General features: G+C 56.1%; 3 protein-coding genes and 4 long non-coding RNA genes across 23 annotated transcripts; 4 read left to right on the top strand and 3 right to left on the bottom strand.

Annotated features, from left to right (window-relative positions):
- Positions 1-21,608: 21,608 nt before the first annotated feature.
- On the top strand, positions 21,609-23,819 carry LOC124085812 (uncharacterized). Its single transcript, XR_006849584.2, has 2 exons — positions 21,609-21,895; positions 22,569-23,819. It is a non-coding gene; the product is annotated as an uncharacterized LOC124085812 (long non-coding RNA).
- Positions 23,820-24,621: 802 nt separating this feature from the next.
- Positions 24,622-48,547, bottom strand: Ctcfl (CCCTC-binding factor like). The gene is made up of 10 exons (XM_046433999.1): positions 48,005-48,547; positions 47,370-47,595; positions 40,590-40,769; positions 39,873-40,006; positions 37,853-37,973; positions 37,212-37,361; positions 35,435-35,595; positions 33,098-33,280; positions 29,887-30,010; positions 24,622-25,998 (listed from the first exon to the last, which is right to left on the bottom strand). The coding sequence occupies exons 1-10, from the start codon at positions 48,545-48,547 to the stop codon at positions 25,850-25,852; spliced, it is 1,971 nt and encodes a 656-aa protein (XP_046289955.1). The 3' UTR covers positions 24,622-25,849.
- A 17,079-nt stretch (positions 48,548-65,626) lies between these two features.
- LOC124085471 (uncharacterized) lies at positions 65,627-82,438 on the bottom strand. 7 transcript variants are annotated; one of them, XR_009225777.1, is made up of 5 exons: positions 73,156-75,149; positions 72,784-72,981; positions 72,603-72,688; positions 69,350-71,924; positions 65,627-69,179 (listed from the first exon to the last, which is right to left on the bottom strand). It is a non-coding gene; the product is annotated as an uncharacterized LOC124085471 (long non-coding RNA). The 7 variants fall into 7 exon arrangements; XR_006849437.2 differs by lacking the exon at positions 73,156-75,149 and adding an exon at positions 81,765-82,438 and having other exon boundaries at positions 65,627-71,924; positions 72,774-72,854; XR_006849435.2 differs by lacking the exon at positions 73,156-75,149 and adding an exon at positions 81,765-82,438 and having other exon boundaries at positions 65,627-71,924; positions 72,784-72,854.
- On the top strand, positions 75,241-80,323 carry Pck1 (phosphoenolpyruvate carboxykinase 1). 2 transcript variants are annotated; one of them, XM_058575416.1, is made up of 10 exons: positions 75,241-75,382; positions 75,539-75,803; positions 76,202-76,383; positions 76,788-76,991; positions 77,083-77,270; positions 77,573-77,735; positions 78,150-78,374; positions 78,460-78,591; positions 78,965-79,060; positions 79,265-80,323. In XM_058575416.1, exons 2-10 carry the CDS (start codon positions 75,580-75,582, stop codon positions 79,717-79,719), a joined length of 1,869 nt encoding a protein of 622 aa, XP_058431399.1. In that variant the 5' UTR covers positions 75,241-75,382; positions 75,539-75,579; the 3' UTR covers positions 79,720-80,323. The 2 variants fall into 2 exon arrangements, with proteins under 2 accessions (XP_058431399.1, XP_058431400.1); XM_058575417.1 differs by having other exon boundaries at positions 75,289-75,382; positions 75,570-75,803.
- A 335-nt stretch (positions 82,439-82,773) lies between the features above and the next one.
- Positions 82,774-87,244, top strand: LOC124085470 (uncharacterized). The gene is made up of 2 exons (XR_006849434.2): positions 82,774-86,929; positions 87,088-87,244. It is a non-coding gene; the product is annotated as an uncharacterized LOC124085470 (long non-coding RNA).
- A 17,032-nt stretch (positions 87,245-104,276) lies between these two features.
- On the top strand, positions 104,277-118,985 carry LOC124085660 (uncharacterized). 5 transcript variants are annotated; one of them, XR_006849506.2, is made up of 8 exons: positions 104,277-105,560; positions 106,074-106,206; positions 111,069-111,210; positions 111,877-111,909; positions 112,327-115,153; positions 115,321-115,541; positions 115,842-118,265; positions 118,402-118,985. It is a non-coding gene; the product is annotated as an uncharacterized LOC124085660 (long non-coding RNA). The 5 variants fall into 5 exon arrangements; XR_006849503.2 differs by having other exon boundaries at positions 111,877-115,153; positions 115,321-115,413; positions 115,494-115,541; XR_009225809.1 differs by having other exon boundaries at positions 104,277-104,830; positions 106,126-106,206; positions 111,877-115,153.
- Zbp1 (Z-DNA binding protein 1) lies at positions 113,443-123,339 on the bottom strand. 6 transcript variants are annotated; one of them, XM_046433540.1, is made up of 8 exons: positions 123,122-123,339; positions 120,475-120,699; positions 119,979-120,044; positions 119,429-119,602; positions 118,192-118,359; positions 117,004-117,207; positions 115,988-116,236; positions 113,443-114,177 (listed from the first exon to the last, which is right to left on the bottom strand). In XM_046433540.1, the coding sequence occupies exons 1-8, from the start codon at positions 123,153-123,155 to the stop codon at positions 113,993-113,995; spliced, it is 1,305 nt and encodes a 434-aa protein (XP_046289496.1). In that variant the 5' UTR covers positions 123,156-123,339; the 3' UTR covers positions 113,443-113,992. The 6 variants fall into 6 exon arrangements, 4 of the variants coding, with proteins under 4 accessions (XP_046289496.1, XP_046289497.1, XP_046289499.1 ...); XM_046433541.1 differs by having other exon boundaries at positions 118,192-118,356; XM_046433543.2 differs by lacking the exons at positions 113,443-114,177; positions 115,988-116,236; positions 117,004-117,207 and adding an exon at positions 117,826-117,941.
- Between the last annotated feature and the right edge of the window lie 14,488 nt (positions 123,340-137,827).

Genomic DNA, 137,827 nt, shown 5'->3' with positions numbered 1-137,827 from the left:
AGAAACTGAGATTCTTTCTTCCCAACAGTTTCCCTCAATTGCCAAGGCAATGGGTTAAGGTTGTGTTCCACCCCTGAACCAGCCCCTGAGCCCAGGGACGGCATAGAGATGGACCTGAGTCACATGTCTGCCCTGGGGCTTGGGATTCCAATGGGGCTGGTGGAGGGTCCTCTTGGACATGTGGAGTTTCCAGACGACATGGGAATGCACGGGCGGTGTGGGGGTAGAGAAGCTCCCAGGTACAGATGGCAGTGCTCCGGGTGCAGACAGTAGTGCTCCCAGGTGAAGACAGAAGTACTCCAGGTGCAGACAATAGTGCTCCCAGGTGCAGACAGCAGTGCTCCAGGTGCAGACATCAGTGCTCCAGGTGCAGACAGCAGTGCTCCCAGGTGCAGAAAGCAATGCTCCAGGTGCAGACAGTAGTGCTCCAGGTGCAAACAATAGTGCTCCCAGTTACAGACAGCAATGCTCCAGGTGCAGACAGTAGTGCTTCCAAGTGCAGACAGCAGTGCTCCCAGGTACAGATAGCAGTGCTCCCAGGTGCAGATAGCAATGCTCCAGGTGCAGACAAGAAGTGCTCCAGGTGCAGACAGCAATGCTCCCAGGTGCAGACAGCAGTGCTCCCAGGTGCAGGCAGCAGTGCTCCCAGGTGCAGGCAGCAGTGCTCCGGGTGGAGACAGCAGTGCTACCAGGTGCAGGCAGAAGTGCTCCCAGGTACAGATAGCAGTGCTCCCAGGTGCAGATAGCAATGCTCCAGGTGCAGACAAGAAGTGCTCCAGGTGCAGACAGCAATGCTCCCAGGTGCAGACATTAGTGCTCCCAGGTGCAGGCAGTAGTGCTCCCAGGTGCAGGCAGTAGTGCTCCCAGGTGCAGGCAGCAGTGCTCCGGGTGGAGACAGCAGTGTTCTCAGCTAGGGAGAGAAGACCAGCAGCGTGGCACTCCCCCCTCCCCGCCCACACCACCCAGGAGAGGACACGAGGGGAGGTCCTGGAGCCAGGGCACTGGCTAAGGGGAAGGGGGATTCAAAGCCCCTTTCAGAGGAGGGTAAGGGAAAGGAGAGAGGGCCCTGGGGAGAGGGGGACTCCTGGTCTGGAAGGGAGGCTGGCCAGGTCTGCCCGTGAGTGGCGGGGGCAGCAGGGCCTGCTCCCAGCAGCACGGGGCCATGCAGGCCCAGCCTCAGGGCCTCCAGCCTGGCCAGAGCCTGCAGATCTGCCCTGCTTCAGGCCCTATGCAAGGAGGCTTCATTGGGTGACCAGTGTGGGCCAGAGACCAGGGCATCTGGAATGTTCCACCTGGGCAGAGCCCTGGGTTTTCATGTTCCCTGGGAAGAAGGGCAGGAAGGGCCTGTGTAAGACTGTGGCCAGTGCCCAGAGAGCATGTGGATGTTCTGGTCCAGCAGCCCTGAGTGTCCGACGGGCACCGTGGAGCACTGACTGCCACTTCTGAACCCAGGGCCCTGGGCCTGCCCGGGCCACACTGTGAGGCCAGCCCAGACCCAACGGGGAGCCCAGCTTTCCCTGGGAAGTGGAATTTCATCCCACTTAGAGAAACCCAGCCTCGTGGCACCTCCTGCCTGCAGGGTCTTGATTAGGCATCTGAGCAGCCCAGGGCTGTGCTGTCTGTCACGGGGGTGCTTCCCCTGGGCCCCGCCCTACTGGGCTGCAGTAAAAGGAGAGCCCAGCTGACCTGTGCCAGAGGTGGGATTGCTGGGCCCACAGCCCTCGCTCCAAGAGAGGAACACTAACGAGACCTGGATCTGGGTTTGAATTCTTCGATGGCCATTGACCAGCTTTGCGACCCCAGGGCAGTGGTTCCTGTCTGACCCTCAGGTTCTTCCTCTGTAGAGTATGCGTGTTCACAGTGGCATGTCAGAGAGCCATCTCTAGGTTAGCTGAGCCCATGCAGGGCAGTGCTGGAGTGGCACCTCACTGGTCACTGTGACTGTTGGAGGAGTTCTTCGAGGGGTGGGGTACGCTCCAGGGAGGCACCTTCCATCTGTGGTCACTCTGTCATCTGGACATGGTGTGAGTGGACCTGGTCTTCCTCCATGGCCACCTTGTCTGGCTTGGGTGAGGTGAAGAGTTAACCCCTCACTTCATCCTCCCTCCCCCTCCTGCACCTGCCTCCCCAGCCACCAGCCCCTGGCAGCTGACCCCATGTCCCCCAGCCAGGGTCCCTTTGCTTTGTTCTGAGGGCTACCTCTTTCCCTGCCCCTTGCAAAGGCTGCTGGCGAGTCCCAGGTGTGACTTGGGCAAGTGCCCTCCCTGAGTCTGTGGGCCTTGGGCCAGTCCTGCCGGTGGCCACAGGCCAGAGGTGTCCAGGGATGTCCTGGGAACCTATCCCCAAGCTACAGTTTCCGCCCAGTGTTGGCTCCACCCTGCAGCACGGTTAGGGCAAGAGCAGGACACACAGTGCCCAGCCACTGCCCAGAAGAGACAGCCCTGCTTGGGAGCGGATTGTCTTCCAGACCACAGGGTCCTTTATGCCCCACTGTGAGGGTCTGTCTGCGGCTGGCTGCCTGCCACCAATCGTTTTATCTCCCGGACCTGCCTGGTGACAACCTGACTTTTCCCAGAGCTCCCTCTCCATCTCTCCCTGCCTCTCCTGATAAAGCTGTGGGCCACTCTGACCTCTAGATCCATTTGAACTTTGACTAAGGAGGAACCCTGGAGAGGTGGGGGGCAGGCTGTGAGGCAGAGGCGTCTGTGGATAGTGGTTTCTGAAGGGCGCTCTCTGAAGGCAGACACTCAGAGCCCCGCTGGTTTGTGGGCTGGTGATTCAGGAAGCACATGGGGCCCCAGAGTCTGCAGAAATCTAGGCTGCTGTTTCTGTCTCCCTTGGTGGGTCTACATATAGCTAGTATCAGGACTGTCCTGGGCCTGGGCCTACGTCCCCTTATGGCCTTGCCTGGGCCTCAGGGTTGCCTCCCAGGGGACTCGAGGGGCTGACTGCACCAGGGTCTCCAGGATATGCCTCAGGGAGCCTTGTAAAAGCCACTAAGACCATTTCTTTGTTGCAAAGAGGAAGATGCTGATTAGGAACCTGAGCCCCAGAGGCCTCATGCCCAGTTGCAGGGACACTGTGGGTTCCTGCACATAATGGGGTCCTGCCACAGGGGCCCCAGGATTTCTCCTTGGAGGGAAACAGGCTTCTCAGACTTGGGGAGGCCACTCATGCTCTTACCTTCAGAGCCCAGAGGTCCCCAGCAGCCCAAGGTCCCCCGTGCCTGACCAGCCCCGCGTGGCCCTGATGCGGCTGGTTGGCGGATGGTGCCTGGAGCGAGGCTGCCCATGCATCCCTGCAAGGGGAGGGGGCGGGGGCTGCTGCTGCCGGTCACCCAGGGCTTCTCCTGGAAGATTCCTAGCCATGCACCTTGGAGGTAGGAAGGTGAGAGCAGCTGTCCAGCAAACTCCCCAGGGCCCCGTGCATCTCAGGGGGTTCCCTTGACCAAGTGTCCTCTCCCCTTGGTGGTGAGAGGCCCAAGGAGACGGGCTGGAAGCTTCTGTGGTGTCTGGTCCTAAGAGCTCTGGCGGGGGGGCTTGCCCTGCAGTGGGAGAAGCCGGGCGCTCAGGCCCTACTGGAAGGGGCGCTTCTGGCCCCAATCCCAGCCCCACCACTCAGGGCCTCAGACCCTCAATTTCCTCCTCTTAAACATGGGCTAAAACCAGTTCTTGTGCAGTGGGGTGGTGCAGGAGCAGAGGGGAAGCTCAGACTCTGTGGGTTCCTGATATTCAAAATAAAGCCAGAAGTTGATCTCCCAGAGGTGGCCCAGGACTCAAGGGTGCCTCACCACTGAGCGACATCCCCAGTCATTTTTATCTTACTTTTTGAGATAGGCTGTTACTAAGTTGCTGAGGTTCTCACTCAGTCGCCCAGACTGGCCTCCAACTGGCAATCCTCCTGCCTTAGCCTCCTGAGTGTGGAAAGTCAGGCCTGGCCACGGTGCCTGGCTAGGGCTGCATCTTCCCTGTGGGAGAGTGTGTGGCTACACATCTCCTGTGGTTGCAGAGCCCCGGATTCAGCACACAGCAGGGATTCCCGAGCTCGAGTCTAAGTAGGGTGGTGAGGACCCTCGTGAGGACTGTCACAGGATGTGGTCTCTTGAAACCTGGAAGTGTGACCTTACTGGGGGAAAGTGCCCTTGAAAATGTGATTAAGATCTTGAGATGAACGCATCCTGGATTAAGGTGGGCCTCAAGCCCAAGGCCAGCGTCCCTGGGAGAGAAGAGAAGGAAAGCGACAGAGGAGGAGGAGGTGTGAAGTCCTCACGGAGGCCAGGGCCGTGCGGAGGCCAGGGCTGCGTGGCCACCAGCCGGGAAAGCCCAGAGCGTCCAGAAACTGGGGGAGGCAGGAAGGATCCTCCCCTGGGGCTTGAGGAGGGAGTGTGACCCTGTGCCACCTTGATTTTGGACATCTGACTCCCAGCACCTGAAGGAGCGTGTTTCAACAACCTGGCTCCGGGTGGGGGATTTTTTGTGGCAGACGTGGGAAAGGACCATGGGAGCCAGGGCGGGGAGGATTGTTTTCCTTCAGCCAAGTGTCCATCTCCCCTGCTGCGCGGCCAGGCGGGGTTCATGGCAGCCACGCCCTTCAGCCACGCCCCTTCGGCCACGCCCCTTCGGCCACGCCCCCTTCGCCCTGACTTCCTCAGGACCGAGTCCCTGATGGGTGCAGCCCCCAGCTTTGCCCTGTTGCGACAGGGTTTCCAGGAAGCGTTTCTGACATCCTGCAACCTGACTTGGCCAATTTCCTTGCTGAAACCAGACCTGGTCCCCGGCACGGAGCCCAGTGCCCTGTCGACACGGGCTCGGGCCGTGGAGCGGGCAGCGCTGGGGTGTGGTCCCGGGCACTCGGGGCACGTCCGGAGGCCTTTCTGTTCTCTCGGGCAGGGAGCCAGCGAGGGGAGTTCTCAGCATATTTGGGGGAATGTGGCTGAGACGTCCCTGGGGAGAAGGTGGGTTAAGAACCATCCTGCACGGACCCCTGCCTGTCGTGATGGCCGAGGGTCACAGAAGCCAGGCCACCGCTCAGAGGTCCCCCTGATGCATCCGCGGAGGCGGTGCTGTGCTGGAAGGACAGCGGGACAGTGCTGGCCTCCGGGGCTCCCTGGGGCTGAGCGCCACTGCTCCCAGTTCCAAGGACATTCTAGGTGGGCGGGACTCCCGCCTGGTGAGGGCTGCGTGAGTAGGTTTGGGGGATTAGCACCCTGACCAGGCGCCCCCCGTGCTGGAAGGACCCCTGCTTCCCATCGGGCGCAACGTGTCCTTTGGTTCTGGGACCCAGCAGACCAGAGCTGGGTTTCCCACGGGCCGAGCCGGGTCCTGGTCCCTTACACCAGGTCCCCTGCTTTATATTTTCCACTCGGCCCCTCGCATTCAGACCCCCAGGAAGGTCTCCCTCCCTCTGGGCCCAGGCGCTCAGACGGCTCAGACACGTTCATGTTCTTACCTGCGAAGAGCGAATGTCGCAATCAGATGGTGTTCAGAGAGCACTGTGTGCTTGCTTGGGGTGTGGCACGTGTGCTGGGCGCTGCTGGCCTAGGTGACCGCTACCTGCTGCCACCTGCCAGGTCACAGTGACAATGGATTTCAGTTGCCAGATCCCTGCTGCCTGGGTACCACTGTCCCCAGGGCTGCGCTCTGAGTCGACCTTGCCCAGCTGCTGGCTGGGTTTCCCTGCCCACTCTCCTTGCTCGTCAAACCCATGTCACACCAGCCTAGTGGCATGTGCAGCCCTGGCAGCTCCCCGGTCCTCATGGCCCCAGGGGTCCTCCTGGTCCCTGGGCCACTGGCTCAGCTGGCCTTTGCTTTTCAGGGGACGGGACCCGGACTCTAGAGCCCTGTGAGGGGCTTCTGCATGTATCACCTCATTTAATGCCCACAGTACCCCTGCCAGGTGGCGGTGTGAGGGTCACAGGCTCAGGTCAACAGGGAAATTGATGTCCCCAGAGCTCAGGCCACTGCCCAGAGCCACACAGCCTGCAGGGGGCAGAAGGGGGACTTTGACACCGCCGTATGTTCCTTGGGGTCACACAGCCTCTCCAGATCCCTGTGAGCAAGGCTGGAGTTAGGGGAGGGCAGACAGGCCTTCTCCTCAGGACCAGACATCTCCGCCCAGGAGAAACACTGCTGGAATACCAAAAAAAAAAAGTCCAGGGTGTTCTCGAGCCACGCAGGCCCACCCGCCCTCTCCGCGCCCCCAGGCCCAGTTCCAGAAGCATGTTGGTTGCCAACAGCTGGGCGCAGGCCAAAGTGGGAGGATTCCAGTCTCCAAGGTGTGCGCGGCTCCTCCCCACCCCCAATTTCTATTAAGGTAGCGTCCAGTGGGCAGGGAAGTGGAGAAGAGAGCCAGCACCCTGGTGCTGACCACAGCACCCCCAGGGCATGGCTGGGTGCCCGGGCAGCTCTGGCCTAGCTGGCCTGTAGGACCCCAGTATGGAGAAGGCTGGTGCGACCCAGGCCTCACCAGTGAGTGGACCTGTATCCATGTCTGGTCCCAGTTTAGTAACCCCTAGTTATTAAGTGCTGGACTGTCCCCAGTACGTCCCAACCAAGTCTCATTTAGTCCTAACAATGTCTGGCTTTCAACCAGTCATTTTCTTCCCAGGAGACACAGGTGACATCTGCAGACACTTTGGGTTGTCGTCCTGGGGAGGGGAGCTGCTGGCATCTTAGGAGGGCACAGGGAAGCCGTAAGTCCCTGCATTGCATTGGACAGCAGCCCAGGCCTGCAGCAGGGTCACCACCTGGATGTCAGAAGTGCTGAGGCCAGGCCCCCTGCAGGGCCAGGGTGCCATCACTGTCACGGTCCCTGTTTGTCAGGGGAGAGACTGGGGCTTAGAGAGGGGAAGTTCCAGAATGACCACCCAGAGGTGGGTGGCAGGGCCGTGTCAGTCCCCTCGGAGGGTGACTGTGAGAGGATCATAGGTCATCAGTCAGCCAGCTTCTTACAAAGCCCCTGCTCTGTGTTACGTGCTGGGATCATTTCAGGCATTGGCATCCAGCAGGTACTCCATAAATGCTGCTGGTGCTCATAACAGGGGAGGATGAGGCCAGTTCACTGCCCCGAAGTACATAATGGCCCTTTTCAGTGACTTGGTTTCCATTTGGACACCAGCTGTCCTTGCTGGACTGGCTGACGCTTCCGCGTCCCTGGTGCCCAGCTCAGGGCCTTGCTGCAGACCAGGCTGCCCTGGGGCATCCCTGGAGGCCTGAGCCCCCAGCCAGGCCCATCTGCTGCTGCCGGGGGTTACCATCTTGCCCAGGTGCTGTCTGCAAACCTCCATGTGGGGGACAGGCACAGGGCTGAGGTCACAGCCCCCTGTGGCCCACACAGCTGGAGGCCCAGCAACACTCAGGCGTGCTCACCCCAAAGATGAACCGGGTGCCCTGCGTTTTCCTGGGAGGGTGATTTCTGCCCCTGTAGTATTTTGTACACTTTAATGAAGAGGGGAAGCCACGTGCAGAGCAGTGCACAACACTCAAGGGCCCAGATGTGTGACAAACACGCCAGGTCACCAGCATCAGCTGGAGGGGAGGGTGACCCTAGGAGTCCTTTGTGCCCTGCCGGCCTCCCCGACACTCGAGGGCAACAGCTGTCCTTCTTTCAACTCCACACTCCAGATCTGCCCACTCTGGATGACCACAGCGTGTTCCGGGTCGGGCTTCCACTCACGCTGGGTGAAGAAGTGTCCCAATGGCCAGTGCCTTACCTGTTCTCAGCAGCCTAGAACATTCCGTCATCTGAGATGCCGCCATTTGGATGTCCCTCCAGACCCAGTTGGTGGACTTTTGGATAGTTTTCTGATCTGGGCATGTCACAAATAAGCTGCTAAAAGCACTCTCACGTGATCCCCCCCAAACTTCATCCCAGCCTCTCATCCCGTTGGACGTCCAGTGGCTCATCGTGGCCTTGTCGTGGGTAAAGGACCCAGACGGTCTCCAGCACACTATCAGCACACAGCAGGTGCTCAATGCCCCCTGGGAAGTGAAAGAGCACCAGTCCCTCTCTCCCCGGGCAGCTCGAGTCGGGGCTCTCCAGGGACAGTGCCCACAGAGGGTTAAAACCTCGGGGCCCGGAACTTGGATTTGCATACATTTGCCTGAGGACTCCAACAACTGCCAGGCAAATGTTAGGAAAATGGGGTCCTTGGGCTCTGGGAGAGGGGGACCTCTGTCCTCCCCACAGGCTGCCTGTCTGCGGTCTCCCACCTGCACTCAGTGTCTATTTATAGGGAGCCGCGGGCTGCCCCCACTCTCCCCAGACAGTCTCCAGTGGGAACATTCCTGGGGCTTCTCAGATGCCTCGGCTACCTCTCCCGGCTCAGGGATGCACGATGAGGGATTCCAAGCCCAGCACAACCTGGCTGTCCAGACCCTCGCCCTCAGTCGGTAAAAATAGCCTGCTCTGGCTATTCTGGGTTATGGAAAACCACAGAGAGACAAACTGTTCTCAGGGAGACCAAGAGGGGAGCCCAGAGCCGCTACACCAGAGGGTGGACAGAGGCCCACAGGCAGACCCCGCTGCAGGGAGAGTCTACAAATTTCAAATTAGCAGCCTGTGCGCAGGAGCAGCGGGAGTGAGGACAGGCAAGTCCCGGGGCTGCCTCCTGTCCACCATCTGGGCTGCTGGCCTGTCTGGCCCAAAGGTCAGTGAGCTGCGGCCTGCATGGCTTGACTCCTGCTGGGCGGGCCTGGTGACAAGGTCTTGGCAGGGACACACTGCACCACAGTGGGGCAGCCAAGGGCGGTCACACCGCGCGTGGACCATGAGGAGGCCGAGGCCGGCACACACCCTACTGTCCGGCAGAGGGCTTCCCTTGATGGGAACGGCTCCCTCAGAGAAGCCCAGTCCCTCGGAGTCTCTCTTTTTCTCTGTTAAAACAATGTTGAAAGCTAATTTGAGAAGAAAGAAGGTGGTGCAGCCCTGCGGTGGCCCAGCCGCGTTCCACGCTGCCTGTCCCTTCCCAGTGTGAGCTCCGCCCACTGCACCGCCTGTCCCTTCCCACAGTGTGAGCTCCGCCCACCGCTGCCCATCAAGTGGCCTCAAGTGCCAGGAGGAGCAAGGACCTTGCCAAGGTGCACGTGCAGTGGTGGTGGCCACTGCCCACAGACGCGCAGGGCTCTCCGCAGGGCTCTCCGCGGGGCTGACCGGGGCGCGCAGTGGCCGTAGTACCGCATCCATCGTCTTGCTCCGGCCAGCCAGCCTCGGCCCCCCAGCTTGATAAAGGGGGCCAGTGACAACCTCACAGCTGGTTGTGTGGGCCCAGGGTGATGCAGGGAGGGTCCACACCTGGAGCTGAGCTGCCCCACAGGTGCATCTCTTCCCTGTGTCCCCGCAGCCCATTTCTTGGTCATTTTAATCCCATTTGTACCCCAGGGCTCTGCAGTCCTGTGCCCACTCCTTCTGTCCCCCTCCTCAGGTGAGCCTTTTGGGAGCAGCGTGAGTGCCACAGGCCTGGCCTCAAGGTCCAGCGGCCAGCATGGTCAGTGCCAGGCTGTCCGAGGACCACACCACTGAGGGTGTGGTCTCTGTGAAACCTCCACAGCTGTCCCCAGGGTCCCCGTGCCTGGCTCCACTGCCCTTCTGGACAAGGAGCCTGTGTGTGCAGAGGTGTGGCCCAGCCCCTGTGGCCAAGGGCTGCTCGGGCCAGGTTAGGGCGCCCTTCCAAGATCAGAGAGGCCCAGTGCCCTGGGTGTGAAGGGACGGGCAAGGCTGGCTTCCTTCTTATTCCCACCCACCCCATGGTCACCCCCCCCCCGGCTGTCACAAGCGGCAGCAGTTTGAAGTGGGTCCTTTGGCTCCTCTGACCCTTGAATCTAACTGAAGGTGGGCTGGAGACTGTGACAAGGACACACTTTACTGAGCCAGACTCACTCTCCACTTCTATTCCCAGTGAGCAGCAGGGGCAGGGCTGCCCAGTGGAGCCAGGGCTGTGGCCACCATGCTCCTGGGGCATCCCCTCTCTCTCTAGAGTGACACTGGGGTGGAGTGACATGGGGGATACTGAGGTCAACAAGGAACAACCCCTGCCCATCCCAGGCTGGCCTTCCCTGTTGGGGGCCTGGTCAGGTACCCTGTACCCAAGCCCAGTCCAGTCCCCGAGGGGGGGCCCTCCCCAGGATCCTAGACACCCTTAGCTGGGGGTGTCTGGTGTGGAAATCCGGAGCCTCCTCTCCCAGGAGGCAGAGGAGGCCTAGGCAGCAAGGGTGGTGAGGGGCAGGCCGTCTGGGCCTGGGCCTGGCTGTCCCCTCCTCCCTATGGCTGACGAAGGAAGGTTGGGCAGCCCCGTCTGTCCTTCCCAAGATGCCTCTGAGTGGACAAGCCCTGGAGAGCAGAGGATGGGTAAGAGGAAGGCTACCGGGCCTGCTTCTCAGCCAGTGGCTCAAGCCCCGACCCCCAGTGGGGCTGGGGACAGTGGGGGTGGGGGGCGAGGGCAGGGTCTCTGGCTGAGGGGGTTGGGGGCTTGTTGACCTGTAGAGGGGCCAGGCTAGACTTCAGCAGAGGCTTGAGGAAGACAGTGTGAGGCAAGGATCAGGCTTCAGGGGAGAAGAGCCACATGTGAGTCTGGGTTGGCATCTCATGAACATGACCTCGTCCCTCTGCCCTCCAGCCTCTATATTTGTGACGCGGGCCATCCTGTGGTGCCCAGGGCATCACTGGCACTCCCATTGCACCCCAGGGCCTTTGCACGGCATCCTGGGTCCCATGACTCTCCTGTGCCCACTCTCTGATCTCTGGCTGTCCACCTCCCTCCCAGGGCACCTGTGCCACCCCCATCCTGCTTCCCTCTCTGGTGTGATGCGGGCTCCCTCGGGACCTTTCACTTGCCTCCTCATGGCCGACTTTCCCGTGAGACCAGCCCTACCCAGGTGAGCTCGGTGCTCCATCTCTGGCACCCGGGGCCTGTCCCAAGGGCGGCTCTACAAATATTTGTCCAATCGATTGGCTCGTTTGCTAACGGTGTGGCTTGCTGCTCACTGCTGGTAACGGAGCTCAATCCTACGTCGCCAGAACCTTTAGCCACCCTGCCGCTGGGCACAGGAGCTGTGGGCTCCACACACAGGCCAAGGAGCCGGTCACTATGCAGGACTGCTCAAGGGTCAGAGGCTTCTAGAACGTCCAGGCACCCCAGCCCCTCGGCTCTGGGCCTCATGAGCCTCCTCCTCCTCTCGGGAGGGGCGGGCTGTTTGCATCTCCCCCTTCCCCTCTCCTGGCTGGAATTCCTGGGGAGCTTGGGTGCCCCGAGCCAGGCTCTACCGAGGTTCTGGAGTCATCAGTCCAGGTGTGACATGGACCCCAGGATCTCTCAAGGGTTCCCGGGGAATTCCAAGGCACGGCAGGCTTGAGCCCCACAGGCCGCGGGATCTGGCGAGGGGAACCGTGGTAACTGCCCTGGGTCAGACCTGTGTGCAGGATGCTCTTAGCAAACGTCACACACCAAGCTCCCTCCAGGGCCAGGCAGGGGCTGGAGCTGCAGGGTGGCCGTGAGAGGCCACAGGGAGTGGTGCAGACTGGGGACAAGGTGGGTGGGAGCCAAGGCCTGTCCTGGAGGAGCAGCCACGACTTGGTGGCTGGTGGGCAAGGTCCCTGGAGCTGGCCCCATGGGTGGGACCTTCTAGAAGTCTAGAGAATCCGGGAAGCTGAGCTTCAGTGTGAAGTCAGCCAGTTTACAAACATCAGGGAGGAATTCAGATTGGGAGGAGGGGGCGGGGCAACCCTGCCCACAGGTGACCACTGCCCACAGGGCCAGGTGAGGGTTTTGCTCTGCGTCCATGGTAGTTTTGCTCCCTGTGGCACCTGGGCTTAGAGACTGCTGTTCTCTCTCGGAGGGAAGTGAGGTTGAGCTTCTGTGGTGGGTGGTGCCCCCAGGTGTCCGCACCTGACCCTTCGTCCTGCGACGGACGTGCCCACGGGCCAAGGGGAGCCCAGGCCGCCAGTGGACTTCTGGTTGCATGGAAGTTGCGGTGGACTTTCCAGCTGCATGTTGGGGGTGACAAGGTCCTTTCAGTGTGGACAAGAGAAGATGGAGGGTGAACACCAGGGTAGAAAGACAAGCCTGGCCTTGGCTGGCCTGGAGGGCGGAGGCAGAGGCTTCCAGCTAAGGAACGCAGATGGCTTCTAGACCCGGAGGGCAGGGACCTCGGGCAGGGGCACAGCCCCACGACATCTTGGTTCCAGCTCATCTCGGGGCTGTCAGGGGTGACTCTGGGTGTGACCACAGACAAGGCACTTAGCCCTTCAGGCCACTTTTTGCTGGTTTTCAAAATAACTAACGTGGAACCCCCTGTCTCTGATGTCTCTTTCCGTGGATCTTTTTTTGGGGCTAAGATCGTGTCATCGGCTGCCAAAGACAGTACCTCGAGCTGCAGATGGAGTGAGGGCTGCCTGCGTGGCCAGGCTTTGTGTCCTGGGGGGGCCTTGGGGACGTCAACCCCTCCTGAGCCAGCCCTCACAGATTTGGGGGCTGGCTCTGGACGAGTAACGGCAGAGAGCAGGGTGTCACTTATCGCCATCAGCTGCACCAGGAAGCTATCTTCACGAACAAAAACAAAACAGGAATCACACTGGTTTCCTGTGGCTGCTGCAGTGAGCAACCATCAGTTCAGTGGCTTAATCACCGTGGATTCATTGCCTGGTCGTTCTGGAGGTCAGCAGTGTGACCAGGCCTCCCTGGGTTAGGGTCAAGCTGTCCGCCCCTTCTCGAGGCTCAGGACACAGCATCTTCATGCTCCCTGGGGGTCTGCAGGGCTCAGAGCGTGGCTCCAGATCAGACGCAGCCCGGGGACGGCAGGAGTGTTCTGCCTGCCCCACGAGCCTGCTCGAGGGTGGACGGTGGGCAGCGCTGGGAAGCCGCTGTCAGAGACAGATGGTCTTCAGGAACCTGCTTCAAACCGCGACCCCCTGAGCTTGGTTTCAGCCGCCAGTGAACCCAGAGGGGGCAGGGCCTGGTCTGGGTCGCAAGAACCTCTGGAAGTGACCCTGCACAGCGCCATCTCCCGCTGGCCCCAGAGGCCTGCCATGCTGGGGCTCCTCCTGCCCAGCCCGGGTCCCTCGGTGGCTCACCAAGGCCAGCTTGGGCCTCCTGGCGCACACCTCCTGGCTACGTGGGCCCCCAATACTCAGAGTCTGGGCCAAGGCAGTTTCCCAGCCCCCTGGGGCTTGAGAGGACAGCTTGAGATCTGTGGGCTAAACGCACATGACAAAGGGACCCGAGAGCCCAGGGAGCAGAGCCAAGGTGCCCCCAGGCAGCATCCACTCTGAGACAGGTGCGGGCAGGCTCTGGGCGGTGGGTCCCTGGGCTTTGGTGTCTCCCTGCCCAGGGTCGGGTTGAGCTCTGTGACCTGGGGCAAGTTCCTTAACTTCTCTGTGCCTTGATTTCATTTGTAGGAGAGGGAAACGATGGTGTCCCTCAGGTTGTGAGGCCCACGTGGTGTCATTGCTGAAATCGCCCAGCCTGGGGACAGCTAGGACACGGCACCTGGGCTCTGGCCTGCCATCGCTGCTGCAGCTCTGTGCACAGGGGACACTGGCTCCTCCCGGGTTTGCCCCTCTGCCTCTCTCCTTGGGATTCCCTCTGCCTTTCCGCCCCACAGTCGCTCCCACCCCGGACCCTGCTCGTGGGCGGCCCGGGTCCCCACAGCTTCCTGGGGCTGTGTCCCTGTGGTGGGCAGGGGTTTGTCCTTTGGCAGGCAGAAGGACGGAGCCCAGAGACATGAGGCCCGTGGCCGTGGGGGCTGGGTCCTGCCATCCACCCAGAGTTCTTCCACGTGACCCCAGTCACCTTGAGGCTGCAGTAGCTGGTCCCTGTCCATAGACGATGGCAGAGATGGCATTAATGACAACAGGAAGGATTTGCTTAGCACTCGCTAAGGACGTGGGTCTGTGCCAGGCACACGTCCCTATGATATCTCATTTTAAGATTCCCAGAGTCACAGGGACGACTGTTTTACAGAGAGACACCGAGGCACGGGGAGCCCCCACCTGCCAGGGCAGCGCGACCCCCACCCACGGAGGTGGCGGCGGGGTCTGCAGGGCACGGGTCCCCGGGCTGCTTGGTGACCTCACTGCAGCTGGGTCAGCCAGGTCAGGGGAACCTCGAACCCCGGACCCTCCATCATCAGCCCCGCAGGGTGAGCTTTCTCGCCAAGTGCTGGGGACAGCGACCTCGGACTGCGACCTCTGAAACCCTGAGCCGCAGAAAACCTTTCCTCATTTTAAGGTGATCATCTTGGGATTTTGTGGCAGCATCGGAGAGCTGTCACCCACACGCCCTCCTCAGGGTCCTGGCTCTTTCTTTCTCCACCTGAAGAAACAATATTTCAGGATTTAAAAAGTTCCCCAAACACCCATCTTCTTATTGACGCCACAGTCTCCACGAAGGTTGAATGCATTTGGGGTGGACGGAGAGGACAATACAACTTCTTCTGGTTGAGGAAGGTGGCCCGAGTGGACATTCCAGCAAACCTAGGATGCCTCTCTACGGGACTTCAGCGTGGAGGGTCAAGGCCTGGCCTCCATCCGATTTGGGAGGCCCACGGAGAGCTGTGTGGCTAGAAATACCAGGCGTTTCCCATCTGGTGAGGAATTTGGATCTCCCATCAGGTAATGAATCCTAGCTGTTTAAGAGAAGGAAGCTCTCACCTCCTACACCCCCTCAAGGATCAGAGGAGCTCCTACAGCTGGAGGTCACCTGCGGCTTGGAAAGTTCCAGGCCCACCCGCTGAGGAGAAGCCCATCTTGGGGAGGCCAGCCTGAGTTTGCCTCCTGCTGCTGCTTTCTGCCCCTGCTTTCCATTCGCTCCGAAACTCACCTTTGAAAATGAGTCACAGTGGGGCGTGGTAGGGCACATTTGTAATCTCAGGGGCTCAGGAGGCTGAGGCAGGAGGATAGTGAGTTCAAAGCCAGCCTCAGCAATTTTGCGAGGCCCTAAGCAACTCAGTGAGACCCTGACTCTAAAGAAAATATTAAAAAGGGCTGGGGGTGTGGCTCGGCAGTTAAGCACTTATGGGTTCAATCCCAGGTGCCATACCAAAAACCAAAAAATCACTTTAAAAAATAAACCTAGCAACATGACTACTGTCACTGGATGACACTGTCACTTGCCAAAGCAGGAACAGACACAATCACTGTAATGCACACCCCCCTGAGCAGCTCTCTGGCGGGCTCTGCGGCCACGTGGTGTCCACCCTCTACCCCGTGTGAAGCTGGGCCCATCTTCCTACTTCCAGATGAGGAGAGGGTGGAAATCTTGCAGTCTGTCAGCAACAGTGGGGACCAGAGATGACCGGGACCTCCTCCCCAATCCTGTCACGTGTGTGAATCGCCTGATTCCTCTCTGCTTCCTGGCTCCTGCTTGTACTTAAAAGCTTGGGGACCTGGTATGTGAGCCCCTGTTCCCACTGTGACTGCCAGCTCTCTGTCCCCAAGGCCTGGGGTGACTGACATAGAAAGAACAGGCCCGTGTGGCCCACTGGTTGGGAGTTTCAGTCCACGGTCTGACAGGCCTGTCATTCTGGACACGTGGGGAGGCAGCCATCGCGTGGGCAAGGGCAGTCCTGCCCTGCTGCTGACCTCGTGGCCAGGATGGAAAACTGAGAGGAAGAGGAAGGATAGGACCACTGTCCCCTCCAGGGCATGCCCGTGCCCAGAAGGCCTGGGGCAGGCCCCACCTCTCTCATGGGCCAGAGGGTGAGGACCAGCCTTCAGCACATGGGCCTCTGGGGACAAACAACAGCACCTCCCACCCACTATGAAGCACTTAGGCACCCAGTACCCAGCACCCGTCAGCTAGAGCAGCCCCCACGGCCCCAACCTCACTGAGGAGGACGGGGAGAGGATGCGCCCCCAGCACGGGGCATGTGGCAGGTTCTCAGGTGAGGGAATGAGTGACAATTCAGACTCTGCCCCGGGGACCTTCCTGCCAGCACAGCGGGATGTGGGGGTGCCTGTCCACCTAGGCTCTGGCCTCTGTCCTCACCGCACCACGAGGCTGTAGGTGCCAGGGGACCTCGCGTGCCTCTCTCAGGCTGCTGCACACATTGGACAGGTGAGCCAGCTACCAGAACCCTGCCCTGGCCCCTAGGGACGGGTGCAGCCCGCCCATCCCCTGCTGGGACTGTGGATCTGGGAGAGGCCAGGCTCTTGGAAGGAGCTGAGGACACTTGGCTAGGACCCCAGATGCTCTTGCCTGTCCCCCCGCCCCCGCCCGCTGGGGTGCAGCCTCTGCCCAGACCCAGGAGGTATTTTTAGCACACAGGCACCCGCACAGCCCTCTACTCTCTGACCAAATTTAGAAATCTCAAGAGTCTTTGCTGCAGGCACAATGAATGAAAAGCCTCCAGCCCCGCGGCCCTGGAGCCAGCCGTGGGAGAGCTGGGCTGACCGCTGACTGCTGGGGAAGCCCGGGATTAGGAGCAGGAGAGAGAAAGACGTGGGATCACGTGTGTGGCCTGGATCAGCCTGAGGAAAGGCGAAGCGAACCCCACATGACGTTGCTGGAATCTACCCGGCCGGAGAGGGGCACGGGCAGGACAGCCGCTGACCATGGACAGGGGTGGAGGATGGGCAGGTGGTGGGAGGGGCTGGGGGGACTGACTTTGCAGTTCGCAAAGCTTACATTTACTGTTTCCTTATTCAAATAGCTCTGCATTTCTTCTGCAATTGGAAAGCCTTAAGCATCACAAAGTTTAAAAATACCCTAAGATTGAAAAGCTTCAAGGGAATGCTTCTATGGGTTTTCATAGTGAACCAAGGCTGAGGCTGGGCGGTGGGCCCTTGCTCCTGCCCTGGTCCCCGGGATGCTGAGCCACCTCCAGCTCCAGGGAGGGTGTGGCCAGGCAGGCCAGTCAGAGGGCAGCATGCCCTGGCTCTGCACATTGGTAGGTGCCCCGGGCCTGCAGCCTGTTGGGCCCCTGGACACGGTGTGTGCCTGGAGCTGCTGGGAACCCAGGAGGTGAGAGTCCATCAGGGCCGAGTGATGCAGGAAAGCTCAGCCACGAGGGGCTGCCTGAGATCCATTGCGGAGCCTCCTGCCACAAGGCCCTCATTCCCTGCTGACCTGAGCTGACCCCAGACAGGGCTGTTGCTGCAAGCCCAGGAGGCAGGGGGGTGCGGCAGCTGCCCCCACCACGAAGGCTGGACAGTAGTGCATCAGGGGTGTGTGTGCGGGCGGTTCAACCCAGCCTCTAGTGGAGCTGACTGTATACACCTGCACTCAATGAGCCAAATGAGAAGTGCAGGTAGGACACGTGTTCCACGCTCTGTCCCCCGGGCTCTTCAGTTGCTGCCTCCACTGTAGCCACGGGAAAGAAACCGTCACGCGCCGTGCAATGCCATGAACGTGGCCGGAGTCTCATGGTACTTTTGGGATGGTCAGGATGAGGGGAAGGCCACAGCAGTGGCCTGTGTAGCTGTCCAGGGGACCCCGTGGGAGAACTTCCCCGAGCTGTCCATCAAGCCCCCCAGCTGGCCCAGACTCGGGGGGAGCCCAGGGAAAGCTCTGGCAAAGGCTGCCAGCCCTGGCCGTCTTTTAAAGGTTGAGGGCTGGTTGGTTCCTATTATAGAGGTTGACCCAATGCCAAGGCTTGCTCAGCTGAAATGGGGCTCAGCAGAACCACGCCCCACCCACCTGCGGGGAGGGCACACGTCCAAACGCATCGCAATCCCATGGTGGTGAGTGGCTGCAGAGGAACCCCTTCCCGGGAGCCACCCAGCCCTTCCTTGTCAATGGCTCCGAGCTTTTCTTCTAACTCAAAAAGACAACAGTGGACCCCTCTCCCCTGCTCTAATGCCAGCATGTTGGGAGGTGGGTGGCCTCCGACCTTGAGAACCCAGGAGCTGAGGACGACAGAGCAGGTGGGCCTGGGCTCCCTCCCACCGCCCACCCTCAAGGGGCCCCGGGAAATTGGGCTGGACCAGAGATCCCACTCTCAGTTCCTGTTCAACATCCCAGCGGAGATTCTCGCTGGTGCCATATGGTGAGGAAGGAACAAGAGAGACATACAAACCAGAAGGGGAAACCAACTCGCTTCTGTTGGCAAAGGGCATGGCTGTCCACGCCGCCCGCTGAGGAGCCTGCAGGTCCCGAGATCCAGTGGGTTCTGCAAAGCTGCAGGGCACAGGGCCACCCGCAAAACTCCAGTGTACTTCTCCGCACTAGCACAGAACGATTGGGAAGAAAGTTTTAATATTATAATCGCACCCCCAAAATTATGAAAAATGTTGGTATAAATTCACCATTTGTAGAAGATCTGTGTGCTGAAAACTACAAAATGAGGACGAAAAATACCAAAGGAGACCTAACTACACTCCGGGATCCATTCCTGCGCCCGTGGACTGCAAGGTTCACTATTGTTAAGGAGGGAAATTTTTCTCAAACTGATCTAAATCATCTCTCCAACAATCCAAGAAACATTTTTTTGTTGTTGTTGTTTCGCATAAAACAACAAGCAGATCTGAAAAGAAAACAAAAATGTTGCTTGGATTTTTTTTTTTTTTTTTTTTAATGGAAAGGCGAAGGGTCTAGAACAACCAGAGCTGTCTTGGAGAGGAACCACGCTGGTACTGAGGGACGGGCTCCAGGGAACAGAACAGTCTAGAAACAGACCTGCACACAGGTGGCCAGGTCCCGCACCTGTAGGGAAGAGTCAGAGGAGGAAGGATGGGTGTGGGGTAATAGGGGAGGGCTCAGCGAGTTCATCCAAATGCAAAAACCAAGCTTCCATTCACATCTTGCACCAGAAACAAGGTGTGGCCCCAAATGGATCCCAGACCCAAGTGTGAAGCACACATCATAAAACTTGCAGCAGGATACCTCGGAAAAGATCTTTGCAACCTCGGGTTATGCAAAGATTTCTTAGATAGGATATCAAAAGGATGATTCATCATAGAAAAAATTGATAACTTAAACTTCATCAATTTCTTTTCTTTTTTTTTAAATCTGTTCTTTGAAAGACACTTAAGAGAATGAAAAGACAGATGGGGAGAAAGTATTTATAAAACACATGGCTGAGGAAGAACCTGTGTCCAGAATATGTAAATAATAATGGTTTGGATGTAAGGTGTCCCCCAAAAGCTAGCATGTGAGACAATGCAAGGTTTGGGGGAGCCCTGGGGGCAGTGGCGAACACCTGTAATCCCAGAAGCTCGGGAGGCTGAGGCAGGAGGATTGCCAGTTCAAAGCCAGCCTCAGCAAAAGCAAGGAGCTAAGCAACTCAGTGAGACCCTGTCTCTAAGTAAAATGCAAAATAAGGCTGAGGATGTGGCTCAGTGGTCAAGTGCCCCTGAGTTCAATCCCTGGTTACCTGCCACCCCTTCAAAAAAAAAAGAAGGTTTGGAGGAGAAATGATTAGGTTATAGCCTTAACCTGACCAGCGAATTATCAGGGAACTGATCCCTGATGGGATTAACTGAGTGGTGACTGGAGGCAGGTGGGGTATGGCTGGAGGAAGTGGTTCACTGGGGGCGTGGCTTTGGGGGTCTATATTTTTAATCTGGCGAGTGGAGTCTCACTCTGCTTTCTGATCACCACGTGAGCTGCTTCCCTCTGCCACACTCTTCTGCCATGATGTTCTGCCTCCTCTCGAGCCCCAAGGAATGGAGCCGGCCTTCTATGGACGAAGGCTTCTGAAACCGTGAGCCCTCAAATAAGGCTTTCCCCCTCCACAGTTGTCTGTCGGGTCCTTTTAGTCACAGCCGTGAAAGAGCTGACTACAACATCTCTCCCAAACAACCCAGGGTAAAAAATGGTCAAAAGAGGTGAACGGAAATGTCACCCCCAAAAGATGCAGATGGACGATCAGCCCAGGGAGAGATTTGCAAAATCTTGGCTTTTAGTGAAACCGTGCTGAGGCCTCGCCCGCCTGCTGGGTGGGACACCCAGCTGAAGCCCAGCAATGGCAGGGAGGGGGTGTTTCTGGGGCCACGGGACGCCTGTACCTGGTGGGGAAACGCAGGGCGGCCGGGGAACTCGGGAGGTGTTTGACGTCCTTGTAGCACGGCTCCCTTGTGACCTGGTGTCTCCCTATGAGAAATGGAAATACGTGTTCCCACAAGGACTGCGTGGAGACGTGTGATGGCCGATTCCTGACCTCCCAAATGGAAGGAGGTGAAGGTCCCGGAGTTGGTGTCACAAGTGTGGATCTGAAGTGGGGCCCATGTGTGGTCCCCAGCCTGCGGCGCCACTGGGAGGCAGTGGAACCCTCAGTGGGTGGGGCCTTGTGGAAGGATCAGAGGTCACTGAGATGTGCCTTGAAGGAGATATTGGGACCCCAGCCTCTTTGTGTCTCCTTCCCGGTCTCATGAGGGGAACAGCCATCTTCTGTCACATGCTCCGGCCGTGATGGACTGTGCTTCCACAGGCTCAAAGCAACAAGGCCAATTATCATGGACTCAGACCCCTGGAATTGGGAGCTAACATAAACCTTTCCTCCTTTTAAGTTGATTGCCTCTGGTATTTTGTCACAGGGACAGAGAGCTGACTGAGGCAACTGGTGAGCGGATGAGTGAATCGTGGGATATCCAGAGAGATGAGGGGAAATACTCAGCAGCACACAGGAAGGAGCAGGGGCCTGCAGAGAGCAGGGCTGGATCTCCAGGTGCTTCTGTGGAATGCAGTGGATGAGCCTATCTATGTGATGTTCCAGAAAAGGCCAAACCTTAGGGACAGGACTGAGTCAGTGGCTGCCAGGGGTTGGAGCAGGTTTGGTGCTGGCTACAAAGCAGCATGGGGGACATGGGGGTGACGATGCCAACCACCTCTGGACTTCAGTGCTGGTGACACGGAGGCTCATTTGTCAGAACTCATGGACACTTGAAAGGGGGATTTTACTACAGTTTGGGGTTAGGCCTCAAAATATTTTAAAATGTTTAAAAAATTTTTTAAAAAATCTATAAATAATGCATTGTTGGAAAATAACACTAATAACTCTGTCATCCATTCCCAGGTAATCACAAACTACTTTCCATTTGGCCAACGTTTGAAGGCCTTAACATTTCATCTCTAATTTCTGATTTTTTTTTTTGGAATTAAAAAAAAAATTTGGTGGGGGGGAGTTGCCAGGGATTGAACTCAGGAGCACTTGACCCCTGAGCCACATTCCTAGCCCTGTTTTGTGTTTTATTTAGAGACAGGGTCTCACTGAGTTGCTTGGTGCCTCACTTTTGCTGAGGCTGGCTTTGAACTCGCGATCCTCCTGCCTCAGCCTCCGAGCCCCTGGGATTACAGGAATGCACCACCAAAGCCCAGCTTAAAAATAATTCATTCAATGTCAAAAATCCCTGTGTGCAAATCCACTCATCCAAACGCTTGACGTCCTGCTACCTGCCACAAGCAATGGCAGGAATCGCCTGTGGAAATCGTGGCTGCCCCGCCTGACAGCGGGTCTCCCCCAGGTGGAGCACTGTCCTGGTAGCACAGAAGGGGCTGGCAGATTCGGACAGAGGACTTTCCATGGTCAGCGAGTCCTGCTGGGCCTCGCGGGCCCCGGTGTTTGGCTGGCACGCAGTGAATCCTGTGGAGAGACTCCTGTTTGTCACCGTGGGCAGCTGGCTCACTGGCCTGTCCCCTGCATGGAGGAGGCTGGCCAATTCCACCCCCAGGTCACATGTTGGAGGCAGGGGCTCTGCCTCACCCCTGGCCTCGGGGGCAGTCAGCTGACAGGCCACTAGGGAGGCTGAGTTGCTCTTTGGGCAGAACCATCCAGAACAAAGTGCCCGGGGCCTGGCCAGGGAAGGGAGCTTTGCTCTCCCCGCTGTCTGTGGACAGAGGACAATCCCAGCTGGGGGCAGGTGGCCCCAGGTGCAGTCACGTATGGCACAGCCGGTCCTCACACGTCCTGGGGTGGGACGTGCCAAGAGGTTTAGGAAGCAGTGGTGCCCAGGGCTTCACAGGCAGGTGAGTCACTGGGCCTGCACCGGGGACGGCGGGGTCAGACGCAGGCCGGGGCGTGTCTTGGCCGGAGCTAAGCACAGCTATGAATCAGGAGGAGGGACCACACTGGTCCCTCAATGTGTGTGAAGTGCACACCCAGGGGGCAGGATCCAGGGTCCTGTGTGCTGCCAGAGCGGGAAGCCCCCGGGGCCTGAGGAATGCTGCCCACCAGCCCTGGCACAGCTGGGCCCCTCTGACCCCGCCCCTCTGTTCCAAAGCTATTTCCCCTGACTCCCACCCTCCCCTGGAAACGGCCCCAGGACTGGGCGGGGGGTGGCAGCTCCCCCTCCCTCAGCTAATGGCCACTGAGCCTCGCGAGCCTCGTGGAGCAGCGTCCTCCGGATCGCGTTCCCAGACTGCAGGGACACAAGGTGGAAAAAAAAGTGGGGTCAGGAGTCATGGCCAATTTGGGGGAGACTGCTGGCCTTGAAGTCAGGGGTGCTGACCCTGTGGCCTCCAGTTGGTCCTGGGAGTAAAGGTGCCAGGGCTCTGCCGGCCACATACTGGCCGCGTCCATCATGATCTCAAAAGACACAGTCTCCAAGGTCATAATCCCGAGGGTTGAGATCCTGAAAGCCCAAATCCCCAAGTTGCGATTCCCATGGAACAAAAGGCCGAACTTGGGTTTGTCTTTCAGGATCGTGGCTCAAACCCCGCAGCTGGATCCAGCCAGGAATGAAGGCCGCTTCCCTCAAGCATGAGCTTTGTTGTAGAGCGGGCCTGGCAGGGCTGCCTGGTAGGGCCCGGAGCAGAGAGACAAGCAGGCCTGTCCCTTGTTGCACTTTCAAGTGACTTGTGACCTCCAGGGCAGCCTGTTTAGCTCCTGTACTGCAGCAGACCTAGACCCGCCCAAGCAGGCCTGCGGAAGACGAGTTATTTAATTGACAAAATGTTTGTTTTTATCCAGTAGAAATGTCCTCGGGTCCCTTTTGAGACCATTCAGTAAGCATTCAGACCATCCCGACTAATCGTCAGGAAAGAGTGCCCCGCGGGGGTATCAGAAAGAGAGTTATCAGGAAAAATTAAACAGTGACAGAGCATTAGTATCTGGAAGGAAGAGAGTCTTGTCACATCAAGAGGCGGGCTCCCCAGGATGAACCCAAACTATGTAAAATTTTAGATGTCATTAACAAAAACAGGGGGGCTGCCAAGCTGGGTGGTCATGGTGGGCTCCTGAGGATGGATTCCCACCGCCCCTGCCTGTCCAGGAACCGTCTGATGGCGACATCACGCAGGTCTCCGGTTGGTTTAAAACATCCCTTGTCAACAGTATTGCAACTTAAAACCCTCTCCCCACTCCCCACCAATCAGAGATGTTAAATCGGGCAAGAGATGTGCATTCTGGAATTACCTTCTGCCGGATCTCCAAACCATTTCAGGACGTCCTAAAGTCACGTCCCTCACCAGGCTTCCTGAGACCCGGAGCCAGTAGCGTCCACACTGCTGGGTTTCACAAACACTCCTCTCTTCCTTAGCAACCTCAAGAGCAAGATGTCCTGTTACTAGTGCAAACCACTTTTTATTTATTCCAGTACGGTGTTGAATTAATAAACTGGCCAAGACTTAGCAATAACTGCGCCCTTATTCCAGTCTTCACTGGTCTCAATATCGCAAAAGAAAGAATCGCCTGCCCCCTTGTGGGGACCACGGGCACTGCTTCCATGACCGTCCAGCACCGCAGCTCAGTGGGGGCACCACAGGACCAGGGGCGACCTCTAATCCAGGCTTTGGGTGGAATTCTGGGTGGAGGAGGGAACCTACGGCAACATTCCCAGGTGAATTTTCCTCCCCGGTGTTCCACACACACAATGTGTAATTTCTTACAAAGCCATCATGTGTTTTTACTGGTGTCTTTAGATACCAACAAGACTTGTGTTTTTAAAATGTTTCTTGTATTATCTTTTCTGAAGTTTAAAAAAATCAACTGCTGTAAAATAACACAGGAAGTGCACCATCCTGGCCATTCCTAAGCACACAGCACAGTGGAGCTGGGTCCATTCATGCCGTCAGGTGACATCCCCCTCCATCCACTCCAGAACTCCTCTCCCCCTGTAAAGCTGAAATGCTGTCCTCATTAAACACTGAGTGAGTCCCCATTGCCTGTTCCCTGCAGCCTCTGGAGACCACCATTTTACTGTCCATCTCTACCAATCTGACCACTCCAGGGTCTCCATGCAAGTGGGATCATGTAGTGCTTTTCCTGTGTGTGGCTGATTTCACTCAGCAAAATGCCCTCAAGGTTCATTTTGAAGCAGGATTCCCATCTTTTTTAAGGCTTCATAATATTCCACTGTATGAATATACCACATTTTGCTGGTCTATTCACCCATCGATGGAATTTGAAGAGCTTCCATCTTTGGCTACTGTGGCTAAGGCTGAGATGGATGTGGCTCTTTGAAACCCACTTCAGATCTCTGGGGCATGGGCCCGGAAGTGGAATTACTGGCTCAGGTGGGAATTCTAACTCCTAAAGATCTGCACGGGGGTGTCCACAGCTATGGCACCATTTCACATTCCCACCAGCAGGCGCCAGGGCAGCAGTTCCCACCTCCTCCCTACAGAGAGGAGGTGCTGGGGATGGAACCCAGGGTCTGGCACACGGTAGGCAAGCGCTCGACCACGGAGCCACATCCCCAGCCCAAGAACATATTTTTAAAGGACATCATTTAAACATGACAGAGAGTGCAAGTTTAAGTCATTTCATTTTATTGAGATGCAAAACATCTGTAAACAACAATCCAAAGTAAACCATGAGAGAAATACAGTCACCATGACAGAGTACAACAGACCCAGAATTTAAATTCACTGTATGAACTGAATCAATTTGCCGGCACAGAGGGGATACCAGGCCTTTCTTGCTAGGAAATTATTTCCACATGTTCCCACTGTGCGGGGCTTCTGAACCTGGGATAATCCGAACTACAGATCAACATTTTAAGAATCTGAACTTGGGAACTATCAATGATTTTGAAATATGGGGGTAAGGAAAGGTCCACAGCCGAGCAGCTGCGAGCTACGCCAAGACGCAAACGGTCTCCTGCAGAGCAGCCCTGGTTGCTGGGGTGCTCAGGAGGCCCCTGCCATACTGCCGGGGTGGGGACCCCATGGGGCAAGAGACAGGCTCACCCACCACTGTGCGTCAGGAAAGTACAGGTTCCTTCACACGTGCACATCTTCATCCTGGGGATTTTGGGTTTCTTCTCAACTCCGCCAATTATTTGAAACATATAAACAAGGCTGTTTTAGCAAACCATACGGGTCTGAAATCCCAACAAGCAACAGCACTAACGAGCAATTTCCGACCTGCCTGGCTCCATCATTAAAAGAGAAGACAAACCTCGGGGCACGCTCTGCTCCTGAGCCAGTGGGACAGGGCACTCCTCATCGTCTACTCTAACCTCGTCTTTCATCGTCTACTCCGTTTTCTCCTCTATAATAGGATCTTTTTGTTGAACTTAGAATTGATTATAAGTATTCGGGTAGCTTTAAATTTCATGGAAAACTCATATGCATAAAAAGGACATAAAGTTAAGTCTTTCCTGTTTAAAATCATACTATCAGAGCCACCAAGGGTGGGTGTGGGCAGTTCAACGTGAAGTCTTCCAGCTCAGACGGTGGAAGCACTAGCTGGTCCAAACCGCGGAAAGGACCGCTATCAAGAACTCATTATGCATTCACGGGCACCCTGCCAAGCTCGAGGAGGAGTGAATTCCTAGGTCTGAGCTGCTGCCCTCCGGCTGGGACTTTCATCTTTTATGAACTACCGTGAGTTTTGTGAACTGCCCGCACTCACCGTCAACACTCCTAGAGCCACTCAAACTTTGGGGAAACGGGACATCATTGTCATGAACTTGTCTCAAAGAAGAGCTAGAGGGGCCAGGGGGCTGTGAGAACGGAAGGTGGGCGAGGGGACTCTCGTCACTCGACCATCATGTTGAGGATGATCTCGCAGGTCATGTCCTCACCCAGGGCCCTGCCGCCGGCTGCTGTTTCTTCACGGGGGACAGGAGCCGCCTGGCCGGGGAGCGGGGCCCCGCTGGCAACGGAGACCTCTGCTGCAGCAGCCTCTGGGGGGACAGGGGAGTGGGCGTGTTAGGGACGTCTTCCAACCCACAGGCATCTCCTAACTCACCCTGGTGCCAGCCCTGTGCCTGAGTCACAGTCCCTCAAGCTCAGAACGGTCACTGCAGGAGTGGGCAGTGGCCTCCCCGTGAGATGCCCATCTCCAGATAGGGGCACATGTGGGCATCACAGGGGGCGGGGGACAAATGGCTGCTGACCAGAGACACTGCTGTACAGGATGTGGCTCAGAGACCAGTCCTGCCCCCTGCCTGCCTGTCTTACTGCAGAGCCCACAGCAGGACAAGGCCACAGCAAAGAGCCAGCTGCTGGCGGGCACATGTCCCTGGATCCGAGGACACCGAGGAGCCCGTCGGAGCCCTGCTAGGAACAGGCCACCACCTGCTCACAGAGCTCCCTGTAGGGTAGAGGGACAGTGGTGGCTGCAGGTCACAGGCCCCAGCCAGCCACTCCCCAGCGGCTGGGCCAGGAGCCGCGAATCCCCACCAACAGCATGTATGGCGGCAGCTTGCGGCTGCGGGAGGTGTGTCTGCCCCGGCATCGCGGGGTTGGGGAGGGCAGATGTGCCATGAGCGTGCTGGGGGCCACAGCGAGAGCTGTCTCGAGAGCCCAGGTCACCAAGACCTGAAGTCAGGTGACGTCGTGCTTCTTGCTACCGTGAGCCAGGTCCCTTGTCTAAGTCCACACGTTGCTTTTAACAGCTGTCCCCTAACACGGAAAAGCCCCTCCTGGAGCGTGGACCTTCAGGGCATGAGCACTGCCAGGTGCCCCTTTCCTGACCTGGACTGCGTGACTCCAGTTCCAAAGATGAGTGGAGGAAGGAGGGGGACAGTCCCTCTGTCCAGCTGGGCAAAGCTCCCCCTGGCGTCCGTGTCCAGGAAGCAGGTCTGAGCTCAGCTCCGCACCAACGAGGGCCCCTCCCCAGAGTCACCAGCTCACCTGCCAACGCTGCTGTGCTGTCCGACTCCTCTCCACAGCAAAAATGTCACCAACTTTGAAAAGGCAACCAAGCCATTCAGAATTTCAGTGAAGGTTACTCTAGTTCACGCAGATTTTTGCCCAAGGTTTTCAAGGGCTTAACAGATGACTGTTTCTTCTTTTGGGTACCAGGGATTGGCCCAGGGGCACTTCACCACTGGGCCACATCCCCAGCCCTTTAAAAAAAATTTAAATTCAGAGACAGGGCCTCGCTAAGTTGCTGAGGCTGGTTCTGAACTCGTGATCCTCCTGCCTCAGCCTCCTGAGCTGTGGGAATCACAAGCATGCACCACTGCGCCTCGGGATTTCACAGATGACTTTTAAAGGACATACTACATTAGGCGTGCAGAGGGAGAACTGCGGAGGAGCTGCTAGAGACCTGATTGGCAGGGAAGCCGTGTATTTCTACGGCATTTTAGGACGGGTCCCAAACTGCAGCTCAGGGTGGGTGATAGGCCTCTCTGCTCTGGAGGACTGTGAGTCGGATTTCAGCCTCCTCCCTGCAGGGGCCAGGTTGTGGGTCACTCTCCTACCAAGCAGGTGGAGAAAGAAAGGATGCCAGCTGGAGGCCCCAGGCAGTGCTACAGGAACACACTGGACACGCTGCCCTGGAGGGGACCAGGGTCCACGTGGGAGCAGACACTCAGCACAGAGTCACACCAACGCAGGACGGTCCTGGGCTCCTGGGGAGCAAGGCTGGCCCTGCCCGGGGGGAAGACCTCAGGACCTGCCCAAGCGCAGCAGTCACAGGACCAGAGCGGGGAGGGCGGCCACTGCCCGGGCAGCAAAGGGTGATGGCCACGAGGGCTTGATCTTCACAACCCTGGGGGCCAAGGAGGGGCTGGGATGGGGTCGGGATGGGGCCTCGTGTGCACATTTGGAAGGTCTCCAGGTGGCTCAGCAGGGACACCGAGAGGCCATGTCTTGGGTCAGGTGGAGACAGATGGTCAGGGCTCTCGGGAGCTCAAGTCCCAGGCCAGGGGCCTCAGACATGTGGGCCAGCAGGAGCTGTCACACGAGGATCGGGTGGCACGCCCAGGTGTGCATGAGTGGGTGTTGGGGTGAGCAGCCTGCTGGTGGGTGCTGTTCCTCTCTGAGCACCGAGGAGAGCGCCTGCACCTGGTCCAGCGGCAGGGTGCTCCTGCAGGACACTGGGGCCTTCCGCCATGTGACATTCAACACCATCGCTGGTATGGAGACATCTGCAGGCCAGGCCAGGTCTGCCGCTGCTCACCCTTTCCTTCTGTTCTGACCCCGCGAGCACCGTGGGCAGCCCCGTGCCCTGGGCCCAAGGGGGAAGCCCCCAGAGCTGGCAGGTGATGGCAGGAAGTCCTCTGGGAATGGGGAGACACAGGATGCTGAGGAGCAGCCACCCGGCCCACCTGCCTGAGAAGAGGCCAGGAGCCCCCGCCCCGAGGAAGGGGGAGGGAGTCTGGGCTGGGGACAGCTGGACATTCACAGCCAGGCTGTGCTGCAGGACCTCAGCGTGGGGACCCTGGGGCCCAGCTGCAGCTTGCTTCCTGGACCGGGTAGGCTGGGCACCCACTCCTTCCTGCCTCAGTTCTGTCCCATGTGGGAGGGCAGACCCATGCAGGGCTGCGGTCAGCAGGAAGGAGACTTGTGCAAGCCCTTGGTGGACGTGTGAATTCCAGAAGGGACAGTGCTCCAGGGGGCAGAGGAGCCACTCTGGGGAGTGCCTATGAGGCTGGCCAGGGTGCTCCACTGGGGCCCCTCTGTCTGCCAGGACCCCGCCCGGCAGGACCTGGATTCCAGGCCTGGAGCAGGCGGCTGTGGAGTTCTGCAGGTGGGCAAGAGGCGGACGAGGGTAGGAGCTCCGTGGGCTGCTCTGAGAGGCCCAGAACCCACCCTGCACAAAGCCTGGAAGGGTAAGGACTGCGCACACCTGTTCAGCGGCAGTCTCCCCAAACGGTGGATAAACGTTTAGTACAAGTATATCCCAAGTAGCGTGTGGGGCATACTTAAGCAGTTTGAATTGCCTGGGCACCAGCTATGTGATCCCGCAACTCTGAAGGGAGGAAGGGTGGCGCCACCCCCCATGGGGACACCCACCCGTCAAGGATGGGGGCTGGAGTCACAATGCAGGACGTTTCGAGGGGAATGTTTGGGGGGAGGCTCCGGGTCCTCTTCTCAGCTCTAAGGTTCAACCAGGAAAGGCGTGCAGAGGGTGACAGCCACCTGCACAGGGGCCAGTCTAGCCTGTGACTACCCTCACCTGGACAGAGGGCAGGAGGAGGGTGAGGACCCCCAGATGAGGCCATGCTGGGCTTCCCCACAGACCTTCCATCTAAAGACAAGTGTCTTTACAGGAGAAGACACAGGCCTAGAGGGCAGAAGGCCACCTGAGGAGGAGGCCACCGGCCAGGGGATGCTGGCAGCCACCAGAGGCCGCAGAGGCAGGAGGGACTGTTGTCTGCAGCCCTGAGGGACATGCTCTGCCCATGCCTGTGTGGGGCCTCTGGCCTCTGCAGCTGGCACCATCCTCAGCCACTCTGAGCTCATTTATCACAGGAGCCCCAGGACAGCTCTGGCGGGCACGGGTGACAGTGCTGTGACCAGAGTCTCCGGGGTACTGAGGGTCAGTGCGGCTGTCTTTCAGCCTCACAGACAAGCTTGGAAGGGCCTAAGTGGTGACCGTGCTGCTGTCGGGGCTCTGGCACACCCAGCCCTTCTAGCCCCCACACCCCCCAGCAGAACCAGGACACCCTCCCTGTGCAACCATCAGAACCTGCCCACCGTGGCCAGAGGCAGCAGCCAGGAGCCCCTCCATCTGAGTGGACAGGCTGTTTCTAGCCATGTCCCCTGCAGTGACCCTCAGTTCGAGAGGTTTACAGGAAAATCACCGTCCCACGGAAAAGGAGTCTGTATAAAGGAGGTACCGTCATCCTTTCCTGCTTCCTTGGGGACTGTCGGCCGCCTCTTCCTCACCCGTCTTCCTCTCCCCGAGGTGGCCGTCCTCTCCTGGCCCGAGTCACACTTCTCTGCGTGTCTGTGCATGTTGCTCTGCGGGAGAGACGAAGGCACCGTGAGGCCGTGTCCCCGGCTGCATTCACCACCAGCTGGAGGACGAGCCTCGGCAAGTCAGCAGGCAACAGGCACCCCCACGACCCTGGACAGGAAAGACGACGTGCTCACAGTGACCCTTCCTGCTGAGCCGGCCTGGCCGAGCTCGCTGGCCTAGATTCTTTTTATATCAGGAGTCAGTGAGACGGCAGCATCAGCTCTCCTGGAAGCCGCTCCTCTCTAAGGTGAGGACTGATGACCACAGATTCCCGTCGATTTTACAGAACTGGGGGCCAGGCTGTCCTGCCAGCTTCTCTCCTGGACCTACTGGGCATGAGGACACAGGTGGCTACTGATGAAAGTGTACCTGACACTCAAAATTGGAAACAAAGTCAGGTATTGCCCAGTCAAGCCCGAGAGCGACACATTCTTAGTTAATGAACACAGAGGATGACTTAAAATCAGCTAGAAAATTGTCACTATTTCTAAAGTTCACATGCAAACGTGAAAGCTGGTTGTCTCGAATTTGCTGATCACATGAAACGCCCCACCTCACCTCCGCCCCGACGTGGACCTGCGGCCAGAAGCATCCTGCTCTATGGCAGGAGAGCACACTAAGAGGAGGCCTGGGAGGTCCCTTCGGCTCCTCCCGGTTGGGCTCAGCCAGTGGGGTTGGCACACTCTGACCAGCGGTCCCATCTGCCCCCCCACCTATTTCTGTCAGAGTGCAGCTGTGTCTGTCACTCACTGCCCACAGTGGCAGTGGCGGTGGTGGCCAGTGTGATGCTGTGGCAGGCCGTTCCCTGGTTGATAAGGTGCTCAGGAGCGCTCCGCCCGCCTTTTGGGAGGCCAAAGATTCTTTGAAAATGAGACAAAAGCAAAGGTGCTTTCCCAGCAAGGCCCCTGGACCCGCAAGCGACCTCCTGAGATGCGGGGCCGGGCGGCGGCTCTGCACCCACGGCTCAGCCAGCTCTGAGCAGCAGCTGGGGGGACGCTCTCAGCTTGGCCCGAGGGGTGGGGGTCAGGCTCAGACCTGTGCCTGAGAGAGCACTGAACCCAGCCAGGAGCCACCAGCATCCACAGGTCCAGGGTCCTCACTGGGGAGGACGGGTCTGGGACATTCTGGCCCCCGACACCATCACTGTGACTGTGTCCGTGAACAGAAGTCTGTGAATGATTTAATTGTTAAAAATCACTTTGGATTCCGGTTTCCAACACGCTTTCTCTTACGTTTAACAGCTTTGCCGAGATAAAATCCACAGGCCGCGTGACTTGTCCACTTAGAACGCAGACGCTGTAGTTCACTCACAGAGGCCACCGCAGGCGACTTCAGGGCCTCTCACCACCCCCAGGAAGCCCCGCACCCACGCGGCCCCTCAGCGCTCAGCGGCCATGGGTCTACTTTCTGCGTCTGTGGATTTGCCACCGCAGACAATTCACCCGGAGGACCGTGCCCCAGCGGCTCTGACCTCGCTTCTGTCAGGACTCCTCACACCATAGCTGGTGCCCACCCTCTGCTCTGCCCCTAGTTGAGGACAGGCGACCTCTTCCAGCACAGCAGCTTTGGCTGCTGGACACTCGAGGGGACTCCACTTGGGGCTACGAACTCGGGCCCTCTGGGGCTGGCGGTTCTCTTGGGCACTGCATCACGTGGTAACTCCGTGTGTCACTGGCAGGGACCTGCCTCTGTCCAGGGTGGCTCCCCCATGCTGCAACCCACCGGCCACACAAGAGAGTCCTGTCCCCCACCTTCACCCACTGCATCCCTGCCGCCTGGCTGAGGGCCTCCCCTGGGTGGTCCTGGTGGCTTCTCACTGTGCTCGGACTTTCCCTGATGCTTTCCACGTATCTACAGGTGATCTGCATGGCTCCTCTGCAAAAAAGTCTGTTCAGATACTTTAAATTTGGGTTCTGCCTGTTTTTAGCGAGGTATCTGTCTCCTCGAGTTGGAGGGGCTCTTCAGATATTCTAGATACAAGCCCCGATGAGCCTCCTGCATGGAAGACAGACACTGTCTGACGCCATGTTCCCTGGGACCATGTGGCTGATGCCCCTTTCCTGCCGTCCTGCTCACACCTGGGGCACCCAGGGCCATTCTGCTCTGGAGAATGCTGCTCTCGGGCACTCGGTGTGGGCGATGCCACCTGTACCACCACCACTACTTTCATTTGAAATCCTACACAAACAGGGTTGAGGTTCCAGAACTATCCACTGCACTGCTCAGAAAAACACAGCTACACGGCTATTTTCACAGAAAAGACAGAGTTTCCCTATAAAACCGTCAAATACAGATAACCGAGAGCCCACCAAACCTGGGCTGGAGCACATGTCCTCCAGGGACCTCGCTGGCCACCTGTGCTGGTTTTAAAACCCTGCCCACTCGCCCACAGTCCTGTTCTCACAGAGGACTGTGCACCCCTCATGGGCTGCTGCACTCAGTGACTCACTTCTGAGGAAGGGACTCGTGTCACCCGAGACGAGGCGGTGACACGTGCTGGCCTCCCTCCTGTTCCCCCACGTGCCCTGGGCAGGGAGGACGCAGTGGCCCTATGCAGCTGAGGCCGGCAGCAGGGGGAGCTGTGGTGGAAGTGGGTCCTCAGGCGACCCCGAGCCAGACCCAGCAGAGGAGCCTGTCCCCGGCGACTGACCCACAGAACCCAAGATGACGAACGTTCGCCGTCTTAAGCCACAAGTTCTGGGGTGACTGGTTATGAAGAAACAGAGGAACACAGCACCCGAGGGAACGACAGGAAGCGCGAGTCTTGTCTCCCAGCAGGGCACCCGGCGTGCTCCACGGCACCTGAGAAATGCCCAGAGCCACATCCCTCTGTGAGGTGGCCTCAATCTAGTTCTCCGGGGTAATTTAAAAACAACCCTCAAAAGCTGAGGCCCTTTCGGGAGTCTGAGAACTCCCCCAAACCACCAGCTAGGCGTGGTGCGAGGGACTGCCTGCTTTGGGGGAAGGGGACCGCCTGTTGGTGAGATCTGACCTCCCAAGGTGACAGAGGCTGCGGTGTCCACGCCTGGCTGCTGGTGGACACTAGCCTGAGCCTGCGTCCTCCCGGGCTCACGGCGCTGCGAGCTTACCCAGCGGGAGAAGCCCTTGCCGCACTTGGGGCACTTGTGCACCGTGGGGATGAAATCCGAGTCGTGGTACTTCCGGAAGTGGACGTTGAGAAGCTGCTTCTGCCGGAAGCGCTTGTCACAGGAAAGGCACTCGAAGGGCTTCTCCCCCGTGTGGGTGCGGACATGGACGGTCATGTGGCGCTCCTAGGGCAAGGAGGAGCAGGGCTCAGCTGGTGAAAGGCCTCCACCCACCACCAGCCCTGCTTCCCCACTCCCAGCAGAAGGGCCACCAAACCAGCAAGACTGCTGGCACGCTGTGGGCACAGTGCCACCGTCCCGCCCCGCCACGGGGTTGGTGCTCTAGTCAGCTCTGTGTGGGCTCCGCGTCCACCCTGGGGGTGAGTGGTGAGACGATGGCCCCACATGCCCTGGGATCCACAGAGTCCCCTGTAGTGACCCGCAGACAGCCCTGCAGACCCAGGTTCACAGGCAGTGGACCTGCGGCATGGGAAGTACCGTGTGTCTGAACCCCTGTCCACCTACTGCCCAACAGTGCCCCTGCTAGACCCTGCAGAGCTCGACCGCAGGTCTTCACGCTGGTCTTAAAGCATGACGGTGGGAATAACTGTCCTTAGTGAAGAAAGAACTAGCTGTTTCAAAAATAAAACCACAGGAGGGACTTGGGAGACAGGCACGAGTCACGCCAAGCACATCCCGTTGGTATCACAGTGGCACACGCCTGTGACCACGGCAGCTCCGGAGGCTGAGGCAGAGGCGATTTTGAAAAGTAAAAATAAAATCAATTCACTAAAAAATAACAAACCAACTACTTGTTAACATATTTCTGTAGAAATATATATTTCTCAAAGCAAAACAAAAATAGTACTAATGTCTGTCTAACAGTCTAGGTTGCTCACTGCAATACTTGGGACAATCAGAAATGCAAAACTATTCATGGTTTATCTGAAATTCAAATTTAACTGTCTGGTGTTTTTATTTGCTGAATCTGACAATCTTCCAAAGAATTTAGGTGGAATCCTATCCCTGATTCTACCCTGATGTGTGTGGAAGTAACTGAGGAAATCATAGATATGTAGTTAGAAAAGGAAGCAGAATTTTAATAGGTTTTTTTTTCAAATAAGTGTGGATATTGCTCTTTGATATTATGCCCCAAATCAATAAAGGGTGTTTCCTAGCTGGGCACAGTGGCACACGCCTGTGATCCCAGTGGCTGGGGAGGTTAATGCAGGAGGATCCTGAGTTCAAAGCCAGCCTCAGCAATGGCGAGGTGCTAAGCAACTCAGCGAGACCCTGTCTCTAAATAAAATACAAAATAGGCTGGGGATGTGGCTCAGTGGTTGAGTGCCCCTGAGTTCAATCCCCGGTACCCCCCCCCCCCCAAATGGTGTTTCTTCAAGTTCAGTTGCAGTGGAACCTGTGTGCCTGTCAACTTTCTGTCCCGTTGTCCTGAAAACCCTTTCGTCTACACTGTGCTCTGGACCTTCTGTCCATGCGTGATTCTGTAACACCTTGGACTAGTTATTTGGAAAGTATCAGTGTACTGGGCTTTGGCGATTCTGTAAAGTTGACACATTTCATTGCAAGATTAAAAGAACAAAATCAAGTGCACTTTCTCAGTTCACCCTGATCCTACAGACAGAGCCTCCGAGGACCAGCAGGCTGCGCAGCTCACAGTGGTAAGCAGACCCTCCAGACACGGCTTGTCTTTCTAGAGGTGAAATTCCACCACTGGTCACATGCTCCCCTTCAGGGACAGGTAAGTGCCTCCAACTGCATGCAGAGTTCATCCAGCACCTGCTCTTCCAGGTGGGAGCCAAGGTCAGGGGAGGTGGTCAGGGCAGCTGGCGGCTCCTGCCACCCCCGCGGGCTCTTCCCACACGTGCTCTGTGGGAGGGGTGCTGTGCAACTCCCCCCTTGGCCCGTGACACGGAGCACTGAATTTGGGCTCAAGCTCCGCTTGTTCATGACTTCTGCCACATCCTGAGGACGTGCCTAAGTGAGAGGGCCCCGTGTTTGCTGTTGGTGCCCTGAGGCTATCACAGTGACCCACAGGCCCGTGGGGTCACTGCTCTGGGCCAGGCACCACCACGGCCCTGGCACCTAGTGCAAATGCCACACAACTCAAAGGGACGTGTTGGCATTCTTATGACAGTGGCTTGGCTGGGGTGGGCCCCTGACAGGTCCCAGGGGCCATGGGCTTCTGCTTGACACTGGCTTCTGGCCACTCTGGATGTGCCAGGCTCCTTCAGCAGTTTCCCAGCGAGAGAAGCCGGCTCCGCCCTCCTCCCGGGCCCCGCGGCGCCACCTCCCTGCCACCCAGGGGCACCAGTGCGGTACCTGTTTGCAGGCGTAGCTGCAGTGCTGGCACTTGAACCTCTTCTCGTTCCTGTGGGTCTTCTGGTGCTGAATGAGGGCATAGCGCTCGTGGAACCCGGCGGAGCAGTAGCGGCACCTCATCTCTGTGGCCTTGTAGGTGTGCAGGTTGCGCAAGTGCACACCTGAAAGAGTCACAGACACAGCTGCCCCAGACTGTCACCTCCTGTCAGGTGCTGACCTCTGACTTCACTGGTGGGGCGGGTGGACTGTCTTGTGCACTGGAGGGTGTTCATCAGCCTCCTGCCTCCACCTTCCAGACACCAGCAGCCTCCCTGCCTCCACTGTGACAGCCCAAATGCCTCCAGATAGTGCCCCGCATCCCCGGGTGCCCTGTTCCCAGCTGAGAGCTGCTGCTGTCAAGGAGCAGCTATGGGACCTTCATCTAACCCCCTCCAGGGTGGGTTAGGGTCTCATGAGGCTGGTCCTGCGGGAGCCAGAGTGTCCCTTTAACCAAGCTCCTGAGAACTGTCCCATGGTGGGGGGCGGCCTCAGGATAACTCAGGCTCGCACCTCATGAAGACAGCCCCTCTGCACTGGGACCCAACAATCCTGCGGAGAGTCAGGCCCTGTCTTCCTCACATCCAGAGTGACCTGGGGCACACACACTGTCTGGCCACGCTCCAGAGCCATCTCTGCTCGCCTAAGTCTCAGGGTGGCGTTTGTGCCACCGTGGGAAAGGCTGAACCAGAGCAGACCGCTGTGGCAGAGGGCACCCTGCGAGGTCCGACCCGGACGTCTCCAAAGTGGTGTCTCACGGTGGATGGAGCCTCCTGGGCCACGTGGGACGTGCCACCCACAGGCGTGTGGCATAACTGTGCTCCTCTGCCACACTTTCTGTGTCAGAAAGCCTTTTAGCCTCTCTCAGCAACGGGCTCGTGATCCTGGGTTCCTACCAAGTCCCACTGGGCTGTATTTGGGGTGAGTCGGGATCGACAGAATGTTCCAGATGCAAAACACAAGATCTGTCAAACACTTCTACTATTTTGGGGGAACTATTTCAAAACATTTTATCTCGCCTCTAGAATTCCTCAGAGCAAACTGCGGAATTTTTATCTTTGCCAATGCATTTTGAGTGTCATCACGTCATGAATTTGGGAAAGAGAAAAAAGGCCACGGGAAGGGAGGCCAAGGAGCCAGGAGACAGGCTCTCGGTCTCCTCTCCCACCCAGTCCCCAGGCTGAATGCTGGTGGCCCTCCCCGCAGGCACGCAAAACCCAGGTCCCTGGTGTGCGCTCTCCCAGTGTCTGTCCTGTCTTGTGGTGTCCCCGAAGCTCAGCAGAGGAGTGTGGCCTTTGTGTCAGAGTCGCCCTAGTGAAGTGATTCCCCTGAAGGGAGCCTTCTGTGCCCTTGATGCCCGGCTGGCCCCCAACTTGGGGAGAGAACACCCACAGAGCTAGAGTGACAGCCTACCGGCCCTAGCACCAGGATCAGGGGACTCTAGGGCAGGCCGCTCTAGGTCTCTGAGCCACAGTGTCTTCCTCCCTAAGAGCAGGTCAACGTGGACTAAAGTATCACTTGAGACCCTGGTTTGGGGCCCACCTCGTGTGGACAGGCCTAGCTTGGAAACCTGCCGAGGCTGCACTTAAGGAACCTGCCACCAGATGGCGCCGCAAGACCTCTGGAAAAAAACTGGTCCCTGGACAAGCCGCGGGGCAGGCTCCAGACAGGTTCTGCCTTTGCCAGCTGTGCTCAGAGGGGGCCGCCAGCGCCATGCTGGGAGGGAGGGTCAGACACTCACGCAGGTCGCTCTTCCGCGCGATGATGGTGGCACAGTGGGGACACTGGTACTTGGGCACGTTCTCGCTGTGCTTCTGCAGCACGTGGATCTTCATGGTCCCGCTCTGGGTGAACCGGGCGTGACAGACGTGGCACTCATAGGGCTTCTCACCTACGACAGGAACGGAACCACCCCCTGGAGTGCCGCTCACCCCTCTAAAGGACGCCTGTTGCCTGCAGCTTCCCCACCAATCCCTTTCTCACAGGTGTGAGCCCCTAAATCAAGCCAGACAGCGTCCACTGGGCCTAGCTGTGTCCATGTGGTCCAGACCCGGAGGCTACTGGCCAGCTCAGGTGGGCGCACGGCTATCATCCTCAGGGTCATAAAAGAACACACACGTTGTTCAGAAAACTCAACAGCGTGTCCACCGCGGGGCCGGCACACCTGTTATATGTTTGGCCTTAAAGCTGAAGGATGGGTTAAGGGGTGGACTTTGAGGCACCTGAACAACCCACAGGAACAAATTCTAGGGGGACTTGCCACAGTGGACACAGCGGGCGCTTCTGTGCCTCCCCTTCAACACTCAACACAGATCAAAAGCCCCGTGGCCACAGAAATCCACGTTCTAAAGAAGTTGGACATGGCCACGGGGCGGGCCTCACCCGAGTGTGTGCGCATGTGGCGCTTCAGCTTGTAGGAGTCCTTGCTGGCGTAGCTGCACAGGCGGCACTGGAAGGGGCGCTCCCCCGTGTGCGAGCGGATGTGGCGCTTCAGCTTGCTGGCCTGGAGCAAAGGGAAGGCTGCTGAGAAACGGGAACTCAGCCAGCGAGACCTCAGGGAACCAGGCCTTAGCACCAGAGCCCATGTCCCCAAAAGTATCAAACAGCCGTTGCCTTTGGCATTTGGTTGTGGGCACTTTCCATTCGAGGTGTGAGACTTTTGGGGACAGACAGTTGGAGGCACTTTGCTTTTCAACCTCACTCTACAAAGGAACACTGGGAACCTCACCAATCAGTGCCACGTGGGTTTATTTCCAAGGCCACTGATGCTCACAGTAGCACAAGTGTAGGGATGTGTGTTACTGATTTCTTTTTAAGAAAATAAATCGGAATTTGATGAATTAGTTAAATAGCGAACACGAAACCCCCCATTTGGTCATTTCTGGTCGCCTGCTTTACCTCCTTCTAGAACTGTTCTTATGCTGTGTTCCTTGTGTGTTCTGCAGGAGACAGAGGTGGTCACCCACAAGGCCCACAGCATCCTGCTTATCATAACCTAGGGCTACACTCATCTGCTTCCAAGTGAAAGGTATGCACAGGCCAGGAGAACCTTCAAGAACAGGGGAAGTGTAGGATGGAAAACTAACCAAACTGAACGACTTAGCTTAATTATCCAGGAGAAGAGTGGATATCTCTGAGCGTTTTAGAAAGCAAAGCAAAAAGAATTTAAAAAATCACAGCATGAAGGTTTGAGTCAGACAAGTGGACTGACTGGTGGAGGAAGGCTGAGCGCAATGTCTCTAAATGACTTTTCAAGGTAGGAAGGGCCAGGGGACCTCAAAGGCCTTCCAAAACAGTGCATCCCTCACACCCGGCCGGCCAGTGTGCACAGGGATGGAGCCTCCCCACCCTAACGCAGACCAGCAGGCACCATCTGGAAAGGGCTCCGAGGAGCAGAGAGCAGCAGCATCCCGGTGGCCAGGCAGCATGGAGGCTCTGGAGCTGGAAGCTCATGCCCAGAACCCACCGGGCAACAAGACTCCATCCCCAGCTCAGGGTCCTCCGGCACCTCTGGGCTTTGAAACCTCGTTCTGTGTGTGCGTCCCATTTCACAACCTTTAACTCACATGACAGCGAGTCTTTAGAGAGAGCAAGAGCAGGCAGAAATGCCTGGAATCAGTTCTCTCCCTTGTGAAACGCTCTTGCCCCATGATTGGATCTCCACACTAGCTGTCCCCTTTAGCTCAGTTCCAACTGACCAGGCCCAGCCAGGACCCAGCATGCTCCTGAACAGAGCAGGTCCCGAAATTTAACTGACTTTGAAAAGTAAATGCGGTTGCGTCTGCTAAACCTGCTATAGGTCTCTATAAAACTGCCTCCTTGAATGACCTTGAAAATAACAGGTTTGGAAAGGGCACTCCCTCTGTAATTAAGAGTGGAAAAGGCTGTGATTACATCTTCCAGCACGTTGCTTTGCATCTGAGGCAGGGACACTGAGGTCAGCTCAAAAACTTTAGCAAAAATTCAGATGGAGTGGGTCTTAGTCCAGTGGGGGAGCAAGCACGGGCCTCGCATGTGCAAGGCCCTGGGCTTAATCCCTCAGAACTGCCAAAAAAAAAAATTTAGATTGGATCTGTGTTTTATGTTAGAGCAAATACATTTCAATTTTGTAGCACCGAGAATGACATATTAGGTAGACCTTTCCAGCAAATCCGAGAATTATTTCTTGACCACAGTAATTTCATTTGTGATTTGTATAACTTCAAGTATTATTTTCACTGATGAGTAATCAAAGAGGGAAGGAAATCCAATTCTCTGTGTTCTGTTTAGAAAACAAGGTGCGTAGTACTCCCTGCATGAATCTGAAGCAAGCCCCGTCTTCAGGAAAACCTCTCCTGGGCTGGGTCCTCCCAGTGGCCCCGGGGTTGGCGCTGGCCAAGGCAGTGGGCGGGAGGGGACCTACCTCCACGCTCGCGTATTTGCACAAGGAGCAGCTGAAGGGCTTCTCGTGGGTGTGTCTGTAGCGCCTGTGCCGGACGAGCTCCCCGCTGGTCACAAAGGCCATGTCGCAGTCCCCACACTTGTAGGGCCTGGTTCCTACAAAATCACAGTGTTCACACCTTAACAAGATGCAACCACAAAATGTCCCAGGATTTCATAACTTCTAAATTACACTCAAACTCAAAATACTTCAAAAATTAAGGAGGAGCTCTTTAGGCTATAAATATCACAGACGTCTGTGGGAGAAATCTTGGTAACATTCAGTGCTTTTAACTTTAGTGCAAGAACAACCAGAACCAGCAGAACTGAAGTACAAAACAACCCGCGACCGTAGCCCACGACCCTGGGAGGACACTGCAGGACGGCAGGTGGTAGGAGCCCTACGCACACTGCACCTCGGTCACAGCTATGGAAGGTTTAATGCACAAGTTAGAGATGAACTAACGACGGCTGAGACCAACTATAACTAATAATAAAATAGAGTTATAAGAACACACTGGGATAAAAGTTACTTGAAACCTATGAACTGTTTATTTCTGGAATGTTCCATTTAGCAGTCTGGACTGCAGGTGACCATAGGGCACTGAAGCCACAGAGAGTGAAGTAGGGGAGGAAAAGCCCCTTCTCCTTCTGCATGAGCCTCGGCCTGCCCCAGGGACAGCCCCCGGGGCCACTGCACCTGTGTGGGTGTTGACGTGGTTCCGCAGCAGAGTGACGGTGCGGAACGCCTTCAAGCAAAGGTGGCACATGTGAGGCTTCTCGCTGGTGTGGGTTTTCATGTGACGATTGAAACTCGAGACTCTAGAGGAGGTGAACACGCAGACGCTGCAGCGGAAGGTCCGGAAGGTCCGCTTGGCTGCTGTGGGGAGAAGAGAAAGCACATGGTCACCGGAGTCTTCCTTTAGCAGCCCCAGGGCTATTGAAACACATCAGAGCAGGCAGCAGTTTAGGAGCCAGCGGGAGCAGCTAGGGACGCAAAAAGTGCCCCTGGACTCACATTTGCAGTTACAAACCGCTGATGGCATTTCAGTCCAAATGCATGATACCAGTACCAGAGAGAGAGCAACGCCAGCCTCATTCACAAAAATTACAATTATTTTATTTGAGCTGGCCAGTGGCTTCCCAAAGACTTATCTTTACCTCCCTAATCTGGAATCACCCAGTGCAAAAGAGGCTACCTGGGGTGGTGTGGGAGGAGGACATTTTTTAAAAACATTCCTGAGCAACAGGCAGCAGGGAAAAGCAGCTCTGGGGAACAGGCTGAGGGATGAGGTGTTTTGGGGACACAGGATTTGAAGAGCTCCAACATGTCCCTGGGAATAAAGAAGGCCATGCACGGGCCTGAGGTTGTGGCTCAGTGGTAGAGCACTTGCCTCACATGTGTGAGGCCCTGGGCTCCTTCCTCAGCACCACATAAAAACAAATAAATAAATTAAGTAAAGGTTTTGCGTCCAACTACAACTAAAAAAATAAATATTTTGTTTTAAAAAAAGGTGGCCACACATGTGCCCAGGGTTTATACCTGACTGGACAAGGCTCTCAGCACTCAGCCCTGGCTGACCTTGATGTCCTTGGAAGCGGGAAGTGAAGGCTGAGGCAGAGCTGTCAATCACCTGGGTGAACACTGGGATGGCCAGGCCCAGCACACACATGTTCTTCAGCAAGACTCAAACAGATTTCATTTTATTTTTTGGTTTCAGGTGTTGAAGGAAATCCTTGCCCAATCATTAGCAGAGGGTTGCAGCAGGCACACAAAGCAAAGAATAGACGTTTTACAAAGTTCAGAAAAATTACCAGCCCAGGAAATACAAGGAGAAGCAACCAACAGCCCTGGGGAGGGAAAGAATGTGATTTACAGAGTTGCCCCCTTAAGAAAGCATGCGTGGTTCTCAGCAAAGCAAGACAAGGTATGTCCAGAAATAGGGAAATACGATGATTCATAAGATAAAAAGCTGGAAAGAAACCGCACTGGAGGAAGTTCAGACACCTGACGTACCAAAGACTTTGAATCAATGATTTTAAGTATGTTCAAAGACCTAAATAAACGGTGTGTAAAAAGCTGAAAGAAACCATGGAAATGGTATCTCGCCAAATTGAGAATATCAATAAAAAGATTAAACTTCAAAAAAAAAAAATAGAAATCCTAGAATGTAAAAATACAAAAACTGAAATGAAAAATACACTAAAGGGTCCCAATGGCAATTCCAAGCAGAAAGGAGAATGAATCAGTGAATCTGAAGAGAGGGCAAGTGAGATTACTGTTTGGAAATAGAAATAAAAAGGAATGAAGAAAGTAAGCAGAGCCTGAGAGACCTGTGGGACATCCTCAATTGTACTAAGACATCCAGGAAGCAAGGGGAAAAAGTTTATTTGCAAAAATAACTGCAGAAAACTTCCCAAATGTGATGAGAAACTCTACACACTGAGGAGCCTGCTGAACCACACCCAGGGTAAACTCAGAGAGATCCGCATCAAGACGCTGGAGTCAAACTGAAAGACAGAGGCAGTCTGGAAAGCAGAACCTGAGATGAGACTCCTCACCACACGGAGGCTGGACAAGATGAGCGGCTGACCACCACTGGAATCATGGAGGCTGGAAGGCAGTGGAACGAGTGGTCAGGAGCTGAAAGGGAAACCGGCAATTCCACAGTGGGCAAGAGCATCCTTCAGCACTGAAGGAGACATTCAGACCCTCCCAGCTAGACAGAAGCTGAGCAAGTCTGCAACGGGCAGACTGTCCTATAAACACTGCTCTGGAGACTCCACAGGCTGAACAGAAGGACACTGGGTATACCTCGAATCCACAACAACACAGGCTCACTAGAAATGCCATCCTCTTACGTGTGACTCCTCTTTCTCCCTGTTGGTCTAAAAGAGAACAGCATAAAACAGTGTCATGTATCTGTGTTAATGGGCACACAATATATAACGTTGTTCTGGGAAAATAACGGTACGGAGGAGTGGAAAGTAAAATTACTGAAAAATGATGTTTCTAAAAATGTACTGTTGAAAGGAATGTGGCAATAACTTGAATTAGATTGCTATAATTGATATGTTAAATGCAAAACCAATGAAAATGAATCAAAAAACATATTTAAATAAAGACACAGTAGAAAATAGTTACTCAACATGAAGGAAAGTAGCCATAGAAGAACAGAGGGGAAAAATATGACAGTTCAAAAAAATTGAGCTGGGTACAATGGCACACACCTGTAATCCTAGTGACTTGGGAGGCTGAGGCAGGAGGATCACAAGTTCAAAGCCAGCCTCAGCAATTTAGCGAGGCCTGAGGTAACTTAGCAAGACTCTGTCTCAATTTAAAACATAAAAAGGGCTGGGAGTGTGTGGCTTTGTGGTTAAACACCCCTGGGTTAAATTCCTACTACCAAAAAAAAAAGAAAGAAAGAAAAAGAAACAGAAAAAAAAATTCCTTCCTTATCAGTAAGTAGATCAAATTATCCAATTAAAAGGCAGATATTTGCAAAAAAGGACAAAAAACATGGTCCAACCACTTGCCTTCTGCACAAAACTTGTTTTATATTCAAAGGCACAACAAGGCTGACAGTAATAAAGGGAAGGTGTGTGGGCAGAACCACCAAAGGAGGACTGGGGTGGTGACACAGACATCAGACAATACTGACTGGTGTCAGTCAAAAATGACATCCCATAAGGTTAAAGGGTCATCCGTCATAAAGACAGGACAGTTACAAACCACATGCACTTAGCTGAAACTAGAAACAGCTCATGATAGCTGGAGACCTCGACGCCACCCTTTAAACTACAGACGATGCAGATCAGCAAGGAAACGGAAGACTTCAGCAGCACCATAGCCAAGCAGGCATGACCGACAGCTACGCAACACTGCAGAGCAGCAGCTCTGCGTCTCCCAGGAGCACCCCAGGCGGCTCTGGGCAGAGCAAACGGCAGGCCACAATACAAGGCTGGATGAACTCTTTAAAAGGCAGAAATCTTAACAGAGTATGCCCTCAGACCATAAGGGAATAGAATTCGAAACCCATGCTAAGGGGAATTCATGAATATGTGGAAGTTCAGCAACACGCTCCTAAGGCCAATGGGTCAAAGAAGAAATCACAGGAAGATCAAAAAATACTCTACATTAAACAAAAGGGAAATGGAAGAGACCAAGGCTCACAAGATGGACCTAAAGCAGGGCTCAGAGGGAGAATTTCAGTGGCGAACACTGACACTGTAAAAAAGAAAATTTTAAAATCAGTAACCTAACTTTATACCTTGAAAAACAAGAAAAAGAAGATAAATCTAAGCCCAAAGCTAGTAGAAAGAAATAATAAAGAGAGTGGTGAAACATTAAACAGAAAACAGAGAAAACCAACTGAAATTAAAGGTGGTTTTTTTGAAATCACCCTGACAAACCATTACCTAGACTCTGAACCAAGGAGGGGGGGAAACACTCAAATTAAAGTCAGAAGGAAGGTGGGGCCATTACTAGCAATCTGCAGAAGTACACAGGAGCATGAGAACACTGTGGACAAATGGGATAGCCCAGACGAAGTGGAAACTTCTGAGGAGCACACAAATGACCAGAACTGACCAAGGAGAAACAGAAAATCTGCACAGACATACAGCAGTAAAGAGATGGGTCCAGCCAGGCTCAGTGGGCACACCCCCATCCCAGCGATTCCAGAGCCTGGGGCAGGAGGATTACAAGTTCAAAGCCAGCTCTGGCAACTCAGCCAAACCTTTCTCAAAATAAAACATTTTTACAAAGGGCCGGGGAGGCATGTAGTTCAGTGGTAGAGCACCCCTGGGTTCAATCCCCAGCACTGCCAAAAAAGAAACACAGGAAAGAGGGAGAAAGAGAGAGAAGAGAGAGACAGAGATACTGACTTGGTCACAAGCTTCCCACCAAGACCATCCCAGGACAAGACCATCCCAGGACAAGACCAGTGCGCTGATTAACTCTAGCGACTATCTGAACATGGACCCCACCCAGCCTCAAACTTCTCTCCCCAACTATCCCCAGAGGCCAGCATCACTCTGATGGGAAAGCAGACAAAGGCATCCCAAGAAACCCACAGAGCAAGCCCCCTTCTAACTAAACGTCCAATACAACACTAGCACATCGCGTCAGCAATGGCGAGGACGGGGCGCCAGGCCAGGTGGGACCTGCCCAGGAACAGAGGGCTGTTCAAGGTACAGATCACTCAGTACAGCACCCACGTTACAGGATGAAGGAGACAACTGCACACGGGCATCTCAGCAGTCTCACAGAACCCAATGCCCTTCTCTTGACAAAGTACTCAAGGGGCTTGAAATAGAAGGTGTGTGGGTTGAACTGTAACTGCCCCCTGCCCCCAAATAGGGGCGTGTGAGCTTGTCCTTATTTGCAAATAGTATCTTTGCAAATGGAGTCAGGTTAAGATGAGGTCCTATTGGATGAAGGCAGGTCCTGATCCGATATGACTGGTGTCCTTCCAAGAAGAGGAAAGGAGACAGGAGGCTCCTGGACAACTCCAGGGACAGCGGGGGCAGAGACGGGCATGTGGCACCGACAAGCCAAGGACAGCCATGGCTGCTGGCAGCCCTAGAGGCTGAGAGGCCTGGAACGTATGGTTCCACAGAGTCTTCCTGGGGAGCATGGTTTCCCAAAAACTAGATTTCAGACTCCTAGCCCAGCACTGTGGAAGATGACATTTCTGTTGCTTTGAGCCACCTAGTTTGTGGTGTTTGGCTACAGCAGCCCTGGAAAACTAACATGGGAAGGAGCCCACTGAGAAATGAGCAATCCATCCCCAAAGACACACCACGGGCAACAAGGGTGTGAGAAGCACTCGTCATCTGTCATTAGAGAAATGTCAATCACCCACAAGATGGCCGTAACTTAAAAGCCACATGGGAAGTAAGTGTTAGAGGGGCCGAGGAGAGGCTAGAGCCCCACCACCCTGCTGAGGATGTAGATGGCTGCAGCTGCTGTGGAAGTGTGGAAGGGCCGCAAGACGCCAAGCACAGGGCATCTGCATGACCCAGCACCTCCACTCCTAAGTGTGCACCTCCAAATTGAAAACAGGTGTTCAAACCAAACCTTGGGTGTGAACGGTCACAGCAGCACCATTTGTACTAGTGAAAAGGTAGAAACAACCCATGTCCAGCAAAGGAGGACTGGAAGAACACAATGCGATGTGTTCGGCAACAGAACACTGTTTAGTCATTAAAAGCTCACCAATGTAGGTGAGTTTCAACAACAGGATGCTAGTTGAAAGCGTACAGACCAGAAGGCCACGTGTGACGAGAGAGTGACCCCACTTGCATGAAATGTCCACACCCAGGCCAATCCAGGAGGACAAAAAGTGGCCTGGGGGTTGCCAGGGGCCGAGGGCAGGAAGTGACTGGTGGACAGAGGTTTCTTTTGGGAGAGACAAAACCAGACAGCAGGGAAGGTTGCACAAAACTGTGAATATGTAAAACCCTGAAACGACTTAGAACTGGGGATTTCAGCAGGCCATCTCCTGAGCACATGCCTGAGAAAGGGCCACGAAGCTACAGGCTGCAGAATTGACCTCCTGCACAAGCCCAAGGCAAGAAACCTCATGGAACAGCCTCGGCCACATGTGAGAGCCACCGTTGGTGGCAGTGTGCCTAGACAGTCCTCTTCTTAACTGAATCACCTCCCACTGGGCTACCTGTTGTCAGGAAGAGAACAATGCTGAGTGATGCCAGGTAGGACCCTGAAAATCTGAGCTGGTACGATGAGGCACTGGGGGGGGGAGTCTTGTCATAAATGAGCAGCATTTTTTTTGTTTGCTTAAGAAAGAAGCCAAACAAATTATTTTGAGGGTCCAATTCACCCTGGGGGGCCACTGAAATACAATGGTTTAATATGGCTTTTATAGAATTTGAAAGTCCCTCTTGAGGGCTGGCCCCATCTGCCTCTTGGGGCCCACCCAGCACCTCTCCAACATAGAGCAGTCCACACCCACATGCGATGTATACATGCTGGACAGACGGGCAGCACAGAGCACTTTCTGCTGCTTAGGCCCGTGGTCCCCACCGCTGTGGCTTCTTAGTCCCTCCCCCTGGCCTCACAGTCTCCTGAAGGAGTCTGCTCAGCTCCAGGGCCCGTCGTTCTTGCTCCTCCTCAATCGGGGAAGGGCTCACTCCCCTGTCCTGGTCTTACTTGGCCCCCTTCTCAGACTCCACTGGGGCTGCAAACTACACAGCAGCGTCCGGAGCTCAGTCTCCTATTTATGGGGACAATACCTTGCAGAACATTTTTACTGTGCTTTTAAAACTTGTGTGCAAAATGCAAAACACTTCTGAATTTGATTCACAATACAGAGCATTAGTTTAAAATTCTCCCCATTTCCTGACGTTTTGACAGCAACTAAAAGTCAGCCACTTAAAAACTTCAGTTACCACTGCCTTCCCACAAAGAAAAGCAGCCCGGATTTTGTAGTCTCTTAGGCAAGATGGACAGGCCTACCCTTTGTTTTTCTTTGATTTTTTATAGAGCTGGCTTTTTCGACATCTGCTTGACCAGATGCAGGTTTATCTTGCTGTTCTTCCACGTTTAAATTGGAAATTGTCAGAACAATTTCATCTTTTCCTTCGTCTCCTGGCCTTGCTTCCACAAGAAAGAATTGCTCTTCTGTGCTTTCAGTTGATCGGTTTTCCACCACCAGCTGCTCCTCTTCCTCACCTTTTTCAAGCTGATCAACAAAAAAGGAGCATTCAAACAAAGGCAACACTACTGATTACAGTCCAACTAAAATCTCTGCCTTGGACAAACCATAGAATATACGAAGAAAAGCAAAAATAAAAGATTATGCAGTGCAACCAAAATGCTTCAGCTGCAATAATTTATCGCTACGGTTTTTACCGTGAAACAACTTTTTTTTTTTTAAACACGATGCACCTATAGTATTTGAGTTGGCATAACTTTAAAAACCCTAATAAAAAAAGAAACAAAGGTCTCCCACGATTTTCCTGGGAATTATTTTTTACTGTGTTTAATCTTAAACTGCAAATCAGCTTGTCCGTTGGTAATATTGCACAAAGCCGAGTTTTACGATACGGTTTTATTTTCTTCTGTGCACAGGGTCGGTTTAACAATTGTACCTTGGTCAATCCTGTGCTTTGGGCCCCGCTGGCCGCTAACTGGCGCTCTTCGCCCGTTGCGGACACGTTCTCCTCCAGCAGGTGGAACTGCATCACCTCTACCCCTTGCAGCGGGAACAGCTCTTCCTGGACGCTGATGGCCAGGCACTGCTGCGCACTCTGTTGGGGCTCTTCGCCGAGCCACAGCAGCGACGGCAGCCCGCTGTCGGCCTGCACCACCACCTGCACCTCCTCTGCCGGCTGTGCACTCAGCCAGCCCAGCTCCCGCATCTCCACGTCTTCAGAAGCCAAGTGCACGGTCTGCAGTGTCAGGATGTGCTTCTCGCTCAGGGCGGGCACCAGCGACAGCTCTCCCTCCAGGTGCTTGGCTTGCAGGGGCCTGCAGCTCCCCTTGGCCTGCAGCTCGCTGGCGCCCTGCGGGCTCCCAGATCTGCGTACTGTTTCTTCCTGCGTACCCTGCTCTGGGACTTGGGCCGGCAGCACATCAGGCTCTTTGATTTTGGTAAACTGCGTGGAAGGGCCCGAGACCTCGGTGGCGGCCATGGTGCCGCTGCCTGATTGGGAAAGAAGCCAGCGGTCTGGAAGGGCACAAAGGGCTGGGCCTAGGGGCTTCAGGGGTGATGCTGCTCTGGCCCAAGAGGGTCAAACCACAGTGACCCTGCGTGGCTCCAGAGGACTGCATGGGAGGGACCTTGGCCGCAGCAATGTTCTAGAACGCCGGGGGGCCGCACGGGCTGGGTGGGGGCCGTGCGTTCTGCCCAGTGAGGCCTAGGTGGGATACATGCCCGCTCCACCCCGCAGGCCTCCACGTGCACCGCGCTGGCCCAACCCCTCAGGAGCAGGGAGCCTGCGGCCTGGTGACTCCTGACCCATCCCACAGGCCAGGTCTCCAGCGCCAGGGGCCCCCCTCCTCGCTTCCCTGGCACCCTCCGCCCGTGCCCTTCCCACCCTAAGGTACAGTCTGTGCTGCTAGAGGCTGCCTCATGCCGCCCCTGGCCTCCCTCACCGCGGGAGGCGTGGCCTGGGGCGTGCTGCAGCCGTGCTCACCGCGTGCTCACCGCGTGCTCACCGCGTGCTCACCGCGTGCTCACCGCGTGCTGCAGCCGCCGCCGCAGCCACCGCCGCCACCTTGAGAGTGAGCCCAGTGCGCAGGCGCCAGCGTCAAAGGGGCTATGAGAGGGGGCGGAGTCAGGGGCATGGGGAGCTGGGGGGATGGAGGAAGGGGGGCGACCAGGGTAGGGGCAGGTAGGACCGGGTGGGATGGAGAGTAGGGATGGAGGGAGGAGCTGGAGAGAGGTGAGAGATGGAGAAGAGGGAGGCGGAGGAGAGCCCTAAAGGGGGCGCCGAGAGTGCTGGGGGGAGTGGATGATGGACTTGGAGGGGGCCCTGAAGGGGGCGCCAAGAGCCACGGGGGTGAGGAAGGGGGCCGAGTGGAGGAGGGCGGACCTTAAGAGTTCGTGAAACAGAAACAGGGTAGTGCAGCTGGACAGGGCAGGAGTGGCGGGAGGAGAGCCCTGGACGAGGCTTCCCGAGCGGAGCTGGACAGGGTGTAGGAATGTGCGGGAAAGCACCCAGGGGCGAGCAGGAGAGCCCCGCTTTGCCGGCATCGAGGAGGGACAGGGAAGTCCGTGAGAAGTTGGGGGTGGGGAGGGAGGACCCCTAGAGGACGCGCAGACAGGCGTCGCAGAGGGAGGCGTAGGTGTGCAGAGGTGAGGGGTCAGGGAGAGGAAGGGGAAAGGGAACCCTGGGTGGCACAGATATGGAGGCCAGCGGGACAGAGACAGGGCAGTGGAGAGGTGGGGAGCTGGGAGCCAAGGGAGCAAGACGACTGGGGCATGCATAGCTCTAGGTCTTTCTGGCTCTTTTGATCTCATGCAGTTCCAGAACTGTCTCATTCAAGCACGTGGGAGGTCCAGGGGGAAACGGAAGTGTGAGGAGACAGGAGTGCTGGGGACGAGTTGAGAATCAAAATGGCACCGAACTGTGCACTTCAAATGGTGCGCCTCAGGGTTGGGGGCGGCTCTGCGTGGAGCTCTTGCCTTGCATGCCCGAGGTTCTGGTTTTGTCCTCCAGCACCTCAAGAACAAGACAATAAAAACACAGAAACAACAACAGAGTGCACTTTGTGTGTTATTCACCTTAATAATTCATTTTTTAATGGAAATTAATCATTTTGATGATCTGGGGGGGGGGAGAAGGGGGGGTGCGGGTGATCATCCTTAAACTAGACACAAAATAAATGCAAGTCTGGAACCAGGAGGTCAATACAGTAGTCTTCAAGTGGGGCTTTTGCATGCACACCTGTAATTCCAAACACACCTGCAACCCCAGCAGTCCCAGCCACTCCTGAGGCTGAGGAGGAGGGTCTCCAGTTCTAGGCCAGCCTGAGCCACTTAGCAGACCCATCTCAAGGTAAAAAATAAGAAAGGGATGGGTAAAGCGTGGTCAGGGGGTTGCAGTTCCTTTATTTTAGGTAGTTCATAACATTTCAAATTCAAAACATTTTAAAATTATAAAGGAATTTTCTTCTTTGCTGATTGTGAATGTATTTGTATGCGGGGGGGGGGGGCGGGGGGAGAAAAACAACTCAAAGGAGAAAAGAGTTGGGGGAAGAGGCTTCCAAACTTCCCTGAGCAATGAGAAATGGCTTTGAGGAGGAAGTAAGTGGCTTTGTTTGGCCTTCCATTGTTTAAGCAGCTCTTCCAACAACCAGAGAAGGGTTCTCCTCCCACCACAGCCAGAAAATGTTCTATATCCATACAAGTGCTTTTCCATATCCTAGCCCATCCTCTACCCTTGTTGTTGCTCTCTTATTTGTGCAGAATATGTACGCAAATATTTTCTTCATTTTCAGTAGTATAAAGGATAGAACTAAATTCGGTTTTAAAAGAAACTCATGTACCAGCAGTAATGCGTCTGCGGGTGATTCGTGGATCACTAGTCTCGCCACCGTGTCTGGGGATTCTATTACAGTCTATGTACCACATGGAGAAGATAAATATTTGAAGGTCACCCGGAAAATGGTGTGTTATAATAACTTCTTCTATATCATTTAAATGAGCTTTTCTGCTTGAGCAGTCACCACCTATTTCGTGCCTTTTTTTGGGTAACTTCGCATTATTGCTGTAATACTCATGCAGCTAGAAAGCCTTTGCAGTGTTTATATTATAGATTTGTGTTTTGAAATTTCAAAAACTGATTAAAAGTTTATTATTTTTTTTTAAAGGAGATAGAAGAACTCAGTGGTTGAGCACTTTGCCTCACATGCTGAGGCCGTGGGTTAAATCCCCAGTACTAAAATAGAAGGGCGTGAGGCCAGGAGGAGGAACACGGAAGGGGAAACTGAGTCAGATTCAGAAGGGAAAAGTGTGGGGTGAAGCGGGGGAGACAGCTGGACAGGGGTGGAGAAGCCAGAGAAGGACCTGGAAGGAGGCAGGGGCCGGGAGACACACGGGCACTGCTCTGCACTTGGACTCCCCCCGGCTCCCCATCTTGCTGGACAAGGTTGTTTGGGGGTGAGGCATCTCAACAAAGAGATGGTAGGTTTCCTGCTAACAGGCCGGACGGAGATGCTCAGGATGAGGTGGGATTCTGTTGTACCCTGAGTGCACAGTGGTGTCTACCAGCCGAGCTCTGGTCTCTGCCCTGTGGTGCCTGCGTCTTGTCCGTGTAGTTGAGGGGAAACAGGGAAGGCCTACGCCCATGCCCCTCCACCTGGTTTGGGCCCTCCTTGGCCTACCCCCTCTTTCCTTCAGATCACTTCTCCCGCCGAGTGCCATCCCTGCTCCATCCTGACCCATCTCCTGATCGTCCTCGGTGATTTCAGTGGAGGTGCGTGAAGGATAAGGATAAAACTGAAACAAAACACGGGGGGCCACGATGGATGTAGCAGTGGCTGTCACAGTCCTGAAAGGGCTCAGTTTGCTCACGGCTCCAAAGTGAGCATCACGGGGCTTGCCACTCCATGGTTTCCTGGCCCTGAACGTGAGCCTAGACTCTTTCTGGGGCACTGGGTAAGCACTTAAGTCTTTAAGGTTCCCAGATGAGTAAGGAGTAGGATAATGAAAGGCAGGGGAAGCAGGGCCTTCGGAAACCTGCAGGAGCTCGCTCACCAGAGCAGCCCGCGGGGGTTAGGACTCTCGCTTGGGAGGCAGGAGCTGGAGGCAGGAGCTGCAGGCCGGAGCTCCCGCCTCTTCTGCGTGTAATCTCTTCATGTTTCTTCTCTACTGCCCCGGGGGGAATAATGCATAAAATATTTTATTTAATATCCGCATATTGTGTATTTACACTTTAACATGTAACTATAATAGAGTTGAGAGGTGTAAAATGTATTTACACATGAGTACAGAGTTATACGAGTTTCCCGTCTGTGCAGTGTGGTGGGGGGGACGGGAAAGCTCTGTCCTGGCAGGGACCTTCCTCCTCGTGCTGACAGTATCTAGAGGGCCTAGACGCTTCCTGGGACAGTATCCTCCCCAGCTATCTGTGGGGCAGCTGAGTGTTGGAGCCCAGTGGTCACTCTCTGTGCCTCTCTGGCATGTGTGCAGGGTACCTCTGGCTTTGTCCCCAAGGAAGTGTCCCAGGGGATTTGCTCTCGTTGCCCTATGTGGCATTTACCCAGACAATTCAGTGATGTCACCGTCCTCTTAGTTTTGAGGAGCCTTTTGTGTCCCCTCACAGTAGCTCACTCCTGCAATTCATACTCATGATCACTTTGAGGTCTACACTGTGGGCCATTGGGGTGCTCAGAAGGCTCTTCTGAAATGCAGGCCAGCACCCGAGACTCCCAGCCTGAATGCTGTGTGTGAATTCCCAAGATGGAATATGGCAGAGATTAGGGTGGAGAGAAGGTGACCCCTAGCAGGCCAGGAGGCTCTCCCTACCCAGCTTCCTCCGTGCCGCCTCGGCTGTGGGCCACCCTCACCTTCAGTTCTAAACAGAAAGAGCTGGAGAGTTGATTGCTTCATTATTGGGCAATGGGATTAGAGATTCGATGCCAGGCTTTTCTTCTGCATGGCTGGTTGTTTCTGTGTTTATTTATCATTACTCTGAAGATGAACCAGCAATTGGTCTAACACTGCTGTTGAATCCATCCTCACGAGCTAAGCCTGGCTTATCCAAGGGTTGTGAAGATAATTTGCAAACAGCTTAGCTTGATTTTGCCCAGGATGATCCTGGGGTCACCCTCATTTCAAGCGCTAGGTTGCTATGCGGGCATCTGTTTTGGAAGGTGTTGAGCAGCCTGTTAAGAAAACATTGTTTTGACACCAATCATTCTACTTTGAACTTTGGTGTGAACACAGAGAATGTACTCTGATTTAATGGTGGTTCAGCGTTACTCTTGAATTTGGCCACAGGCTGAGGAGTTTGAGGACAAATGAGATACTAAATGGGATTCTTAAAACTGGGAAGTCAGTGGCTGAAGAGGCAGAGCCCAGGGTGGGGGGCTGACCACTAAGTAAGCCCAGTGGGGTTTGAAATTCTCCAGTACCTAATTATTATAGCCTCCACTCTGTCTTGCTTCCATATGGAGAAGCAGGTGGTAAATAGACAAATAAGAGCTTTGTTACATTTAGTCTATTTAAATGGAGTCTGAAAACTAGCATCTCAAGGAAAGATCTGGAAAGATGTTCTCTAAGCCATGAGTGACAGTTAGTTTGGGTGGTGGGTACTAAAGGGTTGATGTGCAGAGCTACTTTTTCTGCTTCACTTAACTTTTTAAAATTGTACACAGAAATTATGTACCCTCCCAATAAAAAAAAGTTCTCAAAATGGGAGGATTATCCTGGATTACCCAGGGGGTGCCCAGTGCCATAGAAGGACCTTATAAGAGGGAGACGGGAGGGTCCGAGGTCCACATCAGAAGGGAAGGTGACCAGAGAAGCAGGGAGAGAGATGGTAATGTGCTACTAATAGTATCTCCTGATTCCATCCTGTAATAAAACAACAGAGTAAGTCCCCAACCTGGAGGTGAAACTGTCTTCCTGGTTTATCTCGCTCGTTAAAAGTACCCCTGAACTTTAACTGATTCATGTTCCGAATCATACTGTCTGCAGAGTAGAAACTCAGAACCATCACTTGGCAAAAAGGAGGCAAGGAAGAGCCGGCTGGGGTGGCGGGAATCGTGTGGGCAGATAAGCAGACGGAGGACGGCCCTTGGCCTCGGTGCTGTGGGACACTTGCCGGAGAATTTGCCTCTTGTGCACAAATGGTTTCTTGTCATCCTCGGGCTGTCCCAGGGTGCAGCTCTTGGGAGGGGGCGACCAGATATTTTGAAAGGAAGGAGTGAAGAAAAGATAGGAGGTCAATAGCACCCGGGAAGCCAGGTCCAGCTGGGCGGGGGCTGGAGAGGCCACTGGACCCATGTTCCTGGAGGGCGGCTGCGAGCCAGCCTCTCAGAGAGAAGACGCTGGTGGTGCAGCTGGGCGGGGGGTGGAGGGGGTGCTCTGTGCTGCGCCAGGCAGCAGAACAGTCCTGAGGCACCTTGATAAGCTCCTGGTGCATAGGAGGGGACACAAGAGGGCCGCTTGCTACTCTCCTTTGAGAGAACAGCTCGTCTTGTTTGGCTTTTACTTTGCTTTTTGTGTGTTTGTTCTTGAAGGAGAGGGACATGGAAGGAGAGGGCAGGGAGGACAGGGGAAGAGAGTCACCAAACGCTCCTGCCCACCCATTGGTGCCAGAATGATGCCCCTCACCAAGGACGAACTGTGTGCATCTTTAAGCTCCCTGCGGGCGAGGGATGGTGTGTGTGTGTGTGTGTGTGTGTGTGTGCGCGCGCACGCGCATGTGGGTACCAGCCTCACAGAGGGGCTGGGCTCTGCATCTGTGTGAGTCACCACAGGGCAGGACCACATCACGGGAGGGGGAAATGATGCACCCGTGGAATTAATCAGAACTGGGAGCTTGGATGGTGCCTACTATGAGGATTTTGCTTTTATTATTTTGTTTTGAAAACAGTTATAGATTGACAGAGTACTGCAAATTTTAAAAGTGTGCAGGGCGCTCCAATGGGACCTTGACCCAGTTTCCCCAATGACATGTCTTATACCACAGCAAGGGCACATCTTACGGTACAACATCAAAACCAGGAAGCTGACATCAGTACAAGGCATAGGGTTTGTTTAGGTGGTCCCCAGTTCTGCCCATAATCGTGTGTGTAACGGGGTGCATGGTTCTCTCACAGAACCAACGCTCCAGGGTAGAGCAGTTGACCACAAGACTCCCTCATGCTGCCCTTGGTAGTGACCTCGGCCCTCCTCCACAGCCCCATCTGCCTGACACAAGAAATCAAACCCCTCGGGAACTGGAGATTCCCGAGGGAGGTTCCTCCTGTCTTATCTTGACATTTCAGGTCTGGGCTGTTGGACCCTAACCCGGCACTGATAAACAGCACTGATTTTAATCCTTACCGCCTCCTGCTCCAAAGTCCTCTCATTCCACAAAGTCAGCAGGGTCCAGGACCTGGCACCTGGCAAGTGTGGGGCAGAGTACCAGAGCAGAGTTCTGAGCCTGGCCCCTGAGCCCAGGACATCCACAGAGGGACAGGGCAGCGGCCAGGTGGTGCAGCACCTCCTGTCAGCGTCCCCTCCCTCCATAGCCCCCATGCCAGTCGGGGTGGCAGCTGTAATTGCTGGGATGGGGTGTCGCAGGGTGCCTGCATTATGGGTGACCGAGGACAAGGGTTTCGAAGTGATTTGCACATAGGAAGCGGGCCAGCCATTGGCTCTGGCGGCTGGAGAGGGATGCGTGTCTTCTCCCCAGGGAGCAGTTGCTCTTTGGTCCAGCAACTGCAACCCCGATGGGGACACATCCCAGTTTTCTGGAGAAGCCAGACCTGGGTGTGTAAGTGATCCCCTTGAGTTTTAAACAGTGGCAACCAATTAAAACAAATGTCAAGTTCTCTTGTCAACCAAACAAAAAGGGTGCATAAACCCAATGTTGTGCAAGCCAGCCGGTGACCTCTGCTTGGGGTATTTCTCCACTGGTCTTCATTTTTGTATTTAAGTTTTGTCATAGAACAAGAAAACACAGAGGAAATTGGCTAACAGCACTTCATTTACTTATTAAGTAATGGCTTTTCCCAAGTGAGAACTCTGGAAATGACAGCGATTGACATTTGTGTGTGTTCTTACTGCTGGGACCTGGTCACCAGGAACACCCTCCCCCTCCTCTCTCCGCTGAGTGAAAAGGATGTCACGGAAGCCAGAACACTTTCCCCATCAGGGTCCCTCAGTGGATTTGCTTGGTCTTCATTGTTTCTAAACAGACTGGGCTGATGAAAAAAGAAACTAATCTTTGGTTGGTTGACCTTGAAAATTTGATCTATAAGGAGGCTGAGATGTTGGCTCATTTTTTTTTCTCTTGGTGTCCTTTCATGCCAGATCACAGTGCACGTGTGCCCACAGTTTCAGGGGTCTTCTTCCTCCTCCCTGTCCCTCCCCTCTGCTCCCTGCTCCGCAGCCTTCACAGCCCCCATCCTTCACAGATGCCAACGGCAGGCTCACTCCTGGTGGGCGACTGTCCTCAGGCAGAAGTGTGGCCCTTCCTCCCCACGAAGGCTGCACCTTGTCTGATGGAGTCTCTTTCCCACACCCTGCCCTACCCCAGCATGCTCTCCACCACAGACACGGCCCTGAGCTTTATGATCTCTTTCCTCTGACTTCTTATTTACATGTGAGCTTCCCTAGGATGAGTTTGCAGGCTCAGAGGGCAGGGACTACTCTCTCCTTCTCTGCAGAGCCTTGAACAATACCTGTTTGCATTCGCCTGCTGAACGGCCTTAAAAGTCCAAATGTCCAGCATGCTGTGAAGTCCTCAGTTCCCGCAGAGACGGGAGCCCACAGTGCTGGTGCTTCTGACCTTGACCACAGCCGACATGCTGTTGTAGCTCTCCTACCCCAGCCTGCTCAGGCATTGGCTGGAGGAAGTGTTTTGCTCTTGCTGGTGGACTCTATGACATGGAATGTTCCAGAACCTCCATGCCTGGGCCATGAGGCGGAGGCTCTGTGCCCCTCCAAAGTTAATGTGTGTCAGTGCACCTTGGATCCTAAACTTTCCTTTAGCGTCATTGCTTTCTTCCTAAGAACTTTCTCTGGTGTCTTTCCAGCAGTCTGTCAGGAAGACTAAGCTACCCTTCAGCCATTAGACTGGACTGTAGCTGTTTTGAAAAGATGAATTTAGAGGTAATTTTCTAATTACCAGCAGTTGTCAAATACATGGAGATAAAGGACTGCGGGATCTTCGCCTTGGCACAAATGAGTCCGTGCTGCGGCAGAGCTGCTCATTGGGCCTCGGTGATGAATGCAGGGAGCCAGCCTATGAGAAACCAATTAGCTCGCGGCTCCTTTTGCTAATGCAGGGCCAGTGCCGGGCAGAGTTTGGCTGCTGGAGAATGGAGTTCAAACAGGGCCAGCCACCAAAGTTAAGCTTGCAGAACTGACGAGAGGAACAAACTTCAAGGACGCCTGCGTCCTTGACAATATCAAAATGTTCATCTTCATTTGATGGAACACTTTGGAGTCTCAATTGTCAGCACCGACATTAAAGATGTAATAGCTATTGACGCCTATTCTAGATAATAATGTCTAAAGATATCACTGGGGCACTTTGCACAGGAGCTTTAACCTGCAGATGGAAGTTTTTCTACACAGTTGCTATCTGCAAAAACATCAGACTCATGCCTGGTACTATTTATAAGGTGGCTTTTGTATTTGGTTTTCTGCAATTGTTTGTGTGACATTTTGCTTTGGCAATTGTTGCACTCACCCATGGGTTGATAGCACAGGACAGCCAATGTCATGGACACCTGAGGGTCACTGTGAGGCTCTTCCTCAAGGGCCTTCATTTGCAGCATGGAGGTCCAGAAGCCTGATACTTTCAGGGCTCCACGGGAACGAACCAGACTCTGAAGGTACTCAAATATCATCCAGGGGCCAGTTGCTTAGCTGACAAGAAAAGTGCCACCATTTCACGGAGGCAGACTTCAAATATGCCACCCAGAAGGTACTGTCCCTTGCAGCTGCTATGAGGGACAGCCGTGGGAAAACAGTCCTGATAGAGTAGCAAGTCAGACCTGGTATGAAAGGCTTGATCTAGTTCCACTATGACCTTGTCCTAGGTCCACTTTGACCTGGGGCAATCCTAAACCTTCCTGGGCCTCAGTTTCCTCGTGGGGAAGCTAGAGATCTTGTCTCCTGTGTTGTTGGAAAGATCACAGGAGAACCCTCGGAACTGCTTGCAAAGGTCGAGAGCACAGCCTTGGCACCAGCGTGGGGTTCTCTCCCAACACATGGCCTCAAATAAGTGGCTTCAGGTTCAGTATCAAAAAACCCACACTGGGTCACGGTGTCATCTACCTCACAGGCCTCTTGCTGCTCTTTTGTCAACTGAGCCATGTGTGGGAAGCAGGCAGCCGATGAACCTGGGGCCTGGGTGCAGGGAGGGCTTTGTGACTGCAAGCCACCATTGCTGAGAGGAACTTTAGTGGCTGTGGCCGTGGAAACAGTCACCACTGTGTGGCCTCGCCTTACTCCTGTGTGGCACAAAACCGCACCCCAACGGCAGCTTCCTGAGCCACCTTGCAGTCTGCAGCAGGACACTGCCGGGCTCCCAGTGACAAACCTGTGCAGTCAGTTACTTCTCCAAGAGCTCCCCTCTCTCCTGTGCAGGGCCTGTGATACTCCCTGGCATCTTAACCTTGGGTGAATGGATTGACCACGCTGGACCTTGGGTTCCTGTGCAAAATGGGGACGATGATGGATTCCCACCAGTGCAACTCACCAGTGGATTAGCTGAGGCTCATGAGCTCTTGCTCTTTTCTCTCCTCTGAACGATGACCTTATCCTAGATAGCACAGGCCCCTCGCTGCGGCCTCCTGGTATTTACCCCAAGAGCATTTTAAGGACAGGGCCACACTTCACGTAATGTGTCTAGACTTAAGTGTTTTCCTCTGTTATCTCGCTGCCTGATTTGTCTGCATTACTGTCCAATTTAAAATGTTAAGTTCTTTACAGCAGAACTCAGTGGTTTGGAAATCTCTATATCATGACCAGAATAGCTTGTCCTGTTATAATTTGGACTGATGTCTGAGAGGACCTGGCTAAATGAGTTAAAGTTTAAATTATTTTCCAACTAAAAAAAAAAAAAGACTTTTTATTGCTTTTAAAACCTGCAACAGCTGGGATAGGAGACTTTGAGGTAATAAAATTCTTTAGGGAAATATTAAGTAAATAGATTAGAATGATTTGGAACTCTGTTTTTCTAGCTCTGTACTGGTTATCGTTTCACGTCCAGACAGTACCTATCCAGAGGTCTGTGTGTGTGATCCCCGCCCTGCTCCCAGGCCTAAGACACCTGGCACTCTCAAGCAGCTGCAAGAGTCACCAGAAGTCCTGTTGACAGTGTTAATTTGCTTAGCAAAGCCTTTCTTTAAGATCTTAAAAGGTAAAATTTAACCCAGCCACTATCAGCATTGCTATAAATTAGAGGCATCTAGAATCAATAAAGTTTACCTAGCTCATTTCCATTTTGTTGAACTTGCTAGAAAAAAGAAAAGCATTCTACCTTGCTGTCACACATACAGTGGTCAGGTCCCGACACAGGGTGAACAGAAGCCTCACCTTGTGGAGTGGGAAGGCCACTCCAGTGACCTTTTCTACTTGTTGATTTTTCACTTCCAAAGAAGGAATTTTTGAGCAGGGAATTTCCATTCATTTTCACATTCATGAGCTGCATGGGAAGCGCAGGGGCAAGACGTCTACGGGCCAGGCTGCGTTCTGGCCTCTGTTCTGAGAAGCTCTGTTCACTTCTTTGAAATTCAGTTTCGCTGTTTTTGAGTAATCCTTGGGTTTCCTTCCTCTGGGAGCTGTAAAGGTGGGGTTTGGGAAGCTGGGGGTCCAAAGACAGCAGAGACGCCTTCTACAGAAAGCTCTCAGCAAGGTCTTGCAGGCCTGAAGGTGGGATAGATGGACTGGCACATGGATACTCTAGGGGATCGCTAAGAGAGGCACAGGAAAGGAGGCAGGGACAAAATCAGAAATGCCTCAGGGACATTTCACACAACATGTTGCCATTTAGAGGTATGTCAGGCTCTAGCAGGACCCCCAGCACCTGCCATGGAAGAGTATTGCCTAGCAATGTGTGGTCTTTGATCCTCCGTGGGAAGACCTAGGGCTGGACAGACAAGATTAGGAGAAGCTACCAAGCAGGAGTGCTCCTGTAGTGTGCTCACCACAGCCAAAGGAGAAAGCCACCAAGACCAGGGGCTGACCACTGGACAGGCGGCACGTGGCACCACCATGCAATGGAATCCTGTTCAGCCGTGACGAGTGATGCTCTGATACCCCACATACACAAGAGCCTCGAGAACATCATCCAAGGGAGGTGCCCGCCACGGAAGACCACCGGCCACATGCTGCTTCATTCCACATGCATGAAATTTCCAGAGTAGGCAATTCTCCCAGGCTGGAAAGCAACCGGTGGTTGCCCTTGGCCCCCAGAGCCGGAGGGAAGCTGAGGAGGGAGAGTGGCTATTAACAGGGATGAGCCTTTTTCAGGGGAGGTGAAATGTTCTGGAGGAGATGGAGATGTGGGTTGCACAGTTTTGCGAGTGCAGTAAAAACCACGGAGTTGTGCATTTTTAAAGGTGTGTGAACTTTATCTCGGCTAAACTGTTATGAAGGGAAAAAGAGAGAGAGACTGACCCGTGGAAAATGGGGAAGACAGGAAAGAGATGGGAGAGAGCACACATATTAGGAGAGGTTAGGGTCATGAAACAGGAGACTGCGTGTCTTTAGATAATTATCTCTGCTACCAAAGCTCACTCCCAGGTGCTGTGAACAGATGCCTCACCTTGTGGGATACAGTGAAACCTATGTTGCTGTGCCCAGCAGGGGTTGGGGGTGCATTCACCTTTGTGACCCACCAGGTCAGGAGAAGGACCTGGGAGTGTGGCCATAATCAACCAAGGTGCACGTGTGCTTTCAAAGTCCTTAATCCAATTTCTCAATCTGAACTTCACACTCATGAGTAAACAGGCCTGAAAATATTTGGGTTTCGGAGTCAGAGACCAGCTCTAGTCCTTGATGTGTCTTCCCAGAAGATCAGCCCTGACAGCTCCTCACTTGTGCCCATGTGAGGAGGACTTATCCCAAGTGAGGAGAACTTACTGTGCTCTATCCCTTGGGATGCTTCATGCATTGAGTTTCCTCTGAGTGGGGCATCCTTCAAACAGGACATTCCTAACCCTTCTTGGAATTACCCCATTGCAATTCTGGAAACATCTAGAACCCCATGTGCATACCATCTGAATCGTGGACATCGACCTCCATTTATATAACCTTCTGCTGACACATTCACCCTGTGAGGTTGGGTTGCAAAGAGGAGTGGCCCGGGTTTTGTCTTAGGTCCAGGATCAGCCCATGGGCCCATTTTTCACCCTCTTCCCTTCCCGATGACTGTTGATCTCTTCAGCTCTTATTCAACAGGACTTGAAAACATTAAGCACGGCCCTTCATTTGATTAAACTGATTGTATGAGTGGAGAACAAGGCTGTGGGCTTGGAGCTAGAGATGAGTCTGTTTCCCACCGGGGTTGAACAGACACTGACATCTGAAAGTTAAGGCTGAGGGGGCTGGTGGGGGAGAGAAGGAGCCGCACAGGAGTTACGTTACAGCCAGGAAAGGTTAGGGATGAATCACAAGATCAGGGTAGGAAACCAAGTAATAAAATAAGTGCATAATAGTGGGTTGCCAGGCAGACAGTGGGCTAATGCCAAAGTGACAGCTGAATGCCGCGGGGAGCTGAGCACCGGGGAGGAGTGGGCGAGATGGAAAAATAAAGAAAGAAATCATGAAAGCCAACATAGAGGGGGAGAGCAGAGGAGCCTGTCACTTTGTCTTAGGAGAAATTAAGAAGCCAGACAAATTATAAGTGTACTTTCATTTGGAAACATGATCAGACAGTCTGGGACAGGCGCTCCCAGGCGGGGGCGATGGTGGCTGCAGGGTCCCCCGTGTGGCTCCCTCTGACTCCTCTGCACTTGCCGAAGTTTGCAGGTGTCAGGGAGGCCCAGGGCCGAGGCGATGTGTGAGGGCTCGCCGGGGCTTCTTGGTCCTGCTGTCCAGAGAGAACAGTGATGGAGCCTGGGGCATGGCCGAGGGCCCTGGGTGCTGGGGACGGCCTCTGCAGGGGGTTTGCTCTTGGCCTCCTATTTCAAATGAGGAAACTGAGGCAGGCAGCTGCCCCAGGTCACATGCACTGCCAGGCGTCTTGCTCCTGACCTCCCTGCCATCCCCCTCCCTGGGCCTCCTGCCAAGCCACCAAGTAGGTGGCACAGGGCCCTTCTCCCCGGGGCCAGGGTGGTCTTCAGCCCCAGGGAGGGGTTTTCACAGGCCACCTAGAGTTGGATGACATTGATTTCATCTGTCCTGCCACCAGATAGGGAACATGCTGTCCTCTCTGGCATTTGGTGGCTTTCAAACCCTCTCTCCTTGGCAACGTTCCCTTGGTTTCTCAGTCAAAATACTCATGGCCCAAGCGGAGGCCGGGCCTCCAGTGTCACGAGAAGAAAGAGCCCTGTGCTCTGCTACACTGGCTCCGAGGAAGTTCAGCGGAATTTCAGGTTCCAGGAGCAGCTTAGCTCTGGGTGTGGCAAGATAGGAGTATGGAGGAAAGGTCCCCTCCCCTGCTCTGAGGCCCAAGCCGATCATGTGACCATGTGGGCCGCAGCAGCCTCAGCTGGGCGAGGAGGGATTCGTCGTCTTTCCAGAAGGTTCTCTGCAGTCTTTCAACAGCTTGACCCAACCAGGGAGTCAATGCAGGCCTCCAAGGAGGCACACTTGGGGTGTGGGTCTCTGTGCCTCCCCTGCAGGGGTCTCTGTGCACCCCGGAGCTAGGCCTGGGAGAAGGGCTGTGAACCCCACAGCTCCTCAGCAGCTCCCCACTCCAGAAGCCCCCAGCAAAACAAAGGAAGTTTCTAGAGTGCTGTGCAGGCCTAGCTAATGTTTCACGAGGACGATAGAAAGCATAATTTGTTTTCCAACGGTAATTTTATTATTTCTCAATGCGAAACAATGTAAGATAAATTCCCTATTATTTTATAATAACCATATCAATTTTATAATACCACATTATTATAATAACCATTTTACTGCAAGTGATGAGTATGTAATTGCCTTTCTTATATATTAGCATATTGTAATTTACCACCACAATTGTTGCTTTTTTTTTCCCCTCCTTAATTTTGGTACTTTCAATATTGAAAAACTTTTCAATATTTTCTAAAGTGGCTCATTCAGGCTTAAATTGTAGACTTTCTCCAACCCGCGTGTGTTTCTGCCATCATCTCTCTGTTCAGATGGTAAATTACCCTGAAAGGTTTAATGAATAAATTAATTAATAATGACCACAGAAGAGTCTCATTAAAGCTGCGTGTTCCAGGTGCTCAGCTGGCATTTGGTGAACGGTGACTGATTATCTTGTGATAAAGGATGAACTTGAGCCCCCAAACCCTTCCTTCCTGACTCATAATAGGTCTTGCTGTCGTGGTTATGTAAACGAGGGGAGCAGGCGGGAAGTTATTGTTTAATTTCAAAAACACACATGAATCACTAATATAAAATATGCTCTGCCCCATGCTCCACTGTCTGAGGTGACTCATGTCCCAGGCCACCCTTGAGGAGATGGAGCTGCTACGACATTGCCCACCTAAGAGAGGTTGTTGTGTTTCTTCCCCTGGCCAGGGGTCCGCAGGATGCCCACACCCATGGGCAGAGTCCACTCTCGGTGCCCTCCACAAAGTCTCAAGGGTGCAGAGACTCCCAGGAGATGTCCTGGCACTTGGGACAGGACTTTCTTGGCCCAGTACAGCCCTCTGCAGGATGTAGAGCATCCCTGGCCCCTGAACACCCATGGCACCCCCCATCTCTGTGACAACCTCAAAGCCTCCCCCACATCTCCAAAGGCAGCTCCGAGGCAGGCGGTAGGGAGGGCTCTGCCTCTGGTGAGAGTGTGTCGGGACCGTCAGTTCTGCCAAGTTCTAGAAGATGCTGTGTGTTTCTGAGGCTAAAAGCCCATCCATCTCTTTTACAGTGGCCACTTGGCTACTCACAGAGATCTAATTTAGTGCTGCTGTTAAGCCTGGCAAGAGGCTGTTTTATTTTTGTATTTCATTTTCTTAATGAAGAATTATTGCAGAAATAGGCTCTGGGGTCTCAGGCAAGGAGAGAGGTAAAGTACCTCAGGCAAATAAGCGAGCTCTGGAGGAAGTCAGAGATGGAGGCCTGGGCAGGGCCTACGGCTGAGTCCCTAGTGCAGGGGTGGGTGTGGACATTTACACCAGGCTGAGCCTCCCACATGCCAGGGTTAGGACCTCTAACTCTGCACATCCCTGGACCAGGGCTGTGGGCAACCTGGCAGTTGGGGTATCAGAGGTGGCCTCGTCTTAGCAGAACCCTGGAGACTGATGTTTGGATGGCAAGGCCGCCGGGCTGGCCTGCAGGGAAACAGGGTCTTGTGCTACCCAGAGGTCCCCGCCTCGGACCCGTAGGACCTTAGGACCCCACATCATAATCCCAGACCAGAGAACCAGCCGAGACGTTGGTTAATAAGCTGAAGCCACTCTTACCCAGCAACACTGTGAGCACTCACCCTGGCGGAGACAGTCTTCAGGGCTGACCTAGACAGTGTTGCCCAGGACAGAGCTCAGGTCCTAGTCAGGGATTCTGATTTAACATGTGAAGAAGCAGTGGAGAAGCTAATATGGAATAGTGAAAGTTCTGGGAGGGAATGCTGCAGGTATGGGGCGGTATGCCCGAGGGTGTGGGAGCTGCTGGGACGAGAATGACAAGAAGGCCCAACCACGCACGAACCAGGACAGGTGCTGCAGGCAGGAGTCAGTACAGGCAAAGGCTCCGAGGTGGGCATGAGACCAACTCTAGGATACGATCAAAGTTAACTCACAAAAGCTGAGCTCGTTTTGCAGTTCGAAGGGAACTGGCAGCTCCCGAGGGCTGACCATCCTCTGATTCAGAGGATGGATTCAGCAGAAGGGGTGTATTTAAAAAAAAAAACAAACAAAACAAGGACTGAAATGTTCAGGATTCTTTTGGTTGTCCTTTGAGCTCGCCCATGTCACCCAGCCCTTGCACTGCACTCAGGATGTGCTGCTGAAGGACCGGGGCTCTGCAGAGCTTGGGCCGGAGCAGCCAGGGGCAGGAGTGCAGCAAGTCAAGGCCCATCTGCTGGGACACAGGGCCTGCAGCCAGAGACGATGCGGCCTCCATGTTCACCCTGGTGACCTGTGTAGGCCTCGGTTTCCAGAGCGAAGTTGGATCTCATCTCTGACTTGGGCTTTTTTTGTTTTTCTTAAGGAACAACAGATGTCACATGAAACTTTCTTTTGACACGACAATACCCGGAACAATGAGATCCATCAGGAACAATGAGAGCAGAGCGCCTCTGAGTGTATTTTGAGCAGTGATTACCACCGTCGCTGCTTTTCAAATGTCACTTGTGGAGTGTTCCTCTGTTTGTTCGAAGCACCAAACTTTCTTTCTGTTCTTTTCCAAAGTAGTTGAGAGCATTTTAAATCTCTTTGGTGAACCACGGCAAGTCACTCCAAAATTAAAGTGCTCAGAACCTTTATTTTGAAAAGCCCGAACGGTGCCCATCAAACCAGCACAGAGAGCACTCTTTTTTCGTTACATACCCAGCACATTCATCTGTCATTTAAATAATTTGACAGCTCGCAAGAAGCTGTCTGACGAGTATCGTGCTCAATTGTTAAAAGTACGACAAAGAAAGTCCAAGAAGTTTTTTCCCCAAATAATTTATCATTAATAATTCACAGGAGCTGCTCTGTATGTGGCACCTGCTGAATGCAATTATCCAACCCCACTGACTTCCTCTGCCTCCGCTCTCTGAACGGAGGCTGTGGAGACCACATGAACATAAAGGACACCTGAGACTTTCACATGAAAGGGAGAAAACAAGGCATCAAATGTATACAGTTATCATGTGTCACTCAAAAATAAAACAAAGCACAACTTAAAAAATAACTACTCTCCGAAATGTAAGAAGCTTCTAAAAGGAGTTATAAAATCAATTAATTTAAACATTAAATTAAAAGATAAAGTTTTTTTTAACACTGCTCAAATAAGCTTCCCACATTCAATATGTATGCAGAAATATCCAAGTGCAGAAGCACTTGCTGCCTGTCTTCAAATACATCACTCTGAAAACATGTGTTGGCCCAAAGCACCTGAACCGTCCCCTCCAGCACCGTGGGCAGCTCTTCGGAAGTCCAGCCTCCCTTGTTTTGTGGTTTGGGAAGAAGTCTCGGTGTGGGGATGGGTGTGGGGATGCGCCAGTGCTGTCTTTGACTTTTATCCCAGACATTGTATTTTGCTGAGAACAAATAAACATGGGCCCCTGAAGACGGGCCCACAGCCAGCCATCTTTGGAGCACCAGGTTTCAGGTTAGATAGGGACCAGCATCCAGGGGCAAGACAAAGCAAGAATAGAGTATATCCTCTCAGGGTTGTTCAACTCCTGCATCTCGCCTGTGTCTTCCTGGCCCATGTGTCTCTACCTTTGGGTAAAAAATGTAGACGCCTGAACTTGCAGGAATAGCCACACAGCAGGGGCCCCACCTCTGCATCAGGTGTGTCCTGCAAAGAATGGGCAGCTCCCCCAACCTGTGGGCCAGCCCTGTGCCCAGGCCCCCTGTGGGCTGTGGCCACTCCAGCACTTCTGAGAACAGGTGGGGTGTCGGGAAGTAATTAGGAGACTCTGCTGACACTGCCCCTTGTCCAGGGTGCCTCGTTGCAGAAAGAGAAGCTGGCCTCCACTGGGGGAAGCTGAGCCGGCCAGCCCATGGCACGGCGCACATTTCAGTGCAGCCAAAGTCTCAGAATTCACCGAGGAGGGAAAGCAGTGGACTGCTGTGTTTCCTCTTGCCAGGTTTAAATTAATTTCTTTAAGTGTTCCCGTTAGTTAGCAGTGATTGATAGAGTGGAGATATTATTAATAAAAATTAGGTACCCAGCTTGGGAATGGACTTTTGTTCATGCCTCAGCACTTACCAAAGGGCAAACGAGAAAAGGATCTTTCCAGAGCTTGCATTTGGAGCGAGCTGGGCCAGGTGGAGAGCGAGTCCAGCTATTCATCACGGCTGTCAGGGCGAGTGTCTTGCCAGAGTGTTTACCCACATTCCCAGTAAGCTCTGGAGTTGTGCTAACAGGGGCTGGTCCCGCTGGGACTTGGAGGACTTTGGAAGTGACTCTGGCTGTTCAGCGCGTGTGTTTGGCTGGAGGTGCCTGCATCCTGTGGCCCCTGGTGCTCACAAGTGTGAGAATGCACTGAGAGACTCTAGAAAAGCAAACCACGTGGCTCAGAGGGGACCCGCTGGGGAGGCCTCGGAGGGTCTGGGGCCGTGTGTGTTCTGGGAGCTGTGGATGATGGGGACACAGCACCACAGTGAAGGACCAGCCGGTTCGTCCCCACGGGATAACATGCATCTGGTTCAGGGAAATGAGAGAAGTCCAGACGGGAAAGTTGAAGGCACCCAGGCCAGGCTCTGGGGCTCCCACAGGGCCGTCTGCTGCCAGACAGCTCTCCTGGGGCCCAGCCACCTGCAGGCTCGCTGGGGAGCTCTGTGGGCAAAGGGGCTTCCCCGCTGGGCGTGCAGAAGGCATCTGCTAAGTACCTCCCGTGTGCCAGGTGCGGTTGGGGTAAGGAGGTTGCCTCCTGTGTACCAGCTACGTTAGGGGCAAGGAGGCCATCACAGGGGTGAGAATGCAGACTGTGTTCACTATCCTATTCCCCCCACAGCTAGTGCCCCAGAGCCGCCCACAGTAGAGTCCCTGAAGGAGTTTGCCCACAACAGCAGAGGAACCGTGCTGCTCCTCCGTAGCTCTGGGGAGCGCTGGCTGAGCGTGCTGGTGCTCTCCTTGGGGTGTCTAATGCTCAGAGCTGACTCCCCTTGGAAGCAGGGACAAATCCACCTCATTTGACAGGTGGGGAGACTGAGGACGCCCAGTGGCAGGAGTGCGTGGTCAAGGCAGAGGGAGGGTCTGCCTCCAGGGCCCATGCTGATGGCCTGCGCACTGCGCTGCCCCTCCTGTGCCCCGCTGCAGCCCACAGATTGAGCCCATCCTGGCTTCCGACGCGCTCTCTGGCCAAGTGGGGTCAGCCACTCAGCAAGACGGATGGCCTCCGCAGGGAGGTCTGTGTCTGAAGCCAGGCCCCGTTGCCCCCAGCACTGGGCACTTGACCCTGTTACTGGGAGAGCCTGTGAGCTAAGAGCTGCTCCCAAACAGACGACCCTGCCTTCCCCCGCGGGCCCAGCGGGGTCGGCACGGGACAGGACGGAGGGATCCAGTAAGCGGCCTCTTGGCTCACAGCTGCCTGGTGCCAAGCTGGGGAAAGAAAACTTGCACAACCCTGGCCGGCTTTCAGCAGAAAACGGTGGGGGATCCAGGAATGAAGGAATCTAGCACATGTGAGAAAGCACAGGTGCCCTGATCCCCACTTCCCGCTTTCCAGTCGGGGGCCCCAACCTACCCAGAAGACAGCCTCCCCTTGGGACACTCACTGGGGCAGAGCTCTCAACTCCTCAAGTTTCTTTTGCAATACCCAAGCACAAGGGAAAGCTTCTTGCCCCCTACCCCCGGCCCTGGTGGGGGCCTCTCTGAGCCATGCTCTCCCCTTGGGGAAGGGGCTTCCAGGTGGCACCTGTCTTCAGCAGACTTGTGGTTGACAGTGCGACCCGCGTGCGGGAACACAGACCCAGCTCCAGCACCAGCTACCGGAACAGCCGTTCCCAGGGGGCTCCGTCCCCTCTAAACTTCAACCTGGAAACACTTACGGTTTCTACAGCAGAGTTAGATGCCCAGCCCCGGAGCCGCTGGGCTGGGCCCACCTGGGCTGTGTGGCCCGCGTCTGGGTGCTGTGAAGTCTGCCCCCTGGTAGAAGAGCCCACAGGCTGAGCTAACTTCACTGAGTTTTAGGAATTATCCCCAGCACCCATCAGAAAAGATGTTTCTGTTCTGAGTGGCGGCATCACAGGAAAACGGGACGATTTGCATCGATACCAGGGAGCTGGCGGAAGGTGGCGTTCAGTTCCTGAGCAATCATTGTTACTTCCAGTGGAGTAACAGCATGGTCCATTTTCTCCCTGTGAAATAAGTGTGTTGGATTGTCTTTGTGGTAACTATACAATTAGTCCCTCCTGCCCTTGCTCTGCCTGATGTGGCTGTCATTTCTGAGTGCGTTTGGAGCTGTGCTCTGTGACAAATTCGTTCTCACTTTCTTTGAAGCAAACTCTTAGAAAACGGACTGACTTACTCGGTAGTACCTGAAGCCAAGAGTGATTTGAGTATGAAGGGCAGTCTCAGTTAGAGATGAGCAAACTTGGAGCCTCAGGGAGCTGTCAGGGACTGCAGGTGCAGGGACGAATCAGTGGGGGCCATCTGTCTGTTTGCCAGTTCTACTGTCGATCAGGCTAGAGTCTCACAGAGATGGCCTGCATTTTAGAAGGCCACATGGAGCTCTGTAAGGCAGCTAGCATCCTTGACATGGAAAGCCAGCTGCAAACTCAGGCTCAGAATAAAAGGGAATGTTGAAAAATTCAGGCAGAATGGCCTTTGTACACCTTGTCTACAACATGCAAACTGAAGGGGAAGACAAAGCCCGGTTGTGAAAGCAGATTCAGGGAGAGAAGAGAGGCTGACGGATCCCAGGCAGGTGAGAGGGTTGGGGTCCAGAAGGAGACCCGCTGTGGGCTTCGGGTCCCACACAGGGCAGGTGTGTACCCAGTGCAGAGGGGCAGGGCTATGAAAGGGCCCCGAGCTTCCCTCCTCCCTCGGCACAGAGAGCAGCAGGGGCCTGGGCAGGTTTCTGGAGGAGCCGGGACGGGAACTGCCTCGGCCTCCTGGGTCTGGGTCCGCAGAGACTGGGGTGGAGTCTCACCCAGGGAGGGTGCAAACAGCGAGGCCACTGAGACATGTGGACACCCCCAGGGTGCAGTGAGCGGCCACAGCAGGGCTCCCAGGGAGGAGGGGCACTAGGCACCGGGCTTGGGCCTCGGGCCTGCACCTCCTGGGGGTGGAGGAAGAACCCGCCATCACCTTGCCCGGTGGCTTCCATTTAAGCTGTCAACCTCGGGTGGGGGTGACATGGGACACTGCACTCTGAGGGGGCGATGGCTCCTGGGATGAGTGACGTGAGCTCCAGCAAGTGCCCCGTCCCCCAGGCAGAGCGCCATCATCCTCTCCATCAGGCGGAGGCTCCACAGAGGTGACGGAGCCGCTTCCTGGAGCGGCTGTCACGTGGGTTGGTCACCACAGAGAAGCAGCCCTCCAGAGGTCCCTCCAGAGGGCCTGACGTTGGACATGAGCGCTTCCCAAATGTGTCTTCCAGACCCATCTTTGCAGTAAAACCCGCACTTCATTAGCGCACTGAGCAGGAGCTTTACTCCTGGATTCATTTGTCCTTCTTCACTCTGGAAAAACTCTGCGAGCAAAACCCTGGAGGGAGGGAGGGAGGTACCTGCTGGAGCCTCGGAGGACCCCTGGGTGAGCCCTCAGCCCGAGGCCACCTTCCTGGACCTCAGGGCTGGGTGGGGACATGGAAAGGACAGCACCGGGGGTTGGCTGGGTGCTAGGTGGGCTTGGTATGTCCCTACCACACTGTCCCACCTGTTCCTCCAACCTCACAATAGAGGACCAGCGGGCATGGCGACTTCTGCGCAGCACCCTGGGGTGAAAGCCGAACGGCATAAAATGGACCCTTAAGGTGCTCAACTGTGGGGCACTGCTGCACCCAGTGCTGCCCGCCCACCCCTCTGTCTAGTTCCAAAGCACTGTCACCGTCCCCAAAGGAGACCCAACATGTTCAGCAAGACAAGTGCCACCTGTCAAGGACCCTTTCACTTGTATGAATCTATGCGGCACCAAAACAGGAGCTGGAGCCACTCTGTGAGTATCCCCTCCCGCCTGCCGGGAGGCTGCGATGGCCCCGTAAACACACAACCTCTAAATATTTGCCCCCGGCAAACACAGTTGGGGTGGATGACCTGAATCGCCCAGATGACGACTCTGGGGCCGGCCGTCACAGGGCTGAGCAGAGTTGTCTTGTGCCAGAAACTTCCTCGGTGTGGTCAGCGGTGCCCACGGCGCACAAGGCAGCCGTGGAGACCCAGGGTCGGTTTGCGCAAATGCCTTGGCTCCAGGTGTGGGATAGTCACAGTTTGTTTCTTGTCACCTTCTGGGAAGTCACTGTGGCCTTTTCTGTTTTTTTTTTTTTTTTCTTTTACCAGAGCCATGCTTTCCATTGAATCCAGATTCCTGAATAGAGGGCCATTCTGTGGTCAGCCCCAGGAGGGCAGAGCCCATCCCATCAGGGGTGGGGTGGAGGAGGGTGTCCAGGTCTTGCGGGTGAGAGACGGACTGGGGACGATGGCGGCCAGCATTGCTCTCGGACCTTCACCTGTCCAGGGAAGGGCTTGGCTGAGCTGGCGCAGCCCCGTCTTCTCTGGTTGCCGGAGTCCCCTGGAGTCGAGGCAGGCCCTGCCCGTGTCTCTGGGTGCCTCTTGAGCACACCTGAAGGCTCTTCTGAGTCTCCCTCCTCTCCCGGTGCCCTGTGACAGCCTGGGGGACATGAGCGGGTGGCAGCGCTGCGTGGGTGAGGAGGAGACGCGCCCTGCCAGCCGCTGCTCCCTCTCTACCGTGTGCTAGGAAGGCCGAGAGCAGCAGGCTGGCCTGGGGGGCTCGGGAGACCTGGGAGACAGTCCCCTTGGCTGTGGACATGGTGCTCTTCGGTGGACCCTCGTGGGCTGAGGATCCATCAGACACCCAGCACCATCTCCAGTCCTTGAGGGACGCTTCATACCGTTCTCAGCATCGCGACGTGCAGGACGGCTCTGTCAGCAGTGGGGACAGGAGCAAATGAAAGTGTAGGTTCCTTGTTCAAAAGGGACAAGGAGACATTCCCCTTTCTCCCAGGGTCTGGCCACCAGCCGTGGGTGCTTGATCTGCCAGTTGACGGTGCCCTCCCTGGCACACCGCATACTCAGGGGAGCCAGTGCAGATGTTCACAGGAGCACGGCCTGACCTGACCTCCTCCCACTTAGCCCCAGGCCCCTGCTGGGGATGGAGGATGGCCGTGGTCACCAGGCAGGGTGGGCCAGGAAACCAAGTGACCAGAAACCTGTCCCAAGGAGGTGGAGGGGCAGTAGGAGGCAGGTGCCTGTTCTGTAGTCCACCTGTGCCACACTCTCAGAGAGGATATTGTTAGGGACTTCAAGACAGTGACCATGAGCAGGCAACTCCAAGGGAGGGACATGCCCATGACCCCATGAAGCTGCTCCTGGAAGTGGGTATGCAGGAAGTACAAAATGGGTGCTCAACAGTGAAGTGCTGAGGGTAGAGAAAGGAAAAGAGAGTCACAGGCTCAGAGTTTGGGGCTATATCCAGAGAAATACCAACTCAATGGCAGTTGTGGCGGCTCAGCCAGTGTTTGCTGAGTGAATATGTGTGATTCCTTTCCTGAGCCCCAGGTCCCTGACCTATAAAATGGGAAAGATAATAAAGGTGCTTACATCAGACAGAAGCATGGAATATGTTCCCTTTTGGCATGCAGAGGAAGCCCACCACTTCGATCCTCTTCATTCCCAAAGCTGGGTACCTAGTGCACATTTAAAAAATGTTTGTGTTGAGGATTCCTAGAGAAATGTGATTTTTGCAAATTGGATTCAAAACAACCCCTTCACCTTTTCGGACCTCATCGCCCCACGTGGAGGATGCAGCTGGCATGGAGGTGCGAGGCGGCTCCCCGACAGGCCACGCAGCAGCTGCGGGAAGGAGCAGGGAAGGAGTCCGTTTTAGTCTTCAGACCACCTTTTCCAGGGACTGGTTTTCTTTCTCCTCTTTCCCAGGGCAGTTTTGTGTCTGGGATCAGCTTTTTACACGAGCTTGGACCTAAAGAAGCACGTGTCTGAGTAGCCCCTGAAAAGCTAGGGGATCTCGGTGGCCTTGTTCCCAGAAACCACAGCTGAAGCTCACACCCAGTGGGAGCCCCCAGATCCCCCACCCAGGACGCACTCCGCGTCCACTCCGGGTCCCTGCAGCTGAAGACCCACCGTGAGGACTTACTCTTGGTGTTCACATGCGACCAAGACTCCGGTCCAGTGGGAGAGTGGGAGGCTGAGGCTGCCTGAAGCCCCTTAGAAGTGTTTGCCCCAGGATGCCATCAACTGGGGACAAGGGACCTTTGCCCATACTTTCACCCATGTGTCCTCAAAACCCTACCATCTATTTGTGTCTCATTCTTCCAGAGAACTCTGTACTTTGAGGTAAGTTTGTAGCCCAATATTTGCTTTTTAACATTGACAAGGGAGAGTGGCAGGAGACTGAGGCCACCCCTCTGCACTGCCCAGGTGGGTGATTCACATGGGATGAAGGTCATGGTGACTCACCAGACCTACATTTGAATGGAACTAGCTGTGTCCCTCCTGGAAGACTCATAACAAACACCTGGGATTTGTGTGGAACATTCCAAACTCCAGGCTCTGCTTTTCTGTTTTGATTTTCCATCTCTGAGGTCTTCCAGGGAACCAGCCCATTACAGTCCCGTCCACAAAATGGGAGCGCACCAAGTCCGTGGGGTGAACCGCATGCACCAACCCGCAGGCACGCGCCACCTGTGGCTGTGCATTGGAACGCCTGATCCCAGGTGTGGTGCTAAGGAAGGGCCCTGTGCAGCCAAGCGTGACTTCCTATTGGGCGTAGACACAGCAGCGTTCCCTGTGGCCAAGGATGGCACCTCTAGTAATAAATGCCAGTGAACTGGAGGTGAAGTAACCTCATGCCAACAAGTCACCCCATGCTGTGTTTGCACCGAAAGCCCCCCCAAAACCTGAAGAAGCAAAACCCAGCTGCAGGTTGATGATTTTGGTGGGAGTGGAGATATGGGTCGACCTTCTGCTGGGCTGTGGGCCACGCCCTTGGGATCGGCTCATTAGGGCTATAGGTCCAGCTGGCCATTCCCAGGGCCTTGAATTTGCTGAGGCTCTTTACAAGCCTGAGTCACACCACACCCCATGGGGGTGAGCCAAGTCTTCACCCTGCCTCACCTAAGGTAGGGGGCTCCCGTGGAACCCCTGTCTGCCTGGGGGAGTCAGGCCTGGGAGCTGGTCCCCCCTCCTGACTTCTCACCCAGTGCTCTTAAAACCCAGCAAACAGCCTTGAGATGCATTAAATTGCGCTGAGGTTCTGACAGCTTGCAAAGCAAATTCTTTGCAACTGTTATAAAGGTCTCATTGCTTAAGTGTACTCCAGCAAAACCACCAAGCCCCCTCCACGCCCAAGACTCAGACTTGCAAGGGAAGTGAAATGTGCCTGCGAGGCTGCCAGAGTGACCATGCCTAGCCCAGCACTTTTTGGGGGAATATATGGAAGGTTCCAGAAGAGGTAAGGATTCCTCATGCAGAGTGACGTGCTGGAGCTCAGCTTGCTTGTGTTCACAGCCTTCCTGCCTCCTGCCAGCCTATTGGACCTCTCTCCTTCAGTGTCCTTGTCAGTACATAGGATTGTTCCAAGTGGCACCTTGGCTGGTGGTAATGAGTTGATGTAAAGCACCAAGAATAGGGTTTGATGTGTATGCATTCGGTGACTACTATATGCCAGGTGCTGTTGATACAAACATGAGCAAATAAGAAGAAACCCGGCCCTCCTGGACTTCCTATTTGGGGGTGGCAAGGGTATATAGCACGCACTCAATAAGGTCCTCAGCACCCAATCAGCTCAGAGGTGCAGATCTTTGCCAAGGAGTTGCACACTGGCCACAGGGTGTTTCTTCTCATGAGCTTTGGCTGTGGGGTTGACATCTCACAGCTGTAGTGTTTTGTCAACCGGTGACTGTTGGCACACAAAATGTGCTGCCAACAACACTTGAGGTCCAGGAGTTTCCCGGGCCAGCCTTGTCCTTGACCCCACCTGCCTGTCAAAGAAAGGGTGGGTATGTTTTGCATCAGCAGTGAACCGGGTCAAAGTTTAGTTGATCAGAAGTTGTGTAAGGACTCACTGTGGCTGGTCTCGGCCCGAGGCCTCCCAACACTCATTAACAACTGCTCAATGATTATCTCCCTGGATTTATTATGGTGACTTGGACCAAAACATCCCTGACCGTGGCGCTGATCCAAAGACCTGCCCCCGACGTCACAGGCGAGCCTCCCTGGGTGTATCAGAGGGGCAGGGCCGTCCTCCACGGTATTTAAGGCAGGAGGCTCCACCGCCAAGCACGGCCTTCCCACTGGGAACTCGCGGGAAGAACACGGAGAGCCACCCTGGATCTGACGGAGACCACCCAAAAGGAAGGCAGGTGGGTCGAGCTTTGCTAAAAATTCCAGCAACAATACAACTCAGTTTTCCTCGGGGCCGTGACTCTCTGGCCATGTGCAACCCACCCACGGTCCATCGGATGTTCCAGCAGGCGTCTCCTGGTCCTTTTGTCCAGGAAGGCTGTTTTCTGTTTCAGGTGACCCTGGCATTTGTGCCCCTTACCACAGCTCTGCAGAAATGCCTCCTCAGCTGCACAACGGCCTGGACTTCTCAGCCAAAGTCGTCCAGGGCAACCTGGACAGCCTGCCCCAGGCGGTGAGGGAATTCGTGGAGAGCAGCGCCAAGCTGTGCCAGCCGGAGCACATCCACATCTGCGATGGCTCCGAGGAGGAGAACGGACGGCTGCTGGGCCGCATGCAGGAGGAGGGCATCATCAGGAAGCTGAGCAAATACGACAACTGGTAAGCCCCCCCCTGTGGCCCACCCCGCCCTCTCCTTGGCATCAGTGGAAAGAGGTGAATGAAGCCCTCTCAGGGGCTGCAGATGCTTTAGAACCTTAATAAAATGGTCAGAACCATTGAGGCAGGATGACCTAGTGGAGCCACCGAGGCCCTAATTGAGCTGGGCAGGCAAATGCTCTTTGCAGCCTAGATTCCGGATCATGATGAAAGACAGTCCCCATCCCTAGCTAGTGGCCTAGTCAGCGTCTTCCTGACAAGGTGTCGGCTGGCTTGGCCACCGCACTTCTACAACGTGCCAGTGTGCTCCGTGTCCTGCTGGGTGTGGGAGAAATGTGACAATGTGAGATGGGTCTGTTCCTCACGGTGCTTGACTGAAGGGGACCCTCGGACTTTTGCAGCTGGTTGGCTCTCACTGACCCCAGGGATGTGGCCAGGATTGAAAGCAAGACAGTTATCATTACCCAAGAGCAAAGAGACACGGTGCCCATCCCCAAAACTGGCCTCAGCCAGCTGGGTCGCTGGATGTCAGAAGAGGACTTTGAGAAAGCCTTCAACGCCAGGTTCCCAGGGTGCATGAAAGGTGAGCAGGCCATTCTCCCAACAGGGCAAATTGACAGCACGCCTGTCCTCATGACACCTGCCCTGGTGGTGATCGTGACAGCAAGGGAGCCCCGCCCCCGCCTCAGTGTCTCCCACTCTGTGTGAAACGCACCCCGTTCTGTTCTCAGACGTCTTGCGTGAACCCTACAGGGTTCCACACGTGTGGATTTCATGCAGCCTGGCCGAGCCTAATCGTAGCCTGGGAAAACATGGATTTGGGCATTTTTGTCCACTTTGCCGTAGACTTTGCTAAACCTTGGGGCTGGTGGCCATGAGGGTGATATTGATGGTGGGAGGCCATAGCAAAGATTCCTGCGGAAAATGATTCCGGGTATGTTTGCAGGCCAAGGTCATTGCTCACCGTCCCCACTGGCCCCTCCCCAGGTCGGACCATGTACGTCATTCCATTCAGCATGGGACCCCTGGGCTCCCCGCTGGCCAAGATCGGCATCCAGCTGACGGACTCGCCCTACGTGGTGGCCAGCATGCGGATCATGACGCGGATGGGCACGCCTGTCCTTGAGGCCCTGGGCGACGGGGAGTTCATCAAGTGTCTCCATTCCGTGGGGTGTCCCCTGCCTCTCAAAAGTAAGCATGCCACTTCAGAATTGAGAGTTGATAAAAAGTAAGCTCCTGCGCTCCGCACATTCACACGCTGACGCGGCTGCGCCTGTTGCAGAGCCTCTGGTCAACAACTGGGCCTGCAACCCAGAGCTGACGCTCATCGCCCACCTGCCGGACCGCAGAGAGATCGTCTCCTTCGGAAGTGGGTACGGCGGGAACTCGCTGCTGGGGAAGAAGTGCTTTGCTCTCAGGATAGCCAGCCGGCTGGCCAAGGAGGAAGGCTGGCTGGCAGAGCACATGCTGGTAGGTGGGGACGTCCCCTGGCCGTGCTGGGAGGCCTGGGGTGGCAGACGCAAGTCCGTTCAATCTCCTGTCTGCGTGGGAGATTCATAGACAGGGAAACTTCTTAAGTAATTATGAACTCCACAGTCTATGTCCCTGCTGAAGGACCTCGGGCACAATGGCCACCATGGAGATCCTGTGGACTTCATTCTTTTGAACGGAGATAGATCTTGAGGGTCTACCCTTGGGAACTTCTAGGCACATCCCTAGACCTCAGGGTAGTAAAGAACAGAGACCTCAGTGAAGAACCTTGTCTCCTGCAGATCTTGGGCATAACCAACCCTGCGGGTGAGAAGAAGTACCTGGCGGCAGCTTTCCCCAGCGCCTGTGGGAAGACCAACCTGGCCATGATGAACCCCTCCCTCCCGGGGTGGAAGATAGAGTGTGTGGGCGACGACATCGCCTGGATGAAGTTTGACAACCAAGGTGACTGTCTTGGGCCCAACCGGTGATAAAAAGTGGACTCCTGTGGGTTATCGACCTCAAACATGGCCAGCTCTCCCAAATCCAGTGTCGGGTGTGTCGTTCAGTTAGTTCAGAGGCTGCGAAACCTCAGAACTCTGTCCTCTGCCAGCCCAGCATCCTTTAACAATCTGGGTCAAATGGGCCGTATATGGCTGATCGCTTATATACAAACATTTAATAAGCTGGTGGAAAATGGAAGAGGAAGAAAGAGTTGTGAGAGTCTCAGAGTTGCACAGTCTCAGAGATGCCCAATGAGAACAGGCATGTCGTCTAAGGAGGGAAAGGGGTCGGGGAGCTTGGTACGGAAACCAGAGGGCAGATGCCAGGCTGCTCGGATTGGGATTTACCACCGCTTTTCTGGTTGGACTTGTGCAGGTAACTTAAGGGCTATCAACCCAGAAAATGGTTTTTTTGGTGTTGCTCCTGGCACCTCCGTGAAGACAAACCCCAATGCCATCAAGACCATCCAGAAGAACACCATCTTCACCAACGTGGCCGAGACCAGTGACGGGGGCGTTTACTGGGAAGGCATTGATGAGCCGCTGGCCGCGGGAGTCACCATCACCTCCTGGAAGAACAAGCAGTGGAGCCCGCAGGATGGTGAGCCCCCTCCGGAGGCTGTGCGCTCTGGGCTGCAGGAGCCTGTTTGGGCCAGATGCTAAAGGGCCTCTCTCTCTTTTTGTAGGGGAACCTTGTGCCCATCCCAACTCGAGGTTCTGCACTCCTGCCGGCCAGTGCCCCATCATCGACGCTGCCTGGGAGTCTCCGGAAGGCGTGCCCATCGAGGGCATCATTTTTGGAGGCCGCAGACCTGCAGGTGAGCTCTCCTCTGCTCAGGCGGGGGCATGGGGTTTGGGGAACTGAAGCACAGTTGGAATCTCTCCTTTTCCATGACCTTGTCAGAGGGTGCCGATGAGCCGGAGCTTTCTTTCCCCAAATCCAGAATAACTTGCAAGCTCCAATGTAGAGCCAACTCGTTGGCTTCCTGGATCTGTGACCTAAGGTGGCTGGATTGGAGTTTACAGATTCTTTTGTGGCCACAGTTGGTACAGCGGTGCCTTAGCAGTTTTCTGTATAGCTGCTCAACTAAAAAGACGCCTTTTTGCCAAGTCATTTCACGTGTGCGATGACATCGCTGGTCTTAGAGTCTGAATGTCAAAAGCTTGAAGGAGTTTTCTGTCCTTCTCAAGGTGTCCCTCTGGTCTACGAAGCCCTCAGCTGGCAGCATGGTGTGCTCGTGGGTGCTGCCATGCGATCAGAGGCCACGGCGGCAGCAGAGCACAAAGGTAAACAAAGTCAGGACTTGAAACCACATGGAGGGAGATTAGCGCTCTGGGCAGCCCCCCCTTTGCCCCCACTCTGTGTCTGTTTGTGGAGAGAAAGACGGGGGCAGGAAGAGAGAGAAGTAGGCATGCTATATTCACAGTAAATGACGGTCCCTATTAAGCCTTTGGACACATTACTTACCAAAGGACCCCTTTCTTTAATAGGCAAAGTAATCATGCACGACCCTTTTGCCATGAGGCCCTTTTTTGGCTACAACTTTGGCAAATACCTGGCTCACTGGCTGAGCATGGCCCAGCGCCCAGCAGCCAAGTTGCCCAAGATCTTCCACGTTAACTGGTTCCGGAAAAACAAGGAAGGCAAGTTCCTCTGGCCAGGCTTTGGGGAGAACTCCAGGGTGCTCGAGTGGATGTTCAACCGGATCAATGGGGAAGACAGCGCCCAGCTCACACCCATTGGCTACATCCCGAAGAAGGATGCCCTGAACCTGCAAGGCCTGGGGGACATCAACCTGGAGGAGCTCTTCGACATCTCCAAGGAGTTCTGGGAGAAGGAAGTGGAAGACATCGAGAGATACTTGGAAGACCAAGTCAATGCTGACCTCCCCTACGAAATCATCAGACAGGTCCTTGCACTAAAACAAAGAATAAGCCAGATGTAATCAGAAGCTAAACGCTTTAGCTTTACAATCATCCCTTTCCATTCCATAGGATGCACTCAGAGCAAGAGAAAGTGAGTCTTCCCAAATCGGCACCAGCAACAGCACAATGAGCACACTGTTGAGCAGATCAGAAAGGCACATGTAATTGTTCAGATGAAAAACACAGAGACAAGGCTAGGAATCAGGGAGATTGGGGGAGAAATCTTAGCAAGTCTCCAAAAATTGCATCTAATGCATGTTTTGTTCAACTTTAAGGTCATCTGGGCATCTAGTTGTTAAGTTTTTCCACATTAGCTATACCAGTTAGCTGGAATGCACAGAAGAAAACACTTGAGCTGTATATATGTGTACATGTGTGTGTGAGCATTGTGTATTTGTGCATTGTGTATTTGTACTGTTATCTAAAACATATTTAATACCTTTCGAAAAATCGTGGGCAAGATTACCTCCTAGTTGTTAGTGGAAAGAAATGTTGCTTTGTTACTAATGTGTGTGTTTAAATTATTTTTGTATACTGTTGTTCCTTACCTTTATGTAATTGTAATCAGCACCCTTACCACTTCTCGGAAAAGATTACACAATAAACTTTTATAGGAAAGATGGATTCGACTTGCTTGGTTTCTCTCACCTAAACCATCCAAAGAGAGAGCTCCGACTGAATCCTTCTTAATCAATCCCACCTCCACTCCCATGAAGGTGGGGGCGCACAGAACCACTTTGAGAAGCAGGTGAACTGCAGACCAGGAGGAGACCAGGGAGGAGGTGGTGGGAGGAGGGAGCATAGAGGATGGGAACGAGGCTGTGCTTTGCTTGCAGGATCTGCTGGAGCCACTAGTTGGCGCCCTATGGCTAGGAATAGCAGTGCCGCTTCAGGGCTGTACTTGAAGTGTTTAACGTGAACTTTTGGAAAAAAATTTGGTCTGGGGACTCAGCTGTCCCTAAGAATTGCATTGTGAACAATTTCAAAGCCTCTTTTCTTTTGACTCTTTTTTTTTTTAAGCAATACTTTCCCACTATGACATCCGTGGGAGAGAAATGCCTTTCAGAAGGAAAGGCCAAGGGGAGCTCTGCTTTGAGAGCACTGGTTAAGTTCCTTCTGCATACTGTGGACTGTGGCTACACACTGGGCTGCCTGAGAAGGGAGGTGGCATGGGTTGGCCCCAGGTGGGCCTCGGGACCTGGCCTGGTCTCCTCTGCTCCTAGGGTTTATTGGGTGTTCCAGAACACTCCAAACAAACCATAAACTTTATATCGCATTTGTCTGCAGATAAACACTGCTCCCCTTGGCTGTTCTTCCCTCCGGGGTGGGCAGGGTTCTGCCTTCACCCTGCACCACACCCCAGGCCTGTTCTCAGGTCCCCCCCCCCACCAACGTGCTCCTTCCTGGTGGTCATCCCAAAGCCTCCACTTGGACAGCGAAGCCGAGATCACCCCAGGTTTGCAGGTGGGGAAACAGATCCAGAGGGGTCCACCAGGGCTGGGACACAGTCCTGCCCCTTTAAGGGATGGATGACTGGATCTGGCTCCTCAGATAAATTGGCACTTTGTAAGACCAAAACCAGTGATGGGGAAAAACCACTTAATGGAATGAAATGCTCTCTGCGGTGCTAATTTAGATCAGTGGCTGCAGACTCCATCCCTCATCCCGCTTCCGGAACTCTCTCTGGACATGCTCTCCGACTCCAACACCGAATGTGTGAAGGAGAGAGAAGAGGAGGCGGCTGGCCCGAGGCTGGCTGGAGTGGGCACCAGGCCCCACAGCCACCCCTGGGGGCCTTTGGGCCAATTCCTTGAGCCCTGAAAAACAGGTGCAGTTTGTTGCAGTGCGTGCCCTGCCCTGGCATCCTATCCTGGCCCCTCGGCTCTCTCCACTGGCTCTGGGGGCAAAGCTGGCCGATCCCGAACTGCTAGTGCTCCTACACAGCAGGGCCTGCCTGGCCTCCAGGGTGACCATGTTGCCACCAGGCCCTGGACGCCTGGGGACAGCTTAGGAGGTGACTCAGACACAATAAGAGATTTGGGGACACAAAGGACTCGCCACTTACCCCTTGTCATTGGCCGCTGACTCGGTTTCCCTAAGCACACCTCTGAGCCCTCCATCTGTCTCCAGGTCTTGGTTTTTAGGCTGAGATTTCTGGTTTCAATAACCAGGAAGCTAGGGCCTCATGGACCAGCATCTTCCTGTTGTGCCTGCAAGTGGGAAGACAGCCTGGGGTCGGGAGGCTCAGAGGGTGAGCCGCTTGTCACCTGGAGCAGGGATAGAGCCAGCCCTCCCCAGGGGACCACACGACCCTGAGCCCAACACCGGCTGACGTCTTCTACCCCTGACCCCCAGGAGCTCCCGGGCTGTGGGGCCCCGTGTGAAGACCAGGACACAGGAGGGCCACACAGATACTGAACCAGGACTACAGTGACCGGCCTCTCCCTCCTCCCTCTCTCCTGGAGTCTACCCTGTCCCAGGGCCCTGGACCTCCCGCACACTGAGTGTCCCACACCACATGGACCTGTGCAGACGGTGGGCCGTGGGCCTCGCGGACTCCCTTTGTGCAGCCCTGAGCCACAGCAGGGCCTCTGCTGTCCTTCTTAGCTGCTGCAGTGATGTTCCTAAGTGAGCCCCCCCATGGGCAAGGGCTGTGGCCTGTGGCCTCCCTCCACCCTGCTCCTTTGCCCCAGGGGGCACCCTGCCCTGGCCAGCAGGCCCTCCTCACTCATCCCTGGGGACCCCCAAGGGTGAAAGGAAACAGCTCAGCTCAGCACAGGCCTTTTGTCCGTCCAGAGGGTCTGGACGGAATCAGGGTCCGGCCTTCCTCTCTGTGTGTCGGAGGTAACTGCCCGAAACTCTGAGCCTTGGTTTCCTCAGCTGTAAAATGGGCATGAGAATATCTGGACCATCTCAGGACTGCCAAGAAGGTCAAATGATATGGCCAGGACGGGGCTGGGCCTGCGGTGGGCAGGGAGGGCGGCTCGTCTCATTTTTATCCCATTCCAGGTCTTCAGTGCAGCTGGGACAGGAGCCCCCTTTCTCCCACAGCAGCCACGGTGCTGGTGACCAGCAGGGGCCGGGGTGGGAACGCCCTTCCCTGCGGGCTCCACCCAAGTGCAAGAGCCACTGGGGATGTCAGGGAGAGTGGGGAGCACAGCCAATCAGGGACATCGCCAGCAGCACTCCTGCCCCGGGGCAGGCCCCTTCACCACCCCCCCCCCCCAGAGACTTCAGCCAAAGGTCCCGAGTTCAGGTCTAGTCATTCTGCCCTTTTGTGTCCTTAGGGCAAAATCAAGGCTGGGCACAAAGACGTCACCGTAAGAATTCTTGTTACCAAGAATGCTCTTCCTCATGGCCCCATATAGGAGCCAACTCAGTGCTCCTAGAGAAATTGTAGTTCCTCCAGGATAGAGAACTGGGCAGCCATGTAAAATGACTCAGCAGAAGATCGTTTATTGACATGGAATATTTGCCACTCCGTCCCGTGTGCGGGTAGACGATGAGCGCACGGTGGGGTTCTGCGTGTCTGTGCAGGCGAGCGCTGAAAGAAGACAGCACGGGACGGTAACCACAGTGGTTTTGGGGAGTCCAGGCAGCTGGCCTCTGGCCTGGGGGTGTCAGCAAGACCCCTGGTGTCACCACGAGTGCAGGTATTGAACGCAGGAACCCTCCCCCCAGGGGCCCATCAGTGCCCGGTGGCTGGAGAAGAGAGCAGGGGTGGGCGTGAGATGACCTAAACAGGCCTGGCAGGAGGGCCAGGGGAATGGCCACCAAGAGCAGGGTGGAGAGACCACCGTGCCTCACTCCCTCCAAGGCTGGCATCCGGTATGGCAGGGCCACAGGTTAAGAAGCTGGAAGACCCCCCCACCACCACCAGCTGGTGAAGATCTGCTGCCCCGATGAATCCTCCTCCCTGAGGCCCCCAGACTCCCCACACGGCTGAGGGGCTCCCACCCTGCTCGGGAGTCGTCCCTAGGTGGCCCCAACAGCCCTCCCCTGTGCCCTACAAGTGCCCCCCGGGACTCTGCTGCAAACCAGGCAGCTTGGCAGGGCCAGGGGCGTCCCCTACACTGAGAAGACCCTGGCTCAACCTCCCTGGACAGCCATCAGGTCTTGTCCATGGGGAGCATCGGGGGCTTGGGACAGAAACTTGTTCTCAAGTGGAGCAAAGCGAAGCAGGTGATTTTGCCACGGTCCTGGGTTTTTTTCCTGCTCATGTTGGCACAGGAGCTCAGCAGAGTGGGGACCTGGGGAGAGGCTCTTGTTAAGGCCCCTCTAGGACCGTCACCTGGATTACAGGAAGAGCCGCCAGCGCACAGCTCATGCGGGGCTGATGATTACAGAGCCCTCGCCGCACGCCATGTTCTCTCGGCCATCTGGGCCTCTCCGCAGCAGGACAAAGCTCAGAGGTTTCTCTGAGGCTCAGAGCTGGGACTTAGGGCCGCCGCAGAGGAGTGGCGGACGTCATTCGGTCCACAGTAGCACCGGAGTGGGGCCAGGAACACATTTGCCTCGCTGACACCTGCCAGCGTCTGTGGGTTGAGGCTGCTTCCTGGGGGTGCGCGGCCCACGCCGCAGACCGTCTGGGCTGGGAGCCCCTGGGTAATGGGATATGCAGATGCGTGCGCCTTTGCCAGGCAGAATGGCAGGACTCTTCTCCAGGCGAGGCAATTTACAGCAAAATATGCTGTAAATATTTGTTCAGCCCAGGAAAATGACTTTAATTGCATAATTAAACTCGTTGTAGATGCTGCTTCCGGACAAAACGATGGGGGAGAAGAACTGAGCCCACAGCTGTCCCTCCGAGCTTCCTGACTGGAGGGACAGGCTGCTCTTCACAGGCTGCGCTGGGGCCTGTCTTTCCACGGAGCAACGGCAACTTTGAGAACAGACAGGGAGGGCGAAGGAAAAAGCAAGGGGTGTTGAAGTGTGGAGGGAGCAGAAGAGGTCACCTACTCAGAGGACCAGTGGCGGGTGTGGGGGGCATCCAGACCCTCAGGCAGGATTTAGCACGGTTTCCAAATGTCCCATGCACGTCCCACCTTCCACAGACAGGGGCCACTTGAGCAGGTGATGAACCCATGTGAGGGGGAGAGGAGGGGTAGGCTGAGAGACGCCTGCTTTTATCTATTTATTTAGACATTTGCTTTAAAAAAACCAACACCCAGCACCCCCCACCAACATAGCCTCCCGAGTACAATCCTAAGTGAAGAAGCTGGCCACAGAGGACACAGGTGCCATGTGCCCTGTTCATGGGAAATGTCCCCAGCTGGGACCGAAGGCAGGTCAGAGATTGCCAGGGGCTGGGGAGAAACTGGGAGGGAGAAAGAGATGCTAACGGGGACAGGGTTTATTTGGGGGTGATGGGAATGCCCTAAAGTTAGATCGTAGTGAAGTTTCCACAATCCTGTGAATTTATTAAAAGCCATTGAATTATGCATTTTAAATGGGTAAGTTTTATGGAATGTGAATTATTGCTCCATAAAATTGCTAAAAAAAAAAAAAAGAGGAAAAAATACAACAACAACAAAAGTTCACTTATTAGAAACCAGTGTCCTTCCAGGGCCGTGCTGAGGCTGGCACGTGCCATATGAAGGAGGGGGGGAGGGAGGAAGAAGCAAGCGCAGCAGAGAACCGAGGGGCACGGACTTCCTCATTCAGGTCCACCGCCACTTTACTGCCAGGCCAGGGAGCCTCCTGGACCCCGAGCACTGCACACGTCACCTCATCAATGACCAGAGGGGAAACTGAGGCTGTAGGAGACGGAGGCTGCAAAAGCCACTTGACCAGCAGGTGGCAGAGCTGGGACCCTCAGGAGCCTCCATCTCCATCCTGATGGCATTGATCTTGAGCCGTGGCTGTGACCCCAGATGGGTGCTCGGCAGAGGGAAGAACTCTGGGGTCAGGAGACCAGGAAGCTCACCCAGCCCCGCCAGCCACCAGGAAGCCCACCTAGGTTGGCACGGGCATCAGAGGGGAGGGTCTGGCGCACATCACAGCAGTAGGAAAGGTCTAGGCACAGGGCAGGGTCCTGGACTCGGGGTCCATCAGTGGCACGAGGGTCCCATTTCCTCCTCCCCGTCCCTGGTAGCAGAGTCCAGTGATGGAAGAACTCACTGCAGCCTGAGACTCCTAAAGTGCTCTGGGTGCCTTGCCTGTCCCTGAGCCTCAGCTTCCCTGGCTGCACAAGTGCTCTGTCCTGCTTCTTGGAAGTCTTTCCTTCCAAGAAGGGGAGAGTCACTTGGCTTTTTGGTGGGGCTCTTAGGTCTAGGATTCGGGGGCGGGAGTATAGCTCAGTGGGGAGTGGTTGCCTATTATGGGAGAAGCTCTGGGTTCCATCCTCAGCACTGTCAGAATAAAATAAAGAGGAAGAAGAGGAACTGGAGGTGAGTGAGCCCTCGTAAGAGACCAGGCAGAGCCTGACTTCATGGAGACGTGACAGCCAAGGCACTTTGCACCCTGAAATCCCATGGCACTTAGCACCCCTCCTAAAACCCCACCGCTGCCCCCACTCACCCCTTTTATGACACCATCTGCTCCCCAGGTACAGGCGAGATCTTTCAGTCCCAGGCCAAGGACATGGGGGGCAACACCCTCATGGGCACACTCTATGTGCCCCAGACCTTCCACCCTGGCCCACAGCCTGCTGCCCCTCTGTCTTCAGGGGCTTGAGTGACAGTTGACTCCCGCCACAGGACACTGGACTAGCTTTAAGAAAAGCCCTCAGCATCTCGTAGGGAGGCAGAAGGGGGCCTGTTCTGCCCCCTTCCCCATCAGGAAGACCTTGGCTGCCTGTTGCCAGGGCCCCCGTGTGAGGGGCAGCCTGCCTGGGCTGCAGGAAGGCGGCTCCCTGAACCCAGTGGCGTCCAGCCTGGGTTGCCTGGAAGTCCCCTGCCAAGGCTGAAGTTCTGGGTCTAGTTGAGCGGGCCTGGGCCGCCCAGAACTGGCTGCAGGGCACTGGTCTGGTCTGGTTGGAGCCTCCCAGGATGAGCACAGCCCCCCAGAGTTGGCACAAACCCCTGCCCCACGTCCCGCTGGTTAATGGAACACTGCCCTCAGAGGTGAACTCGGGGCTGGCCTGGGTGGGCGTGGAGGTCGCGGGTCCCCCTGAAGCGAGGCAAGGGCTTCATCACCATGAAGGACAGAGCCCAGGGAGCCAGAGGCCCCGGTGACTCATGCGGCAGCTGCTCCCCCATTATGTAAAGCGGAACTCGGAGCCATTAGCCGGTAGGAGATGAGATGTACATTTTGGATTAACTCAGATCACCAGAATGCGTCTTCTCAGCCCAGGGAAATTAAACATGAAGTCGGGAGAGCTGAGACAGGAGGGGCGGGGCTCAGCCAACCATGCCGGATCGGCTTTGCTTTTTTATTTTTTTCAACAGGCTGCAGGCTCAGGGGACGGGAGGACACTGCTGCCATGTCGGTCTGGGAGAGAAGAGATGGAGCCGAGATCCACTTTCTGTCTCTCTCCTTGGGCAGAAGCACAATCCATCTGGGTGGCAGAATTAAATTTTGATCTGTCCGATTTCTTCCATCACAGCTTCCCCTAATAATGGTTATTTATTGAGCACTTATTATGTGCCTGGCAGTCAGCTAAGCACTTTGTAGATAAGGAAGAGGTCCATTTGTCTTCTCCCCTCTGCATCCCCGTCTGCGTTGTTGCTGGGGAGGGAGTCTGGAGGGAGAAGCTGATAGGAGCCGCACAAAGGGAGCACTGGGTCATGCTGGGAAGTCGCACTAGTCCTTCAGATGGATACCAGGGAGGCTGGGGTCTCAAAGCCCCCCGGCGTGACGACCCAGCCTGACTCCTGGTAGGTGACCAACGGTCTGTGCAAGTCACCCCCGGAACTGTAATAAGCACATGTCCTACTGGGAACCTCTTCCAAGTCAAAAGAGACGGTGAGGGTTGGACAGGGGCTCTGGGGCTCTAGAGGTCTTTGGAATCTGAGAATCAACTCAAACCCCAACCCTAACCTAATCCTGGAAATGGACAGGGTCCGATGTCCTCCTAACTTGGTGTAGAACAGAGCTGCAGTACCGCCTAGCCCACCCCGGCTCAGGCATGTGGCCACTGGGTCTTCCTGGCTTTGTGGACACAGACCCACAGGATCTGGGGTCCCACCCAAGTTCCCTGAGTCAGCTTGGGCAACTTCAGTCCGTCCCACCCTGCACCAAGGTGGGTCAGAAGGGTTGACTCTCCTGGGCTCCTGAGTGTCAATTCCAGCAGAAGAGACACATCCTCTGGGACCCCTCTAACAGAGGGGAACAGTCACTGCACCCCGTGGGGGTCCACTCTGGTAACAGCGGGGTCAACTTCCCTGTGGCTGGGGACGTGAGGACGTGCTCTGAGAATCGAAGTGTCTGCAGTGTCCCCAGCCGACCAGTGCCTCCCCATGATGGCCGGTCTCCAAGATCCATCCATCACTTTCCAATGAATAGTTATTGGATGTTGTCCTACTGCCTGGTACTTAGAGTCAGCCCAAGTGCTTAGATGAGCTGATCAGGACTGTCTTTCCTAATGAATTGGTCCCACAGGAGGCCCTGTCCTTTTCCCAGGGTCACTGAAAAACTTTGAGCCTCAAGATATCAGGAGCAATATTTCCTGTGGGCAAGAATCCACAGGTTCACTTTTCTGCCCCAGTCAGAATTGCCTGGAGGTCAGCCCCTGGTGCTGCCCCCCGAGTTTACAGTTCTGCCTGGGCAGCTGGAGAGATGGTGCTTTGGTACTACCCTTCATCTACCCACCCAGCCACCCACTCACCCACCCACTCATCCATCCATCCATCCATCCATCCACCCACCCACCTACTCACTTATCCAACTTGCCATCCACTCATCCATCCATCCATCCACCCACCCACCCACTCATCCATCCATACATTCACCTACTCACCACCCACTCATCCATCCATCCACCCATCCATCCACCCACTCACCTACCCATCTACTCATCCATCCATCTATCTACCCACCCACCCACCCACGCACCTACTCATCCATCTATCCAGCCAGCCACCCACTCATCCATCCATCCTTTTAGCCACAGACCCAACACGTCACCCTTCTATTTAAGTATCCATTTTTCATCTTCCCATCACCTAAGCCTCTAGGTGCCCTCCATCCACCTTTCCACTGGTCCACTCACCCGCGGCCTCCACTCAGTCCTCATCTGGTCTTCGCCTGTCCATCAAGCGTACACCCTGCCTCCAGTCTCGGACAGCCCCCCATCTTGTCACTGAGAAGCAGCCTACTTTCCCCATGTTCCTTCAGTTCACAAAATAACTGCTAAATCAGAGCACGCCAACTGGGTGCCTTGGGAGACTCAGGAAAGGTCCTCAAAGGAAGCATTTGAGTAGTGTCCGGAGGATTCCATAAGGAATCTGGAAAGTCATGATCTAAAGGAAAAACATAGGAATTCCAGGTGGATTCCGCGGTGTGAGTGGGGCTCAGGGTGGGTCAGGGTGGAGCGTGGCTGAGAGGACGGGGGTTACTAAAGGGAGAGACCAACACAGATGGTTGGGCGTCGGGAGAGCAGGTGTGTGCTTTGGCTGGACTAACGGATACAGGAGACCAGAAAGGTAGTGTGGCCCGCCCCAAGGGGTAGACTACGGACAAGCAGGCCATACCTCCGAGCTGGACCTTTTGTGAGGCAGGAGGTGGAGAAGCTGGGTAACACTGGGGTGTCTGGGAGTGAGCCCTCATGGAGAGCAGCCCGAGATTGCGTCCTCTGCTCTGGGGGTGGTGGTCAGGGCTGTTCTCAAGCTGGGGCGGTGGGGCTGCCGTTGCCACTGGGTCTAGGCTCAGACCACCTGGCTGTCCCAGGTCTCCTCTCGGGCTCACATCTGAAACTCCAGCCACAGTGAACTTGAATGACCTCAGCTTGGAAGACAGGCTTTTGTCGGAGGTTGACTAACTGCCTTGGCCATTTCATAATGGCCATTTTGGAACAAAGGGGCAGAGAAAACCAAACAACTTCCCACGTCTCTCTGGCAGGGGAGAAATCAAGGTCTTTGATGGTCTCAGACGTAAGTGCTTGCCTGCTGTTAGGCTAAAATTTCCGGCATCTGAAAAGTTCCAAGTTAATTTTCAGGGGGGAAATTAGATGAAAAGTAGCTTTGAAAACACCGAGAACCTTGTGTCTGAAAACTCGGTTGCCAGGGAGACTCTCCAGCACTTCCTTGCCACCACATTATAAATTAAGTCCCTAACTGAAGGGTAATTAAGGTAATTGTCAGCACTGCCGCAGGGAGGTGGCGTGTTGGGGAGGGCCCAAGCCTGGGGGCACAGGCCCCTCTAGGTCCCAGGAGGCTGGGCCCTTCCTGGGGAGGGCGAACCACAGGCCCTGAGGCCTCTTCCGGAAGGGCCAAAGCCCTGCCTCGAGGAGGTCCTAAGTGTCAGGCTGTAGCCCCGTGGGTTTGGAGCAGGGTCAAAGTGGAGCGTGGGCTGATGGGCAGACTGTGTGGGCACAGTGGTGGCCCCCTGAGGCGGGCTCACCCGGGGCATCAGGCAGGAGATGGAGCAACTGTGATCTGCCACCTCCAGGAGGGAGGCAATTTAGCATGTAGCTCATGGTCCCAGCCGTTCAGCGACCCATCTGTCCATTCATCTCTCCCTCCATCTGTTCATTCATCTAGCTGTCCGTCGGAGCATCTGGCCATCCGTCATCCAGGCGCGCACGAAGCCAGCACCTACTCACTTACTTATGCATTCACCCATCCATCTACCTGTCGGCACAGCTCCACCTGCCACACCCCACCCACGCGTGTGCAAACACACACACACACAGTGGGAAGATGGGCATGTGGATGGAGGAGGGGAGGGGCAGGGGGTGTTCGGATGCTTGGAAGGAAGGATGGATGGAGGGATGATGGAGGATGCATGATGGAGGATGGATGGATGATGGAGGATGGATGGATGGATGATGGATGATGGAGGATGGATGGATGATGGAGGATGGATGGATGATGGAGGATGGGTGGATGGATGGATGGATGGATGATGGATGGATGGAGGATGGATAGAGGATAAGTGTGGATCGTGGGTGAGCACACCGCCTCCATCTTTCCATCTGGGCACCCATTCACCTACACGTCCATCCATCCAACATCCCTCCATCTATCCATCTGCCCTCTCTCCGTCTAATCGGTGACAGTGGTGACCCCGTATTGAACCGACAGTAGCCATACTTCCTGCAAGCTTGCTGGGAGCCTTGTCAGGGCTGCTCCCAAGGCCGTCCCTTGTGTGGCCACCACCCCTAGCCCGCAGAGGAGGTGGAAGGGAGGCCTTGTTGCTCGCAAGGGCAAGAGCTTGGATTTTAACCCTGTCTGCAGAGAGGGGGCAGTGGGTCTTGTCACCGTCAACCTCTCCTTGTTGGCCCTGAGAGTCAGACTCCAGGATCCTGGGGCTCTCAGTTGTCCAACTTGAACTTCTGCCCCAGGGCACCCGCCCAGCCCCACCTGCATGTCCCCGCCCCTTCCCTTCCCACAGGGTAAACAGTGCCAGCGTGGTCGGAGTCCATGCCAGGGTGAAAGTCCATGGGTCAGGAGCCTCCGGCTGTTGTTCCCAGAAGCAGAGGCCTTGCTGCCTGTGAGCTTTGGCCTCTTTCCTTTGACCCGTTTTAGGGAAGTGCTCATTCCTGATTGTCAACTTTCACCTACTTCCAAGGCCCCTCTCCTCCCACAGCTGGGCTGGAGGCTTGGGCCCCTCGATGCCCTGGCTCTGGCCTACTGCAGGCTGAGTCTGTGTCCCAAGAGGAGGGGGCTGCTCTCAAGTGCTTGTGGAGGCCCAGGGGCCCGGCCTGGAGGCCATAGGCACCAGTCCAGTCAGCATCTCAGTGGGGGACAGGGTGCACTGTTCTCCTTTTGCAGAGGAGGAAACCAAGGTTCATGATGGCGAAGGACCCTCACAAGGTCACACAGTTACTTGCAAGGAGCAGAGTGTCAACTTGAACCCCAATATATCAGCATGCAGTGGCTAAAGACAGACTACAGTGGCATATGGGGTGAGTGTGTGTGGCATGGTCCTCAGCTGCTGCTGAGCTGTGTGACCTTGAGGGAGTCACTCAACCTCTCTGTGCCTCAGCTTCCTCTTCTGTGAAAGGGGATAAAAAAGAGACCCAAAGGGAGGGCTCAAAGAAGGGGTACACACCAAGTGCCCTGAATGCCCTCAGCACACAGCAAGCGCTCAACAGGTGTTGGCTCTGTGGCAGCTGCTCCTTTGTGCCCCAGAGTTCTCGCAGAACGTTTGCTGGACACGGAGCCCTGTGGTTGAGAGCTGGCTCCCTGCTGCAGCCCCACCGCAGAGGCTGGAGAGCCGGGCGATGAGGATCGATCTGCTGTCACTCAGATCCGGGAAGGGCACCCTGAAGGCTGGCAGCTTCTTGGTCATTGCGGCAAATGTGGTCCCGGGAGGCAGTCGCCTTGCAGAGGGACTGCTGGGAGCCGGGACCTGGGGAGGGGGCTCCCCTCAGCATGTCCCAACTGCCCCAGCCCAGGGGACAGGGGTTATGAGGTCTTTGTGATCCAAAGGGACGAAGGAGCAGTGCCCAGTGGCCCCTGAGGGACGGGCTGTCTGTACCATGATCCCACTCTGCTGCCCGGCGCCCCACGGATGCTTGGTGACAGGGCTGGGAGCTGGCCCTCCTGAGAGCTCCCATGTGTTGGAGGAGGGGGCACATAGCAGACCACTCTCAGGGTCCCCAGTCTACTCTCCCAGGCCACCGGGCCCCAGTGTCCTGCTGGCAGAGCACAGGGAAACTGAGGCCCTGTTTCCACAGATGCAGCTCCTGTCCTGGTACTGGCCCAGGGCTGGCCCGCCCCTCTCCTCCTGCCTGGAGGGGGGCACAGGATGCTCAACCCAGAGCTTTCTCTAGGGCCAGCTCCTTGGCCGGGCTGGGGGTCTCCCGATTGCTGGACGCCCCCCGGGCCTCGTGTAGCAGCTTGCTGTCCAGGGTCTCTGTCCAGGAGTTGGTCAGACAAACGCTGTAGGGATGCCCCCCGCCCCAGCCCATCGCGACTGCCCTTCCCCTGCGCAGGACCCACGCTCCGTGGGGGCTCCCCAGGGATGGGGTCTCTCCTGCAAGCCCTCGGGGAGGCTGGCCTCGTCCCCAGGCTGCTGGGGAGAATCTGAGGGGCACTTGCTGGAGCAGCACCCCTCCCTCCCAGCCCCTCGGAGCCCAGCGACGCCGGCAGCAGCGAGCGCGAGCCTGCTGCCGAGACCCCCCAAGCCCACGGCGGGGGGCAGTGCACCCCACCCTCCTGGGTGGGGAAACTGAGGCTGGGAGAGGCAGACCTAAGCCCCCCTGAGTTTCTCTGGCTCACTGCAGACTGTCTGCAGGAGTCATCCAAGGTCGCCGAGCCGCGGCGGCGGCGGCAAGACGACAACAATGTTCTGACGGCTGGTCAGGTCCTCCTCCAGCCCGGCGCGCCGCGGGGGAGGGAGGCGAGGCGAGGGGCCGCCGGGGCCTCTCTAATTCATGAGTTCCTGGCAGACGCACAATCTCGGGGGAAGATTGATGACCGGCTGCAGGTATGGGTGGGCGGATTCACAACGCTGTGGGCAGCGGCTGTAAATCAGATGAATATTCAAGATTCCGCCCCAAGCGATCCCAGTCGGTGATCAGGATGGATATGCGGGGAGCGGTGGCCTCAGAAGCCCTCCCAGCTCGAAGGCACCCCCCCTCCAACTTCTGCAGCCCCGGAAACTTGGGCAGCTGGAGAGAGGCGGGGGGGCGAGGGGCTGCAGCCCCCAGACCCGCTCAGACCCCACGTGAAGCGCAGTTCCCCGCAGAACCAGGCACAGGTCTTTAGAGGAACATGAGGGGGGGTGGACACCACCCAGATCCAGTTCTAGAACATTCCTTGGAAAGCTCCCTGTGCCTGGCCCTATCAGCCCCCTGAGCCCCAGGATCCACCGCTCTTTCTGTGCCTGCAGGTAGCTAGTGGTGGCCTGGACCCTCCTCGGTGAGCCGAGTGGCCTCCTGGGGGGGCTGCACCGAGGTGGCCCCCTGGTGCTGCTGCTGTGGGACGAGCCCACCCCTCTGCAGGGCCACCTGGCTGTTCTGGGTTTCGCCTACGGGGTCACGGAGCACCCGTGGGCTCGGGGCCGTCAGAAGCAGCCAGCAGGGGGCAGCGTGGCCCGGCCCGTCCCACTCCCCACTCACACCTCCACCAGCGCTCAGGTGGCCTGTCCCTCTGCCCCAGGCAGGTGTGCGTGCAGTGGCGTCTCACCCTGAGACCACCCCCTTGTGTCGCTCACCACGTCTCTGCAGGCCCTGGAGGGGACTGGCCTTGCCCTCACCCCCTGAGCTGACCTGGACAGCTGCCCATCTTTGGGGCTGAGTTCAGGAGCTGAGTTCCTGGGAGCTGCTGCCTGAACGGGGCTGAAACTTGTTCTGGAGCACAAGGACTGAGACTCAGCTATGCTCCTAAAAACCTCCCATGGCTGCCACTCCACTGGGGGTACAAGCCACAGTCCTCCTCTGGCCACGGGGCCCTGTGGGATCTGACCCTGGCTGCCTCTCTGCCCTCATCTGGAGCCAACGTCCCACCTGCTAATCGACCATATTCTGGCCCACTGGTGTGGAGTCTGGTTGTACCCCAGGACCCTTGCACTGGCTGTTGCCCCCACCTGGACCCCATCCTCCAGCCCTTCTGTTGGTAGATGGTGTCCAGGTGGGAGGAGCTCTGATTCCTTCCATAGTGACAAGCTTGCTCTGGGTTAGGGGCTGGGAGCAGTCACTCAGGGACCATCACACACTCCACCTGACACTCCAGGAAACTGAGGCTCAGCAAGGCCACCAGCTACCCAGGGTGCACCATGGTTGGGGCAGAGAGCAGACCTGCCTAAGCCTGGAGGCTTCTGAGTCATGTCCTCCTTGGGGTGAACGGCATCTGGCCTCCTAAGGGAGCTTCTGGTTTGGGCAGAGGCAAGTCTATGCGCAGTGCCCCCGCCTCCCGAGCCACCCTCCAGTGGGGCAAAGGCAAGCCACGGCCTCTCCTCTGCTGGAGTCCTCCCCATTTCCCAGCTCAGAGGCCAGCCTCTTTCTAGCCCTGGGCTGGCCGCTGGGCAAACCTCCCCAGAGTCAGGGGCTTTTGCAGTCTCTTGAGACCACCTGTTCCCCACCCCGTCCCCACATGTCGGGAGCCCCCTCTGCCTCGGGGTGCAGGCCAGACCCCAGGCCCCTCAGGAGCCCAGAGGACAAAGCCCTGGTGAGACCCAGAGCACACACCCCTAGGAGCTGTGCGCGGCACGGGGCTCCGTCCTGGGGGCTGCTATTTGAAGACCCAGCTCCCAGCCCAGGCAGCCTGCCCTGTCCCCCAGAGCTGAGCCCTACAGCACCAATCCTTGAAGAAAGAGAACAGCCCCGGGGGTCCTGGGGGTCCTGCCAGCAGCCCCGATTTCGCTTATCAATATGGGTGCCATCAACAACCCCCCGAGTCCCCCACCCCCAAAGCAGTCACCCCAGATGTCCCCCCTGTGGAGGTAAAAGTTTCTCATCCCAGACTCTAAAGTCTGAGAAAGCACCTTAGCAACACAAGCACGTCTCCCGGGCAGACGCGTGCGTCATGGAAAACTTGGGAGCTGGTGATTGGGCGTTCTCTGCTGCAGAGTCAAGTCCCCGAACGCTTGAAAAACAACATAATGTATTCCTGTCTGCAGCTCTGAGCAAAAGCTCGTTTCGTGTCTTGTGTTTCCATTTCCTGAGGATTAATAAGTGTGGAGGGGGACTTGGGCTTCGTGCCGAATATTTATTTAGTCAATATACACATCAATTTAGCAAATTAGAGATTGCAAGCCATTTCTAAGCAATGCTGTAAAAATAATAGCTGTACTTTAAACTTGTAATGGATTTTTGTGCGGGGGGTGGCTACTACGTGCCTGGCACTTTATAAGCACAAAGAAGTTTAGTTTTTCTGAAACTTCACTGAATGTGTGACTCATCGTGGATGTCTGTCAAAAACCAGACGTCTCGATCCTCCGCATGGGCTGCTGGCCTGGCCTGGGGATTCTGAGCCACGCCGAGAGATGAGGAGTGGGCTTTGGGGTTGGTGGTCCTGCCTTTGCCCCCCCCCCCCCCGCACCGTTGACCTTGGGGATGGGTGCTTCTCTGCTGTGGTTGCCGTGCTGGGCACCGCAGGATGCTGAGCAGCATCTCTGGTCTCTACCCACAGATGCCAGCAGCAGCCCCCTCCCCAGCTGTCCCAACCACAGACGGTTCCAGAACCTTGACACACTTGGGGGTCTCCTCCACTTGAGACCTACTGGGGTCGGGCAGGGTCCTCAGGCTCTCCAGACCTTATTCCTCCACGGAGACCCCATTCTGTGAGCAGGACTTCCACCCCACAACCTGGGGAGGGGGCAGCTGCTGTCCACACGTCGTGGGTGGGAAACTGGGGCTCAGAGAGGTACAGTGACTTGCCCAGAGGTGGGCTGCCGGTGTGTGGCCTTGGCACTGACCTGGGCTCCTCCCGCCTCGAGCCCCCATGCAAATGTGCCCTCCTCAGAGGGCTCCAGTCTCCTGGGCTGGGGTAGCCTTTCGTCCCCCTGGTCTCTGCTCTCCTCCTCACTCTCCTGCGGTCCCCACAGGCCTGGGTGGTGCGGCAGGGTTCCTGTCTGTCCCCGCCCCTGGAATGAGGGCCCGCGGGGCGGGGCCTTCCCAAGCTTGCTGCCTGCTGTTTGCACGGCCCCGGGCACACAGCAGATGAAATCAGGGAAAAACAGCCTAGCTCACGGGCAGCACTGCCAGCTGCCCCACGCCACCCATCCTCCCTCCCTATGTTCTTTAGTAAAGAGCTCTTCCATTTTTAGCTCCTGAGCACACGGATGTGGGAGCTAGGGCTGGCCAGTGAGACGTAGCTCAGCCAGTGGAAGTCTATGTGATGCCTTCTAGGAAGTGTCCTTATAGGGAGAAAAAAAAATCCCAATGACTGGGAAGAGGACTTGATGGCTGGAGCACAAGCAGCCAACTTGGTCTATGAGGTAGGAGCTCTGTGCTCAGCATGGAGAGGCAGCCAAGACAGAAAGAATCTGATCTTTGGTGAATTCTAGAAGGTACCTAACTCACCCTGAGCTTCCTTCCTCTGGACTTTCATCACTTATAAGTGAGATAATCTCCTGTTTCACTGAAGTTACTTACTCCTCCCCTGGGTCTCTGTTCGATGCTTCACACTGAACTCTAGTCAGTGTTCTAGGCTGCTGGGCATGCCCAGGATGAAGAGGGAGCTATTCTCAGAACGGTGACTTCCCTAGGTCTTTTTGGTTAGAAGGAGCTCCCACCTCCACTGTCAAGGTCAATCGCCTAAATCCTAGGGTTACTCATGGTCCCACATGTAGTGCTGAGGTTCAGAGGATGGTCACAGGGGCAAGGAGCAGGCTGGAATTCAAGTTCATGAATCAGCACCACCTAGGTGGCAGAGCACCTCTCTGACTCTCAGCCATGTGCTTCCATTCACCTGTCCATCTGTCCATCTCTCCACCCATCCAGCCAGCCAGTGCCCACTCTGTTCTTAAGGCTGGGTTCAGGGTATAAACCCAACTGTGTTTGGAGTCTTGGGGGGGGGGGGGAGGACGGGGATCCAGGCTGAGGGTGTGGCCATGCAGAGCTGCTGGCAGTAAGGGACCAGGGAGGGCGGACCAGCCTGGGAGGAGACCTGCTGGGCCAGGCCGAGCCGTGTGCTGGGGGCCCAGCCTGCACTGCCTCGGTGGCCAGCCCTGCATCCTGGGGCCAGTAGCACAGGCCGGGGGCTCCCTGGGCTGGGGGCTTTCTGGAGCTGTTCTCCTGGTACAAGGACTGGCTGTTCCCACTGCCCACACCAGGAGCAGCGTCCAGCCAATGACAGCCAAGGACGGCAGATCAGTCTGGAGGAGCCTTGAGCTTGAGGTTATTGATGGCGCGTCTCATGCTGTTCCAGAGAGTCCAAGCAGGAGAAGCCCACGGCTGGCTCCAGCCCGCCCCTCCCCCCTCGCTCCCCTCCCCCCCTCCCCCCGCCTCTCTGGGATCATGCATTTCCTTGTCCCCTGGTCTGTCTGGGACTTTCCAGCCAGAATCACAGAACAGAACACTTGAGACTCGTAGTGACCCTAGGAAGGAGGGACCCCCTTGCTCCCAATTTACAGAGAAGAAAACCAGCTGCGGGGCTGGGGCTCCTGGTGGAGCTGGCCCAGGATGGGTGAGGCCCTGGGTTCGATCCTCAGCACCTCATAAAACCTAATAAAGTGAAGGTATCGTGTCCAACTACAGCTAGAAAAAGAAAAAGAAAACCCGATGGGTCCAGAGAGGCCCAGCCCCGGCTCAGGACCAGCCTGAGCAGCCCACAGCCCCTGGCCCACGTCTGCTGGCCCCCTGCCCGCGGCGACCTTTCCAGTTGGTTCCAGATCTGAGTCAGCCGGGCTCTGCGCCGACGGCCCTCTAGTGGACGCTGTTGGAACAGCAGCTGCAGCTGCCCTGGCCCCTGTCAGGGAGGGAGATGTGGCTCCCACCTGCTGATCCAGGCTCTGGGGGACCAGGATCTTCCGGACACTGTCCAGCACACTCAGCTCTGAGGACCGCTGGTGTAGAGGGGATCCCACCCCGTTGTAGAAGCCCCCCTACTGCCAATGGAGAAGGGGATGGCGGGAGGAGGGCTTTGAGGAGGGAGGGGCGGTGGGGGGGGGCAAGGGGGGCCAGTTCAGGCCCCGTGCACGGGTGGGGGACAGGGGGACAGGGGCTGCCACCGTGCCACCTCCCTGTGCCCCTCTCTGGCCCCATGTCTCCCAGCCCAGGCTCTCCAGCTGGCTGAGCAAGAGGCCACCTGCGTGATCCGGAGCCTAGAGCCAGGTCTGCCTGGGAGGATGGCGCCCGGCCTGTGGGGGGCAGTGCTGGGGCCACCCGGCCCAGGGAACCTCTGCTGCCACAGAGATGGTCACGCTGGGGCTGCCCAACCCCTGACCCCCCTCCTCCATGACATCCCGACTCCAAAACATGAGTACCCAGTGCTGGGGGCCATCAGACGGCTGAGTCTCAAAGCTGCGTTTCAACCTCTGCGCACCACGGTTGTCCACCCAACAGGGGGCCCGAGGAAGGCCGCTTCCTGGCCATCCCCAGGGAGGGCGCATCCTGGCTGTCCCTGGAGGGGGGCCAGCAGCCTTGCACCCAACATCCGTGTTGGAGAATGGGATTATTCTCATACCAGTGACTGGTTCAATAATAGGTGACATTTTAAATAAAATGATTCTGCTGTTGACTCGTGCAGTGCTCAGACACTCAGGAAGACAGTCCCCGGGATCCACAGGAGGCCAAGGGAGCCCGGAGAAGAAGGGGACGTCCCGGGCTGGCAGAGATCTGGAATGAAGGGGAGACCTGGGAGAGCGTGAGGGTCAGAGGGTGCCCCGGCAGCCAGCAGGAGGCCACGGCAGCGGGGCCTGGAGGGAGCGGGAGCCTGTGTCTGGTCTTCACCCGGCAGCTGCCTGCGAGCTCAGCGGAGAGGCCCGGGGCAAGCCGGGTGGCCAGGGCAGTCGGACTGGGAGCACTAGCAGAGGAGGTTGAGGCCTCAGGATGGACAGCGAGGAGAAGAGACAGTCCCCTGGGGCGGTGGCTCTGATTCTGTTAATGGGGCCAACAGCCCCCTGCACATGCGGAGAGGAGGGGGCAGAGGGGGGAGCCGTCCCTGGCCTGGTGGAAGGGGCTGAGGGACCGTCCCAGGGGGTCGTGGAGGTCCAGAGAGGGGAGGAGACCCACCAGGGTCACACAGATCCCGCCCTGAGAGAGACCCTGACTTGTAGCCAGGGTGAGTCCTGCCCCTCTGCCACGGGGCTCCTGGGGAGCAGGCTGCAGCGCCCCAGGGCTCCTGATGCCCCTGGGCAGCTGGGGTGAGTCCTCAGGCGCAGGGAGCTGGCAGCCACCCCGTGGATTCTTCTGGAAGGAAGAGGTGTGCTTTTGCTGCTGCTGGAGCTTTAACCATGGAACCTCCCCTCCATGCTCCCTGAGCAGAGGAGGGGGTGCTCAACTCAGAGCTGGATCTGGGGCTGGCAGAGGACAGAGGCCCCAGAAGACCACCCCCCCATGTCCCTAAGCCCAGGTCTTGTGTTCACAGGAGACGTGGGGTGAATTCAGACAACGGAGGAGGCAGGGGTCAGGATTCGGCCGATTCTGCTCAGGGCCAAACTGCTCAGCAGGGATCAGAGCCCTTGGGCACGTAGCTGGTCCTCCTCAGCCGGGGCGGTGGGGTGTCCACCCCTGCGGGAGGCCTCACTGCCAACAGCAATCAGACTTCCTGTGACACACGCCACTCTCCCCAGGGGGCTCTGTTCTATCCCACGTCCAGGGCACTGGGGCTGGGGACGCTGTGGACTCCTCAGTGGGCCTCCCTGGGGCTGGGGACGCTGTGGACTCCTCGGTGGGCCTCCCTGGGGCTGGGGACGCTGCGGACACCTCGGTGGGCATCCGACTGAGTCTCCATCCTTGGCCTTTCTCACCTGGTGCCTTCCAGATGCCCTGGGGATATGTGAGACACAGCTTCGTGCCACAGGGGACCAGAAGGGACTTTCAAATACCAACACAGCCTGGGTGCTGTGAGCAGCGCAGAGCTGCGGCTCCAACCAGAGAGGCTTGCCCGACTCCACTGCCCAGCTGCCACCTTGTGGCTGCCCAGTCCTACGTCCCAGCCAGGACCATGGACAGGGAACCCCCCGCCCACTCTGCGTGTCCTTCCCCTCTTCCACCAGCTGTGGGGAAGCTCTGTCTAAGGGGCCCACAGCAGCCAGCCTGCTCTGGGCCCCGAAGTGCTGGGGTCCAGGTCCCAGGAGACACTCGCAGGTGCCCCTCCACAGCACACAGAGCAAAGCAGCTCTTTTTCGGGCCCAGGGTTCCTGCTTGGCTCCTGCTCTCCTGGTTGGGGGCTCGAACCGAGCTGACCTCCTCTGCTGCCCAAAGCAGACCTAAACTTTGACAGTGGCCTCTGGGGTCTAAGCCCAGTGCCCCGGATGCTGCCGGACATCAAGTGGATGACAGGATGGGGCACCCACCGGTCAGCCCAGACCCTCGGCTGGCCCTGCAGACCTCACTGTGTCCTGGGGAGACCTGGGGGGGTCTTAGCAGATACAGTCCCCACTGTCTTCGGGGCAGCGACAGTGCTGGCCAGGTCAGGGATCCCAGCCCCTCACAAGTCCCAACCATCCGCAGTAGCCCTAGGGGCGGCCAGCGCCCCACACTGGGGGAGGCTCCCGGTTCCGTGGTGGGAATTAATGAGGTACTGTGTGTGCAGGGCTCAGAAACCTGGTAGAGCAGGACAGTCCTCACGGACCCCTTTTACAGACGGGGAAACCGAGGCCAGAGAGGAAAAGGGGCTGGGCTGGAACGGGGTCTCCCGAGCCCTGACCCAGGGCTCCAAGTGGAAGTGGACCTGGTTAGCGACCCTGCATGCAGTCCCTGAGCGCTGCCTGGAGATCAGGTCCACATGGTGGTCAGCACAGGATGCTGGCGAGGAGAGCAGCTTTGGGGGCTGCCCCTTGGAGTCGCTTTCTGAGCACTCCCCGTTAAAGAGGGTCGAACAGCCTTGTCCTGATGTGCAGAGGAGGGCACCGAGACTCAGGGACAGGAGACCGTCCTGAGGCCTCACGGGGAGGCAGGATTTGAATGCAGGTCTCTAATGGCAAAGTATAAGTGCTCCCTGGCCGTGGGCAGAAAGGCAGTGGTCCCTCACAGCGGGCTCCCAAAGGCCACCCTCTGTCACCCACACACCCCGATACGCCTGGAGGTGGCTGCGCTGAGGCCACGTCAGTGGGAGGGGCTGCTGGCGGGGGAGGAGGCCATGGGGAAACGCGGGGACCCCACTCCAGCCACGCTGCCAGCTCCCCTGCCGCCGTGCGGCTCTCCAGCTGTGTGACAGGGCTGGTCGTCCCCAAGCTCTGAGCCCAGCTTCCCTGGTCCTGCTTTTCGAGGAGCAGCAGGGTGCTGCTGGCCCAGCCCGCTGGTCGCTGGTCGGGGCTCTGCCCTGCCTGTCCCCTGCCTGTCCCCTGCCCGTTGGCTCCTCCCAGCTCCCTGCCCCTTGACCCAGCAGGTCAAGGCACATGGCTTCCTGCACAGCCAGGCCCACGGGGGGTCCCTTGCGGCCCCACTCTTGCTTTGCGCCATCCTGACCCTGTCTGTCCACATCCCTGGGCTCCTGGCAGGAGAAGCCGGAGGAGTGGAGGGCAGAGGTCTGGGCTGGGGGAGCTGATCTCCCAGGGGAGACCCGGGTCCATGGGGCTCCTGGCCTCTGAGGAGCCCCCTCCCCTGGACACCTCTAGATGTGACCCAGGGCCAGCAGCCACCTGGGAGCCCCTGGCTTGGGGCTCTGCTGTCCTGGTGGGTGTCTGCCCGTGTCCTCTTGGCTATTTGCCTGCTCCCTGGTGGCTTACAAGGCCCCGGGTTCCGGAGCAGCCAGGAGCTCCAGTGGGGTGAAGCGGTCCTCAGCTGACCGGAAGCCGGAGTCCCTGGGATCCGGAGTTCCCAGCAGGAGATCCAGCCCCACCAGGTCTGTTAATCATTCCCTGCGGATCTGGAACTGTGCTGTCACACAAAGGCCACGGGGGCAGCACGAAGACCGCTCGTGAACACTGCGGGGCATTCTGGTGACCGTCCAGGGGCCAGCTGCAGAGTCAGCTGCCACCCAAGGGGCCATGGCCAAGAGGTGGCACTGTCCAGCATTCAAGGGGACTCCCTGGGGCCCAAGTTGCCCCAACGTCCTCACACCCCTTCAGACCTGGTGGGCTGGGAGGGGGTCAGAGGGGCCAACTGAACCTGGACTGCCCAGTGATGACCCCTGCAGCCCCCTGAGAGGTCAGTCTCTGTGGACCCAAGAGGACAATGCCATTTACCTGCCAACAGAGGCTGAGCAGCTGGGGAGGCAGGTGGGGGTTAAACTTCCTATGGGGGAACCTATAGGAAGGTGGATAAGCACAGCACAGGCCAGGAATCGTGTCCACTGAGCATCTACTACACACCAGGCACACACGCGCTGGCCACCCCACGCCTGCCTGGCCAGCCTTCCCCATCAACTCCTATGATGTCCCCTCTCAGGGGGGACATGAGGAAGGAAACAGGGCGGGCTGTCCCAGGGACTGGCTCCAGGGGCTGAAGGGAGCCCCTCGGCCTCCTGAGCCAGATGCAGGATCAGCCGGCGGTGGACATGGAGGTGCGCTCTTCCCGGGGACTTGGCCCCAGCCCCTGCCCCAGGCACATGTCCTGGCAGGGCCATCTCAGCAGAGTGGACGGCCGGGTGAGGGGTCCAGAGTGCTGCAGGCAGGGCAGGGTGGGCGGCGGAGGGGGTGGAGTGGCCGGGAGGCCTGGCTGGCCAAGGCCCAGTTCCGAGGTCGGGGCCTGATCCTGGGGTGGGGCAAGGGAGTGACGGGACGGGGCTGGCCCCCGGTATCCCCTGGGTGCTGGGCAGAGCTTGGGCAGAGGGACGAGAGGCTGTGGGGCTGCTGCAGGGATGGCCGGGCACAGGGAGCGGGGAGAAGGGGCGGCTCCAGATTTGATGAGCACCTGCGCAGGGAGGCTCCCCAGGACAGAGAGGGTCTGCCTAGTCCTGGGAGGGCACCGTGAGCCGGGGTTGAGGACACACAGAACCACCGGGCCCGGCCCTTTCCTGTTCCTAGGACCCCAGGAGCGGCTCAGCACCCAGAGGCCTGGTACCTCCGTCTCGGCAAAGGGGAGGCAGGTGCCCCTCAGAGCCAGGGCAGGGTGAGGAGATCAGGGCCTCCCTGCCCAGCCTTCCCAGCTAGTGGGGAGATGGGGTGGGCCAGGTGTGGGGCACCAAGAGGGGCTGTGGACTGGGGCTGGGGCTGGGGAAGTCCAGGGCCAAGGGCAGCTTGGTCTGTGCCTTGACTGTCAGCAGGGTGGCCGTCACCCCCACCGCACCCCCTAACCCCCCATCACAGGCAGAAAGTCTCGGGCGATCTGTGGACTTGGGTGTCTGCTGTCCCAAACTGGAATCATCCAGAAAAATCAATGCTTAACCCGGCGACTCCAACAGGGCCCTCAGCACGTCAGCAGGGGACCTGGACCTGGGTCTCCGGAAACACCCACTTGACTGTAGTCCTTGCCCGGAGTCCCCAAGCTGAGGCCTGGAGCCCACCCCGGCTCCGCACGAGGGCGCTCGCGGCCGGGAGGGGCTCCACACCGGGGTCCAGCCGAGCCCCGTCCTCCTGGGCCTGGCCACGGCCCTGAGGAGTCTCAGGTGCATTTTGGCTCCTGTCCAGGGATCACAGCGGGCCAGGGGACAGGACATCCTGGCTGCCCAAGGAGCAGAGGAGGGAGGGGCAGGGACAAGGTCCCAGGGCCCCGGATGAGGGCACAAAGGTGCCAAGCAGGGCCACTGCCCTGGGGAAGGGACCTGAGTGTCAGTCCTCGGGCCATGTGAGCCATGAGGTTGGATGGGTGGGGACCCCTACAGGTGAGGGGACCAAGGCTGAGAGAGCAGCAGGTGGCAGAGGGGGATGGGAGCCAGGGGGCCTACGCTGTGCGCCTGCTGCTGGCCAGAGGAGGCGGGGCTTCTTCAGGGGCCTCTGCTCCCTGCTGACCCTTTCCTCCCCTCGGCCTCTCTGTGCCAGGCCTGTCCAAGCATGTCCAGGGGCTGCTCCCCACAGCAGTCCTGACAGTCAATGCCAGCGGGACACCAGGCACAGAGAGGGCAGGTGCTTGCCCGAGGCCACACAGCCTGAGGTAAGGTTGAGCCACCAAGGCAGCCGCAGGGCCAGACAGACCAGGGGGCCGGCATCTAGTGTGCAGCTCTCAGGCCTCCAAAGGCCAAGGTCAGAACTTCTCTGTTCTTCGTGTCACCCCGGCCCCTTCTGCACTGGTCCTGGGCGGAGTGGCATGTGAGCCCCGAGGCTGGCCTGTACCAGGCCTCCTGGGGACGGCTGGACCTCAGCCACACCCAGGCAGGGCCTCTGGTGTGGACTCTGGGTTGGCATCTCTGTGAAGTCCACCGGCAGATGCTGACCCCCTGGAGTCTGAGGACTGCCCACCGATGCAGGCTTGCCCAGCCCCGTGGTAGACACTGCAAGTCCCTGGGCGGGACACCAGGGCCCAGTGAGTGTGGGACACGGTCCATGGGACAGAGACAAGATTCTACTCAGGGAGGCCCAGAAGCCTTCATGCCGAAGGTGAGGCGGAGGTGAGGCAGGGTCCAGCCGCAGAGCCCGGGAATAGGGGCTGCCCCGACTTGAGCACGTCGCAACTAACATGCTCAAGTCCAGGGGGAGACAGGACGCCACGGGGACCGATCACACCACTCAGGGCTGAGTCTGAGCTGTGGGCCAGCCCCATGTGACAGGCCCAGCACCCAGAGTCTCCACTGGGGATGAGACATGCCTGGCCCTGGGAGAGAGTGGCTGAGGGGACAGGGAGGGTCTCTTGACACCCTGAAGATGAGCCAGGAAATGCAGAGAGGAAGAAGCATAGGTGGAGCACGTGCAGGGGTCCTGGGGCAGGAGGGCGTGGGTGACGCTGGGGCAGGGAAGGGAGGCTGAATGAGGTCAGGAGGGGCAGCTGAGGGACCAGAGGGGTCAGGCCAGTCCTGCACGGCAGCTCAGGGACAAGTGGTATTTACATGAAATACAGATTCGTGGGTCTCACAGAGACCTGCTGGGTTGAGGTCTGCAGGGCCAGGGCCTGGGCATCTGTCTGGGACATTGCTGGACGATGAGATGTCATCGTGTGGGGTAGGGGAGAAAGGGCAAAGATGAAAAGTGTCAGGGCGGCAGAACAGACCCCGGTGTGGCGGGGAGGGGACAACAGGGCAGGAGCCCCCAGGGAGCAGGAGTCTCAGAGACGGCTAGAGGTGACCAGAACAGATGGACCCCCTGGTGGCCCCTGCGCCGACGTAAGCTGAAGGTAAGTAACCTTGAGGCTACACACCTGGGCAGGGGGGACACATACGTGGAGTGACCACCCACGCTATGCCAGGGAACTGCCTAACTTGAGGGGTGGTGGTCCACAAGGACAGGCCTCGGGGGTCAGTCCCACCCAGGGGTGCTGGGCCGAGTGGAGACTGACCCCTGCCCTTCTGCCCAGTGAATTCAAGTTTGGGCTCAGCTGCAAAAAAAGACCAGGGGCGCCACCTGGTGGTCAGAGTCTCGGCCATGGCCAGCTAGGTCCAGGCCAGGGTCCACCTTGTCCAGGGCTCCGGGGGTCCGTCCCAGCAGGACTCTGTCCTTTGGTAGATGCTCATGCCCACCCACTTGCCCCTTGGGCCTTGCAGAAGACCCATTAAGCCCTAAAGAACCCCCTGGTTGGGAATCTCGCACCCGGGGCAGGCTCCGATTCACCTGAGCTCAGGTTTCCTTCTAGATCTTTCTCCACGCACCCAGATACTTTTTAATTTACAAAGTGATTCATGCCCCACAGGGAGTCTGCGGGCTGGCTCCCACGCACCACTGGAGGGAGGACTCTTTCTCAGCAGCTGCACACGCCCTCGACGTGGCCGGAAAGCGGCTGGGGCGACGGCGTCCCCCCGCAGGTGGCGTTGACTAGGGGCAGGGTGAGTTTTCCGTTCTTGGTTTGCTTCCCTTGAGGAAGACTGGGATTTGAAAGTCCTCTGCACTGGGACGGGAAGGGGATTTTGACAAGTGCACGCTGGGGACAGACACCATGGTGCTGGGGAATGAGCCCACCCTGTCCCTGAGTTGCAATGGGGAGCCCAGAGATGCTGGACAATGACCTGTGGCCTGCCCCGGGCTCCTCTGGCTCTGGGGGTCCCAACTGCCTGCAGAAGACAGCCAGGAAGTGTGGGTGGCTGGCCAGTCGGAGCAGAGAGGGTCCCCAGTTTCCCCCCCCTGGGGGACAGGCAGTTGGCCCAGTTCATGGGCTGTTTGGAGGTGGGCTGTTCCGAGGGCTCAGCAGGTGGCTCTGTAAAGCCCCCGTGGGGTCAGTCCCCATCAGCATCAGCCTTTGCCACCCCTGGAGGGATGATGGGAGCTGAGGCCTGTGTCCACTTCACTGGCTGAAGCCTGTCCTCTCCACCTGTAGAAGGGCCCAGGCACCTTGAGGTTACAGAGGGGACCGACCAACAGGATGTGGCTCAGTTGCCCCACAGTAGATGTACTGTGTGCTGCCTGGGCTGTGGCTGTGCCGGGGACCACAAGCACATGGCCACCCACCGGCACCGCTCAAGGGCTCTCCACGGGTGGGCTCTTTTAAGCCCCTATTTTGCAGATGAGGACACTGAGGCTAAGGGGGACTTGTTACCAGAGGTCACACAGCCAGCAATGTGGACACCCAACAGTGGGCAGGAAGGGGCTGGGACTCGGGCCCTGGGCCTGGCTGCCACTTGGGGAGGTCTGTCGAGGGATCGCCTCTGTGTCAGTGACCCCTCTGGGCGGGGTGGGAGGCGATGGTGGTCAGCAGAGCAAATGGCCGTGACATTGTGAGAGGCACGTGGGGGTCACCGAGCCCCACCAGAGCCCAGAGAGTGAAGCCGCTGCCTCGCCAGGGCTGAGCAGGACGGGGCGGCGGCTGCTCCATCCTGAGCCCAAGGCAGGAGGAAACCGGGGCTGAGCAGGAGTCAAGGAGGAGGACCAGTCCTGGGAAGGCAGTGACCAGGGGGCTGAGGTGAGGCAGCTCGAGGTGGCAGGGGGACGAAGAGACTCTCCACCTCACTGCCCCCTGCTACACTCCAAGTGGCCACTGTTCCCTCCCTCCCAAAGACAATCACAGAGAGAGGGTGGCGATCACCCCAGGTCACACACGAGGAGACCGAGGACAGAGACTAGGTGCCTGCCCAAGGCCATCCAGCTGGAGGAGGCTAGTTCTGGACTTTGGACCTGGGGTGGCCCCATTTTTGTCCTCCGTGTCCCTGCGCTGTTGTGTGGACGGGGAATGTCCCCCTGTGTGCTGAGCAGAAGGGAGAGCATGGGCTGATCAGGTGCCCTTGGGGTTCAGCGGGGACCCCCAACTCCACTTCCTCACCACCCAGAAGAGGCATCTCGGAGCAGGATGTGGGGCTCTTCCCACCACAGCTGTCTTCACTCCCGTGTCCTGGGTTTGATCCCGGTGGGCTCGACTCTGCCTGTGTGACCCTGCGAGTGGCTCGACCTCTCTGTTTCACTTTTTTCACCAGGTGAAGGGGGTTAAGAAACCTTTCCCGCAGAGCTGGTGGAGGAAGGGTTGGGGGAGCCGCCAGGCTGCCAGTGAGCTTGTGGTGAGCTCCTGCTGGCTCCTGCAGGAGCTGTGGTGGAGGCTCCTCGGGATCAGGGCAGGTTGTAATTGTGTCCCCAGGAAGGAAGAAAACCACCCGAGAGTGGCGCTGGGTTTGGGCCCTTCCCTGGGCTTTGGGCTCAAAGCTGGAGGGCCAGTGGGAGAGTGACACAGGAGCTTGGCCAGGGCTCTGTGCCCACATTGGGGGTGTGCAACACCCCAAAGCCATGGGGACATGTTGTGTGTCTGGCCACTGTTGGGGAAGGAGCAGAAGGGGTCCCAGAGCCCCTGCCTGACCCTTGTTTTCAAAGTTTCCAAGTTCAGCCTGTGTGTGGCGGTCAGGTAGCCAACGGGCAGCAGGTGGCGCTCGGCCCAAGGCTGTGGAAGTGCTGGAGCCGTGGTGCTTGGCCAGGTCAGTGGCAGCAGGTCTTCCCGCCTCCAGCCGCCTACTGCCATGGAGTCGCCAGAAGGTGGCGCTGGGTGGCAAGCGGCTCTGCCTCACGCCTTCTCTGGGAACCAGCCAGAGCTACTGGGGTCACCGCTGAGGCTTGGTGTGCCAGTTAATGGCAGGCACAGAGGTCCCCACCTGGGGCTGCGAGGCACATTGAGGAAGTCCTGCCTGGGCCCCCACTGGGAGACCTTTGTCCATCAGTAGGTGCAGGGTGACCTGGGATCCCCACAAGAGCCCCTCTTATCTGACCACGCAGAAGGTGCTTTTCTTCCTCCTGGAGGAGGAAACTGAGGGTCAGAGGGGACGGCACTTGATGCGGTCATGCTCAGCGACGTGCCCCTGCAGCGTGATACCATGCCCACCCACTGCAACCTGCCATACCACCAGCCACCCGCGTCCTCAGTCTGGGGCTGGCGCTTGGGGTAGAGTGTTATTTCTGCTGTGCCCTCAAGGCTGCTCTGCAGGAGGGCGCCCTCCCACAACACTTGTGTCCTAGTCCCCAAGGCTGCCCGAGGTCCCCTTGTGTGGAGAACCCCCGGGGGGAGGTCGGTTACCTGGGACACCCAAGGCCGCCTGTCAGGAGGGTCCTTGGGGAGGGAGGCAGGAGGCCGGAGCCCTCACCTGGGATGCCGGGGGCGGCAGGGAGTGCAGGAGCAGGTTTGCCGCCACAGCCTGCCAGCCGAGGCCAGGGGAGCTGGGGGCACAGGCCTTCCCAGAGGCAGCTCTGAAGCCTCAGCTGGGCAGCCACTGCCCTCTGACCCTCCTGCTCCCAGGGCTGTCACCCTCTCCTGGTTGGTGGACACAGAACTGATGGAGGCCACTTTGGGGATCCTGGTGGGGGTGGGGCTTGCAGGAGCCAGCGAGACACAAGGGCAGAGCTGACCTCAAAAGGTGGGGGCAGGTGGGCAGAGCCAGGCTGCAGCCTTGGTCCTGTCCTTCCACATCCTAAGAACTTGCCTGGGTTCCAGACCGGTCTCTGTCCCTTGGACCATGGCTTTGACTCCCTGAGCCTCGGTTTACCCCCTGGGCAGTGGATTCCTGAGAACCACCCACCCTGCGCAGCCTGCCTGTCCAGGGAACCCCTATTCCATGGCCTCTTGTGGGAGGAGTGTCTTCACAGAGTACAAGATGCCGGTCCTGCTGCCCCCTCGTTGGACACAGCCTGGCTGTCCATGGGCTGACCTGGTTGTGCTGTCCCCGGCAGAGCCAGTACGTGGGAGGGCTGGGTCCGGGGTGGTGGGCTGGCCATCGGGGCTGGAGAATTCTGGTTATGAACTCAAAGGCTGAAGTGGGCAGTTTCACTTAGTAGCCGTGTGGCCTTGACCAAGCCACTCTCCCCCACCCCAGACCCAATCTCCTCAGCTACTAAGAGGGGGAATAAAGGTACTTTGAAAATACTCTGAGCTCCGGAGGTCACATGTATTTAAGCTCCCCCAAGTTCAGAATTAGGTCCAGACTGGCTACAGCTAATGACCCTCATCCACGTGGCCAGGAGGAACTGTGAATCCCGGAGTGGTTTAGAAGCCACTCTGGTCTTTGCTGGGAGTGTGAAGTCTGGAACCATGGCAGCCACTTTGACACCAGCAGGGCAGAACTCTTTGTGGCTGGAGCGTCTCCATTTGGAACGTGAGACAGCTGAGTCTGGGGGAGCCAGAGATGAGGGACAGCACGTACTTGACCACCTGGTCCTGAACTGCTGAGTGACGCCCGACCTGAGCTCTGTTGGTTTGCAAGTCCTGCTTTTTGTTTTAGTTCAAAACTGCCGATAGACGTGCGGTATCCCACTACATTTATAGATGAACCCCCAAGCAATCGCCAGCCTCCAGACTGGGCCGGCCCCGGGCGCTTTACAGTCTCCTCGCAGTGTCAGGCCCCCAGCTTCTCACCACGCCCCGCACGGGGCCCCTTCCTAAGTGGTCCCTCTCAGCGTGCCCCTGGATGAGGAGAGAGCACCACCATCTTTTCCTGACAAAGCAGCCTGAGCAGCTTCAGCAAGGAACACCCCCAGACCCCCCTCCCTCCCGGGCAGATCTTCTGGGGTCCACCCTCCCCTCCACTGGCCACGTGGCTGCGTGGGGCCCTGTACCCCTTGGACTCCGGGTTCCTTCTTCCTTTATCTTTTGCAAGTGACCTCGCTCCTTTCCCCTCTGGACTTGTGTGGACTCTGCCCCGGGGTTTTCTGAAGCCTCACCCTCCCGGGGGCCTGGCTGGCTCCTGGACCAAGCACCAGAGTGTCCTTCCCTCCACAAAGTCACGGTCCTCTGCATCATTCCCACGCCCCACTCCCCCTGCGCTTTCGGCCTCTGAGACTCAGGGCTTCCCCCGTCCACCCCACAAACCCCCCGTCCCCTGGAACTGTCCGTCCTACCAGCACATCTTCACCCGCTCCCTGGAAGCCTCCTCTCGGCTTTTTCTTCTAGTCCTTCGACGGCCTAAAGCCTTTCCATGTCCGTACTACACTTCTCCTCCTCCCCCTGAGCTTCCCCTGCGGAGCCGCCATCCCTGCCCCGTGGGGGCAGCGCCTGTCCTCCCGGGCTGCTGAGGGCGTGAGGAGGGTCATCTGTAATTTACAGGTCACCGCCGACCCCCACCCCACCCATCTCACCGTGCCTACTGCCCAGTTTAAAGCCCAGCCTGGGGGGGCTGGGGATGGCGCCCCGTGCTGGGTCCCCTGCCCGTGGCCCTGGTTTCAATGTCCGGCCCTGAAGACGAAAAGAAAGCCCCATATGACCACCAGTTGCTCTCTGGTCCCACAGAGCGTCTGTGAAGGGGACAAACAGGATTCTCGGTGCTGCACTAGTGGGGACAGAGGAGCAGGAGGGTCACAAGGAAGGCTGGGCAGCACTGACAGAACCTAGTCCCTGTCCTGTGCCCATCAATGGCATCTGCCACCTCTGGGTAAGGCCACCGTCCCCCTGTGCAGCCTGAGGCCAAGGAAGGGTGGGAGACTGCAGCCCCCTCCCTCACAGGGACCCATGGAAAGGCCACATGTGTCCTCAGAGTGAGCCACCTCCCCGTCGTCCCTCCAGTAAAGCCAGCTGGTGCGGGGACACCCTCACCCGGGGCTACAGTGGCCTGGCTTCTGCTAGTTGTCTCCTCCGCCCCTTTCTTGTTACAGAGCCTCTCTTTCTTGGGGACATAGCCCACAGGGTGACTCCCCCACAACTTTGGGGAGCACATCTGACCCCAGTAACCAAGCTGAACACTCCATTCTTCATTGGCTCAAAGGGTGGCATGTGACCTGGAGTTACCAATCAGGATCTTCCGTGGGACATTACAGACAGTGTTTGATTTGATGACGGCTCTTTCTGCTGGGGTCGCTAAGCTGGTGGCCTAAGCCTTGGGTGCTGCAGCTGAGCCACATAGAGAGTCTCTAGAGAGATGGCAAGAAAGAAGCCTGAGCATAGGACTGAGCCCCTGGATCCAGCCATTCCTGAACCTCGGAGTCCCTTGACTTCTCAGTTGCATGAGCAAATAAGTTTTTGTTTAAGCTTGGGTAAACTAGGCTTCTGTCACATGAACCAAAGTGCTCCTTAACGCCTCTCTGGGCTCTTCCTGCTTTAGGCTTCTGGTCCCGGCTGTCTTCTGAAACCACAGGTGAGAGGTCCCCCTGAGTGGGAGCAGGGCTGGGATGAGACGCAGAATCGCCCTCTGAGCAGGTCGTGTGGGTTTGGAGACGCATTTCCAGTTCATGGAACAAATCCCCGCCCCTCTGGGGGCTGCAGGATTCCTCTGCAGGTATCCCCCAGGGGGGAGGGTGGACAGGCAGGTAGACAGGGAGAACCGAAGCTGGGACGGACAACCTGCTCATTCTCTGCTTTTAATAGTGACTAGTCAATTTCCTTCCCGAAGAGACCAGCGCTGACCTTCACCTCCAGCCCCCATTAGCTGCCAGTAATGCTTTGCCAGAGTATTGATGACAAATTAATTATGCAGAGAGGGCAGATTTCATAGGAAAAATGGATGCTCTGGTCTGGGCTGGAGTGGGAGCCGTGGTGTTCCCGCCTCCCACAGCCCGGGGAACCAGCGCCCTCAGGAACGCGCAGAGGCTGGCTACGGGTCCCCAGCTCATGCGGAAGGCAGTCAGTCCCGGAGCCGAGAACCAGACGCAGTTGTAAGCCCTCCGACTTGGTGGCTGGTATTTGACGTGATCTGGAGGCTCCAGCCCCCGGCGTGGCTGCGGTGACTTTTCCCCAGCAGGGCTGTGCCGTCCAGCTCGGGGGACAGGAGCCCTGCTCCCGTGATGACCGCAGCTGCCTCAGGCTCAGAGCCGCTGGGTTCTCGGGCCGCCGGGTGGCCTCCTGGCTTCCCTTGATTCCTGGGAGTGGCCCAACGCGGTCCCCTGCTTTCTTTGCTGTGGGCTCCCGGCCACCCTACTCTTCTGCAGTCTCTGAGTAAGTTGCCCGTCCGGCCTCCACGCCTTGGCCAGGGCGGTCCCTGCCTGGAGCGCCATTCCCATCCCACCAACTGCCCCTCAGTGTGGCCTGGCAGACGGGGCTCCAGGGCTCTCTGCTCCCTGAGAGGCCTCCTGGGCTGTGTGCCTCACTGTCCCATGTCTCCTGACGGTCACGGCTCCTGACCGTGAGCCGCCACGAGGGTGGGTCTTCTCCCCACTCTGCAGCCCCAAGCAGGGCTCGGCTTGCAGCAGGTGGCCAGCAAGGAGCTTTGTCCCACAGTCGCTGTCCCTGGAGGTGTGAAAGTGAACAGACAGGGCCACAGAGCCCCGTAAAGTCCCCAGCCTTGGAGGGGACCCCTGAGGTTGTGCAAGGGACTCCTGAGGTTCTTGCCTGTCCAGCGGTCCCACGAAGGCTGAGCAAGGGGGACCCGCTGACGGTCTCCTTGTTCCAAGGATCAGCCCTGTGACTCAGATTGGCCAGTCCCTGCTGATTGGTCAGAGAAGGTCACCTGACCCCTGGGCCAGCCAAAGACTTGCTTGGGACTGCAGAAGGTCAGGGAGCAATTTGCTCTCTGAGAGTTCAGCTAAGGAATCCTAGATCAATTCTAGAGAAGGGAGGATTCTAGAGGTCAGGTGGGCATGACAGTCCTTGAAGGCAGGACTTCAGGGAAGAGAAGAGTGTGGGTGGGCGTCTCAGTGCATCCGGCTGCTGTAGCAAAACACCTCTGACTGGGCACTTTATAAACACTAGAAGTTTAATGCTCACAGCTCAGGGGGCTGGGAAGGCCGACGCCAAGGTGCCACAGCTCCGTGTGCCGAGGGCTGCTTGTTTTGAAGATGGCACTTGTTGCTGTGTCCTCCCAGGGAGGGAGGCTGTGCGCAAAGGGGAGAAACCAGCTCCCTCAGCCTCCTGTCAGGGCGCCCGTTCTGTCACGAGGGTCTGTCATTGCCAGGCCCCCCCATTGCTGCGGCTCTGGGGGAGCTTAGACGTGAGTTTGCGACGTGAGCGCACAAGTGCTCAGACTCGCGCAGGCAGCCGTAGCGGAAGGCCAAGAGGCAGGACCTGCCCAGGCCCCAGAGAGAACAGAGAGCCCACCCAGCCAGCCCTCCTCTCGGCACCAAGGCCGCCTCTGGCCAGTCTTCAGCCTGAGCCCTTCCCCACCCTGAAAGCCGGCTCCTGCTGGCCAGATGTGGGCAGCGGGCAGGTCCAGAGTCCATGAGACAAGACACCCTGCGCAGGTTCCCCGGCACCTGCCGCCTCCCAAGTGCAGCCCCAGGTCCCTGCTACTCGCCCCCCTCCAGCTCCCTGCGTCCACCCACAGAGACACTGTGCTCTGCAGCGGGGGGACTGCTGTTTCCAAGGGTCATCTCCCTCAGCTTGGGGGTGAGCTGCGCAGGATTGCCCGGGGCTTCCTGGCCCCCGTCTTCGGGGACCTCGCTTGTGGACGGCTCGGCTTCAGAACTGGGATCTGTGGGAAGAGAAGACATCATCGAAGGAGCACGAGGCCCCTGGAGTAACCAAGGCCATCCAAAGAACTGGGGACTGAGGCCATGGTCCCCTCCTTGCCCAGTGGACACCTGAGCGTCCTCGCTCCCAGGCCCAGCCCTTTCTGAACACTGCGGCAGCTCCGGCTCCCCTCAGGCCCTTGGCTTTGCCCGGATGGCCTCCAGCGGGGCGGTAAAATCCCGGGCCTCACCACGGTCCCCGCTTGCCCAGTGGCTGCCCCCCCCCCCCGCTCACTCCAAATAAGATGTGGCTTTCACCTGGGCCTCCAGCCTCAGCCGCCCCTGTCACAGCCACGGCCCTGGGCCCAGGGGGTCAGCCCTCTTGCTCCCTAGCCTCTGCCTGGTCACCAGCCGGCCACCCTTGTCCCCAGCCCAGGGCTTTCCCAGGTTTCCGCTGGGCAGGAGCTCCTTAGCCACACATCCACCCCACCCCTGGCCTCCCCAACTGCCCCTCTGCATCTGCAGGAGGCTCCCTGCCTGGCCCGGGAACTCGCCCCTCCCCCAGGCCCTACGTGGTCTCACTGATTCCCGGGACGTCCCAGGGTCCTGGAGACAAGTGGGAAGGTGGGAGTGAGGCCTGGGTCTGCTCACTGTGCTGGGGCTTCAAGGACGGACCCTCAGGACCTGGGATACATGACCCTCGACTGCAGAGGCCGGCGGATGGAGGCTGGCCTGTCCACTAGAGTCTGCCAATCTGGTTTTGTGACCACTGGCGAGATTTTATCCCAAGTCCTGGAAGACCGGGAGCTGAATCCCCCCGCACCACCTTCTCCACACTGAAAGCAGAACCTCGGCCGCCCGCCTCTGCTCCAGGCCCTTCTCTGGCTCCCACTGCCTCTCCCCTCCCACAGCACCCCCTCTGCAGCCTGGAGCTGGGCTCTGGTGCATGCACACCCCCACCCGCCTCTAGGCTGTTGCCTGTGCTGTTCTGCCCACCAGGTATGCCCTCCCCAGCCTGTGCCCACCTCGAGCGGTCCCCTCAGCCCCGGCACCCTCTTCTCCTGCACAGTGGAACCCCTGGCTCTGAGCCAGAGGGTCACGTCCCTAGGGGCAGAACATGGCAGGATTGCTAATTGCGCATGTCCTTTCTCTTCTTCTTGTGGCAGAAGGACCCCTCTGCTGACACTCAGCTGGGCCCAGGCTGCCCAGCCCACCTTGGGGCCACATGCAGGCCCCTGGAGTGGGTGCAGAAGAGGGAGGTGAGCTCCCTCCCAGGGGGTGGCCAGCGCTCTGTGACCACTCCTCCCTCTCCCGGCTGATGGCAGTTTCAACCCCACAGTCAGGACAGAGTCCTGGGACAGCTGAGCATCAGCAGAGAAGGACTCAGGTCAGTAGATGACCTCGAGGACAACCCAACCGGGACCCCAGCAGGTCCTGAAAGAGGCCTGAGCTCTGGGCAGGTGACACTCATGCCCGGGGCCTTGTGGCTGCTGCAGGGCCGCCCACCCCCCAAAAGTCTCGCTGGCTGTGGTGTCCAGCGCCTCTCAAGGTCACATTAATGACTGCACCTCCTGCTGCTGACCGTGCCCTGGGCTGGGCAGGCAGCTGAGCACTTCGCCTGCTCGTCCAATCCCCTCCTCACAAGGCCTGCGGGGGTCACTACGCTGCTCTTGTCACCCCCTTACAGAGGAGAGGTCGGAGGCCCAGCGAGAGTGAGGCTCTGGACTGGAAGAGGTGACGTCAGTAGCCACTCCACCTGTCCTCACCATCATCCACCCTGCTCCCAGCCCTGGGAAATGGGCGGCTGGGGGCCAGGGGAGGGGACCAGCCCACCTGCGCCCTCCTTCAGCTCCCCGGGGTCCTGCCGGCCATCTCCAGGCCCCGCGGCTGCACCTGGCCTGGCGGTCTCTGGGCCTGCCGGGAGGACGGTCATCCTGTTGCTGTTGCCGATGGTGGTGTATTCGAGGAAGCAGGACTTGATGTGGACTCTCTGGACTGCGTCCGCCTTGGGGTGAGGGTCTGGCTGGGGCATTCGCATTTCAAATGAAGCTTCCGAGTCACCGTCACCGGCCGTGGCTGAGACTGCGCACCAGCCAAAGAGACGCCGGAGGGTGGGCAGCTGGACGGTGGCCCCAGAGCCCAGCTCCCAGCCTGGCTCCAAGTCCTCCTTGCTGACTTCACCAGTGGCCGCCTGGCTCAGTCAACAGCCGATGCCCACGCCCTGTTCACCACCAGGCAGCCACTCCTCCTGTCCTCCAGAGCCCCCAGAGGACCTGGCACCTCAGCCTTTCTCTGGGCCCCAGTGATTCCTCCCTCATCTCATCTCTCTGCTTCCTGGCAGGGCTGGGTCAGGGTCTCCACCTTTGGTTTTGCTCATGCCCAGCCCCAGCCCCTGCCATCTGGCTCCTCCACCCAGACTTCTGGAAAGAGCTGTCCACACTCAGTCTGGTCTCCCTCCCGACCTCCGATCCTTGCTGGCAGAACCCCACACTCTTCCCCTGGCTGACCTCTCCCCCAGTTGGGCCCCTGCTCCCGGGCCCCCTATCCCGTCTGTCCCTGCCTGGGAGGCCCTGGCTCAGGGCCTCTGGTCACTGTGCTGACCCTGCTTCAGCTGGCCAGCCTCGGCTTCTCGGAGAGGACGTGCTGCTCTTACAGATGGGGAAACCGGTCTCCGGCTGGTCGGTGCTAGGGGACGGGGACCCAGCGTGCCATCTCTAAATACCCCACCTGTCCCACAGAGTTTCAGTCTCTTGGAAGGAAAAGACCCCCTGAAAAGACTCTGGCTCCTGTTCCTGCCCCCCCGGAACTGAGTGGGGCGGGGGAGAACGTGGCCACAGGACTCCAGTTACCTGGGGGGCTGGATGAGAGGTTGTGGGCAGGACCTTCCGGCAGGTCTCTGTGGAAGCTCATCTTGTTGCTGTGTCCCACCTGCACCCGTCTGAGCAGGGACCACTCCAGGTGGATTTCCTGGGACCCCCAGCCACCTGCCAGGGGTCCCTGAGCCGAGGAATCACCTGGGGCAGTTGGGGGCAGCTGGTTGGGAGCTGTGGGACCTAGAACAGTGACACAGTGTTAGGAGGGGCACCAGGATGTCTGGACTGGAGAGCAGGTAGCCAAGGAGCTGCAGCCAGGGTGTCCTGAGTGGGGCCCTGCCCAGGGTCCCACGGGGACACCTGCAGTCTCAGTAGTCACCCGTTGCCTGCTTCCTGGTCCTTCTCAGCCTTCTGATCCCATCAGGAGACCCTTCCGTGGTGTAAGCGTGTTCTCAACACGTCATTTCATCTCCCGGACATTTATCTTTATGGTGAACTTCATGGCTTTCAACTTAGGGGAAAGCTAAAATTTTTATTTTAAAATATATTCAAGTCGGGGGTGGGGAGTGAACCATTCAACAGCACTGATTAAACAAACAGGGACGTAGCCAAAATCAAGGAGGTGACATGGGAGGATTCACACTGGGGAGATGATCATCAAGACATCAGAACAGAGTTCCTCATCTCACATCTGGGAGACTGAGGCCCAGGGGAGAGCCTTGCTCTCCCAAGGTTATGGGATGCGTCTGAATTTGGGGCAGGTGTTCTCACACAGGGTGCCGGGCTGGACTGAAAGAAGTTGGCATCCTTGCGCCCTGGTGCCTGGCATGGAGCCTGTTCAGCCTGCAGCTCTGCATTTCAACAAAACGAACATGTCTCTGCTGACCTGTACCCCAACCTCCAACACATGCTGATGTGGGGAAAGAAGTGTGTCCAGAGAAAATGAAATATTTCCACAGTGCACTTGTGATATTCTGCTGACAAAGAAGAATTTGAATTATTTCTCATTGAATTATTTCTCAAAATACTGCATTCCATTAAAAAGAGCAGAAGGTATTGGAGTGAAGGGACAGCAGGAGAGGTTGGATCCAGGCTCCCTCATTCTCACAACAGCTATAAAGGAGGGCCGTGGACATTGGGAAGCTGTCCTTCCTCCTTGGAGGATTGAGTCCCCCCACAAGCCCTCTGAGGTCCGTCCTCCTGGGTGCCTGTCAGATGACTTACCGCTGTCCTCAGAGACGTTCTGCTTCATTAAGATGTTCCCGTGTCCGATCTGGATGCCTTCAGAGTTTGTGATGGTAATGTGGCAGTTGGGTCCATTCTGGCAGATCATGTAGACTGGATTCTGCTGGCACACTGCTACAGCAGATTGATTTCTTCCTTCAGAATCTTCTGCAAAATAATATTCCACTCTATCCCTTTGCACCTCTTTAGGGGTCTGAGGCTCCAGATGCCAGTTGGCAGCACCAAATTTCCCTGGAGAGTTTGTTAAAAGGATTCCCAGGCACCAGATCTGGGAATCTGGGAACCTGCGTGGGGTGACTCCAGCCTCACATGATGGACAGCTGCTCGGGTGTCACAGACGGAGCTCAGGGTCAAGATGGCAGGTGGCCCCCCTGGTGTCTTGCTGCCCCGCCACCCAGGCCCAGGATGGCTCCTGGGAGGATTGCAGGAGTCACGTCCTCTCTCCCTACCCTCTGTCCCCCTCCCTGGGAGGCACCCACAGCTCCAGGCCCTGAACCCCAGGGGCCTCTCCCCTGTATCAAACACTCAGATGCCCCCCATGACTAGTGACATTGATTTGAACTTGTCACCGATTTGAACTCCAGATGCTATCCCACCTCATCAATCCTTCCCCACGTTGCTGACCCCACATGGGCACTGTGGGGGTGTGGGGAGGCTCCTTCCCCAGCTCTGCGGACCCACCAGCCACAACACCACCTCCAAGGCCCTTGGCCGTGGTGTCTTTGTGGGTGGGCTCTTTCATCCATATGGAAATAAAATTAAATTATACTTTATGACTGCGTGGGAGGAAGACAAAAATCATCCAGGCTGCGTTCATTCCTAGATGTCCGTTATTGTTAAAATGTTTGTTTTTCTTCTGACTTTAAAAGAAATCAATATGGAAACCTCTTTGCAGCCTCTGGGGTGACCGAGGCTCTAGGCCCTGGGTGCCTGAGGCTAAGTGGCCCTGGATGCTACACTTGAGGGGCCTGAGCCTTGCCTCACCTTCTCTTGGCCAACTTTAAAATCCCAAGATCGCGGCTCAGCCCGCCAGCACTTTCTCTCCCGGAACCTTCTCCAGGGGACGGTCAGTGCGACCTCTGGAAGCTTCTGGCAGGTTCTAATGAAGGGGAGCAGGCAAAGTGCTCAGAAGGACACTCGCCAAGGACTGGGTGCTGGGCGCGATGGCTTCTCTTGGGTGCTGCGTGCGAGCGCGTGGACAGCAGGGGAGGCCTACCTGGTGCAGAGACGCGCCACACTCGCAGCTTCTGGTCCTGGTCCAGAAGGTGCTTGCTTTTCATCTTGTACAAGGTTGGGTTCACGTCCTTCGCTGTCCTCATTCCCAGGGCCTGGGCGATGCGCAGGGCCTTGCAGGGCCCGTTGGCTTTCAGAAACCCGTAGATCCTTTCCTCTGGGAGGCAGGGCGACTAGGTGGTTAAGGAGACCCCGTTCCCAAGTGTGGGTCTGCCCGCTGCTCGCTGGCTGTGTATCTGGGGACAGGGGCCCGTGACCTGGGTGGAGCAGCAGGGATACCCCGCGGACAGCTGTGACCTAGGATGTGTGCCAGGTGCCGCAGCCCTGCGCCTGGCAGGTGCACAGAAGCGGCAGAGAAACAATTTCTCGGCCATTTAGATTCTTGGGCTGCCGCAAAGACCAACTCTGGCCTCGGGACCTTTGGTAGGAGCCCCTTGGGTAGGACTGGACTCAGCACTGGTGACACCTTGTACCTCTGGGAGGGCTTGGGGGTGGGGGGCGGCAGGGCTGGACGAAGCTGAGGCTGTGCTTACCCAGCTCGCTGAGCTGAGGGCCGGGAGTCTCTGCCGCGGCAGCTGCTTCTTCCTGGGGCTTCTGGGCTGGAGGAAGACAGGCGGGTGGGGGCTGGGCACGGGCTGGGAGAGCAGGCTCCAGCTCTGGGGTATGTGAGGCCAGGTGAGCGTAGGTGCCCACTGAGTGTCAGGCTTGGTGTCCGAGGGCTCTGGGGCCAGAACTGGGCTCAGGTGTCCTTGAGTTTGCTCGGCCACCATCATGGTCACTGTGATGTTGCCATCATTGTTTTCCTTACCACGTGTGCTTTGCTGTGACCTACTCTGCTGGTACTGGGCTCTCTGCACCTAGTCCTCCCAGCAGCTCCTACGAAATGGCCCTACTGTCATCGCCATCGACCAGAAAAAGTAAAGATGTCCCCAAGTGGCAGAGACTGGATTCAAACCCAGGCCCAAATCTGTGCTTGTCTATTGCCCAGATGTCTCCCGTGGGCCCAACCCACCCAGGAACGCAGTTTACCATGGCTGTCCTGGGCAGGCTGGGTGGGATCCACACCTCCGGGATCACCTGTGCCCAAGCGCCATGTTGCGGGGGCAACTTGGGAGACTGTCCCCTCCTTGGCCATTCGGTAGAGGACTGAGTTGAGCTCCTTCTTGAGCACTTGGCATTCCTTCGCCAGCTGGTAGGACTTCAGAGGGGAGCTGGCATCTCCCAACACCTGCAGGATCTTCTGCTCAAGGTGGCCTGGGAGGAGAGGAAGGCAGAGAGAACTGAGCCCCAGGTCCCCTGGGTGGAGAGGGCCAAAGGCTCCAGGAGGCCAGGGAGGCCCCCTCTTGAGTAGGGTCCAGGGCAGAGACCATCCATGGCAGCCAGTAGAGCCTCTGTGTGGAGAGACAAGCACATGGGCTGGACGGGTGACGGGGACAGAGGAGGTGCACACCCTCTCCATGTGCCCTCCCGGGCGTGGCACCACGGCAGGTGGGAACGCTCAGCTCGCCACATCCCAGGAGCAGGGGGTGGAAGTGGGGGCAGGCACGTCTGGCCCAGGGCCTTTGCCATCGGTGCTTCTGATGCCCCTGCAGTCAACCTCAGTGGTGCCGTTCTGATCCGAGCCACAAGCCCCACAGACATTCGGAAGCAGGTCTTTCCTCGGGTGCCCAATCATGGAGTCCTGAAATGCCACACTCAGGTCTCTCTTGAGTCCTGTGCTTCCCCATTTCTCTGCCCCCACCACCATCTCCAGGATGGTGGGGTCCACCAAATGCAGCCATTTCCCCTGGGGTCTCCTCTGCACCTGACCCCCGCTTCTCTCCAAGGGCCCCGTGCTCCTCCCAGTCCACTTGCCTGCATGTGGCCCTACTCAGAAAGACCCTCTCGGACCCGTCCAGCATCTCCTCGTCCTCTGCTCAGAGCCATCTCCTCTGGGAAGCCTCCTCCCTGTGCTTGCTGGTGTTGGCTGCTCTGGCTGGGTCCCCTGCAGAACATCCCCACGGGGTCCCTGTTGTTTGCCTGGTTCCCTGTCAGACCTTTGATGTCTTGCCCAGGGCCAGGCACACAGTAGGTGCTCATGGAATGGAAGTTGAGTGAATGAGTGAGTGAATGAGTGAATGCTTTGTCCTCTGCTTGGACAGACACTGCCCAGTTGGCCCAGGGCCACTGGCATGTTGCTTCCTGGTCTGAGCACAAGGAGCCCTAAGCCTTGTGGGGACTCAAGGAAGAACTTTGCAAACAGCCCCTACTCCTCCTAGGGCAAGGCCTGGAAATCAGAGCCATCACCTCCCATCATTAACACAAAAACAAAAACCCCAGGGGCGCTGCCAGCTGCCAGCATGACTCAGACGCTGTGTACAGGTGACTGGTGACGCCCAGGGAACAGCAGCCGGGAAAGCCTCATGGGCGGTGGCGTGGCCTGGCCTGTCACCAGGAAGTTTCTGCCCCTAAGAATACTGCAGGTGGTGTGAAGAGGGTTCTCCTTGGGACTGCCTGGGTCCCTTCCTCTGCCATCTGGGGTTTCTTTCCTGATCAGCAGACAGTCAGCTGGCCCTGGCCCCAGCAGAGGCCCTTGTGGGGCGGAGTAATGAGCTTGTGACCCCACAGTTGGGGCTGGGGCTTGTTCTTGTGATCAGAATGTTGCTACCCTGCTGGGAGCAGGTGGAGAGCAATGAGAAGATCAGGCTCACCCACTCCTCCTTCACCCACCAAGTTTACCCAGGGGAGGGGCACCCAACCAACCCTGCACCTGGCTTTGTCTTGTCTTGCAAAAAGTGTAAGTTCTTGAGGAGCCCACCCTGAGCGCTGCGGGGCCACCCAGACCCCAAAGGACAGGTGGGGTCAGGGAGGTGGATGAAGAGCAAGCCTGAGAGCCTCTGGGTCTGACAGTGGGAGGTTGTGGACCAGAGCAGGGGCAGGGGACAAGCCCAGCAACAAGGGAAGTCGCTCGGGGAGGCAGAAACTCCTTGCCCGGTGCCTGCAGCGTCCTACCAGGAAGAGCGGGCACTAGTCACAGCCAGTGCTCCTGGCTCACAGCCGGCTGCCATCACTCCTCCCCAGCGCTCGCTTCTCCTTTTTAATCTCTGGTGAACTGAGCCCCTGCTGCACACGCCCCGTGCCTCAGTTTCCCCACAGGTGAAACTGCGGCAACAGCAGCGACTTTAGGGATTCAGCAAAACACAGAACAAGAGCAAAAAAAAAAAAATGAAAACCACCCATGTGCGCAGGCGCTTAGCGGGGCCCCTAGAAAGGAGCGGCCCTCCATGCTGGCTGAGGCGTTCTCCCTGGTGGCCTCCGGAGGAAAATGGTCACCAAGGAAAGAGTATAACCCACAGAAAACAGGAGCATGTGCCTTTTTTCCAAGCACCAAGCTTTGGTTCTCAGATGACTGTGCAGAGCCACTGGTGCTTGGCGGCTGTGACAGCCGGGGACTTCACGATGCAGGGCCCCGGTTGTGCCATCTAGGAAATGGGACAGCACTGCCCTTGATACTGGGGGCGTTTCATGCACCTAGACACAGGAGCCTTTGGAGGGATGGCTCGGTTCCCTGCCCCACTCCGTCCCCTGTTCTCCAACACACTGCTGTTACCTGGGCCAAGCAACCTCTGGAAAGAAGGAGGAACCCGCCCCCAGCCCCAGGAATTACCCGTGCTCCCTGGAGGAGGAAGAGCCTTACCTCTCTTGCTTGGGTCAGCAGGAGCCTCGGCCATGCTCACAGCAGAGGCAAGGGGCCCAGTGGACCTGGGAGCAGGTACCTGTGCTGTGGCCTTGCGGGTATGAGCCGCAGGAGGCTGGGCATCTGAGCCCCCACTCGGGGAACCTCTGAACCCACAGGGAAGCTGTCAGCTTCGGCCCACAGCTGTCAGGACTCACACTCCAAACACAAACGCCCAGTCCGCCCCACCCCCTCAGGAGAAAGAGAAAATGAAACTTTGTGTGGTTTTTCTCGGAAAGAAACAGAATCGAAAGCAGGACCCATGAGGGAGCGAGGGTGGACCCCAGCATGATGTGGCCAGGCAGCAGCTGGGATTGGCAAGGCTGGGCGCCTCTGAGGTGGCCTCCCTCCCCTCCCAGCACCCAGTGCTGACTGCCAGGCCCCACATGGAGGACAGGATGCTTCGGTGGGTGGGTTCTCTGCATTTGTTCCTGCCTTTCCAGGGGCCCCACTTTAAGAAGCACCTACTATGTGAATTCCAATGCATTGGCCTCCCCAGCTCAGCTACAGAGAAGGGCTGACTCTGCCTTCTTTCTTCAGAGAGGAAACTGAGGGATTTGATCTGTGATACCCAGAAGTCAGGCATGGTGAACCCCCAGCCCACACACCAAACTGAGGCCCCACGCTCATGGGAACATGCTCCCTAATTTCAGAATTGTGGGTGGGATGACTGCCTTCCTGCACCAACTTCCCACCGACCACAGGGTGGCACCTGGGACAGTGCTGCTCAGCAGTTAGGGACTCCCGCAGGAGGCCAGGATTTGGGGTTCAAACAGCCCCCCCACGTACTAGCTGTGTAACCTGGGGCAACTTATTTATCCTGTTTCCTCATTTGTAAAACGGGGTCCTGAGAGCACCACTTCATTGGGGTGCTGGTGAGAACCAAGGGGGTGATCCAGCTTAGCAGTCTGGCCAGAGCCCCTGCTGTCATCTACAGCACTCGGGCACCACACACGTGCTTCTGGAGAAGGACCCATGGCTTCCACAATTTTCCAAAGGGGCCAGTGACCCCAAAGCAGTTCAGAGCTCGGTTCTCTTCAGATCAAAGAAGAGACTGGGGTTCAGAGAGGAGAAGGGCTGCGGAGGACTGGGCCGTGGAGTCTCTGGGTTTGGGGTGCAGCAGGTTCCTACTTGGTGGCCCGCGGCCGAGGGCTGGGGGGTGTGCCGGTCCCCACGCCCCCTCCCCACCCCTCGCCCCGAGGTTCTGCGCCCGGGCTGAGAAGCAGCAGGCGGCCGGGGTTTGCCTGGACACTGCCTGCACAGCAAGCACCGAGCGGGCGCTGAGGTCCTCAGCCGGACCGCAAGTTGGGGACTCAAGGAAGTCCCAGCGCCGGACCGCGGAGGCCAAGCAAATGCGACCTCGTGCGGCCAAGCGGGGGATGTTTTCAGTTCCAGGTGACCGCTTCTGCTTCCGGGTGCAGAGCCAGCGCTGCAGGGCAGGTCCGTCAGGACAGCACGCCCCAGGGGCCCTCACTGTCCTGTCCTGCAGAAATGAAGGCCTGTGCAAGGCCGCCGGAGGTGACAAGGTCCCTCCGCGGGAGCCACGGCGGCGCGCTCCCCACGGAGCCCCCAGACGGCCCTGCGCGGCGCGGCGCGGGCGGGGGACGGCCAGCAGGGGGCGCGCGCCCTCCGCCCGGGGCTCGGCCGCGGGACACCCCCCCCCCCCCCCCGCCCTCGTGGCCTCCGGACCCAGGGCTTCACCCCTTCGCCTTCTTGCGCCCTCCTTGAATTCCACCGCCGCTGCTTGTCTCGCCTGCCCTGGGAGCCAGCGCCCCGGTGGTTCTCTGGCTGACCCTGTGGTCGGTTCCGTCCTCAGCCTTTGCACAACCCACCACCGCCCGGAGAGACCCTCCCTCCATCCGCCTCCAGGGCCTCCCCGTTCCTCCCATTGCCCCTCTGCCTCCTGGCCGGTTCGCCGTGACCTCTTCCAGATCAAAGGAGAGACTGGGGTTCAGAGAGAAGGGCTTAGGGTTAGGGTTAGGGTCAGGGTGAGGTCCCAGGCCGGTGGTGGAGCTCAGGTCTCTGGTGGGCTCCCCGCCAAGCCGAGGGACTTCGTCAGCCTGGCTGCTAGGAAGGTCACCTAAACTCAGTGGAGGAGGCCAGGGCCCATCGTGGCCCGTCTGGACAGCTTGGACGGCCACATGGAGCCTCTTCCCTGCCTCTCCGAGTTGTTCCTAGAAGCCAGAAATGAGTCACTGTGCCAGGAAGGCCAAGCGCCTGGGGAGGTGCCCTGTCTCACTCACCCTCTTCTGCAGAGCAGTTTTGAGCTGCATCTCTGCTGTTCCCGGGCTGTGGGTGGCTACCTCTCTGAGCCCCAGTTTCTTTAGCTATTAAGTAGTAGAGATAACAAATAAGAAAAACATTTCCATCAGCCTTTACTGTGTGCTCATAAAATTTGCCTAAATTTGGAAATGTATGTGTTGCGGTTCCATAACACAACTATAGGCCCTGCCACAAACAGGCAAAAAGCAAGAAAGAGAACAAAACAACTTAATGTGGGCGGGTCCCACCTTTGCCTTCCTCGCACATCTGCAGCTGAAGCCATGAATCTGCTGAGAGTGTCTACAACACTGAGTGGGATGCTCACTTTTAAAGATTTGAATTAGCTTGTGTTCCTCCTCTCAATTTAAGAAAATTGGGAGCTAATTTTGACCATGAGAGTTGTCTTCAAGCCTAGATAGCAGTGGCTTCAACAGCACAGATGTCGTTCTTTTTCCTCTTGCAGTCTAGAGGGCAGTCCACAAGTGGTGTGCTCCCTTTGTTTCTCAACCTTTAGCAACCTCCATTCCCGGGTTTGCCTTAAGTTCAAGAATGGCTGTTGGAGCTCCAAACCTCACATCTGCATTCCTTCCAGCAGGAAGGAGTAAAAGGAAGAAGGGCAGGTATCTCCCCTTTTGGAACACACATTGCAAATTGCCCATACTTTCCACTAATAATCCCGTTGGTCAGAGACTAGTTCTGTGATCCTTACCTGCAAGGGATGCTGGGAAAGATGGTCTGTATTCTGGGCCACCATGTGCCCAGCTAAAACTGGGGTTCTATTACATTAAAATAGGGGACAACAGCTATTGGCAGAGGTCTGGCTGTTCCTGGTGTTTCAGGGCTCTTCTGCAGATCTGTTCTGAGCCCGTGGAGGCCCATGGAGGCTGAGTTCAAAGCAGCATCTTCCTGCTCAGAGACTCCCGTCCCGTGTGGGTGGCCAGAGAGGACAGGAGCAGGCAGGGCGGCCCATCCTCCTCGCCACCTGGAGAGCGCCTGCAAGTCCAGACTTCAAGATGGCGCCGCTGTTGCTGAGCGGGCCTCTCTCTGCTTGGAAAGTGTGCTCCTTTTCCATGGCTGGTGTTTTTCTGGAAGCTATTAGAACTCTCCGCCCAAACCAGATGATAATTACATGTTACCGATCTCTAGTCTTTGAGTTTTTCTCCGACTCCTTTTTAAAAGAGAGATATTTTTACTTCACATTGTGTTGGCAAAACCCAACCCTCTACCAGGCAGCGGGGAGTTATCTTGAGATTCCTCTGTGAATTCTCCTAGGGGAGGAGGAGGAAAGGCACCAAGTACGGATGGCAGAGTGTCATCATCAGGGGCAAAGGTCGGAGCCCCAAGACCTGAGGGGGGCCTGGGTTGTCCAAGGTCTCTGGCTCTCCTGGAGAACAAGGAACAAAGACTGGCAAGTTAGCAGTCCCCAAAGGAGTGGCCCTGGCTCTGCTCTCTGTCCGTCACGGCAGAGCTGTTGGTGGGGACTCCAGCATCCTGAGTCCACTGGAGTCTGATGGACCTGAGTTTCTGGTCCTGGGCCCCCCACTTTTTAGCTTTGTGCCTTGGCAAGTCTCTGCTCTTCCTGGCCTCAGAGGCTCCCTTTGGTGCCTGCCTCATGGGGTCCTTGCAAGGCCACGTGGGAGGGCCTATGGTGCACAGAGCACACAGCCCTGCTCAGTAGACAAGAGCTGGCCCTATTGTTGTGTGCCACCCCAGCCTTGGTGACAAAGCATCTCATTTGTCTATTTCCTGACTCACAAGATAGTTCCTGGGCCTTTTTTATTTACTTATTTATTTTAATCAGGCCACTTGCTGAGCCCTGCTGGGTGGGAGAACGGCTCCTCCGCTGGCTCTTGGCTCCTGCCCACTCTGGCTGCAGAAGAGACCATGTTGCCCACCTCCTGGGATAAACAGTGTGACCAGCTGAAGCCTGAGGGCTCTACCACCCCAGCAGCACTGGCTGGTAAGTGAGACCCAGGTGGGCACCGATAGTACCTGCCGCAGTGAGTGTGAGGTTGGGGGTGGACAGGCCAGGGCCCTGAAGGCCTGGGAAGAGCTGGAGATCACCTGGAGCAAAGAAAGGGCAAGCTGGAGGTCAGGGAGGTGGCCCTGGATGCTGGGGGAGCAGGTGGCAGGAGGTGGGTGGGGTGAGGAAAGGCCATCGAGGCTGTGGTGTCCCATGGAGGGACAGTCTTCACAGCCACCTCCTTCTCCCCTATTCTTTTTACAATGACTGTGAGGAAATAAACTCAAAGCTTTTATTTTAAAATTTAAATTTTATTTGAAAACTTTTATTTTAAAATTGATTTAAAAAAATAATAATTCTGCTTTCCAAATTATTTGTCTAAAGAAATTCAATTAATTCCACTGGCACAATCTCTCCACTGAGCATTCTTCTTGGAAATTCTTAGCAAAGGATAAAATCTCTCCTGTAAATTCTCTTCTTCAAGTACAATGGAGTGCTGTGAGATTTTTTCCATGACTGAATGGGACAGTTAATGGACTTGACTCATTGTTAGGTTTTCTACATGTTTAATCAGACATTGACTGATTCTGATTCTGTGATGGTTTTCCTTTTCTCTGTATATTCCGGAGCTCAGACATTTTAGGGCTCGGGAAGCATCAGTGGGCCTGAGGTTCGGACTGTCACTCTGTTTCAGCAGCCTGCTTCTTCACTGTGACCTAAAGACCTGGCAAGAACACTTAGAGGAGGAGAAGCTTCGGTGCTCAGGGTTCAGAGGTTCAGAGCATCGATGGCCGACTGCCTTGCTCTGTGCCTGAGGAGATGCCGAAGTGCAGGGCAGAGAACACATGGCCACCAAGAAGAGAGAACAGGGACAGGTATAAACCCAAAGGCACACCCCCAGTGGCCCACCTCCTCCAGCCACAGCCCACCTGCCTGCGGTCACCACCCAGTTCACCGACCAGGTTAAGGCTCTCATAATCCAATCGCGTCACCTCCAAGCCTTCTTCGTGGTCCCACACACGAGCTTTTGGGGACCCTCATGTGGGCCTGGTGTTCTGACTTCCATGCCTGGAGGTAAGATGGAGAAATGGAGACCCATCCTCCAGAGGCAGGGCCCTGGTTTCACCAGACTGGGGGTGGGGGAGGTGCTGCCGTTGTGAGCACTTCCGCGTGTTCACCGGTGGCTCTCCGTGTAAAGTGGGTCTCCTGCTCAGAAATCTGACACAAAGGTGTTCCCTGAGAGACTTGGTAAAGGACAGAACGTGTCTCCACCGGGAGCTTGACCATGCCTGCTCCCTGGCCTCTCCTGATTTTACCAAAGTCTCAGAGTGACCCTGACCAGCGGGTAATGATTACCAAGTCTGCATTTTATAGATAAGAAAACAGGAGCCGGGAGAGTTTGCCAAAGGAACTGGTTGACATGACAGAGCTGGTGGGTGACAAAGATGAAGTCCAAGGCTAGGCCGCTGGGCAGGGTCCAGCATGGAATGTGGGTGTGGTCACAGTTCTGCACAGATGCGGAGCAGGCTTCCTGGGCTGGACCCCCTGCTTCCTGGCAGGACCTGAGGCCCGTCAGGAGGGATACTGTGGTCCTCACTGTCCGAGGATGCTGGGGCCAAGCGTGCCCAGGAGCACAGCCCCAGGCGGCCCTTGGAAGTGTAGACAACTGACCAGTTAGAAGAGAGGGGGAATTTAAGAATTTTCTCCTAGTAAGTTTTAATAGTCGTTTCATGTTGGAATGGTATTTGGGATATACATTAAACATCATTCATGTTTAAAAAAAACGGGAACGTGGAGCCCGCACGTCTGCAGGACCCTCTCGGCGCCTCTCCGGGAGCCCTTTCCCAGCCAAGTTCTCTCCCTCCCTTTCCTGTTCATTGAAGGGGCTGGGCACCCATCTGAGTGAACTGGGTTGTTTGGGAGGCGGCCCCAGACAAGGCTGAGAGGTCAGAGGAGGTGAGGGACAGGGCAGGGCCAGACCAGTACAGGGTGTGGCTGGCCACCTTGTGGGCAACCAGAGCTCAGTCCTACTCAAGACTGCCAGACGGTTCAGAGAATACGCCTGGGTGACCCACAAGAGCAAAGGGACTGGGCAAATGAGGCCCTTCTGGTCTGGTGTGTGATAGGCAGAGGAAGATCCTGAGATCAGAGGAGACCCCAGGCAGCAAGACACAGGTGATCTCAGGGGGAAGTTGTCCCACAAGGACAGAAACTGAAAAGGCCAAGGGGAAAGGATGGGCACAGATGGCATTTGTCACAGTTCTTATCACAAACAATTACTCCTCTTGGAACTTAGGCCTTGAGTGGTTAATGCCCTGGGGTGAAAGCTGGGTGCCGCGGGCAGTGGGGAGGATTTGAATCCAGACCAAATGACCACAGAGCCACAGTCCCCAACCCCATGCTTGGATGACTCCTGTAAAGGACAGGGAGGAAGGAATCTTTCTCCAGAAGTTAAAAAAAAAAAAATTCATTTAAAACTCAACCAGGTTAGATGCTTTTAAAGATAAACAACTATTTTGAGCTCAATAAAAGCTTTTTAATAAGTTGAACATGATGATTCCAGCCTCTGCTCTCAGAGTTGTCAGGCATGGCAAGGAGGGGGAAGAAGAACCAGAGGGGAAGGTGCACAGTGTGTGTGCACAGGCATGCACACACAGAGACACACGTGCTGCACTCCATGGCTACAGAAACTCACGCACACATTCACTGATGCACACACACAGAGATGTGCACACGCAGAGACATGCACACACGCGGTGGCTCATGTGTGTGCACGTACAGATGTGTTTGTTTGAATTTATTTGCACACTGAAACCCATCACTTGCTCCAAACCGATCGCGAAGCTTTCGGGAGGTTTTATTTTTAGAAGTTCTCTTCTTCCAAGCAACTGTACAAAGCGCTCGAGCAAACACCGCGGGATCTGGCACAGGCGCCCGCGTGTTCCGTCTCGCTCGCTGGCTGGCACGTTCTTCTCCCACGGGACGTTCAGCCCGGGCCGCCACTTCGCGGGGAAGCCGGCGCGCGATCCTCGCGAGCTCCGCGGAAGAGCAGCAGACCCTGGGGACCGGTCTGCGCGGGCGAGAGCGGCGTGGCGGCGGGACAAGGACAAGCGCTTCGCTCCCACGGGATGCATCACGCCCAGGGTGGTGCGGTCCGCCGGGCGAGCTGCCTGGTGCCTTCCTCGCGGAGCCGGATCCTGCTCTGCCTTCTCAGCGCGCTCCTCCAGCCGCAGTCAGGGCCTGACCAATCAGAGCACTCCATTCCCTCCTCTGTGGTGATTGGCTCAGGGATGGGCACACGCCCCAATCCGGGCCAATGAGATTGGATTCTGGGACTGTTGCTTGGGGGGATTGACCAATTCCTTTCCCTGGAGTTCAGAGTAAGAAGGCGAACAGGAAATCAGCAGAGGGCGGGACTTGGATGGTGGACACAGTCACCGGTCGTAGCCCTGTGTACTTATGGGCCTGGCAGCTTATGATCTAGCTCAACTTTGGCATGCTGCTTTTAGTTCCCTTTTTTGCTAAAACCAAGGATAATTGGGTTTGGCCATCGATTTCAGAAAGAATTGATTAATAAGTTACAGTTAATTCAAAATGGTATAGAAACTTATTTTATCAGACAAGAAACCAAGAGGCTGCCTTAGCTGGTTCAAGATCACTGGGGAACATCTAGGGCCGGAAACAGTTTTGAGAGAATATAGTCAGTCCAGAGTCCTCTGTCACATGCTTCGTTGTAGCTTCTACTTGTTCACCCTTAGGCATGGGCTGCTCACTAGGAGTTACCTGGCCATTAATACCGGGAGTTTCTTAAGGAGACAATACTGTGTTCATCCTGAGAGGTGTACACCAGCTCTCCATCACAGGTTGTTTATAAAGATGAAGGAGGAAATACAAACAACCTAGATACCCAACCCAGGGGGATCAGGTACCAAATTAGGAAATCTATTCCTAATGAATAGAATTCATTCCTAATGAAATGCTCTGAGCTATGAGAAAACCGAATGTAGAACTGTGTTTATTGGTGTGGAGAGGTATTCACAGTGCATTGAGGGAAAATATACTTCCATTTTAAGATATTTGTGATTATGTATCACAGAAGAGTGTGAATCACCTTTCAGTGATTCATTGGTGATTTGTATTCTGTTCTTCCTAATTTCTTTCTATAATAAACATGGATTACCTGTGTGCGTAGAAAAGCTCAGGCAGCTATAACAAAGTGCTATAGACTGGGTAGCTTAGACAATAGAAATTTATTTTCTCACTGTGTTAGAGAATGGAAGTCTGGGATCAGGGTGCTTGCATGGGTGGTCTGATGAGGGTGCTCTTCCTGACCTGCAGATGGCCTCCTTCTCGGTGGGTGCTCAAGTGATGGGGAGGAGTCTGGTGTCTGTGTTTATTAGGGTGCTGACCTGATCAGGAGGGCCTCTCTCCCATCCTCACCTAGTCACTTCCCGAAGACCCCATCACCAAATGCCATCACCGTGGGGTTGGGCTTTGACATCTGAACTTATCTGGGGGATGCGATCCAGTGCACAGCCCTGTGTGAAAATGATAATGCCTGAACTCAGTCGTTTACACTGCTGGGACAAGCCCCGGAGAGCCACAGGTGACTCAACCATGCTGCAGGGTTGAATCTGAGTGCCATTGGTTCCCAGGAGCTGGACTGAGGTGGACAGGAAATGAAATGGGTGGTGGCCCAGGTGAGCCAAGGCCAGGCCAGGTCACTGCAGGGAGTCCAGACCCCTTCTCACCACATGTGGAGTCAGAAATAGAGATGCAGATGGAGTCCCAAAGGTAATCACAAAAGGATTCCCAAGGAAGGGTGGGTCTGTGCTGGGGCAGGGGCAGGGCTGCCCACCCCCCTCTGTTTAAGCAGGAAGGCACCAGCTCAGCCTGCAGGCTGATGAACCACAGCGGGAGGGACTCTGCTATTTGAAGAGGAAGTGGCAGCCCTCAGAGGGGGGGAGCAGGACCTCGGTGGCACCTTGAGAATGAAGCGAGGGCCTGGGGGACAGCTGGGCACCTGCTGCTTTACCTTCATAAAACTAATTGCAAAGCAGAATTCCGCAGGTCCCCTGCATGTGGGAGGGACGAGGGTCCTTGTGTGGCACTCCCTGGGGGAACTGCTGGACAGCTGTGCCTGCCAGGCCCATGGAAGCCAGGACTCAGACTGCAGAGGACACCCAGCTCACCACAGGCAGGTGGCCAGAGCTCTGTCTGCCACCTGGGTGTGCCCTGGGACCTGGTGGAGGGGAGAGTGCCAGGGTCAGGCTCAGGCTGTCTCTGGTCCCCATCCTGTCTTCTGTTTCACCTGATCATGCTCAAGGGGAGTCGCCTCCCTGAACCTCAGTTTCCTCATTTAAAAATTGAAGGCAGTGGCCATCTCTGCCTCCAAGGGGGTAAGGGCTACGTGCTACTCCAGGAAAGTGCTCAGTGTGACACCAACTCAGAGGAACTGGCAGAGGAAGTGAGCTATGCCACCATTAAGGGCACGGACTCAGAAGCCTCCTGTGCTGGCTTCTTGACACTGTGACAAAACCCCTGAGACAACTAGTTTAGAAAGACTAACTGTTTATCCAGCTCGCAGTTCTAAAGGTTCCATCTAAGATCAGCAGGGCTATTGCTTTGCCCTTGGGTGGGGAGCTGGGTGGCAGTGTGGGGGAGGGACTGGGAAAGCAAAACTTCTGTCTGTCACAAGACGGAGGACAAAGAGAACAGGAAGGGATGGGGTCCCACAGCTCCCTTTGAGGGTACACCCCAAGGACTAAAGGACCTTGCATCAAGTTCCATCTCCCAAGTTCCCTGGTGCCTCCCAGCGGCACCACTCTGGGGACCAGGCATTTAACACATGGGCATTTGGGGACGGTCAAGATCAGAACGGTAGCACCTCCCCCTGGGCTTCAGAGCACAGACCTGCTTGCACAGACTGAGCAGCTCTTTGGGCCAAGGATTCCTGACCTGACCTGGACACTGTGGGTGACACCAGTACTGCCTGCCAGTTACCAGGAGCCTGGGTCTGGTACAGGGCGGCACTGACATGGAAAGTGCTGGTTCCCGAGGGGAGAGGGCAGCAATCCCCCCACCCTGTGCCCTCAGCAAGAGGACCTTATAGAGCCTCCATCATTAGGTGGCTTGTGTTCCCTTCCCTCGGACCTGGGCCAGCCTGGGGCTTCCTTGGCAAATAGAATGTCCTGGGTCTCAGCTAGACATCAAGGGGACTTGTGAGCTTCTGCTCTTTGTGGGACCCTTGCCCAGCTGCCATGTGAAAGGCCTGCTGGAGGGCCAGGGACCACAGGAGCAGAGGCAGTGCTGAGGCCCACTTGGAACAGCAGCACCCACCATCCCAGAGCTGACCAGGAGGACAACTGAGCCTGGAGGAGAGGGCACACTGGCTCCGGTCAGCAGAACTGCCTCTTCAGTGTGTGAGGGCTCCTGAAGCCACCGAGTCCTGAGGTGGCTTGTTAGGTAGCAGCAGCTTGCTGACACGGCTATCTCGATCACTTGCGGTTGATGTTTTACATGTCCTGTGTTGGTGGACTTTGAGACCCTTTCTCCAGAGCCAAGACCCATCAAAGCCTCAGTTGTGCTGATTGTGCCCCCGTGCCCTGCACCAGGGAGCTCCATGCAGAGTATGCAAATAACTTAATAAAGACAAACTGTCCAAGTGGGCAAAGCACTGAAGAGACTTTTCTACAAAAATGTATAAAAGATCAAGGGGCATGTGAGAAGATTCAGAGCACCATTGGTCATTAGGGAAACGCAGACCCAAACGTCACTGAAGTGCCACAGCCTCTCGGATGGCCGTCTAAGAAGAAAGGAGAGAGAGCAAATGCTGGCCAGGATGTGGAGAAGCTGGACTCCTCACTCCCTGCTGGTGGACGGTGAACGGGGCTGCTACGACGCTGCACGCAACATCAACGTGTGATCCACGGAGTCTGCTCACGGGTCTGCGTCCAAGAGCAAGGCAGCATCTGTCACGGGCACACTTTCCATTAATGTTCATAGCAGCATTATTTATAAGACAGCCCCAAAGTGGAAACTGCCCACATGCCCACCAACTGATGAATGGACAGACAGACAGAATATGGTAAACAGAAAACTATTCAACAACAACCAAAAATAAAGAGCTGTTTCACTGGATCACATGAACAAAGCTTGAAAATATTTCACTAAGTGAAAGAAACCAGACACAAGGCACCATATCGTGCATGTCTCCACTTTTATAAATATCCAGAATAAGTAAATACGGGGAGATGGAAAGTAGACTCATGGCTGCCAGGGGCCGGGAGAGGGAAGAGAGGGAGCACTGCCATGGGGCGGGGGGAGTTCATGTTGAGAAAGTCCTGGAACTAGTGGGTATGACTGCACAGCTTTGTAAATATACTAAAAACTGTTGAATTGCGTGTTTATGAAACGTGATTTTTATGGTATGTGACTTATATCTTAATGGTTTAAATGAAAAGTTAAGAGAGAGATGCAGGGGAGCTTCTGTTTTCAGCTCTGACGTGTGAACAACTTGGATGTGATCCCTGTTGTCCTTCCAATAAGAGAAAGTAGAGCAAACTGGTCATCTGCGACTTTTCTTTGACCTATGAGATGAGCGAGGCCGATGTAAGGACATAGCAAGGGGTCAACCATCTGCAACCCAAAGAGAGAACCCTGGCCAGGAGCCCTGCTGGTCAGCATCTTGGTCGTGGGCTTCCTAGCTTCTGGAATCCAAGAAAATAAATTTCTACTGTTGTTACAGTCTGTAAACAAGTCAGGATGGCGCCTGGAAAATGTTAGGGTCTGTAAACAAGTCTGGATGGCACCTGGCAAAATGCCAGAGGGAGTGGTTTGTGAAGTAACGCCAGCGAGCCATTAAGTGTGGAGATTCCTGATTGGTTGACTGCTGTATCTAGTTTATGCTAATTAAGATAAGCTGTGTGGAATGTATATATACCCCTCCTGTCCTGCAATAAACGGCTCCCACTCCTGCTGTATCGATCTACACAAGTTGTTCATCACCCCCACCCCCACCCCCGGTAATTTTGCTGCAGCCGGACTGCGGCATACTGTTTATTCCCATCTCTGACTTTTTATTATGGCAGCCCAGGCAGATGAAGAACCTCATTTTCTAAAAATGTGGTATAGCATTTTCAGAAATTGGACTGAGGATAGTTGTATATCATGAACTCTAGGACAATCACTATTTTTTTCTTAAACAAAGTGTTGTTAATATATTAAGGGAAATGAAATCTTTCATAATTATCAATTACAATCAGAGAAGTCAAAAAAAGGGAAAGACTAAAAAAGACATAAGGAATAAGTACAACAATGAGAAAATAATTACACCATGGTAGATAGTAGTTCAAATATATAAATAATCACTTTAAATATGAATGGTTTAAATAAATCAATTAAAACACAAACAATGCCAGGATAAACTTAAAAAATATTATATGTTGTCCATAGAAACTCACTTGAAGCATAAACCTCAGTCTAAGAGTAAATAAATAGACAAATATATATTACATGAACACTGGTTGAAAGAAAGCTGGAATAGGCATATTAATTTCAAAAACATAGACTTCAGAACAGGGTAGGTTTTCAAGGTCATTACATAGCAGTTAAAGGGATAATTTCCCAAGATGCATGCACCTAACATAGGATATCAAAATATGTAGGTCAAAAACTGAGATAAATGAAATAAGAACTAGAAATAAACTATTATAGTAGGACTCTTTGTACCTCTCTTTAATAACTGATTCATCAAGAAAGCAGAAAACCAACAATTATACAGTTGATAGGTACAACTACCAATCACCTTGATATAATTGGCATTTTGTAGAATTCTCTATCCAACAGCCAATAATGAATTCTTCTCAGGCTTTCCTGGAACATTCACCAGGCTGGACCACATCTGGGCCATGCAATGCACCTAAGCACATTGAAAAAAATAGAAATCATGCAAGGTGGGTTCTTAGATGACAATGGAATTAGTCTAGAAACCAGTAACAGAGGATTGTTGGAAAATCCCCACATAATTGGATACTATACAACTCCTAAATAACAAATGCATAAAGGAAAAAAATGGTAAGGAAAGTTAGAAAATAATTTGAGATGAATGAAAATAAATATATGCTAAAATGTATGAGATACAGCTAAAGCAGTTCCTTCAGGGAAATTCATAGCACTCAAACGTATAGATCAGAACAGAAGGAAGGTCTCAAATTCATAGTCTAGGCTAACACCTCAGGAAACTATGCAAAGGAGATCAGGGTCAGCCTAAGGCACAGAGAGGAGAGAAATAAGAAAAGTGAGAGCAGAGACCATGGGAAATAAAAACAGGAGAGCGATTAAGAAAATCAGCAAAACCAAAAAGTGGTTCATTAAAAATATCAACAAAGCCGACAAACATTTAGCTAAGTTCGTCAAGGAAAAGAGAGGAGTCATGGACTACCAATGTCAGAGAAAAAAGAAGGGTCATCATTACTGATCTTCTGGATATTAGGAGGATGACAGTGGAATACCAAATAAAGTCCTTATCCCTACATGCTTGGTAACTTGGACGGAATACCTATATATTACCTCTCTAACCTGAGTGCCTATATTGATAAATAAACAAATTAATTTATAACCAATAACCCCGGCCCCAATGGGTTATTTGGTGAATTCTGCTAAACATTTAAGGAAGAATCACCAATTTCCCACAATCTCTTCCAGAAAGTAGTTAGCTAACTCCTTCTATGAGGCTACCATTCCCCTATTGCCAATATCATATACAGAAATAGGAAATGATTACCATAAACAAAGACTACAGACCTATATCTTTAATGAAGATAGAAGCAGAGCTTTTCAGCCAAACAAAAATAAATCAAATTCAGCAACGTATATAAACAGTATTCACCACAACCCAGAGAGATGGACTGCAGGTATACAAGTTCAGTTCTAACCACATCGTTCACATCAACAGACTAAAGATAAGAACCATAGGATGACACCAGGGACACAGGAAAGGCATCTGGCAACACCCATCACTCATCTTTGATAAAAGGTAGGATCGAAGGTCTGATGGACCGAATGCTTGTGGCCCTTGAATTAATATGTTGACCTTCTCATCCCCAAGGTGGTGGTTTTAGGAGGTGGAGTCCATGGAAGGTGATTGGCTCATGAGGGCCAAGGTCCCGTGATTGGTATTAGTGCCCTTATAAAAAATCTGAGGATCCTGGAAAGATGATTCCCTGACCCTTCCCTCTTGAGAGGACATGGAAAAATGAGAGCTGTCTGTAAACCAAGAAGGGCTCTCCCCAGGCACAAAGTCTGCTGGCACCTTGGTCTTGGACTTCCAGCCTCCAGAACTATGAGAAATAAGTGCATTGATTATAAGCCCCCAGCCTATGATTTTGCAAAAGCAGCCCAGTGACGAGAAAAGAACCGCTTCCAGCTGACATAGAACATTT

The sequence above is a fragment of the Marmota monax genome, unplaced genomic scaffold (genome assembly GCF_021218885.2).
Source record: "Marmota monax isolate L192 unplaced genomic scaffold, Marmota_monax_Labrador192_F-V1.1 WCK01_AAM20220418_F8-fsc00014, whole genome shotgun sequence".
Classification (NCBI taxonomy): domain Eukaryota; kingdom Metazoa; phylum Chordata; class Mammalia; order Rodentia; family Sciuridae; genus Marmota; species Marmota monax.
This window is presented reverse-complemented; position numbering and strand designations above follow the sequence as displayed.

Bases quoted from the DNA above. Each gene is read 5' to 3' on its own strand.
- Ctcfl (XM_046433999.1), bottom strand. From the start codon at position 48,547: ATGGCCGCCACCGAGGTCTCGGGCCCTTCCACGCAGTTTACCAAAATC. The intron at 37,974-39,872 runs GTAGGTCCCCTC...CCTTTGCTCCAG, and splicing joins GCAAATACGCGAGCGTGGAG to GCCAGCAAGCTGAAGCGCCA. The intron at 25,999-29,886 runs GTACCTCCTTTA...CTGTCCCCCCAG, and splicing joins GGAAGCAGGAAAGGATGACG to AGGCTGCTGCAGCAGAGGTC.
- Pck1 (XM_058575416.1), top strand. From the start codon at position 75,580: ATGCCTCCTCAGCTGCACAACGGCCTGGACTTCTCAGCCAAAGTCGTC. The intron at 77,736-78,149 runs GTGACTGTCTTG...GGACTTGTGCAG, and splicing joins GATGAAGTTTGACAACCAAG to GTAACTTAAGGGCTATCAAC. The intron at 78,375-78,459 runs GTGAGCCCCCTC...CTCTTTTTGTAG, and splicing joins GCAGTGGAGCCCGCAGGATG to GGGAACCTTGTGCCCATCCC.
- Zbp1 (XM_046433540.1), bottom strand. From the start codon at position 123,155: ATGGCCGAGGCTCCTGCTGACCCAAGCAAGAGAG. The intron at 120,045-120,474 runs GTAAACTGCGTT...GTCTTCCTCCAG, and splicing joins GCCTGCCCAGGACAGCCATG to CCCAGAAGCCCCAGGAAGAA. The intron at 114,178-115,987 runs GTGGGCTGGTCC...CTCTTCCCACAG, and splicing joins GGAGCTGAAGGAGGGCGCAG to ATCCCAGTTCTGAAGCCGAG.